Source organism: Schistocerca nitens, chromosome 4, assembly GCF_023898315.1.
Source record: "Schistocerca nitens isolate TAMUIC-IGC-003100 chromosome 4, iqSchNite1.1, whole genome shotgun sequence".
Classification (NCBI taxonomy): Eukaryota; Metazoa; Arthropoda; class Insecta; order Orthoptera; family Acrididae; genus Schistocerca; species Schistocerca nitens.
In genome coordinates, this window is record NC_064617.1 from 699,801,945 (window position 1) to 699,946,123 (window position 144,179).

General features: G+C 40.0%; 1 protein-coding gene across 1 annotated transcript; it reads right to left on the reverse strand.

Moving 5' to 3' along the window:
* Positions 1-14,971: 14,971 nt before the first annotated feature.
* Positions 14,972-83,964, reverse strand: LOC126252059 (UDP-glucosyltransferase 2-like). The gene is made up of 6 exons (XM_049952900.1): positions 83,788-83,964; positions 72,202-72,377; positions 69,833-70,289; positions 69,527-69,749; positions 56,579-56,798; positions 14,972-18,337 (listed from the first exon to the last, which is right to left on the reverse strand). The coding sequence occupies exons 1-6, from the start codon at positions 83,959-83,961 to the stop codon at positions 18,061-18,063; spliced, it is 1,527 nt and encodes a 508-aa protein (XP_049808857.1). The 5' UTR covers positions 83,962-83,964; the 3' UTR covers positions 14,972-18,060.
* Between the last annotated feature and the right edge of the window lie 60,215 nt (positions 83,965-144,179).

The window sequence follows — 144,179 nt, forward strand, 5'->3', positions numbered from 1 at the left end:
AAATTTCGGTTGCGCGTTTACTGTCAGTTCCAAATGTGCTTTATAGTTCTTAGCGCAACCGAGGCCTGGTGTAAAAACGTCTGCAAATTCTTCACAGAGACGAGAAACACTGTCGAAAGGCACAGTCTGGTTCACTGATAGGACCTGATTTACTATAGAGAAGTTAAACAACTGAAATAAATCTAAACCAAACAAGTTCACTGCAGAAGAAGAACGAAGGACGTACAATGACACAAGTTTTGTTTGTCCCTTGTATGTTGCAAGAAGGCTGCACTGCCCTAACACAGGGAGCCCGTGACCTGAATATGTAGTTAGCTTAACATTTGCGGCACGCAACGGAGGCATGCCCAGCTGTTTGTACGTGTCTTGATTGATCAGTGAAACTGCAGCTCCGGTATCGAGCTGGAACGGTATCACTTGGCCATTAATATCCAAGTCGACAAAAAGTTTATTGTCCTGCTGATGACAAGAGCGACTGTCGCATTCAACGTGAACTGACACTGGTACAGAATCACTTGCGACTTGACGGGATTTCCGTCGATGTCCACGCACACTATGTGTGGGACGAACACAGTCACTGTTAGAGAGAGTGGCACTGGGCGGAGTGGAATGAACTGCATGAATTTCCATGGGCGAAGGTTCATGAGCCTGAGTATCCGTGGTTCGATTCCGATTCCGGCGCGAAGCAAAGGGCCTGGAATGGTTGTGAGTGTCCGATCTGAGCTTTTTCTGGCAAACACTTTGAACATGGCCTTTTTTATTACAGAAAAAGCAAATAGCCTGGCGTGATGGGCAATGCTCACGCGAATGTCTAGTAGCACACCACGGGCATGATTTTAGCACTGCATTTGCTTGCTTGCGCAGCACATGTGCCTGTGAGCTTGGCGGCTTTGGCGCGGCCGGGCGCGGGGACTGTTTACGGCTCCGTGCAGCTCGCCCGGCGGGCCGGTTAACATGACAACGGCTGGCGAAGTTTCAAATGATTCCTGAGCAAAGTCAAGTGTGTCCTGTCGATCCAATATGTCCATCACTTGTTGAAGGGAGGGATCGACTAGTTTCAAAATCTGTTCCCGTATACGAACATCAGAAACGTTCTGTGCAATAGCATCACGTACCATAGTATCTGAATAAGGGAGTCCACATTCACACTCAAAAGCACAATCCCTAGTAAGGCCTTGCAAGGTTGCAACCCACTCTCTATTAGTCTGACCTGCCGTACGTTTTGTACGAAAGAAGGTATACCTTTTTGCAACTACATTGACTGATTCTTTGAAATATGCATCTAATGCAGACAAAATTTCGTCGTAGGACAGAGTTGCTACGTCGCGTCGGGGAAATAATTTCACTATCACACGGTACGTTTGGACGCCTACGGCGGAAAGGAGAAAAGGCTGCCGCTCATTACCTTGAATTCTGTAGGCGGCGAGATGGAATCCAAATTGGCGTGACCACTCCGTCCAGCTTTCCAGTGCCGCATCAAAAGGACGAAAAGGTGGTGCAACTGCGTGATGTGGCTGCGTGAGCGGTGGAGCGGCGGCTGCCGCATCGTTTTGCATTGCACGTTGACCCTGGACGAGCTGTCCAAGGGCATCCAATAAGGCCTGCGTCTGCTGATTCTGCAAGCGATAAAATTCGGACAGTACATCTGGAGATTGTGGCGAAGCCATGACACAAGTAAATCAGGGCAATATCAATACGAACGCAAAATTCTCGTCGCCAACTGTTGTGGACTGGCCAGACAGCCAATTCACTATGACCGGTAGCCGAAAGGCACGCGTTTAAGCTCACGCAGGCTGGCGTGAGGTCGGAAACAGGACACTGAAATGAGACTAGTAAAAAACGTACGTAACTTCTGGAATACTTAACTTTAATCCATAATTGGTGAACATCGCTCTAGACGGTACATGCATCACAAGATAAATAGCAAATGGTAATGGCGCCTTGCTAGGTCGTAGCAAATGACGTAGCTGAAGGCTATGCTAACTATCGTCTCGGCAAATGAGAGCGTAATTTGTCAGTGAACCATCGCTAGCAAAGTCGGCTGTACAACTGGGGCGAGTGCTAGGAAATCTCTCTAGACCTGCCGTGTGGCGGCGCTCGGTCTGCAATCACTGATAGTGGCGACAGGCGGGTCCGACGTATACTAGCGGACCGCGGCCGATTTAAAGGCTAGCACCTAGCAAGTGTGGTGTCTGGCGGTGACACCACACCTTAAACAAAGATAAATCCACGGGTTCCTGTGGCTTTACAAAGGTATCTCTAAAGATATTGTACCCTAGCTCACACAACTAAATCTGACAACGGAAGCAAACACAAAAAATGATACCAACAGAACTTAAACGCAGTGCGAAGTTCTCACCTATGTCACTCACCACTCACCAAAAGCAACTCTCTCTCCAAATCGTAGTGTCGGACGTTGACGCACACTTTAAGACGCAACGTACTGTCTGGAAAGCGAACGACTACTTCCTAACATCAAATTGTTACAACTGTCCGAGCTCAGGGGTTTGGGAGAGGAGGGTGACTGACGCCGAATACTGCGGAGGAACACAGGCAAGTGTGTCACTCAGTTCATTACATCGAAGGTACACAGCGGGCCTTGTGCCTAACTCGGCGATGGCGCCGCACATCGTGTTTGCGTGGGTCAGCGCCACGCGAATGTTGGAATCTGCAGCGTCGGTGGCCGGTTGCCCATCCTTGCGGACCTAGCGGTGGTACTCGCGCCGCCGATAAGTGGCCGCCGCGTGCGTTAGCTGCTCCCGATAGCCCGGAACACGGCTGACTGCTCCTTCAGTCGCGACTCGTGGACCCCATGTAGAGCGCCGAAGGATTGGGTTGGGTTGTTTGGGGGAGGAGACCAGACAGCGAAGTCATCGGCCTCATCGGATTAGGGAAGGACAGGGAAGGAATTCGGCCGTGCCCTTTCAAAGGAACCATCCCGGCATTTGCCTGGAGCTATTTAGGGAAATCACGGAAAACCTAAATCAGGATGACCGGACGCGGGATTGAACCGTCTTCCTCCCGAATGCGAGTCCATTGTGCTAGCCACTGCGAGCGCCGAAGGGAAACAGCCGACAGCCGCCGTTGTTGTGAGTCTTAGCAGCTCCGGCCATCGGCCCTGGGGACTCCTTCACTGCCAGCAGACAGCTCTGTCCTCCAATGAGGACTGCAGGTTGCAGTCCGCCGGACGATGTCACCCAGAGAGCGAAGGCTAGCAGCCCTCTCGCTCCTCGCGCCGTCGTAGCTCCAAGGTGTGACGCTCCCCGTCACAGCAATGACGCGTCCGTGCAGCAGAGGTTGGAGGTAGTAGCTTCAGCGGGCCGGTTGGCCACCGATATCCAAGAAGGTCGTCGTGGTTGGCCTCCACTTAATCAATCGTCAATCTCTTCGGTTCTAGACGCGGCCAGAATGTCGACACGACTCCCTGCTTTGAGCCTCCAGGCTCGCTTAAGTCTTTTCTCTACGCCTCTGACGTAGTATCTCTGGAGAGAACAAGAGGAGTGCTCTTGGAAAATTATGTCAGCTGCCGTCATCCCAGGTCATTAGACGTTGTTGTAACTGAAACGTATGGGTTCTTCAAAGCATGTCGGCGCCCTTTGCTGCCCGGACTACATTTGTATGCAGTGCACTCGGCGCCGTGCCTTCTAACCTGCGAGCGGTGTCGTAAACCTGCCTCGCAGACTCGTTTGCAAAATATCAACATCACCCGCGCCTGCCATACGATGTGCCAATCGGTCCCTTAGCTACTGCCTTCCAGCCATAGCTGCGCCAAATTTACAAGAATTCTCCAAATCCACGCCTCTTCTTGTTCGTGGCGCAGCTTAATGCAGTTCTAAAACACCTGTTAGATTATTATTTACTTTTGTACAAAGGATGATTAGCTAGACGTTTCTCGGCAGACAGGAATTTGTAGGCTCAGACTGGTAATTGTTGAGATCACTGCATGGAAGGCAAAGAGTTTCACGTTTAATACCCCCACAAATCTATGATTCTGCTCCCGAAATACTATCTATTTTTCCAAATGGTTCAAATGGCTCTGAGCACTATGGGACTCAACTGCTGTGGTTATCAGTCCCCTAGAACTTAGAACTACTTAAACCTAACTAACCTAAGGACATCACACACCTCCATGCCCGAGGCAGGATTCGAACCTGCGACCGTAGCAGTCGCACGGTTCCGGTCTGCGTGCCTAGAACCGCGAGACCACCGCGGCCGGCTCTATTTTTCCTTATCAGAAGTTAAGTCCTTATAGGAAGATTTTCAGAAGTGATGATAGTCAATATAAAGAGTAGATACAGTTTTAATATTTAATTACTTAGTAACAAACACCCAACCCAAAGATATAAATGCTTGCGAGAAGTACTTTATTATCATCACTCTACTGCAACATTAGGAGACTAACATTCGTGTGTGTGTGTGTGTGTGTGTGTGTGTGTGTGTGTTTGTGTGTGTGTTTAGCTTACGGGCGCTCAAGGGTGAGGCTATCAGCTCTCTTACACACATTAAAAGAAACAAATGTGGATGAAATTACTAAAATGTTACCATGCGCGCTAAGACAACGGAGAAAGAGTAAAAGGTGCTATACAGGAGATTGAAACACAAGTAAAACGGCAGAGCAGCTAAAAGAAAGGCACAGGTAAATGTCACTGGCTGACCACTTACATAAAGAACATGGATGAGAGAATCAGCCTGTTAATACATTAAAACCGTCTCCCTAAAACCCGGGGGAAAATGTTGGACAATTCACAGATCTTTAAAACTCTACCCACATTCGTTTGAACGTTACGTAAAATAGAGGCTGATCCGAGATGCGACCCGCTGGTCGGAAAATGGAAGACAGTCCAGTAAAATGTGGCGCACACTTTTCTGTACACCACAAGCACCAAGCAGGGTCCTCTCGCCGGGGTAAGAAGCCATGCGTCGGAGGACTGTGGCGTATGCGAAGACTAGAAAGGAGGACCTGGTCCTGTCAATGTGGATGAAAGGGGGCACACCACGGCAGCATTGTAGGCTGTACTAGACGGAGCTTATTGTCTCTCATTTTCAGCCACTCATCCTCCCACCTACGCAAGACTCTGGATCACAACAGCATGCAGTGAGATGGCACACTGACTAACTGGGGATCACGACACGCCTCCTTGGCTACTAGATCTGACCTTTCGTTCCCTGCAATACCCACGTGCCCAGGCACCCAGCAGAAAGACACCTCCTTCCCCAGCAGTTATAGTTGCAGGAGGGCATCTTGGATATTCTGTACTACTTTGTCTGCTGTGTACAAACATGGCAGAGAATGAAGCACATTCAAAGAATCAGAACAGGGGATTTAGCACTTGGAGAACATCTCATCTACTCCACTGCGCTCAAGATTATATATAATTCTGCATCGAAGACAGTAACGTCTTGAGGCAGTCAGAACTTGAGGACACCATACGAAAAAATAACAGAGGGACCAACAGAGTCCCCTGTTTAGACCCATCTGTAAAGACAGCTACATAGTTGTAGCGCTCATTTAAAATGTCAAAAAATATCGTATTGAGCAGGAATGCAGTTTCTCCTGTACTGCAACGAAGCAGTAATGGGCCTCTGCAATAATTACGGTGGCAGGTGGTTAAAACCCTGGATTTGGGGGTTTACATGCTCCACACCAAGTGATTCCAGCACACACTGCACACGGGTCCCATACGGCATTATGGCTAGTGGACAATTGGGGAAAAGTCGTTCCAGAGACGAACTTACAACAGTATGGTATGCAGCTGAAGTCGGAGCTGCGAGAAATTTACATGCCTGACGCAGCATTAGGAGCTACCACCGGATGGCGAGTGGTGTTTCCCCAGTATCAGTACAGAGACTGGGAATGGGGCTGGACCTGTAAGCACCTGTGGCCAGTCGAATGCCCTCATGATAGACAGCGTCAATAATCTTCAGTTAAGAAGGCCTGACCCATACACTATGCCTCCACAGGCTAGCCGTGAACGCACAAAAGCCCTGTAAAACTGGAACAGACATGCCCTGTCTGCTCCCCAAGACCTGTGTTTAAGGCACTTTATGATATTCAGCGCTTCTGGACTCTAGCTTTTAGGTCTCTCAGGTGTGGTACCCATGGTAATTTGGATTCAAAAATGAGGCCAGAAACCTCATTGGGTCTTTAAACTGTAGAACGGTGTCCCTCATAATGCAAGTCAGGTAAATTAAAAATACGACAAGAGCGATTAAAATGTCCTCACATACACACACGTATCTGCAGAAAACTGAAAACTCTTCTTTGCAACCTACTCCTCTAACCTCCGCACTGTAAGGTGCAACTGACGGGTTGGTATTGCAAAACTGGAGGAGGAACATAAAACAGAAAAATCGCCCACAAATATGCAGCACTGTAACGGACTCCTAAGTGTAGATGTTATACTGTTTATGCCTGTGGAAAAGAGGGTAACACTTAAAACACTGCCCTGAGGAGCACCATTCTTCTGTTCAAAATGATCTACCAGTATGTCACAAACTCAAGACCTAAAAAAGAGCTTAGACAAGGACTGTATGAAAATGGAGGGGTAGCCACGAAGGCCACGTCGATGGGGTGGCACGTACACCTTACTGATATCGAAAAACATACCAAGACAGTGATGTTCGCGTAGGAAGTCCTGCTAAATAGCGGATGGAGTCTCCACTGAGAGTGGTTAAGGAGCTGCCTGGTCTCTAACAACCAGACCAGGCGACGGTTAACCATGCGTGCCAGGGTCTTTCCTACACAGCTCGTTACGGTAATGCTCCACTAACTACTGTGACATGTACAGTTCCTACCTGGTTTGAGCATAGGAATCAGAGTTGTTTCTCTCCACGAGTTGGGGAAGCTGCCTGTCTGCCATATAAGATAAAAACTTTCTAGGAGGATTTTCTTTTATGCTGGTGGTACATGGCGAAGCATGCAGTACCAGATTTGGACATGACTGGGTGCAGTGTCATGAGCCTCCCACGTCGAGAAAGGGGAGTTGTAGAACTCAGAACTGCCCCTCTCTACAGTCGCACGATAGCGACGAACGCCCGATTCTGGACGACACTGGCAGTAGTTTTTGCAAAATGCTTTGTCATCATTTGAGTGATGTCTCTGGGCGTTGTTTGGAAACACTACTGTTTCAGCACTGCTGCTAGTGGTAAACGACTGTGTTTACCTGAAATCCTCTGCATATCTTCCTATATTTTCGAAGAACAAGTGGAATGGTTGATGGAGTCTCTCCTTAATTACACGTCAAGGCATGTGACTCTAACAGCTGTGAGGCTATGATGTTTGGCGGCATTTGAACTGTCGAAGAGCAGCACACCTCGCCTAGATTGATGAATGGCACTCATCAATCCATCAGCGACAGGTTGCCCTCTAATATGACCTGAAAACCTTGGGATGGTAAGTCAGCAGCATGATGGACCACATGCATGGTGCAGTCCATCCATTCCTTGACACTGTGACGGTGTTCAAACACAGCCAACTGGCTGAACAGCATCCAGTTAGCCCTGGCTTTTGTTCAACCAGTCCTGCATCCATTAAGTGGATCCACAGTGGGAAGTGGTCACTGGAATAAGGTCGACAGTTCTTCCCACTGGGCTGAGCCTGGCTCAAATGGCTCTGAGCACTATGGGACTTAACATCTGTGGTCATCAGTCCCCTAGAACTTAGAACTACTTAAACCTAACTAACCTAAGGACATCACACACATCCATGCCCGAGGCAGGATTCGAACCTGCGACCGTAGCAGTCACGCGGTTCCGGACTGAGCGCCTAGAACCGCTAGACCACCGCGGCCGGCAGCTGAGCCTGCAAGAGTGGGAGAGCAGAAAGAGAGGTCGGTGGCTGAGGACGAGCCAGCAGCAGTAGGGAAGTGAGTGGGACTGCCCACATGCAGGATGCAGAGCTCTTGAGACATCATGGGGTTCTCCAAGACCTAACCACTAGGAAAAGTATAGCTCAAGCCCGTAATAGACTACAGGCATTGAAGTCTTCCTTTAGGAGGAATGGTCGAGGAGTTGTTCTACAAGATCTGTTGGAACCTCAGAGTCATTTGCATCATGCAGAGGGAAACATAGTGAGCTTACAGAGATATTCAGACATACACGAAGCTCAGCTGCAACCACTTGCAGGTCAGTAGCTAGGGGGGAGAGCAAAGGAGTGTTGCACTTTATCGACAAACAAAGTGAGCCCCCAATTGGTTCTTTCCCCAGAAAGGTCATCCTTGCGATAGAGTTTATAGCCCCATAATACAGGTGCTTCAGATGCCAAGTGCAAGGGGCTTCCCTGTGCTAACGGTTTCGTTCTACCACACGTTTTCCGAAACTGAATCCATTAATGTTCCACTGTCATATGTGAGCCGTCTATCACTGGGGTTGTAATTTCACCCTATCTTTCGGCAATGTAGGTGAGCTGTAGTGGGATGAGGCTCATTTTTGTGGCGAGATGTGTGCCTCAGGCCGACATCAAGGTCCATCAGCTCTCTGTATTTAGCATGGGAGATGTCATGGCTAGCGATCTCGACATCTTCAGACTGCTTGCTTCCCATCTACATTGGTAGCTGATTCTTTGCTTAGGCTTCGTTTTTTTTCTTTTGCCTGGGGACGTTTTGTAGTCACAGCTGCAGAGGTGATAGTAGTAGCGAAGGATGGTGGACCAGTTGAACCTGTGGAGGGTCGGAGAGCTCCGCAACTCTGGCAACTACGGCCTTGTCTGATGTTCTGTGAAGAGGTTGTAACGCCGGAAATGCATATCCTCCTATTTCCATCTATTACACTGCAAATTTATTTCCTTGTTTTGTTACCTCAAGATATGACATTTCTGTGTCTTTATATATTGTAATTGTTTTACTATTTGTATATATATATATATATATATATATATATATATATATATATATATATATATATATATATATATATTTATGCATTTATGTCGATGTATAATTGGTTTGTTTTGTAAATATTATTTGTATTGTACGCTGGGTCTGGCCTAGGGAAAACTATACTCTCGAACGAATACATCGATAGGTCGTGTGGAGAACGAAAGTGTTTAGGATCTTTGGTAGTGTTAACTCTGTCGCGTGGAGCGCGGGCAGAGCAGAGAGAGTCTGGCTGGAGTGGTGCAGTGGAGCAGGTGTGTTGTGTGACGCTCCCGCGAGTTGCCGCGCGTTCGGGGTTTGGCAGCATGTAATTGCGCTCGACTTGCTATGTTAGTTTCTGACACGGTGTCGCGGACAGGAAGCATTAGCTGGCGCACATCAAGAGCCCGTTTCGCCTGGTGACCGTGTCGAGAAGAAGGCGCGCCAACATCCAGCTTCTGCAACAGCGACGGCCGACAATGAGTGACTGTCGCCACCTCCTCGATCGACGGCTTCAAACCTTCAATCAACCAACAAGGAAGACTGGAAGCACGTAAAGTTTTAGAACTGTATGGCAGACCTCAGTTTTTCAAACTGTTCAAATCACAAAATTACAGCAACGTAGCATGAACCTTTGTTGCTCATTGTCCCAATTGCATTACCAAGCAGGGTCCCTTCCTTTTCCGGAATGAACCCGAGTGTCGTTGAAATTCAAACGCCAGCATCATTCGATTTCACTGCTTTAATTTCAAAGTTCAGTTAAGGTATTCATAGCTGGCTACAATATTTAGATTACACAAGCACAAATTAAGAGTGCGACTTTTGTTACCGTATTTTAGCTTACCTGTGACTGCAGCTCAGCTTGGTACGTACTAAATTTTACTATTGTTAATTGTTCAGAATCATTTAATTCAAGTTCAAAGTTAAATATCTTATTTCTAAATTGCGTAGATTCAAGTAGCTTTTGAAATGATTGTTGAGGTAGCCCAACACTAACAGTATTTTACTGAATTTCGATATGCTTCAGAAACAAAGTTCACTATTAATTTCAGTCACTAAATTAACTTTCAATTTTCCGGTTTTGTTAATTCTTTTGCTAAATTAAGTCAGAGTGTAGCGAAATTTATTACTTCTAACAAACTTTCAGTTTTCACACTACACGTGCCAACCTTCAGTTGCCACGCTTCTAGTGCTAATTATATGTGTAATAACCTTTCTTTTTCAGTTACTATAGTAATTGTCCTTAGGACTGGCGACCGTAATTTCCCCCAAATCTCAAATATCTAATAACCGCTAGTTAATTGTTAACGTAACGGCCGCACATTTACTTTCTTTATTAACTTTACCCCTTTTCAAAATTAATTTCCACCAGTTTCAATTGCATTTTTCCTTTCATTTAGATGTAACCCTTTCCTCCCTGTTTACCGACAAATTAACTTCGGTGACGATTGTTTGTCCCAAATTTCCATTAGGTACACGCGGTTTAATTTTTCACTGTCATTTAGGTCGATAAGTGAGGGGGAGGTTACAAGGTACAGGCTTTGAAGGAACTGGAGCAGCATACCTTCATAGTGCTAACACTAGCAACACCGCTTGTGTAGAAGCATTGGTCTTTTTTACTATCTGTGTAAGAACGAACTCAAAGGAAGTAGCGGACTTCGATGGTTGCACGGCATTATAGCTCTTTTTGACCTCACAATACGAGATACACTTAGTTTTTTCGATCTCCTTTATCTTCCTTTCTTCAAGGAAGACACTGCAGTCCCTACTCCAGACAGAGTGATCCCCAGAGTAGTATACACATTTAGGAGGAGATGAACAAACAACTACTTTATGGGCAGCTTTATCACATTTGCCACAGGTGACTTCTCCCTTACATCTGAAGGTGGTTGGCCCAAAGCACACTTAAAACAGCACTTAGTGTTTGGGAAATAGGACGATACACTGAGCGAAGGAAACCTGCCTTAACATATTCTAGAAATTTCGAGCTGCTAAAAGTCCGTATAAACTAGTTTGATGTCACAAGATTGCCATCCACCCTTTTCATTATATTTTGCACAATTCCTTCCTGGGACCACTCAGCTTTCAGTTCTTCTCGGGAAATGTCAACCAGATCCCTACAAGTCACAACAGCTTTGCTGTGGTTAAGGTGTTGTGCCGTCCACTTTCAGCTGCGTACTTACCGAGGCATTGCGCTTTCTGGATATTCTTCCCGTGTTGGGGATTACTCGTTTCTACCAACTGGGTCCCGTTTTGCAAGCGCTTACAGTTTTAACGTACTAACGGTGCCGTCTAAGCGATTCTAGACGCTTCAGTTTGGAACCGCGTGACCGCAACGGTCGCAGGTTCGAATCTTGCCTCGGGCATGGATGTGTGTGATGTACTTACGTTAGTTAGGTTTAAGTAGTTCTTCTAGGAGACTGATGACCACAGATGTTAAGTCCCATAGTGCTCAGAGCCATTTTTTGGTGCCGTCTAAACCTCTTCGTGGGTAGAAAGATGAAACTTCCCAACGCTGTCTTCTTTTCGTTTAACCATAAGAAACACACTATGGCCACAATCATGTTTTCTGTTACTAGAGACTGAAAGACTCTGTGTAATCCTCAAGTTTAGAGGACTGACGACACAAGCCTTCTTACTTGATATGTGTTGTTATCTACCAGCGGCCCACGCTTTCCGATGGGAGCTGGAACAGATCGTTTCGAAGGATCCATCCTGGTCCCACGAGCAGCTATGGAAATAGAAGTCCATGTCGACACAGACCCTCTTGCCTAGGTAAGCCTTATACAACTGAGGCGCGACAGGTTCCGCAGAGGTTGCCCACTAACGACTGTTCCACCTCATCAGCCATACATCTTATCAGCTCGCAGCACAACTTGAGATTTAGCGATTTTTATAAAGATTTTTGCCATCCTCCCGATCCGGGTGGTCAAGCCAAGATCCCTGAACCGTTTATGGTTCGCGTTTATTCCATTTATTGTTTGTCATCTTCTATTACGGTACTGCACCCTCGTTTTCTCATTCCATTTACTGGCGTCACTAACTTCCTGCCTTACTTGCCCGTGAGCAGCAGCAGCAGCGCGTATCGATAAGTGTACTGTAGAACCATCTCAGGAGTGATCGATGGTATTCCCACGAGCAACAACGTGTGTTTTCAAGTTGGCAAATTTTAGCCACCCTCCAGTGGAGTTTAACTGTACTTGGTTATTTGAATTGAAATGCACCAGCGGAATCTTCTACCTTGTGGCCGTTAACGTTCCGGTTGCCTGCCCTGGCCGTTGGCGTAACTTCAGGCAGCGCATTTTCCTCAACGTGTTGTCGCTGTCCAACACGGTGTGTAGTTTGACAGTTCAATGTATAATTGGTTGTGGGCACCAATACATTCTACGTTGTTCCATTGAACTCTCTGTTGCGTGCTGGTCGGGTGAAATGGAGGTTATGTTGTCGATGGGTCCGTTGACTGTCTGTCGGTTGGGTTGTCGTCGGATCGACAATGGTTGGGTCGACTGCCTGTCTCACCTAAGAGAACATTTAGTGTTTGAATTCCAGACCGACCCTCGTGACTTCTGAGCGCCCTTCGATGTACTGCCTTTTCTTGTTTGTTCTTGTTGTTCGTACTTGTATGGCTTCTAGCCAATTTTTAGAATAAAGTTGTTCAGCTCTTAAGGTGTTAGATGGTTTGGGCCTTAAGCCTAATTTAAGAACTGTTTTACGTAAAGCCTTTGGCATTTTTAAAATTATTTTTTTGTGTCGTAAGTGTTGGGCCTACAGCCAAATTTGAATTTAAGTTGTTTGCTCTAAAAGTGTCAGATTCTTTGGGCCTTCACCCTAATTAAAGAACTGTTTTAAGATAAGACTTTGCCTTTTAAATTTCTGATTTTGATTGAGCTTTAAGTTATTGGCTTTCAGACTTTTTAAATTAAATTGGTCTTGCTACGAGACTGCTACGGCGGGTTCAGCCGGTTAGTAAGTTCCAAGAATTAATGTTGTGTTTTTTTTTTTTTAGAAATTTTCTTGGCTCTTGTAATGTTTCATCGAATAAATAAAGTTGTATGTTCGAATGTATCTGACAGCTACTTATTTTTGCCCCTTTCCACAACTTAAACTACGTGTCCTGTGCTGCCGGTTTAGCAGGGCGTCTCAATCCCCATTCCCTGTGGTACACAACGTTCCACAGCTGCGACACGCAGTGGTCGCCGAAGCATGCCCAGCGCTTACAGTGACACAGGACTGGCGGCGCTTACCGGTCCCCAGCTCAAGAACCCCAGTCACCAAGCCCGTAACCAGCAAACGAATTTTGAGCCCTTGGGATTGGGGAGGGGGAGGAAGGACAAACCATCGTAACCATTACGACTGACATCATTGAAAATGTCAACTAATTTAATACAAATTTTCTACGCTGCTCGGCAGTACAGTGGTCGTATCTAGTCGCTTTGGTGGCCAGAATTAAACAAGATCGTTCTCATTGTTTTACCTAACCGTATATTGTCCTTAAAAAAAAGATGAAATTGATAAATTGTAAAACGTTAACGCAGCCCTATAAGTGCAGTTACACATAAGCAACTAAGAGGAAGAATGAGAAGTTTAACTAAGATTTAATTTGTTTACTTTTGGATACTATTCAGCTATTTTTCTGATTATCTGTTTTCTGATTAGCTGTTTCCAAAAGAATGAAAATTGTAAGCTGTATCGAAATCTGTATTGAAAATAAAAGCACTGCTTGATTTAATGTCTGTACTATTCTGTTTCAAACTTGTGATTTTCATCGAGTTTGTATGAAAGAGACAATTTAATACAGACACAGAGAGAAATTAATCAATAGAGAGTATCTCTTTGAATCGTTTTATGAGTATGATACTCTTCTTATAATGCTGTTAATGAATGGAGCTTTGGTACTTCTCGTACTGCAGTTGGTCTGTGGCTGCGTTAATGATACGGAAAACATCACAATGGCGTCTTCTGAACAAAACACAATATAGATTATGTATTTTAGTTGCTATAGCTGGTTTCAGCACATTTAACTACCTCTCTATCTAACATACAAGAGGACAGTTGCTGCCTTTGGCGTCAGTTTATGTGCGTCCTTACTACTCTGTTCGTAACAATCTATTTTTATCGTAATATTTTTACATGTGCTTTATGTGACAAAGTATTTGTTGATACAAATGCAAGAAATGGGTTCACATGTTGTGAAATGTAATCGTGCACAATTTAAAATTCGGATACTTTTATGACCGAAGCCGGAATTTGTACAAACATTTATTTGCAGTATATGTTTGTAAGGAATGGTCAGCTTCTGTAGAGTACTGCACGTGTTAATATGAATAAAGTTGCCAACCGTGGCCAGTACAGCTACTATTTAAGTAATAACAACATAAAAAAGAAATATCTTTGTTCTATCATATTCAGAACCTGGAATTTTTACTTTCACGAAAGTGTCTGCCTGCCGCACAACACTATATTTGAATGTACTATGAATGGTGTGAAATCTGGAACAGCAGATTATATAGGTATATGTGGAGGCATACATGTAGGTTAAAAAGTAAGGATAGGTGTTCCATGAAATGATGAAATATAAGAAATAATAGATTAAATACCGAACGGATCACAAACATTTAAAAATGAAATGAATGGGATTTGAGCGATAGCACCCACAAATACTTAAAACTGTATTATAGGTATCAGTAAGGATAATAACTTGTAAAGTTGATACAGAATGTTATATACCGTACATACTGTATAAATGAGGACTCTGTATGTTGTTAGTATCCACTTACTATGCTGAAGGCACAGGCTGTAAGAAAATTGGGGTCAACGACAGAATACTCGAAATGAAAAGAGTTACAAATGTATGGATCGCTTATTCCGACGAGCTCTGGCATTTGTGTGCTTCAGCTATTTTTCTGTTTGAAGGAAAGTTTATTGTTTTAGGTTCTGCAGCAATGTGTCATTATTTCATATCGACTCATCCTTTTTACATACTTCATTAGAAGTTATAGCAAAATACGGTCGGGTATTCCCCTCATTCCGTAATAGCTGCAAGAAGTATTAAAAGAGGGATTTCTCTGAATGAAGAGAAAAACTACAAGTTTTGTAAAATTGTTGTTAATGGCATATGACTTCCGTAGTTTATTTCTGCGTCTTAACAAATACAGAGTATCATTTATTTATAGTTAGAGACAGTATTCACACAGATAAGGCATTAAGTTTTGTTACAAGTGGATACCACCTACTGTAGTAGACACACTTGAGCTGTGGTTTTCTTAATGTAAGGAGCATTACAGCCATACCAAAAGAACTGTGTACATTTAAGAACAATAGTGCATACTCAGATATCTAAGATATAGTACACTATGAGTGTCCTTGTTCCTTCCACCTCCGTATTCCTTCCCGAGAACTTTCATACCAGCACACACTCCGCTGCAGAGTGAAAATTCCATTCTTGAATGGGAGTGTTTGTTGAAAGTTTCTCCTGGAGGTTCAGGCATCATACATTGTCACATGACTTTTCAGTGTCTATAATGACGCCCAGTGATGGATGGACCTATTGAAGTTGGATTGGAGATATTCTGTTATCCGGATAAGATGAAGTTTTTTGACAACTTTGCTTGGAAATTGAACTGTTCTGCGCGAATATGGTTGTTTCGCTCCAGTCGGGCGGTAATTCTATTGAGGAAAATTCTGTCATGTATTTTTCCTATCATTGATAGTAACATTACCCGGCGATAATTTTCGTGTTTTCAAAGATATTTCCCAGGCTTTGGGACTGGGATGACTTGATCTATCTTCCAGGTCTCTGGTAAGCAGCCCAATAAAATAAAGCTATTAATCATCCTTGTAAGCAGCTTTGTAAGCTTTAGTGGCAAATACCTTAGGTCTACATCGCCGATATAGTCCCGGCCAGGTTGGTTTCGCAGATAATTTTCTTGACCTTCTGAGGGGTCGCCAGTGTAAGTCAGTCTTGCAGCAGTTGTAATCTACATTCAATGAGGAGTTGCGTTAGTCGTTCTCCTTCCTGTCCGAGATGTTGTTCGTGCCAGGCCGGCGGTTGAGGGCGAGGCATCTTCTGCTGGTCGTAGACAGTTGCATAGAGCTCTGCTTTTGCTGGTGGTTTTAAGGAAATCCACTCGGATCTTGTATTGCACGCTTGGCAGGTAGGGATAATCAGAGGCGTCTGACAGTCTGTTCTTTTGTGTTGAGGAGGCATGTGCTGTCTTATCATCCCAACATTCCTGCCTCCATTCTACAGCTCGTTGTCGGAGCTCTCTTGATAGGTTGTTTATTTACTGACTGTGAACAAAATTCCTATATTGCTTCCAGTTCCTTTGGATGTTTAATTATTGTAATAACGGTGGAAATGGTGTAATGTTCAGATCGAGCATCACTGTAGTAGTGAATGCCTGTTTGCCAGCTGACCGGATTTTGTTACTGGGTGGTTGGGTGGCGTCGTCAGTACCTTCCTTGGTCTCACTTTCTGGGCTGGTCTAACCTTGTTACTGTTCAACTTGTCTCAGTTGATTATTCTCATGACGCGAAGTTTGTGTGGAAATGCTCGACGTTCAATGACTCCAACAACCGGCAGATGATGACAGGAGAGGTCATTAATGGTCTTCAGCTAAAGGTTACGACGGAGATTTTTTTACACTGTGAATATCTAAAACATCGGCCATGTGATGGCAAAAACGAGCTATCCTCATTGGTCGTGGTGGTCCGCATGCCGTCAGCTCTTTGTTACAGATCGTACAGGATTCGGCCTTTGGGAATGCCAGGCCATGTTCATCACGCTCAAATTTGCAGCAGTCAGTAGACGGAGATTATCCAGAATGGGTTCCTTTTTAGATGTTAAGTATGTCATAACAAGAGTTACTTTTCCGACGACCGTGCGGACTGTGATATCTGTCGCTTCCAAGCGTTTCATAGGCCGTAAGTATTCAATGGAGAGTGTGAAGGTGATCTTGATAAATACCGTAGTGCCTCCTCCTCTGCCGCCAGCTCTACCCACCCGACATTCCTGCATGTTCCGCAGTTTGAACGGCGTGGTTTCCGTTAGATGCGTCTCGGAAACAAATACATCTATTCTGTAGTTGGAAATGAAGTCTTGACGTTCCGTCTTTCGTGCAGCTTTCCGTACACAGAAACAGAGGTGAATGGTGAGTTGTCTCCTGGCCATTTCAGAACGAGACGACTGCTTTTATTAAACATTCAAAAAGGGTGTGTATGCTTTGAAGATTTTGCTGAAGCTTTGTCTGCAGTTTCCGAATATCTGTAAGAGCAGGTGTGATGGGGCCCATGTCGTTTGTAAAGTCGTTTTCAAGGTGCTGTGGTTGTGGTTCAGGGCTCGCTATCTGCGCTAAAGTCCGTCATTGAGTCTGGGAGAAACGTCGTGGCTGTGGACGGAGCTGTTTATGTTGAGGTTGTTGTTGTTGTTGCTGAGTCTGCTGCGACTGACTGGTTTGATTGAAGTAGTCCAAAAAGTTAAGCATCCTTGGCCATAGGCTTGACAATTGTCCACCAACGTGGACTACTCCGGTAGCGACCTGTCTTTGGCAGATGTGGAGTAGTTCTTGGTATGTGGGCCTCCGCATCTTTAGTCGAGGTGTGTGCCTGGCTTATAGCGCCCCTCACTGTGTAAACGCAGTGATCTGCGCGCTGTTGGTGGTGTAACTGTACAATCCCTATAACACATATCGATATCCAAACCATCTGATATAGCAGCCACCACCAGTTCGCACGTCGCGTTTTCGAGTTATAAACAATTCACTATCAACTTCAAACACGGTAAAAATCGTGTAATAAATAATGTACACACCAGATACATTGTACTATACATTCACAGGAACTATAGAAGTATATCTCGGTTTTCACAAGTTAAGTTAACCTCATCAATAAAGCAGTTTTTCATTAAGTATAACATTCAACATTTGATTTCCAGAATGAGATTTTCACTCTGCAGCGGAGTGTGCGCTGATATGAAACTTTCAACATTTGATTTCTTTCCAGAGACCAATGTCTGGAAGTTTTTAAGAAATCTGTGTTTTAAAAACTAGGATATGAGCCTCACACACATATTTCTAACTAAACCAACGTCTTTACCTGTTTTTTCCGTTTCACATACGTTATTTTTTTCACAGTACAGTTTTAGTCTGCTAGACAATCTGTAGTCAGCTTGGTGTATGTCAGACCACTAACATGTGCTACTGCAACAGTCTCATTGTTCCTTTTGTTTGCTGGGTCGAGAGAGCAAAGTCAACAACCACCGAATCAACTTATATAGTACAAATGCCGCCAAGGCCGCCACAGCCAGTATGAAGGCAAAGACGTCGAGCAGTAGCAGCTGCCACCAGTGCAGGTCAAGGGCTGCGCTGCGCAGGTGAGGCGCCCCCTGGTGGCGGATCACGTACTCCACCCACCACACTGCATTCTCCAGGGACGTGCTCTGGTGCTCCCGGTAGACGGCTGAAAAGCGCTTCATATTCTCCTGGTAGCTGCAACAGCGAAAGTAAATTACACATAGAGCAGCTATCATACCATTAATTCTGTCCAGTAAAATGATATGTGAATTATTTATATTAGATATCTAAATACCAGAAAAAGGGGTCAAACAGCGACATAGGGTCAACACGTTATACTTGAATATAAGTTACATCCTGGCTACACTCCTAACAAATATCTCCAGGGAAGACTGCCTAACACTTAAGTCCATATTCCATGTTAACAAATCCCTCTTCTTCAGAAACGCTTTTCTTCCTGTTGTCAATTTACATTTTATACACTCTCTACTTTGGCCATCATCAGTTACTTTACTGCCCAAATAGCAAAACTGACCTATTGCCTTAAGTGTCTCGCTTCCTAATCTAAATCCCTCAACATCATTTGATTTAATATGACTGCATTCCATTAGCCTCGTTTTACTTTTGTTGATGCTCATCTTATATCCTCGAATCAAGACACTGTCCATTCCTTTCCATTGCTCTTCCAAGTCCATTGCTGTCTCTGACAGAATTACAATGTCGTCGGCAAAACTCAGAGTTTTTGTTTCTTCTCCCTGAATTTTAGCTCCTACTACAGATTTTCCTTTGGTTTCCTTTTCGGCTTGCTCCCGTATATTGAATAACATCGGTGATAGGTTACAACCGTGTATCACTCTCTTCTCGACCACTGCTTCCCATTCATGCTCCTCATCTCTTAGAACTGCCGTCTGGTTTCTGTACAAGTTGTAAATAACCTTCGTTTCCTGTATTTTACCCCTTCTACCTCCACAATTTCAAAGGGAATATTCTAGTCAACATCGTCAAAAGCTTTCTGTAAGTCTACAAATGCTATAAAAGTAGGTTTGCTTTCCTTGACCTATCTTCTAAGAAAGTCGTAAGCTCAGTATTGCCTCGTGAGTTCTTACATTTCTTAAAAATCCAGACTGATCTTCCCCAACGTCAGCTTCTAACAGCTTTCCTATTTTTCTGTACAGAATTTGTGTACGTATTTTGCAACCATGACTTACTAAACTGATAGTTTGGTAATGTTCACACTTGTCAGTACGTGAGTTCTTTGTAATCATAATTATTATATTCTTCTTGAAGTTCGAGGGTATTTTGTCTGTCTCAAACTTCTTGCACACCAGATGGTAGAGTTTTGCTCCAAGCCTATCAGCAGCTATGACGGAATATCGTCTATTCCCAGGGCCTTGTTTCGACTTAGGTCTTTCAGTGTCATGTCAAATTCTTCTCGCAGTATCGTATCTACCATCTCACCTTCATCTACGTCCTCTTCCATTTCTATAATATCGCCTGCAAGTTCATCTCCCTTGTGTAGACCCTTTATATAATCCTCCCATCTTCCAGATTTCTCTTCTTTGCTAGGGACTGGGGACTGGTTTTCCATCTGAGGTCTTCATATTCATATATTCATATGGCTCCTTCTCTTTTCTCCAGAGACCTCTTTAATTTTCCTATAGAAAATTCCCTTAGTTACACATCCTTCTAAATCCTTACTTTTGTCCTCTAGCAACTCCTGTTTAGCCATTTTGCACTTCCGGTCAGTCATATTTTTTAGACATAATTACATTTCTGTATCTTTTCCTTTCATCAATTAGATTCAATATCTCCTGTGTTATCTAAGGATTTCTCCTAGGCCTTGTCTTTTTACCTATTTCATCCTCTGCTGCCTTCACTATTTCATCTCTTAAGCCTACCCATTCGTCTTCTACTGTAATCCTTTCCCCTATTCTAGTCAACCGTTACCTAATGCTCCCTCTGAAACTCTTAACAACCTCTGTTTCTTTTAACTTATCCAGGTCCCATCTCCTTAATTTACTACCGTTTTGAAGTTTCTTCCGTTTTAATCTACAGTTTATAGCCATATCTGCACCTGGAAATGTCTTACAATTTAAAATCTGGTTCTTAAATCACTGTCTTAGCATTGTATAACCAATATGGAACCTTCCGATGTCTGCAGCTATCTTCCGTTTCTATAATATTGCCGTCAAGTTCATCTCCCATTTATAGACCCTTTATATAATCCTTTCACCTTCGAGCTTTCCTTTCTTTTCATGGGACTGGTTTTACATCGGAGCTCTCCATATTCACATGCCTGCTTCTCTTTTCTCCGAAATCCATATTCATGCACGCTTTTTTCCTTCTCTTCCCATCATCGAATTCCAGACGCCCACCACAACTAAATTTTCATCTCCCTTAACTATCTGAATGATTTATTTTATCTGCTAGTTGAGTTATATACTTGTTCTACTGTGGTGGGTGTTGGTTTTGTAGATCTTGGCTACGGTAATGCATTCACTATGCTGTTCATAGTAGGTTACCCACTTTCCTATTTTCTTATTCATTATTATATCTACTCATGCATTACCCCTATTTGATTTTGTATTTATAATCCTGTATTCACCTGTTCCGCCTGCCAACGAACTTCACTAATTCCTACTATTTCTAACTTCAATCTAGCTATTTCCCTTTTTTAATTTTTTTTTAATTTCTGATCATGTAATCAATTTTTAACTAAGTTCGTCAAATAGAGGTTCTGGCTACGTCTCCATTGTTTTGGGGTATGGGGGGGGGGGGGGAGGGAAGAGGGTGAGTGTTCAGTAATTACATTTGATGGAGTAATTGGGGAGTGATGTGCCACTTTGGTGATGGTGTGTACGTAAGCCTACTCCACCCCCTGTACGACAGATTCAGTGGACTTCGTACTGGTCGGTCATGATATACGTACCAACTCGATTAGGCCACCTGCAATTTTGAATGAAGGTGCTTGTGGTAGCTGAATAACGTGATGGATATGTAGTAAAATAAATAGGAATAGTGGGCCTAAGGCACTATTTGTGTGCACTAATTGTCACACACTTGTTTCATTGATATAACAAATCTATGTGTGAGCCGTATGGCAAAGTTGAAAGGTGGCTTTCATTTGTGACATACATTTCGCAGATTATTCTGCATATTTGGAGTAAATAAACACATATAATGGTTAATTAGTCTTATTAGGTGGATTAGAAAGAGAGATACGTGATGATTAGACACATGTCTGAAATAATAAGGGCTTTGGTAATGATAATATTTAGTTGCATGCTGTAGGTGTAAGCAAAGTGGATTTGCCAGTGGGGGCGGGGAGGCGAAGGCCGGTGAGCGCAGGAAGAGCATTGTGCAGGGGCCGGGGGTCCCAGGGGATGCGGCCGCTGACCTGCAAGCATCAAAAGGAACGCCTCCGGGTACCAACCAGGTGAGAGAGAGAGGGAAAATGTCGAGCAGACAGAGAACTTCCAACGTACGCGCTGGCGCCGCCTGGTCGCGCGCTGTTTTAGCGGCAAATGGGCCGAGCTCTGGTTGGGCAGTTCATAAGAAAGTGCAGGAAACGCTGAGGGTCAACGCCCGCTGTTTGGACAGATAAATTTTTGGATAGGTGGAGAAATTGTATCACTCCGCGAGGGAGATGTGGGAGGCCTTTGCAGCGTCGGGATTGGCTGATTAGAGTTTGGCGGCTGAGGTTCGTATGAGCAGTTGCCAGCGGGCTCGTGCGCATGCGCAGAGCTGAATTCGCGTATGAGCAGCGCCTTCCTCCCGCTTCTGGCTACTTGGAGCGTGGCTGTTTGGTGTACGAGCAGTAGCAGCAAGTAGCCAGAAGCTACCCGGAAAAACTTTCCTGGCGCGCCCAAGCTGCCAGATTCGCGCATGCGCAGAGCAAACTGAGTTATAGTGAGGGGTCCTTCCTCACGTGACCCGTGGCCGTGTCTTCGTTTACAGCTCCCACGTCACATGAAAACAAAACAGATTTCTGTGGCCGGGAGCCATCAAGTGAATTAATATACATTCTCATAACCATGAAAGACCAAAATAAGTTAGTAGTTTCAATTTTCTGATTTTATATTATTTCCATGTTATTAGTAATCAACCATTAATGTCTTAATGAAGCTATTTCTGTCTGTTTTATAGAGAAATTTGCTTCAGTTAATTTTTTTTTCCGCTGAGGCACTTAGTTTATTTGAAACGAAACGAAGTGTTTCATTCCGCGCTATTCGCTACTTTCAACCTCATTCAATTTAAAGTGTAAATTTTCATTTTCTGGGACGAATGACGTTATACCATAATAAAGAACCAAATATGAGAATACAGTACTGGACCTTCAAGAAAATTTGTATCACGAGAACCACATGAAAAGCTGAATATCAGGAACTTCCGCGTGCATCTGGACATAGAAATGTGCAATTAGAGCGGAATGAATCATTTAGTATGGTTTATGGAATTCCGATGCTGCTGGAGTAGTCTCTGATGTCCTGTTCCTTGTATGACACTGTAAGATCTCTTAATGCTATATACGTACGAACATACGTAAACATAGACTTGAAGCAAAGTAGGCAAATTTGGTCAGTAGTTTTGAACTAAATATTTTGTTTCAAATATAATGACAGCTTGTAAGTAGGCTGTTTAGGTTTTTTTATTGGTAACGCCACCTCTGTATGAAAATCACTGGCTGTGCTGTGTGCAGTCTGTGGCTGCTTTGCATTGTTGTAATACTCAACCATTGTAGTGTTAGGCAGCTGGCTGTGAACAGCGCGTAGCGTTGCGCAGTTGGAGGTGAGCCGCCAGCAGTGGTGGATGTGGGGAGAGAGATGGCGGAGTTTTGAAATTTGTCATGAACTGCTACATTTATATATGATGATATCAAGGTAAATACATTGTTTGTTCTCTATTAATATCTTTCATTTGCTAACTATCCCTATCAGTAGTTAGTGCCTTCCATAGTTTGAATCTTTTATTTATCTGGCAGTAGTGGCGCTTGCTATATTGCAGTAGTGGGAGTAACCACGATTTTTGTGAGGTAAGTGATTTGTGAAAGGTATAGTTTAATGTTAGTCAGGGCCATTCTTTTGTAGGGAATTTTGAAAGTCAGATTGCGTTGCGCTATAAATATTGTGTGTCAGGTTAAGCACAGTTGTAAAAAAATTGTTAAAAGGGGACGTTTCATATGTCGACCCTTAGCCGAGGATACCTCACTGGAATCTTCTGATTTTTTCTTATAGTTTGTGTAATTAGTGTAGATTTTGTTTATTGCTAGCGCGTAATTGTAGAGAGAATTTCCATTGTAGTTGTAGTTTTTCATTGTTGTACAGTAAAACAGTTGTGGTATGCATGTAGATTTGCACCAAGTATTTCGCAGCTGCAATTAACTAGATATTATTTTCAGTGTTATGTTAATGTGTTCTCTTATTTTTGCTCTTCAAATTGAGTTTTTCTGTGTTGTCGTGTGAAATACTGTGACAATAATGGCGTGTGAAAAACGTAACACTAGGCTCCAAAGTAAATTGAGAAATGACAGTGAAGACGAAAGCAATATGTTAGCGCCGCAGAATAATGAATTAACTAATGTTAATAGTAGTAATTTGGTAATTGCGCATAGGGAAATGGAGCGGGTTTCAAACAATGGCGTGGACAGTGAAACAATTAGTGAAGAGGGAAGCATTATCGATCGATCGGTCGGCAATAGCTCGGCTCAGGAATCCGAAATGACGCGACACGATCTCGCAAATACTGTAGATTCAGGTTTTGGATCCTCACCGTTTTCTCAAATAAGTCAAGACACATTTTCTGCTTGTCAAAATGTGAATGTTTCCGGTGCAAATTCACTGCCGAAAAGCACTGAGGAACATGTTCCAGACACCAGTGCATTGTTATTACAATTAATACAACAAATGGGACAAACACAACAAAAGCTTCAAAAGTTAGACACAATGGAACAAAATCTTCGAAAGTTAGACACAGTGGAACAAAATCTCAAAAAGTTAGACACCACACTTGAACAAACACGTGAGGATTTAACTAATGAGTTACATCACATTGAATCGAAATGTCAAAAAGTCTGTAATGACGTAAAAACACAAATTTGTGAGCATTTCCAACCTATTTTTTCGCGTCATGAAAATGCACTACAGAATCACGAAGCAGCCATAAAAGAACTGCAAACTACTGTTCATGAAAATCATGAGACCTTGCAAGCTAAATTTGACTCAGTTGCATCTACCGATTCGGTTATGCAACTTGCAAAAACTCAGGAAAACTTGAAGGACACAGTAGATTCGATTTCAACACAAATGGACACTCTGAAACTTGGTTCAGAAAAACACACTGAGGAAATGTGTTCACTATCAGAGAAAGTAGGCGAACTTTCGGATCAGGTCACTAACTTATCTACAAAGGTAGATGATGATCTGAATGGCACAAGACCTGTAGCCTTCACTGACACAGAAGAGTATGAACAAATTAGAAAATTCAAACAAAATCAAAATCAAATCAATACACAGTACAAAAGAGAAATCCGCGAAGTACAAGATCAGCTGACACAGGTAATACAAGAATTACGTATTTCAGAGGACACTCGCGCCCCAACACGGGAAGAGGGACTTAGAAATACGGAACAGCCACAAAATAATAACACAGGGCATTTCGGAAGTTATGAAAGAAACTGGCAATGCGCACCGAATTTTGAGATGGAACGGCCGACACGACCTAACAATGAGCGATATGCGACTCGCCGACATGGTGACTTTGACTATAAGCTGTTCATTACTACACGTAAATTCAAAACGTTTAAGAATTCTGCCAACGACATTCATCCACAAGCGTGGCTCGATCAATTCTCTCATTGTTTTCCCCCCAACTGGTCATTAGAACACAGATTAGAATTTATGTGTGGCTATTTAGAGAATGAACCAGCTGTAAGAATGCGTTCGGTCATTCACGATTGTCATAGTGAAGGAGAATTTTACCATGCCTTCCTCTCAGCATATTGGTCTCAAACCACACAAGACCGAGTAAAACATGGCATCATAATGATGAAACATTTCGAACAATCTGAATTCTCCAGTCTTGTGAAATATTTTGAAGACATGTTGCACAAGAATCAGTACCTGTCAAACCCATACAGCCCCTCAGAACTCATCCGCATTTGCTTAATCAAACTGCCTGAACATTTGCGACACATTATTTTGGCAGGACGTTGCAAAGACGACATTGAAGCATTTCAAGGACTCTTACAAGAACTGGAAATTGACACTGACAATCGCGGAACGCACGAGCACAACAATTACAGATCACATACGTCACAATTCCATGACGACAGAAACAATAACTGGACACGACAAGGCCATTCTTATAACGCAAATCGTGACCAAAACAGACACCACCCGTATGACAACCGTTGGCAGGGTAAAAATAATTACAGAGAAAGATTGCATTTCCATAGTAATGACTATCACAGAGACAGCCAGAGACACAGACGATATGGAAACCAAAACAATTATTATCAAGGGAGGCAGAATAACTTCAGACGCAACAGCTCGGCGCACAGTTACGATTCAGGGAGAAATTCTCCACCACGTGACGGACAAGGAAGAAACTACGGAATCTACCGACATGACGACAGACGATATATTCGTAACGACAGACTTGAATTGCATCAGAACTGGCGGGATTCAAACGGGGCAGGGCCTTCTCGTCGGAGTGAATTTGTAGAAGTTAGGTCTCCTAATCCCAATAACGGCGCGCGGCAACAAAGAGACAGACAATGACTCGCACAGCAGGCAGCCGCGTGCGCCCGCTGGCTCCGAGAAAAATAACATAAGACGCTAGCCTTGAGAAAAATTCCAGCATTCTTTACCGACGTATAAAACATGACAATTGCTTTTCAGTTGAAAGTCTGCGTACTATGAAGAGTAAAGGATTACACCACATTTCACACGTAAAACCGTTTATTGAAAGATAATCTGCTTTTTTTTTAATGCAACATTTTGGTTTACTTGCAAATACATTATGGATTCAAGGTGCTTTCTGAGAGATACCAGGTGACACAGTGGTTAGTTTATTTGACAGCTACACGATTTTATCACGATGCTACTAATGAGTGACAATTTACAATGTTGCTTTTTCAGTGTTTCTGTTTTATATCTGCACAGTTTTCTGAATTCTTCAGGAAAGAAAAACATGTTTTAGTAGTAACTTTTGTGGTATGGCAACAATGAGACAGCCTTTTTCGTGGCACAACAATACGTTACAGTACAGTACTTTCTTCATCACAACAATAAGCGTAATAACTAAGATATCTATACGCAAAGCATTTCACTTTTGTTTAGCATGAGGTAAGTACATTGACTTCTGCAGAACTTAGCTTTCGGAGGACGATAACTAAGACACTTCCACAGAGATTATGTTGCGACAAGACGCACAGTTTAGCGCTACAGTACACGCATTTGAGTGATTAATCTTATACTTAAAACACTTACTTTTAAAGATTTTTTAATTACAAAGAAGGTTTTCCGTGATACATTTCATTCCATTGCTGTAATCTGTAACACCTGAGGGTATAATTACATTAATCCTCATGGGGGTACACGCTTACTTTCTGTACCATGTGTGTGGCAAACACAAGGAGCCCTAGCTAATATGGTATTTGCTTATACAACTTTACACATCGGTACCATATTTCTCTAACACATAAATTACACAGCTATCTGATTATTTGACAGAGAAACAAACATTCTTTTTACTACATCAGTGACAGATGTTTACGTAATTACACAGTTGGATACCTTCACACTTACGAAATTGTATTTTGTCTATACTTTGTGAACTGTTCATATTTTTTTGGACCCATTGTGATACTATGAGAGCTTTGAATGATGTATTTGGTAAGGGAGCATGATTTTAAAATACGTTTGAGGTAGATGACACTACTGAAATGAGCAGAGAATTTTTCTAGGTTTTGAAATTATTGGAGGAAGCTACGACGATTTTGAGATTTGACTGAGGTGTTATGATGTTATTTTTTTCGACGACGATGTGTATTATGTTGTTGAGGTATGTTTATGATTAGTAAGCTAATGTTATATGAAGAATTTGATTATGCTATGTATCTAATGATGAAGTATTGAAGAAGCGTCGACGAATTTGTATATGTGTAATAAGGTAAGGAGTAATGAGTAGCGGTTAGGAACTCTGCCTTGTGAAGACGTATGTTGGAAACCGAGAATCGTACTTTTAGAATTATGAAATGTGTGTAAATGCGTGAATGTATCACAATGCCGACGAAAATTTTTTGGACACTGTTATATTCATGGGATTTTGTTTTTACAGGTTTGCAACGCTAATTCTTGACCTGTGAAATATTTTTATTTAAGACTGCCATTGTAGCGGAAACTGCTGTCGTAAATATTTCCGTACGAAAGTTAAGTGACCACCTGCACGTAATACGTCGTGGGCACACAGCTGTGTCAGACACCTGGGCGACAGCCGCCCGAACAAAAAAAAAACCATTAGCCTTCCAGCGGCACAGGCAGAAGAAAAAAGAGGCCATTATAATCGCTATTGACGTTCCTTTGTAGAAAGCATCGCAACATTTCACGGCTATTGTCGTGCTAATTGAGAGAAATGCCATATGGCTAGTGAATGACGTTTCACGCCTTGCTTTGCCCATTTTGTTTAATATCTAGTTTCTAGCTGCACTGCAGCACTGGTTAAAATAAAATTTTATAGATGTACTAATATAAATATTTTCTGTCTGCAGATCTATTAAATAATAATTTTGTAATCCACATTCTTCGAAAAAGGAGCTCTTGGAATGGAAAGAACAATAAGAAGGGACTAATACCAGGAACTGCATACATAATTTTCTTTTCAACTACTGAGTAATTTTTTGTAGAATTAGTTTTTGTGGTGCACCACTTTAATTACTTAGACATTAAGATGTGATTATACATTTCCCTTATCTGCATTGTTATCTTTAGTGTACTATTTTTTCTGCTTGAGCTATGTCATATTTAGGTATAAGTTGCTGCTGTTTGCCAGGCATAGTGTTATTGAATTTGATTTTGTATTATTCTGTTAAGCCAGTTTTACTAATGATTTATTTTTATATTTTTATTGTTTGCTGCACATTGCCTTAGATTAGTTGTAATATTACAATTGCTTTGCTAATTTCTTAATACTGCTTGCTTCGCAAATCTGCGTTTTTTTTCATTGCTGTTTATATTAATTGTTTTATGTGATGCTGCATTGCCTCGTCCCTTGGTATATATATATCTGAGCTCAGTAGATTTAAGTTAGCTTAAGAGGGGGTAGACTATATAAGAAACTAACTATGATGAATTGGAAGAAATACATTGAAAATCTATAAGAAAATGGTTTGGCCAAAACAGTATTTTGAAATAGGATATGAACCAAAAAAAAGTAGGGTTTAGGGACAACAGGTTTAGGTAGGATTTTCTTGGAAATAAATGATGAAGTAAGATAATGGAAAATAAATAATGAGGTAAGAAATATGTGAACATATATATATACAGAAAGCATGCTTGAATAGGATTTTTTTGGTGGAAACAAATGTGGAAATAAGACGAAAGATCTATGGAATGAAGTTTTGGGTTGGACTGCAGTACCAAAAGTTACACTGAAAACGAACCCTGTCCTTTCCATTGTGTTATCCCACTATGTGTTTGTGTACCCTTGTGTATTTGTTTTCTTCCTGTCTTTGTGTAGTTTCATAGAATTTTTTCTTCTTCTAATACTAAGCTACATTCACTATGATGAGGAATACTGTGATCCTCAAATATAATTTGCATTGATAATATGTTATTTACTTTGTAAAGATGATTAGACATTTATCTGTTCTGTGTTAATGCTTAGGTGTGAAGTTGATGTTTCAAAAGTTATTCTGATCTTTTATGTATGAAATTATGTCATACTTCCTGTAACACTGATGTATATGTTTATTTCTATTCTTTTGTAAAGCCCCTATTACCGCAACTGTTATTTGTATTGTTATGTTCTTGAATGATGTGTTTTGTACCTTTGTTATTGTGTTCTTATGTTATAAAATTGTAATTGACACCAGGTCATCAAATTAAGTAACTTGTAAGTTACATTTCACTGCACACGTTTCTATTGGTCATAGTATATGGACAATATGTGAGAAGTAGGGACTGTTAGTGTTTGCACGTGTGTTAATAATTCAGCAAGGGACTGGATAACAGCATTGCTGGTTCTGAGGACAATTCCAAAAACTTTGTGAGTGCACAAGTGGTGGTTATGGACTTGCTACATTATCCGCAAGACTCTTCGATGGTGATTGTGCACCTGCACAGTCGCAACAGATGGCTGCTGGCCGTCTCTACAAGGACTACAGTGGGTCTGCGTCTTTGCTGACTCACCAGTACCATTATCTCTACAAGGACTGCAGTGGGTCTGCACCTTTGATGACTCACCAATACCATTATTTCTACAAGGACTACAGTGGGTCTGCGTCTTTGCTGACTCACCAGTACCATTATCTCTACAAGGACTGCAGTGGGTCTGCACCTTTGATGACTCACCAATACCATTATTTCTACAAGGACTGCAGTGGGTCTGCACCTCTGGTGGCCCACCAATACTGTAATCTCTACCAGGACTACAGTGGGTCTGCTCTGTGATGACCTAACTACGATATTCTTCAAAACTTCGATTGACTCCGCTGTGGGTTTGCTCTGTTGTGGCCCATGACCTGTCTGCATGTCGAGAGTCAGCACTGTCTTTCTGTTGGAAGGACAACACTACTTCTTCAAGACTGTATGAAATTCCACTACTTCCGTGTGCATTTTCTTTTACTGCTCAGACTTTGAGAAAAACACTGCAATGTGATGAATGATCAGGACTGTCTTTATGGACTGTGAGAAAATTTTAGCTTTTGACCAACATTGTATCAATAAGTGTGTGCATTTGATTTCTTTGTTATTGTAATTGTGAAAAAAAATTTTAACAAATATGTATTGGCCAGTGCCCAACAAAATTTGTAAAATTTTTTGTGGGGAGCATGGGGGCTATGTAAGTAGGCTGTTTAGGTTTTTTTATTGGTAACGCCACCTCTGTATGAAAATCACTGGCTGTGCTGTGTGCAGTCTGTGGCTGCTTTGCATTGTTGTAATACTCAACCATTGTAGTGTTAGGCAGCTGGCTGTGAACAGCGCGTAGCGTTGCGCAGTTGGAGGTGAGCCGCCAGCAGTGGTGGATGTGGGGAGAGAGATGGCGGAGTTTTGAAATTTGTCATGAACTGCTACATTTATATATGATGATATCAAGGTAAATACATTGTTTGTTCTCTATTAATATCTTTCATTTGCTAACTATCCCTATCAGTAGTTAGTGCCTTCCATAGTTTGAATCTTTTATTTATCTGGCAGTAGTGGCGCTTGCTATATTGCGGTAGTGGGAGTAACCACGATTTTTGTGAGGTAAGTGATTTGTGAAAGGTATAGTTTAATGTTAGTCAGGGCCATTCTTTTGTAGGGAATTTTGAAAGTCAGATTGCGTTGCGCTATAAATATTGTGTGTCAGGTTAAGCACAGTTGTAAAAAAATTGTTAAAAGGGGACGTTTCAAGCTGTAGCAGAATTTTATAGATCTGCCTTCTGTGAAAGTGTTTTTCGATCACAAGGCACTTGTCTCGGACTTCCTCTAGGCCTGAAGTTATTTCTTAATTTGTGTTTACGTCTTAAATTTATAGAATGCCATTCTATGCTAAATTTTAGACTGGCAGCATACCATGTTTTATCGTTTTAACTCCCCACATGGCTTCATATTTATTCCTAGAGTAGAATATAAACTGTCAGTTGTAGTTTCTTTGCCTCATAGACAACCATGTTAATTTTTTCACATTTTGAAATAGTCATGAAATTTATTGTCCTTCATTCCGGTGTAAGCTACACAACAAACTCTCTCTTTTTTGTTGCAAGTAATTTGTATTCCATCCTAGTAGCTTTTTGCAGTGATGTGTAGATGTAAACGTGTTGGAAATGCTACATAACAACACTGCAGAGCACGAATTAAAAAAAAAATCTGTCAAAAATTTTATGGTACTTCGAGCTGTGGAGTCTAATTTTGAAATGACTCAAAAGCCAAGAACTGCTTCCTTATTTGCATCCTTTATCTGTGTGGGATATGATAAAACAATTGCTGTAAGTACAATTCAGTATGTCCTCTCAACAACATGCCGCACGGCTACACATGGTCACGTGATGCCCCACGAGAAATACGACGAAAAGCGTATGAGCAGAGCAAGCACCAAGCACGGGCTGCCTACGTCATCGTAGCTGCGCATGCGCAGTACAGCCTGTTGTCTGGCGCATTCTGGTAACTGCTCAAACGAACCTAAGATTGTCGCAAGAGCATCGTGCAGAGAGCGACAGGTGGGAGAGCGTCTTGTGCCGTGAAAGCGGACAGTCGCAAAGTTCGGTAGCTCTGAGATAGGGACTTCGATTCTGAAGACTGTGCTGTGTGTGATCTGGAGTCTGCAGCCACAGTAGGAGATCAGCGTCCACGATAGGCATTGCACTGACTACTAGTATAATTGCAGTTGATTCCGCCTTGTAGGCTGGCAGTCACCATTGAACGTAGTCAACCAGTGCACAGAGCTATCATACTGGTACTGCACGTTAGTACAAGACACACTGGGCTGCACCTTAAAGGTTGTTGAGCGAGTTTTGAAAGCGTTGTATACCATTTAGAGGAAATATAGGGCTTGTGGTATTAGCAGTTTCTGAGTAGTTTATTCGCAGGTGCAGTCGTCGCCCCAGCAGTATCGACGGAGCCAGCACTCTGGTAGACGGTATTGTAGAACTTGCAGTAGCGGCAGTAAAGTTCAGAAATAGTTGCTGGATCGTGTTCTTGCCATCCACTGAGCACCCGTGCAGTTTTGCTTACGATTCGTTATTGGTTATTTGTCTTTTTGCATGTTGTTTGGTTTGTTTCGTGGTGGTGGTGTCCGAAGTGCGTATTATTTCAGACACAAAAGAGATTATAGGAACGCAGTCAGATCGCATTTACCATTTGCTTATCCAGGGGCATAATTAAACCTAACTTCGCATCAACTTAACATTAAGAGCTGAGAGCCAATCTTACCAGTGTAGTATATCTAAGAACTGTGTACAATTTGTTTAATTTGTTTTCATTCATGATTTGTTCAATTTGATCTAACTTCTATCGTGAGATAATTTACAATAAATACAAGTTATTTACAATATTCCTTTTGAATCAGTAGTAGGTGGTAGTTAGCCATCACTGTCACAATAATATGTCTTATTCATGTTTAATAACGGCCACTACCCCCAATGATGAATATATCTTCCAAAGTTGCTTTGCCAAAACGGAACAGTCATCTGACATTTATCACATTAAAAACCAACATGAGGTTACATGCAAACTGACTGAATTGTAAAACAGATGAGTTACAACAATTATACCAAAAGTTAAAATTTTGCACGTTGGGCGCCCCGCAGCTTGTATGCATTTGATGCAGGACATCTTATTGTACACAGTAAACTGGACTTCAAAAGTATCTATTTGAACAGATAGTGAGCTATATGTCCGAACACTGGCTTACCGCCGGCCGAAGTGGCCGTGCGGTTAAAGGCGCTGCAGTCTGGAACCGCAAGACCGCTACGGTCGCAGGTTCGAATCCTGCCTAGGGCATGGATGTTTGTGATGTCCTTAGGTTAGTTAGGTTTAACTAGTTCTAAGTTCTAGGGGACTAATGACTTCAGCAGTTGAGTCCCATAGTGCTCAGAGCCATTTGATTTTTTGAACTGGCTTACGAAATAAATACTCCTGAAGTGCAGCTCATGGTGTCGACCTTGGCACACCTTGATACAAGTCGGTTTGTCAGACGGAATTCTCCTTCAACGGTTTAGAGAAATCACCGAGAAACTAAATTCTGAGTTATGAACTGCCGTCGTCTGCGATTTCACTGTTCTAACATTGGTGTCGTAGATGACACAAACTTTGCAGGTCTCTGCCGCGAACTATGCAGCGTGGGAAACTAAGGTAGACACTAAGCTGCTGACCGAAAACTCAGTATGGGGCCAAAGTTATGCCCGCAAGCAACGTGATCCCAATTCCCTACAGACGAAAAAAGCCAGAACTGCCTGAAAGAGCAACAGTTGCGAGCCAAAGGCCAGGTGCAGGAAGCGAAGTGACATTTCATTTGACGCTCTGCATTCGGTGGCTTCAGGAACGAAATGCGAACTGCGGTTCCACCCGCCGTGCTGAGTATGTACTTTCTGTAGAGGGCTAATGGCCATGCTGAAGTGAGAGACGGTTTCTATTTATTTTTCTATTTTTTTTTTCCTTCACAAATGAAGTCGCGGCTGCCGAAGGAAGAACTATGACCCAGATAAATACACTGTTTGATAAAAAAAGTTAAGCACCCAGTAGACATGGTTGTTCGTAAATCTCGATACTGCTCGATTCGACCATCCGGCCATATGGAGACATACAAATAGGTCACTTTCAAACTATGTTAGGTGCAGATGACGCTGTGCCACAAGAGTACGTGGTATACACGTGTCCTTCACAGCGATCACTCAATATCTGACGTTTTTCAAGCCCCTTATATACCATACCAGACGCGGTAACAGCAGTAAACACGAACAACACAACTTTGGTCACCGCTATACCTGTCAGACAGTTGCAACTCTGATCATTTACATACCGGCCGAGTATATAGAGACAATGCAGAAGAAGACATACAAGCAGATTTACCGAAGTCTTTATTAGCAAGTTCTGCCATATGGTAGGTACGATAGGCAATAATGTCTCTATTAACGAAGCTTTCAAGTCCACGTACGTTAGGCACTCCTGTACCTCCACGTACAATGGCTACAGTGAACCAACCACTTCCTTGATCAAAGGCTACAGGATAGGCAATAATGTCTCCATCAACGAAGCTTTCAAGTCCAGGTACGTTAGGAACTCCCGTACCTCCACGTACAATGGCTACAGTGAGCCAACCATTACCATGTGAGAATGTATCGTTAATATCAATACTGAAATTAAGTCTACAACCACAGAAAACACAAGGTCCGTCGACAAGTGCAGTAGCAGCAACACTCTTAACTGGTATGCGGTTCTTCTTGTCTCCAGCTGTTGTGGCGAACTCGGTGTTCTCGATGGTGTTATACACTGCCTGTTTAGAACGGCGACGAATTCTCCTGTAAGGCATCGTGGCGGCGTTCAGTGCAGTTGCCTGTGCAGCAGCAGCAGCGCGAATGAGCCTCTGCGCGGCTCTCGCTCGCTTATATAGTACAGGGTGTTTCAAAAATGACCGGTATATTTGAAACGGCAATAAAAACTAAACGAGCAGCGATAGAAATACACCGTTTGTTGCAATATGCTTGGGACAACAGTACATTTTCAGGCGGACAAACTTTCGAAATTACAGTAGTTACAATTTTCAACAACAGATGGCGCTGCGGTCTGGGACACTCTATAGTACGATATTTTCCACATATCCACCATGCGTAGCAATAATATGGCGTAGTCTCTGAATGAAATTACCCGAAACCTTTGACAACGTGTCTGGCGGAATGGCTTCACATGCAGATGAGATGTACTGCTTCAGCTGTTCAATTGTTTCTGGATTCTGGCGGTACACCTGGTCTTTCAAGTGTCCCCACAGAAAGAAGTCACAGGGGTTCATGTCTGGCGAATAGGGAGGCCAATCCACGCCGCCTCCTGTATGTTTCGGATAGCCCAAAGCAATCACACGATCATCGAAATATTCATTCAGGAAATTAAAGACGTCGGCCGTGCGATGTGGCCGGGCACCATCTTGCATAAACCACGAGGTGTTCGCAGTGTCGTCTAAGGCAGTTTGTACCGCCACAAATTCACGAAGAATGTCCAGATAGCGTGATGCAGTAATCGTTTCGGATCTGAAAAATGGGCCAATGATTCCTTTGGAAGACATGGCGGCCCAGACCAGTACTTTTTGAGGATGCAGGGACGATGGGACTGCAACATGGGGCTTTTCGGTTCCCCATATGCGCCGGTTCTGTTTATTGACGAAGCCGTCCAGGTAAAAATAAGCTTCGTCAGTTCAAAATGGTTCAAATGGCTCTGAGCACTATGGGACTTAACATCTATGGTCATCAGTCCCCTAGAACTTAGAACTACTTAAACCTAACTAACCTAAGGACATCACACAACACCCAGCCATCACGAGGCAGAGAAAATCCCTGACCCCGCCGGGAATCGAACCCGGGAACCCGGGCGTGGGAAGCGAGAACGCTACCGCACGACCACGAGATGCGGGCGCTTCGTCAGTAAACCAAATGCTGCCCACATGCATATCGCCGTCATCAATCCTGTGCACTATATCGTTAGCGAATGTCTCTCGTGCAGCAATGGTAGCGGCGCTGAGGGGTTGCCGCGTTTGAATTTTGTATGGATAGAGGTGTAAACTCTGGCGCATGAGACGATACGTGGACGTTGGCGTCATTTGGACCGCAGCTGCAACACGGCGAACGGAAACCCGAGGCCGCTGTTGGATCACCTGCTGCACTAGCTGCGCCTTGCCCTCTGTGGTTGCCGTACGCGGTCGCCCTACCTTTCCAGCACGTTCATCCGTCACGTTCCCAGTCCGTTGAAATTTTTCAAACAGATCCGTTATTGTATCGCTTTTCGGTCCTTTGGTTACATTAAACCTCCGTCGAAAACTTCGTCTTGTTGCAACAACACTGTGTTCTAGGCGGTGGAATTCCACCACCAGAAAAATCCTCTGTTCTAAGGAATAAACCATGTTGTCTACAGCACACTTGCACGTTGTGAACAGCACACGCATACAGCAGAAAGACGACGTACAGAATGGCGCACCCACAGACTGCGTTGTCTTCTATATCTTTCACATCACTTGCAGCGCCATCTGTTGTTGAAAATTGTAACTACTGTAATTTCGAAAGTTTGTCCGCCTGAAAATGTACTGTTGTCCCAAGCATATTGCAACAAACGGTGTATTTCTATCGCTGCTCGTTTAGTTTTTATTGCCGTTTCAAATATACCGGTCATTTTTGAAACACCCTGTATATGCAGTACATATCGAGTTCGCCACAACAGCTGGAGACAAGAAGAACCGCATACCAGTTAAGAGTGTTGCTGCTACTGCACTTGTCGACTTACTTTCTGTTTTCTGTAGTTGTAGACTTAATTTCAGTATTGATATTAACGATACATTCTCACATGGTAATGGTTGGCTCACTGTAGCCATTGTACGTGGAGGTACGGGAGTTCCTAACGTACCTGGACTTGAAAGTTTTGTTGATAGAGACATTATAGCTTATCGTACCTACCATATGGCAGAACTTGCTAATAAAGACTTTGGTAAATCTGCTTATATGTCTTCTTGTGCATTGTCTTTATATGCTCGTAATAAGAGAAAAATATGTGTAAATGAGTCTGTATTCATTTGGGTTAAATGTAAAGGAGTATGTGAATATGTAAAGTTTGTTGGTGATTTACGCGGCATTGGATGTGACAGTGGTCCGATGTTGGACTTCTTGGGAAATTGAAGGCAGGCATAGTCGTCTCCAAGCTTCTGGTCGACCACGCCTGACCATCACAAGGAAGGTTCGCCTTAATGTCAACCAAGCACATCGTAGCCTCTTCACATCAGTGCCTGCCTTCAAGAAAAACTAATGGACTTCCTGCAACATTCTGAGTCACCATGTACCATTGGTTGGAGACTAGCAGCAACTGGACTAGGGAATTACCGTCCTATACGCAGGCTGCCATTAAAACCGAAATACAAACGGCTGCATATGGAGTGGTTTCGTGATCTGGAAGCATGGACCTCTGATGACTGGTGTCACATTGTGTTCAGCGATGAATTCTGGTTCAACTCTATCCCATATGATCATCGTTGATTATGGCGGCGAGCTGGGAATAGAGAGGCACAGCGGCGTTACTCGTCGCGTCATGGAGTGGGAAATAACTGGTTATGACTTCAGATCATGGCTGGTAGTGTTTGAGGGAACCCTGACAGCACTATATGCTGCGGACATCCTGTGTCCTCACATATTAGCTCGCATTTGACAGTATCGTGGTGCCGATTTCCAACTGGACAGTGCCTGTTCAGACATGACACGTATCTCCATGAACCGTCCTCGTGATGTTGAGTTACTTATGTAACTACCAAGATCCCAGATCTGTCCCCTATAGAACTTGTGACCAGCCCGGACGTCAGCTTCGTTCCAGTGCCAGTATCTCGGAAGCCAACTACAACAGTTGTGGACCAGTCTGCCTCGGAAGAGGATACAACGGCTTTATGGCATTTTAATCAACCCAATCAGTGCACCCATCGGAACACGAGGGTGTGCAACATCGCACTGAAAAGTGGGCGCACGCTGCCAAATTCCTTACATTTGTGATTCGGTTCTGCAATCACCATAATAACATCACATACCCTCTCGATTAGTGAAGTTTCATTTCTTTACTTCCTCGCCTTCTGGGTGCTTCACTTTTTTTGTCAGTAAGTCCGATTCTGTCTCCACATCGCTAGAGCCATGAGATATTGGAGTAACCACTGCTCCACTTAGCGCGGCTGGCTGTATTTGCTCCCAGCAAGCAGTGTTTTGTTGGATCAAGGAACTGCATTGTAACTTCCGCGATCCCCTTGCTAGTCAATAGTGGAGCATCTCTCGTCTATTGACTCGCTCCTTTCTTGGTCTGTCCGTAGCGACAGCACACTGACATTCTGAAAATTTGTGTTATTGTTCTGCTCAATTAGTCTAGCTCAGGCCCGTCCAAACTCTGCCCCTGGGGCGCCAGCGCCCCGATCGCCCGCGGCCAGCGCCCCGGGCGAATTCCTATGTTGCTGCAGTGGCCGAGGCGTGCCGCTTAGCTGGCCGTGCGGACCGCCCGAACGCCAGCCGATAGATATATTTGTTCGCCCGTTTTCCCTTCGGGCAGAGGACGTCTCACAGGTGCTTCAACTAGAGCTGATTGACCTACAGTGCCATATACGCCTGAAGGACCGCTTTCTTATGTGTAACTTGTTAAAACTAAGAACCGTTCATTCCTTGGCGATAAAAATTTGGCCAATTCTTTGAGGTTAACAGTCTCACGGAATATTGTACCAAGCCTAGACAAAATTGTTTCCTCGAAAAAGAAAAACGTGTAAAATGTTAAATGTCTTCTTTAACAATGTTGGCTGTAAGACCTTAATTCGATTTTAATAAGTTTCAAACTTTGTCAGTTAAAATTATTACGTACAAAACAGCAAACTAAGGATCCGTTTTCTAAACTCTGAAAAGGGATACAAAAAATTGTAGCACGAAGTATAACAAAAAATACTTACTTGTAACTACTAACAGTAAGAATGAGACTCTATATCCCTTACATAAAATTAATTCTAAAATAGAATATTTTGTTTACGTTAGATCTGACCGCGGAACAGTCCAGCGCATAGCAGTGCCGTGCGGTCTCACTCGCTCTGCAGCTCTCTCTCTCTCTCTCTCTCTCTCTCTCTCTCTCTCGCTCCTATGTCGACACTAGCGACACACGGTCGCGGACGGGCGCTGAACTACACTGTCTATAGCCCGCGCCTGGTCTAGCTCGTCGTAGCTACATCAGGGAGCAGATACAACACGTTGGCACATCTCCTCTTTGCATTCTCTGCAGAAATACTGTGCCTCGAAGAATTCATCTTTTACTCGTTGCCACCAACTTCGATATCGTTATACTGTTCTTTGATGTTTTCTGTCGTTGTTCGGTCATCAGTGCTTACTCTTCTCCGTACTGCTGACGTAGCAGAATCATTTTCTGGATACGAGCAAGGATTTTCATGGTCGTGTTTGTTGACACTGTTAGCGTTGAAGACAAACGATCCATCGTAATTTTTGTATTAAGGATTGAAAGTTTTATGTACCTTTTTCAGTTTTATGAACTTTCTTTTCCTCGATTGGCTATGGAAGATGTAACAGATGTAACGTTATTTTGCCTATACGTTCTGTATGGATGCTGCCATTTAAAAAAATTATCGTTTTGAGTCTTTATGCCTATTCTTATGCTACGTATCCTTTAATTAAGTCTTCTTATATACTTTTCAACTATGTTATAATTTCATGTGTAGTTTGTATTTCGGATCTGTAATTTTGATTCCTACAAGCTGCTGTACATTGCTGTATTCTAATGTGCAATTTTATGACTTAGGTCGCAATCTGGGTCGTGTGTAGTTGAAACCATGAACCAAATTTATTTCGGTCTTCTATGATTTTCAATCCTACACATATAAATTTTCATGACGATTATACAAGCTCCTATCGCCCCTTCATAAATTTCAACAAGATTGAAACACGTATGTTGTGTAGCGGCGATGGTGAGGCATGATCTTTGACCAGAGTCAGCGAGGCAGTAGCGCGGCAGTCGCGAGTTAGCTTTTAGAGAGAGTACAGTTGCGAGCTAGCGGTTGCGAGTAGCGCGTCGGAGATGACGTAGTCGCGGTCTAGATGCGAGAGAGTTCAGTTGTGTGTGTGAGCAGTCGGCGGGCGTCGACATCGCACTCTGGTCATGATTCAGGACGAGGTATATTATTAAGCAGCATTGCGCTCAGCTAACGATGTAAATTAACTGTAACTAATTTGTGCAATAATCGCCCCAATAATAATTTTGATTTCAAACCAATTTTTAACAGAAAAAAATCATTTGATTCCCTTGCATTTCCTTAAAGAAAATTTTCAGTTAAATTCAAAAAAAAAAAAAAAAAAGTACTTGCAATGCATTTCCTCCAAGCTGTGGCGCAGAATAAGAGCAGATCCAGTTTTACTAAGGTAACAATTACAGTTTAATTAGTGAACAGGGCCTAAGATCGACATTTTCGGTCAATTTGCATTTTATTGTGACTGACATTTTATTATCACTGAATTGACTTATATTTCTTGTGGGGAGTTTACACTTGGCGACACCCGGTCCAGGATCGTATTTCGTTGAGAATCTTTTGAAAAACAGTCAGATATCTGCTCTTATTTGCTTAAATATAATTAGAATTTGGCGCAACGCTTTTACTAATTTGTGACTTTCTTTCCTCAGATCATCGGCAATTCGTTGCTCTGTTGTATTTGAGTGTTTCTTTTTGCATTGTTTATTTGTTTTGTGAATAATTGTGACTGTTGTAAAAATGCCGCGAAAGACTGTGAATAGTGTATATCGAGGTATTATGAACGAAATTACCGACTTAAATAATGCGACTGATAGTAATTGTGACACGCAGTGTAATGATAACAGTCCTGCGTTCACTGACAATCAATGCGTTCCAACCTCTAATGATGATTATTATCCTACTGATGAACAAACGAACTCGGTAATGTCCTCTGTTGATTTGACGACAATTGATGACGCGGGACGCTCTATTGTAATGAGCGCTGCCCAGTTTAACACAACCTGTTTACTAAATTCACGTGACGAACACACAAATTTGTCTAATGAAAATGGACAATGTACTGAAAGTACGACAGATCCATTTAATTCCGAAATAGTGACCGACAGTGTATATACGACTGGCAAACCTTTTTGTAAATCTCAAAATAACCAAATGGTTACAGAAAGCGAAACAATTACAGATCCACCATTAAACAGCACAGAGAATAGAAATGCTAATTTTGTGTCGGATCCAATTAGGGCATTATTGTTACAAATTCTTGAAGAGAACAAACAACAGAATGAAAGACAAGACAAAAATCACAAAGAACTTAGTGAACAGGTCAGACAACAGAGTGAAGATAGCAAACAGTTCAATGAAAAATTAGACAACAATTCCAGACAGATTAGTGAACAGATCAAACAGCTTAATGAAAAACATGACAGCCTTAATGAAAAATTAGACAATAATTCTAGACAGCTTAGCGAGCAAATTACAGCCGTTGCCGCGCAGTGTCATGACACTAAGGTACAGTTACGCGAGGAAATTGAGGCTTGTTCAAAGAAAAGTAGCGAAGAGATTAGAACTGTTGCTCAAGAATTAAGGGAAATGCAAACAGCCACAACAGAAACACTTAGAGCGGAAATCAGTACAGTTGCTAAACAATGCTCCGAAAAAGCTACACAATTACGCGACGAGTTTAAAGCAATGACGGTAGAACTTTCGCGCACAATGGATGAAAAGATTGACGCGAAATTCGAACAACAGAACACTCAGATTAACGAACGTCTTAGTCTTCACATACAAAACAGTGATACGCGTTTCCGTAAATTTATTCAGGATCAAAATAAAGTCAAACGTCAAGTCATGGAAACAATCACTGCTCAGAGACAGGAAGTCAAACATAAAATGTTTGCGAAGGCGAAAACATATGTAGACAACAATATTGCCACAGTGTCCGACGAAATTAATACCATCAAACAGTCGAACACAGAATTACGTGACGAAATTTCTGATCTGAAATCGAAAACAGACACATACACAATAGATTTTCAAACAGTGACCGATAGACTCGAACAATTAGAACTAACACAGGATTCCGATGTAATTCAAGCTGATGTTAAAAAACTGAACGAAACAACACGTAAATTGCAAAAACAAATTAATGCCTCTGATTCTAAAACCGATGATCAGGTAAAAATACTGACTGAAAAATGTGATGAATTGGCCAGTCGTATTGACGTCATCGAAAGTACTAATGACAATAAATCAGATGATACTTCACCGGTTTCGTTTAGTCAAACACCTGAATTTCAAAATTTGCAGCAGACAATTAATGAGATTGATTCGTCTAATAACACGTTGCGTAGAAAGTTGTCAAGTCTACAGCAGGAGGTAACAGAGGTGAAAAACATTTCAGTTAATAACACATCACAGCAGATGCCACTTTTCGAACAATTGTCAGACTCACGCAGTGCGTATAATTTGAGGAGTTTACAGAGACTACGCGAATTAAAATCCGGAAAGCCACGCGATTTAAAATCTGAAAAGCTACGCAACTTGAAGTACGAAATGACACAGACAAACAGATTCTCACACAAACCTGAACGTGTTCTCAAATTCAGTGACGAGAACGTAGATTACGAGCAATTTTTATCCGTAAGAAAATTTAAGGAACTTAATAATGACAGAGCACAGGTGCACGATTTGAACTGGTTACGTCGATTTATTTTTGTACTTTCACCATTATTACCTGTAATGCAGAAACGAGCTTTGAACCTGTTACGACAATTTGCTATTGTACTTTCATCAGTATTGCCTATAATGCAGAAATTGGAATTAGCAAGAATACAGCAATTTGTGTTTGAAATTTTACCACCATTGCCTGCAACGCAAAAACTAAAATTTATTTGCAGTGCGTAATAGACCTCAGGGGATTCATTACGCTTTAATGAATATGTGCCGTAGCGAGCATAGGGCCCCGAGCTGTAGTAGTGCTGTTTCATCTTTAGTTTTCTGCACTGCTGCTTTCTCTTCTACTATCCTTTATATCTATCAAAACAGCTCTTTAACTATTGCTCTTCCTAGAATTAAGAAAAATGAGTAATGAGAACCCGATAAGACAAAATTTTACCGAATGTGACAATTTTCATTAGGCACTCCAAAAATGAGAACCACGAGAATTTTGATAACAGATAAAAATCGTAATCATCAGTATGTGTAAAATTAACAGCAAACGCATTTTTTTGGTAACAATAGACGTTTTTCACCACAACGGCATGAAAGTCAGCCGCTTAGCATTCCTGACCAACAATGTAATGTACAAGCTTTAATGTTTCGCCGCGTGCACGTATAGTCCCAGCTACAATAAATAGTAACGCACAGCAGAGAAATAACTACGTACAGAAAACACACTATTTCGACTCGTATCGCAATGCGCCGTATAGAAGTGACTATTATGACAGACGTAAAATTAACGAGCACAATTTTCAGCGTACATTTCATTACAGTCGATCTTTTCAGCAGCAAGAATGTCAGCAACAACATATAATCATGAATGAGACAGACAATAGGTATCATCTATAGCGTAACATGTCAGTAAGAAATAACAGAGCAGTTTAAATAGTCAAAATACCACAGCATCATCCCGTAAATAACAGCACGTACGACAGAATTTGACCAGACACAGTACAGGTAGCCTATTCCAGTAACGTAAGCAATACTTATTGACACGCAGAATTTTGTTCACGAGAATGTTATTTGAAATATGCTTTGTTGAATGCTCCACTTTTATCGCACCCAGATCTTACCAGAAATTTTTCCATTGCCACCGACAGTTCTAACACAGCTTTAGGCGTACACATTTTTCAGGAAATTGAAGAAGATGGTTCTAAAGTAATTAAAAACATCGCATTTGCAAGCCGCATTCTGTCACCTGCTGAGCGAAATTATTCAGTTACTGAACTTGAAACATTATGTGTTGTATGGGCTTTTACGAGATTTAGGCATTTTCTTTATGGAAGACACACGACCGTTTACACAGATCACAGAGCTATACAATTTTTACTTTCGGCTAAATTCACTCATGACAGATTAAGCAGATGGAAACTTTATTTACAGGAATTTAATTTTACGATTGTTCACATTCCCGGCACACAAAATGTTGTAGCAGATGCATTATCTCGTTCTCTCAGCAACAATCTGCAAGACGTAGCAACCAACTTCTGCAAAGCAAATTTCAGTGTCATGTACATTCAGCAAGTTGCATTTGAAAATTTTATTTCATCGTCATTACAGGATATAGCAAAAGAGCAAAGTAAAGACAATGTGTGAAAAGAAATTAAACACCTTTGGGAAGATAAGAATAATGTTACGATTAGGAACCACTACACTGTACGCAATGACATTCTGTTTCGCCGCTCTCATCCTGACAGCAATAATTGGTTATTATGCATTCCTGACGAACTGGTTAATAAATTAATTTGGTATACTCATTTAAGCTACGCACATTACGGAACCAGAAAGTGTTTTCTTATACTGAGACAGAACTGTTATTTTACAAACATGGAAAAACGTATACGACGAGTTTTAGCGTCATGTAAAATTTGCCAGAAAGCTAAGTCTGACACCACTTCACATATTCCTCCATTATACCCCATTGTACCTGTTAAATTAAGACATATGGCCGCAGTAGACATTTTTGGTCCAATTCCGAGAACTAATAGAGGTTTTTGCTACATCTTTGTCGCTGTTGAACTCACTTCAAAATTTGTTACTTTCACTCCGTTACGCAAAGCTACTGCTAAAACTGTTTCGAAAGCATTTGTAAAGCATTTCTTATTTCATGTAGGGCATGTGATGAAAGTAATTTCAGATAATGGATCACAATTTCGTTCTGCTATATGGACACGCATGTTACGAGCTAGAAACATTTCTCCGATTTATATATCCAAGTACCACGCTTCTTCGAATCCCTGTGAACGATTAATGAAAGAAATTGGTAAACTGTGTAGAATATACTGCCACAAAAGACATGTTAATTGGGACACACACATACACTCATTCCAAGATGTAATTAATTCCATTCCAAATGAATCCACTATGCTATCTCCGTCTGTAATACTGAAAAACGTTGAACCACCAAACAAAATTAAAGAAGTAGTAACATTTCCTACATCTCGTCGATTACGACACCACGAAATAATTGACATTGCGCTGAACAACATCAAAAGTGCCGCAGAGCGCCGGAGAAGACAGCAAAAACAGGTTTGTAGACGCCAAGACTTTCACGTTGGACAGAAGATATTAGTACGTACACACTATTTATCCAGCAAATTAAAAGGTAAGTGCAGTAAATTTGAACTTCTGTACGCAGGTCCATATCGGATTCGCAGCATTCCTCACCCCAATGTTGTACACGTCGAAACTCTGAGAACCAGGAAATCGAAAGGCAACCACCATTGGTCAAATATTAAACCCTTTATTGAATGAAGACACTTTATGATTCAACACACTGTAATGCCATTTCCTAACTTTTTTATGACCACTTAAGCAATTATATTCACATGACTAATTACGGATGACTATCATTTTTTTTTTCTTGGCAAGTGCCCGTCAAGGTAAGGTTAGCAGGTCGCTTTTCTTGTCGTTACACATCAGACCGTGTACATTTTCCATTTTTTCTGTAGGTATGATTGTTTTTCATGTTTTGTTTGTATGCACTGTGAAATTTTTAAGGTATAACACAGCAGTTGACTTTGACATTTTCTTTTTGCCCTATGATATCTCAACATCGTGACTATTTTACATTTTTCTTCTTTTTTTCTGCTGCATTGTGATATTCTCTGTACATTTTTGCCTTTGAACACTGTCTATGCTTTTGACATATTACGTTTTCTGTCATGTTATGCTGTATGCTTAATTGTGTCACCATTAACCAGTCATTATTTAATGGGTATATGATTTAAATGCAAGACATTAATCTTTGTTCATCAATTTCAGAAAGAAATGATGCGTAAAGGAAATAAATTAAACAGAAATGGGAATTTCACCTACGGAATAAACGAAAGAAGATGCAATAACTTTATGAGGAAGAGTAAATGGATTAGGATTAACAAGCATTAACAAGAATATACTATACTCATCGTAAAATAGCAGTCTTAACTAATTTTTCTTTCAGAATACAAGGCGATTGATGCAAGCTGTCAGACAGAACTACACATCTTAGTTTAAGTGATGAAATATGCTAGAGATAAGGAATAGTTGTGTAATGAATAATGAAGTGATTTTTGCAGATGTTAATGAATGCTGATGAAGAATAATGATGAAGAATATGCTACTATGAATAATGAAGTTTTTCTTTACAGGTGATGATAATAATGAAGTTATGATAATATGGATAATGAAGTTTTTTCTTTACAGATGAGGATAATGTTGAAGTTATGTATTTACGCTATGTAGTTATTTAAGTATTTGTTGCAGTTTGCTTTGACAGCAGGTGTTATATTGCGTAGTAGGATGACTGAAGGTTTTGGAAAGGACAGCTATGGAACACATTTTTTATACACATTTCACTACCTGTTAATTCGAAGTTCACTACTTTTCAGCATAGTCTGCGTTTCTTCTTTCAGCTCAATAATCCATTTTGTATTTTGTCCAGGAGAAGCTTTTCATGATACTTACTAAACTTGTTACTTATTATACCTGTTCTAATACTTGCAATTTTTTTTACCCATTTGTGTATATCATTTACACATGTGATCACATATACTACCTCGTGTCACAACCTTGGTACAGCTGACGAATGACGTTACACATTTTTCATTTATAGGAACAACCTAGAAGCAATTTTTTTCTTTTTTTCTTCTTGCTTTCCCTTATAATTACCCAAAGCAATGCATTGCTAGCTCAAAAACAAAATGTATTACCAGTCTCATATAATGTCACTAGTTTATGATAATTCTGAATAATACTGATCAGCTCTGAATAGTATGTCACTTGAATAATGACTTCTTAATGATACAAAAAAATATATATAAAAAAATATAATGCTTTGTAACTGGCTAATAATTGCCACTGTTTATTGTAATGAGACTACTTATAATGCCCATGATTATTAATGCTATGATTGTAATTTTGTAACTGGCTAATAACTGCCACTGTTTATTGTAATGAGACTACTTATAATGCCCATGATTATTAATGCTATGATTGTAATTTTGTAACTGGCTAATAACTGCCACTGTTTATTGTAATGAGACTACTTATAATGCCCATGATTATTAATGCTATGATTGTAATTTTGTAACTGGCTAATAACTGCCACTGTTTATTGTAATGAGACTACTTATAATGACATGATTATTAATGCTATGATTGTAATTAACTGATTTTTTTATAATGACTTGTTAATGATCTGAATAATACTGAATGATGAACAATGTTTTATACTATTCAGTACTTGCTGGCCACTGAGTGCCAATAATTAATGTAACTATATAAATTATGTTATTAATTATGCCATTAATTAGCTCTTGTTTTCAATAATGATTTTAGTAAATGGCCACTGAGTACCAATAATTAATGTAATTAAGACTTCTGATGAACATTATTCTGTCATACTAAACATGATTTGTAACTGGACAAAGATTGCCGCTGTTTATTGTAATACGACTACCCATGATGGCAATAATTTAATTTTATGAACATTATTCTGTAATACTAAAATACATGGTACAGAAATGTTCAATAACTAGACTATGGATGCCGCAAACTACTTATGTAATCACTAATCAAGACTTGTGTGTTAGTTAATGTCCTTCACCTTCTGACCTAACTACCTGAAATTATTGTAACATCCATTGCCTTGTCCATCCTCATTATCATGGAGCACTATATTTGGTTTTTGCACTAATTCTACGTTGGTGTGCCTCTTAAGAGCGTGGTGTTGACACGACATGCTGTCCACCACCGTAAGCGATGAAGACGTTATTATGGTCCCACTGTTTGGTGTACCTGGTGTACTGCCAAATGATAGCATGGAATATTACTACGACGTTTCAGTGTCTTGATACGTTGATAAATGCTTCTGAACTGCAGATTTTATCACTTGGTGTTGTGATTCTGTGGAAAGATATGGACTTTCAGTGCAGCTGTGTGCAAATTAAAGTGCTACAACCATGATGCAATCCTTTCCTTTCCTATCCTAATAGTGAAAATCATTTTAGCTAACATCATTTATGTTCATGGCCTATACATTTCTTTTCGATTTGTTGAACTCCAGTGCAAGTACACTTATGTCACCTGTCGACATGATTTTTTGCCATTATGTTTATTTATTGTGTAAATGCTAAAGACATTTTTTTCGATATGTTCTGAACTGCAGCGCATGTCACTTGTCAACATGATTTTTTGCCATTCTGTTTATTTGTTCTGAAAATGCTAAAGAATTTCTTCAGTGCGTGCGCACTTTGTTATCTATCAAATAATTTGTATATACATTTTCCTGATATGTTTTGTACTTATATTTTGTCTTTGTCTGAAATGTTTTGTACTCGGTGCATGTGCACAACATTTAATTCATGTACTATATCTGAACATTTTGTAAATTGTAAAAGTTGATTAACTAATGAAAAAAATTCGCCGCGATTGGCAAGTCCAAATGACTCACCATCGCTGCCAAATTTTTGCCCCCCCAGTGGAGGGTTATGAAACACGTATGTTGTGTAGCGGCGATGGTGAGGCATGATCTTTGACCAGAGTCAGCGAGGCAGTAGCGCGGCAGTCGCGAGTTAGCTTTTAGAGAGAGTACAGTTGCGAGCTAGCGGTTGCGAGTAGCGCGTCGGAGATGACGTAGTCGCGGTCTAGATGCGAGAGAGTTCAGTTGTGTGTGTGAGCAGTCGGCGGGCGTCGACATCGCACTCTGGTCATGATTCAGGACAAGGTATATTATTAAGCAGCATTGCGCTCAGCTAACGATGTAAATTAACTGTAACTAATTTGTGCAATAATCGCCCCAATAATAATTTTGATTTCAAACCAATTTTTAACAAAAAAAATCATTTGATTCCCTTGCATTTCCTTAAAGAAAATTTTCAGTTAAATTCAAAAAAAAAAAAAAAGTACTTGCAATGCATTTCCTCCAAGCTGTGGCGCAGAATAAGAGCAGATCCAGTTTTACTAAGGTAACAATTACAGTTTAATTAGTGAACAGGGCCTAAGATCGACATTTTCGGTCAATTTGCATTTTATTGTGACTGACATTTTATTATCACTGAATTGACTTATATTTTTTGTGGGGAGATTACACTTACCGCTATGTCCATTTGCATTTAAAATATTATTATCTTTTCTTTTCTTGTGGGGAGGTTACACTTTAGTGTAACACTTTAGTGTAACACTTTAGTGTAACCTCCCCACAAGAAAAGATAAGATAATAATATTTTAAATGCAAATGGACATAGCGGTAAGTGTAACCTCCCCACAAAAAATATAAGTCAATTCAGTGATAATAAAATGTCAGTCACAATAAAATGCAAATTGACCGAAAATGTCGATCTTAGGCCCTGTTCACTAATTAAACTGTAATTGTTACCTTAGTAAAACTGGATCTGCTCTTATTCTGCGCCACAGCTTGGAGGAAATGCATTGCAAGTACTTTTTTTTTTTTTTTTGAATTTAACTGAAAATTTTCTTTAAGGAAATGCAAGGGAATCAAATGATTTTTTTTTGTTAAAAATTGGTTTGAAATCAAAATTATTATTGGGGCGATTATTGCACAAATTAGTTACAGTTAATTTACATCGTTAGCTGAGCGCAATGCTGCTTAATAATATACCTCGTCCTGAATCATGACCAGAGTGCGATGTCGACGCCCGCCGACTGCTCACACACACAACTGAACTCTCTCGCATCTAGACCGCGACTACGTCATCTCCGACGCGCTACTCGCAACCGCTAGCTCGCAACTGTACTCTCTCTAAAAGCTAACTCGCGACTGCCGCGCTACTGCCTCGCTGACTCTGGTCAAAGATCATGCCTCACCATCGCCGCTACACAACATACGTGTTTCAAGATCGCAACTGGCAGCATAATCTAACACACTGTGTTCAATACCACACGTTTTGTGTTTTCATTACCCACCTCATTTCAAACGTCAGTTTCTGGCATAGCTAAGGCAAAGGTCACCTCAGCTCATATCAAGCTCATGTTGTAAGTTTTTAAAGGTGTTCTGCTGAGAAGTTCTTCAGCGAAGTCATTATAAGCAAATCGTATGCTTCTCTATAGAAAGAACTGAGTGATGTTATCAAAGCAACATAGCTGATAAATGGTTTTGGTCGCGGACAAACAGCATGAATGAGGGGTTTGAGATTCTTTCCCACAGCCTGAATTGGCTCTCTCAGATTTATCTCTAATCCCTAACATTAACAACTGTTGGCGTCATTGGAGCGACAAAGGTGTATATGCAGATGCATGAAAAAAACTATACGACAACGTGTTGGCCCATCCGCATCGACATCAAAATGAGGTGAATCAAAAGTAACCCACTGCTATCGTCTCTTCTCTTTCATAATAATGCAGTAATTTTTGCACCCAAACACTAAAAATTAAGTTTAACATGCTTGTTAATTCCCTAGGTTACCGATAAGAAAATGCAACATGCATCCCAATGTGATCATTGACAATTCACACTACACTATTCCTGTAGTTACATATTTCAAGAACGGTGTGAAGAAATGGTGAAGCCAGCCGTCTTGCATTTAGAAACCTTGCGGTTCAGATCCCTGTTCAGCCTCTAGATTTTTGGTTTTGTGTGGTTTCCGTGAATCAGTTGAGATGACCACCACAGTGGTTCCTCAGGTAGACTGCCGCCTCTTCCCCACTTCATCTGGTGGTCTGTCTCTATTGACTTCGACATAGACCAGACGGTGAAGTGAAAGGTGCCGCAGTATATGGCTTTCCCAACGTCTTTGAGTCACGAAGCGTTTTCAGAGCTCACACCTCGATTTCTGCTGCTTTATCCCGTAGAATCAACAGCAGCCATATTTCTTTCCTGTGACTTGGAACGTACCAGGCTGAAACCAGCAGGGTTGTAGCATTGTCGAACTGCGTACACGTCAGAGCTTCTGGATGTGGGTGAGTGTGCATTCCACACCACGGCGGCTCGTTGAGAGGTCGGCAGCCGCTTGGCTGCACCTTTTACAGGGCTTCGCTAAGTAATATGCTCGATAACGAAACTTTTGCGAACAATACAATTTATTAACGAATTTGGTAAAGTGCTCCTTGATAATGTTTTGTGATAATCTGTAATACAGTGATGATAATCTTCAAATTTCATAAATCAATGAAAACTATCATGTTGGATGTGCCTGTTGTGTACAAGGATGAAGAGTAAGTACAGCAGTTTATACAAAAAACGTTAACACAAGTAATCTCAGGATGGCAAGCAAGCAACGGACAGTCGAAATAAATGTACAGTTGACTGACTCAAAATAAGTTTACCTATCAGCAAAAAACGCCAAGTAAAGTGAGACGAGCACCGGCTTGTAGGTCCTATAGATGAGCTACGAGTGCGCCAGAGATTTTGCTGTTCCGGCACTCGGTGACAGATTTTTCGCGTCCCAATAGGCACCACGCGAAGAGGCGGAGAGGTGAACGTAACGCTGAGCGCGATTGCGTGAGTCTGCCTTGGTCCTTACGCTCCGTAGTGTTTGCTGGCTCTCGGTTCTGAGGCAGTACGTTAAGCTCGGCGGGAATGCAACAGTACTCTACCCAAATGAGGGTTCGGCAGTTTTGGTACACTACATAACTGGCGTAGTACATGGCAGGATTACAGGTAGTATTGGTATCATTGGTAGGTAAAGAAACGTAATGGAATATGTAAAAGAGAAACTGGGAAGCGACGACTTCTCTGTGCTTTTCTGTTTGTTTGGTTATTTGTTTTGCACATACTTAGAACCGCAAGTCATTCAGCGTTATTCCATTGCGTATTTCACACTGAGGTGATGAAAGTCATGGCGTAGACATATGCACATATCCAGATGGCGAAAGTATCGCGTACACAAGGTATAAAAGGGCAGTGTATTGGCCAAGCTGTCATTTGTACTCAGTGATCCACTTGAAAAGGTTTCCGACGTGATCATGGCCGTATGACGGGACAGGTACCTTATTTCAGTTTCAACAGTAATGTGTCACATCACCGACAACTTTAATCTTGGCACTATTCAGTGCACTTTTAACCCACACGGACACAGACTCTGATTCATTTACTTTACGACGATTCCTTGTCCTAAGAACCAATGGCATTGTAGACATATAGTAAGATGAACCACGATCTCTGTTATACAGCGGTACATATCTTAAATGTACTATAAGCAATAACTTCTCGGTTGTTAAAAGTCTCCAGCCCTGATACTGTCTCCACCTTACCACCACGAACTAGAGCCACTGTAACCCAACAATTAACATGTGCACTAGCATCAGCATTGTTGTTTTTGTTGTGGTCTTCAGTCCTGAGACTGGTTTGATGCAGCTCTCCTGCATGCCCTCGGGAAAAAATTACGGCCGTAGTTTCCCCTTGCTTTCAGCCGTTCGCAGTACCAGCACAGCAAGGCCGTTTTGGTTATTGTTACAAGGCCAGATCAGTCAATCATCCAGACTGTTGCCCTTGCAACTACTGAAAAGGCTGCTGCCCCTCTTCAGGCACCACACGTTTGTCTGGCCTCTCAACAGATACCCCTCCGTTGTGGTTGTACCTACGGTACGGCTATCTGTATCGCTGAGGCACGCAAGCCTCCCCACCAACGGCAAAGTCCATGGTTCATGGGGGGGCATCAGCATTAGTAAATGTAAAATTCAGTACGCATCCACAAAACACTGAAGGACCATGCGAATAACTTGCGCACCTACTCCGCTCTTCGTAGTAATAGATATATTATCAACAGCTTTATACACTGTAAAGCGCGAACGCCATCTCCTCCTCAGGTGCACTGAATTGTGCCAAGGTTAAAGTTGTTTGTGATGTGCCATTGAGTCAAGCTGTCAACAACGCATTCTGCAAGCTCAATAATGGTGAGGGCATCGTTTACATGGAATAGACTGGGTCCTTTGGTCCAATAGAACCGACCATTGACTGGAAACGGTTATGTTCGACTACTTGGAATCAACTTGCAGCCATCCATTACTATAGAAACTGAAATAAACTACTTGTCCTCTCCTTGAGAAAATAAAAAAAAATAATAATAGATATTACACGACAGCAAAAAAGAAACCTATTGGGTCATGGTAAATGACCCATCCCAAGTCATCCAGATACTGGTTCACCAATAGACACTTACATCTCAGAGGGGGAACCATGGCAATGGGGGCAGCTGTGCTCCCATCTTTGATTATATGAAATAAACATTCATTTGCTGCTAGTTGCTACGATATGTATCTTCGATATGCTGATGTACTATGTGCGGTGTTCAAGGTACTTTGCACTGCCCACTGGGCGCTCTAGCACGGCGCTACTAGTTTTACTTAGCGTCGCGCGCTCTATTGATGCCGGAGCGGAAGTAGGTAAGGTACTCGGCTCGTTACTGGCCGCCGGAAGTTGCGGTATGATAACTGGCAGCTGAATAAGTGACGTATCTAGTAAGACGGCATCAGTTGTCGAGCAACCGCATGTGCAGCAGCATCGACACAGACTACTTATGCCGCGTTATTTTAGCAGTGATAGTTGTAGCTAGATGCATGAGACATTCCATTTCGGAAATCGTTGGGGAATTCAATATTCCGAGATCCACAGTGTCAAGAGTGTGACGAAAATACCAAATTTCAGGCAGAACCTGTCATTGCTAGCAACGCAGAGGCCAAAGCCTTCACTTGACGACCGACGTCAGAGGCGTTTGGTAGAGTTGTTAGTGCTAACAGACAAGCAACACTACGTGAAATAATCGCAGAAATGAATGTGGAACGTACGACGAACATAACCGTTAGGACAATGCGGCGAAATTTGGCCTTGAAGGGCTTTGGCAGTAGGCGACCGACACGAGTGCCTTTGCTAACAGAACGAAATCGCCTGCAGCGACTCTCCTGGGCTCGTTACCATACCTGCTGCACCATAGGCGGCTCAATAACAGTGGTCTGGTCAGATGAATCACGATTTCAGTTGGTAAAGGCTGATTGTAGGGTTCGATGTGGTGTAGACCCCACTAAGCCATTGACTCAAGCTGTCAACAACGCACTGTGCAAGCTCAATAATGGTGAGGGCATCGTTTACATGGAATAGACTGGGTCCTTTGGTCCAATAGAACCGACCATTGACAGGAAACGCCTATGTTCGACTACTTGGAGTCAATTTGCAGCCATCCATTAACTTCATATTCCCAAATAACAATGGATTTTTTATGGATGACAGTGCGCCATGACGCCGGTCACAAATGTTCGCGATTGGTTTGAAGAATATTCTTGACAATACGAGCGAATGATTTGGCCACCCAGATCGTCAGAAATTAATACCATCGAACATTAACGGGACTTGATGAAGAGGTCCGTTCGACCACAAAATTCTGCACTGGTAACATTTACGCAATTATGGACGGCTAACATAGCTCAATATTTCTGCATGGGACTTCCGACGACTTGTTGAGTCCATCTCAAGCCGAGCTGCTACACTATGCCGGAAATAAGGACGCCCGACACAATATTAGGAGAATCCAATGACTTTTGTTATCTCAGTGTATATCCTTATAGCATATAATTGCATTTTATAAGGGACAAAAGTTATTTGATCGCGTTACTTTAATAAAACTAAAGCAATTACTTTTTATGTCAATACAGTTTACATGCACAAACATAAAAATATTTGTCATTATTGTTGTTATTTTGCACTCAATAGAACGTTCTTCATCATGATCAAAGGCAAGAGATTCCTGTTGTTACTGATGTATCCGAAGTTGTTGATGAATAAAAGAAACATGTTTTATACACTTTGAAGAACTACTGCAGCGATGTTTGATAAATTTTGTTTTGCGTTTTTTAATTTTATTTTACCTTTTTGCTGCGGAAATTGCGTTTCCTAGTGCTACATGCTAAATCTTATTATTTTCTTTATTTCTTTCTACAACATCCCTCTGTTTCACATTACAGATCAACAATTTTTTAATAAAATCTGAATTAAAAACGGACAATTCCAATTTTGCTACAAATGCTGTTTACTTTTAATTAATAGACAGGGGAATAACTGTATAGAACACAAATGTTCCGTAGGTTAACCGGCCTTTTTAAATATCCTCAGTTTCCCGACAGTTCACTGCTTCCAGTTTTTAGGGGAATGTAGTAAGACACTGATCGCCTAGGTAAAGAAAGCAGTAGTTACAAGGTAGCAACCAACAAGTATGCAACACACCTAAGATACAATTGAAGAGGGTACGACCTTAACTGACAAAAACTACTGGAGAAACTATCATAGCCCAAGCTTGCTTATGATAGTCTACGGTGGTTTTACAGCTCTAATATGCACCACGTGAGATGTGGTGTTGGCTACGTTGACGCAGAATGGCATTTAGTTGTAATTGTTCCCCGTATGTGATGTACGGATATGTAGAGCCGAGCGGGCATGAAACCCCTGCCGCGAGTTTTGGAGGCGTACATGTCAAAATCGGCATTCTGCGTGGTGATGGTGAAGGACATTTATTTTCATCGAAGAAATTGTATGAATTTCACCAACATACCTCGATTTTATGGAATCTGGTGAACTTGACCTTCGTTAAGCTTTAACCAGTTTTGAGTGATTCGCTACAGACCCATTGTCCTGCAATGCTCATGGCTGGGCTTTGGGCAAGTAAAATAAAACTAACGGCTCTAGACACCTCCAACACATTTTTACACTGGTATTTTTATGTAATGAGGACAGTCTTGTTATTTTAGATAACCTGCCTGAAGATATACTTCTGCAGAGGCTTATAGGTCTTTTTCTAATGTTTATGTGGAAAATCTTACTTTGATATCACGTGAATCTTTGAGAACACTTACCTTTTATTTATTATTAATAAAAGTTTACTTTTCCAATTGCGCGTCGAGCCCTGTTTAGGCTGTAATCATTTTTGACACGAATTTTCATTTTCATTGCTAATCAGTTCCGTATATCCTCTTTTGTGTGATCGTTTATATTGCTTGTTGTAATTCTACTGTCTTATGTTGTTGTGAATTGGGTTGCTAGTTAGAAAGTCGTTCTATCAGGTTTGACAAGCCGGCTCCGAATGATGTATCAACTTAATGGATCGGCGCACTTATCACGAAAAAGGTCAGTCTTTGTCAATAATTGAAATTTTCCTAATATTCGTTAATTAAAAAACTGTAAATGTGTAATTGGGAAATAATGATTTTTTGTTCCTTTCAGCTCACACTGAAGATTGTCTTTCAAACTGTGCCGTATTTCCTTTCTTTATGCGTTGGAGAATCAAATAAAAGTTGTGTACCCTAGCACCTTAGCGTTCCCTATCCCTTGCATTACAAACGTTTCAAAAGAAAAGCATTGCAGGCATCTTGGTAGTGGTGAGAGGCTTCGTACGTCGTAAGCTTTTAATTCTTATACATAGGAACTGATGACAACATTTTGCTTTTCTAATTTCTTACTTGGTTCCATCAGTTTTCTAGGTCTTCTGATTTCATAACAGAGCTAAATAGAAGAACAGATTATTCTTACTTATATCATGTATGTCATACTGCCACAGATCGCAAATCTTGCAAGAAACGTAGATGAAATGAATATAGTTATATATTAAGAGGTTGAAAATATCAGCCAACACAAAGGTTTATTAGCCCTTGACCTAGATTTCGATATTTCTAAAAAATACCTTCTTCAGAAGGAGCGGGCCTTAGATATGTCGAAACCTAGGTCAAAGGCTAATAAATCTTAGTTTTTCAACTGGTTGGCTGATATTTTCAGCCTCTTCAGATTTACACAGTTCCTGATTCGCAGCATTTTATAATTATGTATCCTGCTACGGTTATTTCGAAATCAATATACTCTACCTGGGATCCTCCAGAACGGTCCGCACGGCTTGGAGGACAGACTGCTTGGTGATGGTTCGAAAGTCCAGCTTGACTCCAATTCCAGCGCTGACCATTTTTGCCACATTGTATGCTTGATCACCAAAGAAAGGTATTCCGACTAGTGGCACACCATAATAGGATGCCTCGTTGAAACTCTGAAGACCGCCCTGAGTGATGAACAGTCGAATATTTGGGTGAGCTAGAAAAGAAAATGCAATCAGTGGATTGCATGACGTTCGATAAACTACACATCGTAGAAATTCAAAAAGAAGGAAAGAAAGCAAGAGACAAAATTGAGCACATGTAGGAATGAGGCACACTGGAAATACAGGGTGTTTCAAAAATGACCGGTATATTTGAAACGGCAATAAAAACTAAACGAGCAGCGATAGAAATACACCGTTTGTTGCAATATGCTTGGGACAACAGTACATTTTCAGGCAGACAAACTTTCGAAATTACAGTAGTTACAATTTTCAACAACAGATGGCGCTGCAAGTGATGTGAAAGATAGAGAAGACAACGCAGTCTGTGGGTGCGCCATTCTGTACGTCGTCTTTCTGCTGTAAGCGTGTGCTGTTCACAACGTGCAAGTGTGCTGTAGACAACATGGTTTATTCCTTAGAACAGAGGATTTTTCTGGTGTTGGAATTCCACCGCCTAGAACACAGTGTTGTTGCAACAAGACGAAGTTTTCAACGGAGGTTTAATGTAACCAAAGGACCGAAAAGCGATACAATAAAGGATCTGTTTGAAAAATTTCAATGGACTGGGAACGTGACGGATGAACGTGCTGGAAAGGTAGGGTGACCGCGTACGGCAACCACATAGGGCAACGCGCAGCTAGTGCATCAGGTGATCCAACAGCGGCCTCGGGTTTCCGTTCGCCGTGTTGCAGCTGCGGTCCAAATGACGCCAACGTCCACGTATCGTCTCATGCGCCAGAGTTTATACCTCTATCCATACAAAATTCAAACGCGGCAACCCCTCAGCGCCGCTACCATTGCTGCACGAGAGACATTCGCTAACGATATAGTGCACAGGATTGATGACGGCGATATGCATGTGGGCAGCATTTGGTTTACTGACGAAGCTTATTTTTACCTGGACGGCTTCGTCAATAAACAGAACTGGCGCATATGGGGAACCGAAAAGCCCCATGTTGCAGTCCCATCGTCCCTGCATCCTCAAAAAGTACTGGTCTGGGCCGCCATTTCTTCCAAAGGAATCATTGGCCCATTTTTCAGATCCAAAACGATTACTGCATCACGCTATCTGGACATTCTTCGTGAATTTGTGGCGGTACAAACTGCCTTAGACGACACTGCAAACACCTCGTGGTTTATGCAAGATGGTGCCCGGCCACATCGCACGGCCGACGTCTTTAATTTCCTGAATGAATATTTCGATGAACGTGTGATTGCTTTGGGCTATCCGAAACATACAGGAGGCGGCGTGGATTGGCCTCCCTATTCGCCAGACATGAACCCCTGTGACTTCTTTCTGTGGGGACACTTGAAAGACCAGGTGTACCGCCAGAATCCAGAAACAATTGAACAGCTGAAGCAGTACATCTCATCTGCATGTGAAGCCATTCCGCCAGACACGTTGTCAAAGGTTTCGGGTAATTTCATTCAGAGACTACGCCATATTATTGCTACGCATGGTGGATCTGTGGAAAATATCGTACTATAGAGTTTCCCAGACCGCAGCGCCATCTGTTGTTGAAAATTGTAACTACTGTAATTTCGAAAGTTTGTCTGCCTGAAAATGTACTGTTGTCCCAAGCATATTGCAACAAACGGTGTATTTCTATCGCTGCTCGTTTAGTTTTTATTGCCGTTTCAAATATACCGGTCATTTTTGAAACACCCTGTACAAGCGTTGCATAAAGATCATAATAGGTGTATAATGGTTGTGTAAAGTTAGCTTATCTAAAAGCAAAGAGTGTGAAGCAAAGACAGACATTTCATTTCTTTTAAGAGAGTATTTTGCAGTGTAGCAAAACAAAGGCAATAGAACATAATGATTACACTACCTTTATTGGCCACAGCAACACTTCAAAATGTTCATGATAAAATTTCTAATTATGAGAGTATCTAATCTTAATTTGGAGGTTATATCTCATGTGAAAATAGCATTTAGATTATCATTCGAGAAACTTTGGCTATACTAAGTAACAGAATACCAGAAGAGTTTTTAATAATTCTATGTGTCTGAGACTGCATGGGAGTGTTGCCATTTTTCAACATAACCATAGATTTTTCTAAATGACAACATGGTTTCACAACTGGAAAAAATAATCATATCGAAGTTTTCTGTCAGAATGGGTGAAGAGGGAGAAATAAATGAATCAGAACGATTTATAATTCTAAGAGCTCAAAAGCTAGAATATTCTGTCAGAGAATTTGCAGGTTTCGAGGTCCACTGCTACTGATTTTACTGTGAAAGGGATAGGTCAGAGGAGCTTCAAAGCCAATAAACCCTCTGATAGATCTAAGAAATTAGCTGGTGCGCACCCATAACTCCAAAGATTGCTACACAATTCAGTTACTGAAAACCCTATTCATGTGCTGCAGATGGCATCCGTTATGTTTAGAGTACTGATACTAATCCACAAAGGTAGTGTCTTGGTTGTGCTCCTAGTCAGAAGCAACTGACTACATAAAAAAGGCGTAATATGTGCACAGAGAGGCTGTGGCACGATATTTAGCTTTCCCTGTGGTGCCACGTTGTTCTACAAGGTGCTTTCAGTAAGTAATTCAATTTTTTTTTCTGAAAACAGATTCGTTTTATCAGGATTATAATACACAATACTATTCGCCATTTGTTTGGCTACGAAATTCTGTTTTTCAGCATAATCTCTGTTCAATAGTGGGAGGGTCTGTATGCCTGTATGCCCGCATGGACCACTCTGCTGGTCGACGTGAGAGCCACCGTCTTACTGCATCAATAGCCTCCCCATCACCTACTTAATGTTTCCCGCGAAGTTCATTCTCCATTGTGCCAAAAAGATGGAAATAGAAAATGCGAGTTTCGGGCTGTAGGATCGATAGAACAGTGCAATTAAGTTCTGTGAGCTCCTCTCGGTTGCGGAGACTTCTGTGGCGACGAACACGTTGAAGTCGTTTCTTCAGTTTCCAGAGGGTAGCACAATACACCTCAAATTTGAATGTTGCATCATGAGGGAGGACATAAAACACAATAACCTCTGGTACAGAGCGCCGCGAGTCTCGAATCCGCGCCAGACGGCATGAACCTTGATTACCACTAGAGGTTTCTGAAGCCGGCGCGCCGAAAGCCGTGACTGCGCGCATATAATGTGAGGGCGCCACGGTGGAACACGTGATCCCAGCGGCCAATAGCGACATACCCTAGGCGCCATGGTGGAACACGTGGTCTCAGCGGCCAATAGCGACGTACCCTATCATGTATTTAAGCGCCTGCCTCTCGCTCAGCGAGGCAGTCTGAGATTCGCGTGAGTCTATCGATATCTCGACTACGGACAGTGTGTTTACTTTTCTTTGTTTCCATGTACGAGTCGACACTGTGGAGTCGTGAGGTTCTCGCTCGTGACCCCATTGCTTCTTGCATGTTGTTGTTCCTAAGGTCTTGCTCGGTCGTCCGTCATTGTTCTTGTCCGTCCTTTCCCATTCGTTTTGTTTGTTCGCAGGCAGCTCCCGTTTGGTACCACTGCGCTTTCACTCTCGGAAACCCCACGACCGTTACGGTCGCGGTTACAACATGACCCCTTCAGACTTCCAGAAGACGGTCGCCATGATTTTACATGCTAATGGTGCCGCTTTGAACTTTTCTTTCAGAGGAGAGGCGGTGTGGCACCACCCTAAGGACTCCCACTTTGTTTCCGATGCAAAGTGATGAACCCATGTTTCATCACCTGTGACAAAGATTTTTCACAATTATCTTTTAAACCTGCAACCAATTCGGCACACATGGTCCTCCATAGCTCTTTATGGTTTTCGTTAGGCTGCAAGGGCAGTAGTGGGCACACACCTTTGAGTACGGTACTCCAACTGGTGGACTAGTGCGTCAGCACTACCGACAGAAATGTCCAGTTGAGCAGCGAGGTGTTTGATTTTGACCCGTCGATCACATCGAATGAAAGTATCTGCAAGCTCCAACATTGCAGGATTCACAGCCATGTGTGGAGGCCTGCACGTGGGAGACCGAACAGGTTTGCGCAACCTTGTTGTGGTGATGATAGTCACCTCGCCAAACAACTCACTGTATTTTTATTTACTGACATGTCTCCATAGACACTTTGCAACTACCTATAAAAATCTCCGGTGCTCTGATTTTCCGCCAAAAGAAACTTAATGACAGCTCTATGCTTGGAATGCACCTCCTTTACAGACGTCATTCTGAAGGCGACGTACAGCGCCGCCACCTATTGGAACTTCATGAAACTATAGGGACTGAAGCGGAAATGTTCCACTATGTCCCACAACTAATTCCGAATATGTTGCATTACTTACTGAACGCCCCACGTATTAATCGCAATGTCTCATGCAGGCATTCTGCAGCGTAGAGACAATGTATATAAAGTGCTAGTGTGCTATATTCCGGTGTAATATTGTTTCTGGCTATAACTGCTAAACGCTACTAGCGGAAGTTACTTCTTAATTTCCTTACGTACTATCATGTACTACAATCCCTCTCTTTTGTCTGCACAAAAGATGACGCAGGGTTGTTAATTTTGCTTCGCTATGGTAGCCATGTTGCCCCTCCATGGACCCTACGACATGAAAGTGTTGCTTTGACTGATGCAAGTTTTACAGTCTGAGACTCTGAGAGCAATTGATGGAGATGTTATAGAATGATGCGTGACGGTTAGCATGTGTGTATAACTGACGAATAGCTAGCAAAGCATTCCTACCCTGTACGTTGGGGTGACAGTATCCTTCTCTGATGGCCTAACGGTCTCCGGCTTTTTTTTTTTTTCACTTTTGGACTTCGGGGTATTGCTTGTGGCCGTTGATGTAAAGAAATCAGATGTTAATGAAACCATTTTAGCCAGTAGTGTATTCCTTAGATTTTATGTAAAGTTTTTAATGGGTCCTTATCTGGTATTAGTCTAATAATAGTCCTATTCGCAGAGTGGTGACCATTTCCTAATAGCGCACAGAATTTCTGGTGTATTCTGCTGGACACATTTCTCGGAAACCTCGATGTGAGCCGCATCGAACTTCTATGAGATGTACTAGCGTATCGACTGAGTCGGAAAATGAAGAACTTTGGTTCTGATGCAATGGAAAAATCATTTTTTTATCATCACATAGTGAAAAGCATTCCTTGAAGATTAAACTATGTAAACACTTTAAAATGATTTTTACAGGGTCTTCCGTCTTTAGAACGAACTGCAATGAGTATCCAAAGACCTTTGGCAATCACAGCACAATATGTAAACGACGTTCCGTTTAGGTAAATCGATGATTGGCTTATTATGAAGTTTTGTTTATTTTTGAAACAAGCACATTTAGGACACAATCGTAACCATTTTCGACCCACAATGTCGATCTTCAGACGCTACAGTAGTACAGAGTAAAAAGTTTGTATTACGACCATCAAATAAGTAAAAATACGTTTGCTAGCTATACTTCTGAATTAAGTGAAGAAATCAGATGTTATCGAAACCATTTTAGCCAGTAGTGTTCCCCTTAAACTTTGTCTAAAGTTTATTTAAAAAATGGCTCTGAGCACTATGGGACTTAACTTCTGGGATCATCAGTCCCCTAGAACTTAGAACTACTTAAACCTAACTAACCTAGGGACATCACACACATCCATGCCCGAGGCAGGATTCGAGCCTGCGACCGTACTTGTCGCGCGGTTCCAGACTGTAGCGCCTAGATCCGCTCGGCCACTCCGGTTAAAGTTTATTAAATTGAAGGTATAGTTAACCAGTGGAAAATGCAGAAAGTTCTACTTAGTCATTCAACCACTACAGTCCAGGGACATAATTCTGACTGGGAGGAAATCACGTACGGGATTCCCCAAGACTCAATCTTAGGTCCACTATTGTTCCCCATATATGTAAGTGGTCTCCTGTCCAATCTACAACAAGAAGAATTAGTTCGTTTGGCAGATGACACTAGTATTGTAATCAGTCCAAGCATACATACATAAAGAAAAGAAATTGTAATCAAATTTCTTAAAAGTATCGTTGACTGGTTTTCTACGAATGGACTCACTCTCAGTTTTAAAAAGACACAACATATTCAGTTCTGCGCTTCTAGCGGTACTACACCAATGATAAGTGTAACACATGGTGAAGAAACAGTAAATAGGGCGGAAACTTCAAATTTAGGTGTCCATATTGATGAGATTTAAATGGGAAAAATCACATTTTGGAACACAATTAACTTTAGAATCATTGCAATTCTTGGGGAGAGCAAATCAGTAAGTTGACATAATTTGCATACTTTTATTCAGTAATGTCATATTAAATAATGTTCTGGGGTAACTGTTCAAAAAAGTGCTATTAGAATACAATGTGGTGCTCACCTCCGATTACCTTGCAGACGTCTGATTAAAGAGTTAGGCATTCTGATTACTGTTTCACAGTGAATCGTTTACTGGAAAAACCACTTGGGCCGAAACGAGTGATTTGTTATGGGGAAAGAAAAAACTAGATCATTCTCACAATGTGAGCTAGTTTTAATCTATGTTAACTACAAAGGATGTAGATATTTTCCAAAAGTTTTGAATCTTCATTTAATGTTCACTACAGAGACATACATTGTTAAATTTGTCGGAACCAAAGGGTTTCTGAAACAAATGTAAATAAATTTAATTGAATTAAATAATTTCATGTAAAAACCATTACTCACAATACATATTTCGCCACAGTATTACATCAGTCACTTTTCTTTATCCATATAGGCGGTTTGGGAGTATAAATTATTGTAGAATCGCTGGATTTCTTCGGAATGAGGTAGGTAAGGTTTGATTTTTATTAATCCTTCATTTTGTGTTACTAATCATTGGCACTTCAGATGGGAAAGCTGGTTGTGATGGAAAATCTGGAATTTGCTCTCCATCTCCAAGTTTGAAGGTATGTTCCTGCAATCCACCAATGAACGTTCGGGTCTTCATCATTCCTGGAGTAAGTTTGCTGTAGGAAAACGCCATAAAGTCTGAAACTGAAAAACGTTGCTTTCTTTCTCAAGGAAATTTTTCTTCCTTGTGATTCCACAGACAACACATTCTTCTTGTAATGTGCTGGCCACCATGAAAGCTCTCTTAGAGGTAGAACAGGTGATTAATTCTGCATACTCCAACTGCCAGGTACACTCTATGAGTCTTTTCTACGTTTCTCTTCGCAACACTGGAGACCCTGTCACAACGAAGGCAGTTGTGCCCTCTGATGAGGAAATATTAATGGAATGAATCAAATCTTCCTTTGGCTATCAGTGTCAACATGCGTCGGATTACACAATGATTTTTACAATGAAGTGAATACCCCTTGCTGCAGACAGGCGTTGATATAAGTCAACGGGACCAGTTGAAAATGTGTGCCCCGACCGGGACTCGAACCCGAGATCTCCTGCTACCATGGCAGACGCTCTATCCGTCTGAGCCACCGAGGACACAGAGGATAGTGCTACTGCAGGGACTTATCTCTGGCACCCCTCCCGTGACACCCACATTCCCAACTTTCTTTCGTACATGTCCGAAAGAACAGATACAATCTTCATATACAATGATTTTTATTTTGGGCAACGCAGCCTTCAGAGAAAATATGGGAATGTCGGACATTTTTGGCAGACATGTTCATTTATACGACAAGATAAAGAGCACTGAGGCCCTTTCTAGTTGTTGTTTCATATTATGTGTAGAATACGACCGTCCCAAATTTTAATTCATGTATGGTGAAGACAGTGTAAGTAAGCTGATGCAAATAGACGGTGTCTTCAATGAGGATAACTGGAAGCATCAGATTTTGCATGTAAACAACGCAAATTCTGGCGAAATCCTGAGAATCTCTGCACGTGTTCTGCATACGATCATCTGTCTTGTGGAACTTTTCAGCTCTCCTTTTATGAATTAATAGTTCGGTTGCGGCCACACGCTTTGCATTATTATTTACGGTAGGACTTCTTATTTTCACACATAATTCTTCGCAGACACAACATGTATCAACCTGTGGTTGACCAAATTTCAAATTGAAATTTTCATTAAAGATGTTCCAGTAATGCCAATAAGTTACTTTCACTTCAGGGTATTGTGACTGATGACAGTCCACATTCCTTTCACATTAAGCTTTAAAGCTAAGTATTTTTAGTCTCTATTTGTGTCGTGTGATTCATGAACTGGAAAACTGTTTATGTGGTTCTCAACCAACAATATTACGCCGGTTGGATATACATTTGCATACCGCTGTTGTCCCCGTGTATCTTGGGGAACTTGCCAGCGATTGGTAGATCCCGTCTTCTCCGCAATTTGTTATCAGAAACACTGTATACGGATAAAAATGCACGCTTACAGACTTGAACACACCAGTCAGTATTTGTACGTACCACCTTTGGGTTTGTTTTTGACAGGTAAGCTGTTGTCACCTGCCAATTTTGGACGTTTCCTTGCAATGACACACACCATTATTAGGCTCTGTAAGAAACCACCTTTCTCACTTTTAGTATCGAATCGTAAGAACTTGGAATATAATTCCATCTTGACGTCTGAGCTAATTGTAGTAGTCATGAATTTCCACTTGCATCTGCAATAACAGACAGTGCATTCGTAAGAGGAATAATAGGAACAGATTAACCAAACAATAATAGTAGTTTCACTGGCGAACGACTTACTTGCAATCACAACCTTGTTCTTTAGGCTTAACTGTTTCACCTTTATAGTTCACGTATTCAATGTTTTTAACTCTACTTTCTTCTATTCGTTCTCGTTACTATATAACGCTTTTCACTACTTTCTTCCTTTTATTCAGATTGATTTCATCTCTACCAGACGCCATTTCACTTGCAACTGATGTACAAAGCCTGAAATTTACATCGAGTAAAAATGCGGGAAGAAACCAGAAACAATAGAATAACGAGTGATATTGCCAACTTTACGTTTTGAATAAAAATCACTCCTCTCCTGTACATGAGACCTACATCACATGAAAACTTCCGCCAGCTACTGGAGCCACTGTTTAACGCTGACATTAGGGGTTTCCACATAAATCTATGCGTCTATACACAAACTATCATATGATCACATAATCTCAATTAGCTTAAAAAGGGTACATGGGGGGTTTCTGTAAGTGTATTTCCTCACGAAGTTTGTTTTAAATAATTCTCTACAATTCAAAAGGAAAAATGATGTACATAATTACAATACTAAAAGGAAAAATGACATTCATTACTCCACACTATGGTTGTCTTTAGTACAAAATGGGGGTGCACAATGCTGCAACAAAATTGTTTGATCACTTACCCACTAATATGACATATCTGACAGACAACAAAGTAAAATTTGAAAACAAACTAAGAAAGTTTCTTCTGGACAATTCGTTCCGTTCCGTAGCAGCATTTCTGTTACCGTACAGTGTAAAATGTAGTAAGTAGGAGTTACTCATACCTGTATATCTTTCTTCTTTTTCTAACATAATTGCGATTTATCGCGCAAAATGATCCGTGAACTATGTAACCAAGTAACTAAGGTGCTACTGAAATGAATGTGGATCATACCAGGGGCGACATTTGGTGAACAAATTTCATGCGCTGTCAAATAAAACGTAATACCAAATTTCAGGGTAATATAAGATATAATTAAGTGTACTTTTCTTGGCCCAATCTTTGTACCAGCGAGTTGCAGCAGATTGTCGCCCTTGCCGTCTGGTCCGTGTCGTCTCATCTGAACAGGTGGGCAATGGCGTAAACATCTAGCTGTCCAAATTGCAGAAGCACCGGCCTTCGGATATATTTACCATAATAGTTGCTCCTTTCTTCTATTTATCGTAAAAATCTTTCTCTGCTTCAAAACTCACTTCATTGCTTTAAGGACCGTATTCTGTTTTTATATTTTATGAGTAAATGATTGAACCATTATTGTAAATGTGATACATTTTATGACTTTCACAAGTAACAGATGTTTAGGACGGGTGGTAGGGACAGAGCATCGAGTGACATTATACTGAGTGCACTATCCGAAAATTACCTTGAGCAATTAAACAGAGAACCGACTCGTGGAGATAACATCTTGGACCTACTGATAACAAACAGACCCGAACTTTTCGACTCTGTAAGTGCAGAACAGGGAATCAGGGATCATCAGGCCGTTGCAGCATCCCTGAATATGGAAGTTTATAGGAATATAAAAAAAGGGAGGAAGGTTTATCTGTTTAGCAAGAGTAATAGAAGGCAGATTTCAGACTACCTAACAGATCAAAACGAAAATTTCTGTTCCGACACTGACAATGTTGAGTGTTTATGGAAAAAGTTTAAGGCAATTGTAAAATGCGTTTTAGACAGGTACGTGCCGAGTAAAACTGTGAGGGACGGGAAAAACCCACCGTGGTTCAACAACAAAGTTAGGAAGCTACTGCGAAAGCAAAGAGAGCTTCACTCGAAGTTTAAACGCAGCCAAAACCTCTCACACAAACAGAAGCTAAACGATGTCAAAGTTAGCGTAAGGAGGGCTATGCGTGAAGCGTTCAGTGAATTCGAAAGTAAAATTCTATGTACCGACTTAACAGAAAATCCTAGGAAGTTCTGGTCTTACGTTAAATCAGTAAGTGGCTCGAAACAGCATATCCAGACACTCCGGGATGATGATGGCATTGACACAGAGGAGGACATGCGTAAAGCTGAAATACTAAACACCTTTTTCCAAAGCTGTTTCACAGAGGAAGACCGCACTGCAGTTCCTTCTCAAAATCCTCGCACAAACGAAAAAATGGCTGACATCGAAATAAGTGTCCAAGGAATAGAAAAGCAACTGGAATCACTCAACAGAGGAAAGGCCACTGGACCTGACGGGATACCAATTCGTTTCTACACAGAGTACGCGAAAGAACTTGCCCCCCTTCTGACAGCCGTGTACCGCAAGTCTCTAGAGGAACGGAAGGTTCCAAATGATTGGAAGAGAGCACAGGTAGTCCCAGTCTTCAAGAAGGGTCGTCGAGCAGATGCGCAAAACTATAGACCTATATCTCTGACGTCGATCTATTGTAGAATTTTAGAACGTGTTTTTTGCTCGAGTATCATGTCGTTTTTGGAAACCCAGAATCTACTCTGTAGGCATCAACATGGATTCCGGAAACAGCGATCGTGTGAGACCCAACTCGCTTTATTTGTTCTTGAGACCCAGAAAATATTAGATACAGGCTCCCAGGTAGATGCTATTTTCCTTGACTTCCGGAAGGCGTTCGATACAGTTCCGCACTGTCGCCTGATAAACAAAGTAAGAGCCTACGGAATATCAGACCAGCTGTGTGGCTGGATTGAAGAGTTTTTAGCAAACAGAACACAGCATGTTGTTATCAATGGAGAGACGTCTACAGACGTTAAAGTAACCTCTGGCGTGCCACAGGGGAGTGTTATGGGACCATTGCTTTTCACAATATATATAAATGACCTAGTAGATAGTGTCGGAAGTTCCATGCGGCTTTTCGCGGATGATGCTGTAGTATACAGAGAAGTTACAGCATTAGAAAATTGTAGCGAAATGCAGGAAGCTCTGCAGCGGATAGGCACTTGGTGCAGGGAGTGGCAACTGACCCTTAACATAGACAAATGTAATGTATTGCGAATACATAGAAAGAAGGATCCTTTATTGTATGATTATATGATAGCGGAACAAACACTGGTAGCAGTTCCTCTGTAAAATATCTGGGAGTATGCGTGCGGAACGATTTGAAGTGGAATGATCATGTAAAATTAATTGTTGGTAAGGCGGGTACCAGGTTGAGATTCATTGGGAGAGTGCTTAGAAAATGTAGTCCATCAACAAAGGAGGTGGCTTACAAAACACTCGTTCGACCTATACTTGAGTATTGCTCAACAGTGTGGGATCCGTGCCAGATCGGGTTGACGGAGGAGATAGAGAAGATCCAAAGAAGAGCGGCGCGTTTCGTCACAGGGTTATTTGATAACCGTGATAGCGTTACGGAGATGTTTAGCAAACTCAAGTGGCAGACTCTGCAAGAGAGGCGCTCTGCATCGCGGTGTAGCCTGCTCGCCAGGTTTCGAGAGGGTGCGTTTCTGGATGAGGTATCGAATATATTGCTTCCCCCTACTTATACCTCCCGAGGAGATCACGAATGTAAAATTAGAGAGATTAGAGCGCGCACGGAGGCTTTCAGACAGTCGTTCTTCCCGCGAACCATACGCGACTGGAACAGAAAAGGGAGGTAATGAAAGTGGCACGTAAAGTGCCCTCCGCCACACACCGCTGGGTGGCTTGCGGAGTATAAATGTAGATGTAGATGTAACGACTGTCTCGGGGGACACGCGCATCTAGCGCAAAGAGTAATGCAAGAGAAGTATCCTTAGTTGTTTCTATGTAAGTCCCCGATTTTTGGTATTATATTTGGTTTGAAACACATGAACGTTGGTTCACCAAAATCCGCCCCTAGGTGTGACCCCACATGTACTTTAATAGCACATTACTTAGCTCACAAGTACACCTAGTAGAAATAGTTTTACTTGTTTTGAGGGCTTAATGTAAGCTTATTATGTCTTCCTACTAAAGCATCTGAAGATGGCCGTTGGTGGTGGAGGGGAGGGGTGGGGGGGGGGGGGGCGAAATCGGTTACGACTGTGTCATAAAAGTGATTGTATCAAAAACAAACAAACATTTATAAAAAATAGTACATGTTTTGGCACTTCTGGTATTCTTATGCCAGTTACTCTCAACGAGTGGGCTTTTTTGATCGTACATAAATAGTTAAATAAATGGATTGATTACACAAAACATCCTCTTGTGGCAACCACTTGGCGATCATGACGTTGCTTGGCTTCCCTGGTAGAGAGTCATCCTCAAACTTCCAAAGGACCTTTTGCGGAATTTCGGAAAAGGCGTCCATCAGTGCTTGTCGTATAGACTCTGGCAGATTTCTGCTCTTAACATTCGAGCCAAGGCTGAAGTATATGGCTCCAAATTTCGCACCATTCAGGAAGGACTGTATCTCCTACAACGGCAGTTACTTTATTGTATCACAATGTATCGTAAAAAATGTTTCGCCAAACTAACGTTTGCTAGAAAGAGACTTACCTGCGGTAGCGGCTTAGGCTTTCCTTTAATGTGGAGTCCAGTCATTTGTACCACAGTGGGTTGCATCGGCTTTGGATAAGAGGAGGAGAAGTGAGTTGTTGCGAGCAAGAGACTGATATTGTACTGCGATTCAAAGATGCTGGGAACATCGTTTCCGAAATGTTCCCACATTACTTCATTTTGAGCCGCTGTATATCTTCTAGCAAGCCAAAACGCGTCTAGTATTTGATAAGTATTGTCAAGTCTTTCCCAGAATGTCATGTGGTCCGTGTAGGTTGTCTCAAGCTCTGGCATATACGCAGGATGAACTAGATTGCCCATCATACGATGTAGCTGTGGGTATATTTCTGCCGACCAAATACCAACAACCGGTGGAGACCCCAGTTTATGCACAAGGCCATGGTAACAAAACTGTAGGTACATTTCCATTACCACCAAGTCAAATTTCTTCTCAAATCTGTGACAGATTAAAGTAAAGCAATAAATACACTTGTCCAAAGCGTAAATAATTCGACTTACTGAGAGAAAAGTTACCATAAAAGGATTTTAAAATAAATTACAATTTAACGTAATTAGTTCAGTAATTAAAATAGAAAAAAGGAAATGGGTTTTTGTATGTATATCATAGGAAAATATTGTATCTCCTGGCTTAGAACTGCTCGAGAAATAAGGTGTGATAGCAAATAATCACAATGTACGAGAGTCTTCAGCTGAAACTGCCGCCGTTATCATCACAATGAAATGGTTAGCTTTCAGTTTGACGTGTGACACATTTTTGTTGAATAGATCAGTACAGTTAATACATCTCTCGAACCTAGTAACTTAGCGCAGAGTTCGATATAGCGTTAATAAAAAGGTTTGAAGTGGTTATCTGTGCCAGTAATTTTCACAGCGACAAGATAAACGTAAATTGGCGAACCTAGGGATGAATAATTATTCTGTTGTTTAGGTATCGGTACGAAACAGGAAGGTCAAAGAAAAAGGAGACATTGTGGTTGGCGGAGCTGAAAAGGGTCTTCGAACATCTACGAGGGCTATTCGGAAAGTAATGTCGGGTCGAGCGCTAAATGGAAACCACAGTGAAAATCCGAAGAAGTTTCCACAGTTTGTTTTGGGCAGTGTTTGGGAAGTGTCTCTAGTGTGCCCAGAGATTTCGCCTAGTGTCTTCATGACAATTCTAGGCCACCCTCTGCAGGAGCAATGAAAATGCTCCTGCAGCATTTTCGACGGGAAGTATTTCATCACCCACAATACAGCCAGTAATTGGCTCCCCCTGAGGTTCATCTCTGCTCACATGAACCGCCGGGTTTGAAGAAAACACTCTGGCACGGGCAACGAACTGTAGACCAGCGCAGAGAACTGTCGGAAAGCACAGGCGGCTGCCTTCTATGACGACGGTATTGAAAAGTTGGTGAGGCAAATGTCTAAATCGAAGTGGCAACTATAAAGAATGGTATCTGGAAGATGGAGCTAACTGTTGTAAATAAAAGATTTTTGATTTTTGTTGTGATTTACATTTCTCGAACTATCGGTCCTTACTTTCCGAATAGCCCTCGTACGTTTGGGGGACAACTTTGGAAAGACCTTACACATCGACAGCGGGAAGAACTGAAAGGCATCGGAAATGCGGAGTTCCAAAAGGATATTTAAAATTATCGAAACAAAACGATAAGGGAAAGTAATATGAAATGAGGCAATATGAGGTATAACAGATGAAAAAAAGCTGAAAAGAAGCAATATGCAAACAGAGATAGTATTTTCGAACATATGTTAAGTCATCCGGAGGTAACCTACCTCGAGAGCGAAGTTAAAATGGAGGACAAGAAAGTCGATGCTATACAAGACTGAAATTTGAAAAACGGATTACTGCGGGCGTTGTTTGTCATGGGTACGATAAGATAACAATAATCCAGAACACGTCAACGCTCAGCGCGGCAGCAAATCAACAGCAGGGATGTGAACAGCCGAGGTATTTAAAAAAAAGTAAGGCACTGAGGAGGTGAAATGAAAAAAAGGGCGCGAATCCTGCATTCTTACTGTCTGAAGAAACATATTTAAGTAGCAAGTCTCTTTCATTTAATAACTCAATTCACGCGTTCACAATGGGAAAGTATTGTGAATACTAAACCGCCACTCTCTTCGTAAAATTACAGACTTTTTCTGTTGAACATGTCACCATCTCATCATCATGAGGGCCAGTTACGCTTACTAAATTACATTATACTTTAGTTTACTATCGACATTTAACGCTGATAAATCGTTAATCGCACTAAATGATTCACTAATAAATCATGTGCCTTAAGAAATATATTGACATGATGATTTTGTGAGACCTACGACCTGTTCAGTATTTAAGACAATGTACTTACTGAAGTTCCTTTATACCGGGGGTTTTAAACTGAAGGTCACAACTATTTTTAGCAGCTTGAATCATCTTCTCAGTGAATTCCTCTTTTGAAAGTAGAGACATTTTGTAGAAGTCGTGTTGTTTCTTCACATCATACATGAATGATAAATCTACCTGAGTTGTGTTTGGAGGTGGATCCTGTGACAGACAGAGGAAAGTTAATATTTTTTGTGCAATAATGTATGTATATATAAATTTAAATAAAAGTTATACAACGCGATATTTGAACATAAAATTTAGATACTTTTCTTTTGTGTGACAGTAGCTTACATAGGTAACTGACAAATTCAGCGGTTTAGACATGGGAGTCTGCAGAAATACAGCCAAGAGGGAGCAAGAGTCTAAAATTACCATTTTGAAACAACTGATTCGATGAATCTGAAAATGAATCGTACCACAAGAAGTAAATTTGACAAGATTTACGCAGAACGAATTATATCCTGAACCATTGATAGTTACTCATTCTATAAATTTGTGAAGATAGACTAAATCGATACGTAAAAAATAAAGATATTTCATTAGCTTATACATACCAAAGTACATTGTGTTATACGGGATGAACCACGTAAGACGTACCATCCCTTTTGTTTCGTGAACGGTTCCAGATATTGAAACAAGATCTGAAGCAAATGATATTACTCTAAGGGGCATGAGCTTGGATACATGATGAGGTCTCTTAATTGTATCGATAGAGGTATTGAAGCAAGTACGATTTTACAAACAGAATGATGTACTTTTTTTTTTAACAGCAGCCGAAAGCGCTTGAAGAGACTAGTGCAGTGATACTTGGTAACGTTGAGTTTGAAACTCTTCTCACAAGAACCCGAGACAAATTCTAAAACTGAAAGGCAAGTCGGCCGGAATCTGCTACTGCGTTGTAAGCAGCATCGTGGCGGGTTAAGTCGTTGTACCAAAGCGTTCGGCTGTTTTCTTGTCTGCACTGCAGAACTAGCAGAAACTGAGTAGCCTAAAGGCAGATCATTTCTGCTTCAACGTTGTTTGCATGCAGACATGTACACCAAAGTGAAGAAGTTAACGTATGCTACTTTTATACATCGAATGGGGACACGAGGCGTATTGCCGAGAAATGAGGGCTAAGCCAGAGGAGTATCATTCGCATCTTGTGTCGACATAAATTCCACCCTTATCATCTGTGGCTACATCAGGCATTCTGAGGACGGTATTTCGAAAGCTGTATAGATTTTGCTTTCCATCGCTTGGGAGAGGCACTACGTTTTTCCAACGTGTACTCTGTACCGACGAAGCAAGAAATGAAATACCGACGAAGCAAGCACTGAAACGAAAATTTACCTAATAAACACTACTGGGCAGCTGAAAATCTACTCCGGCTTCGTCAGGTACAACAACAAAAAGACCTGGAAACGTAATCCTATTATAGTCTGCCATCATAAAAAATTCCTTTGTGGGACCTTCCTTCGTCACAGGTATGTTAAGTGGAAATACGTCTACACACTTTCTTATGAACATTCAATACATTCTTCTCGAATAGGTACCACTATATAAGAGACGGTGTATGTGCTTCCAACACGACGACTACCCAGCTCACTCTTCCCGTGTTGCAACGCAAATACTGAGTGAAAAGTTTTATGGCCGCTGGAAAGGACGGAATGCTGCAATACAAACGTTGACAAGAACTCTTCATTTGACCCCTCTTGATTTCTTTGTATGGTAAGCACTGAAATATGCAATCTATCATGAAGCCCCAGGTACGTCCGACGATATGCGCCGTCGAATCGTTAGAGCATGCAACAGCGCATCATACAACTTCTTTCATCTGTTTGTCTGTCTGTCAATGATTTCAAATGGGCCTTGTAGTCACTAGCAAAGATTTTGAGCACATACTTAAGTGTAAAACTATCTTTCTTTACGAAAAATTATTTATTTTGTAAGTGACATGTCATCACTCTGAATAAACAGTTTGGTTTATTTAAAGTGTATTACATCTAATTTCAATGTCTAGTAGAATTTTTAGACAGTTTTCCGACAGCATGTTGTTTACTTTAAGATGCATTCAGGCAAAGACAGGTCAGGTTTTTGTCTCAAATTTAAGAGAGTTAATACAGTAGTTTCCTTTACCCCCTGACTAGCGCTCTTTATCGGATTACAGATTAGATTAGGATAGTACTTGTTCCATAGATCATGAATACGACACTTCGTAATGATGTGGAACGTGTCAGGTTAATAAAAGATGTCTATACAAGATATTACATGGCACAAAGTATTACATGACACTTAATACTTTAATATATATATTTTTTTTATTTGGTGGGGTTGGGGAAATTACCCACTTACTACATCCAAAATTTCATCTAATGAGTAGAAGGAGTAGCCATTAAGACATTCTTTTAATTTCCTTTTAAATGCTATATGGCTATCTGTCAGACTTTTGATGCTATTAGGTAAGTGACCAAAGACTTTTGTGGCAGCATAATTTACCCCATTCTGAACCAAAGTTAGATTTAATCGTGAGTAGTCAAGATCATCCTTTCTCCTAGTGTTGTAGCAATGTACACTGCTATTTCTTTTGAATTCGTTTGTATTGTTAATAACAAATTTCATAAGTGAATATATGTATATTGTGAGGCTATAGTGCAGATCTCTAGCTCTTTAAATAAGTGTCTGCAGAATAATCTTGGATGAGCTCCAGCAATTATTCTGATACACGCTTTTGTGCAATGAACACTCTTTTACTCAATGATGAGTTACCCCAGAATATGATGCCATACGAAAGCAGAGAATGAAAATAGGCATGGTAAGCTAATTTACTGAGATGTATATCACCAAAATTAGCAATGACCCTAATAGCATAAGTAGCTGAACTCAAACGTTTCAGCAGATCTTTGTGTCTTTTTTCCAGTTCAATCTCTCATCAATGCATACACCTCGAAATTTTGAATAGTCTACCTTAGCTACCGATTTCTGATCGAAGTCTATATTTATTAATGGTGTCATTCCATTTACTGTGTGGAACTGTATGTACTGTGTTTTGTCAAAGTTTAATGAGAGCTCATTTGCAGAGAACCACTTAATGATTTTCTGAAAAACATCGTTTACAATTTCACCAGTTAATTCTTGTCTGTTGAGTGTGACAGCTATATTTGTATCATTAAGAAGTACGAATGACCGAAGTTTCTGTTTCGGCTTTGACAAGTAAGCGGCAGCGGGAAGGGTCTGAATGGAAAACTGCACGATGAGACAGTAGTTATTTCCACATAAACCTGTAAACGTACACTCGTTTGAAACATTTTTGTGAAGCCACGTCTGATGCGCCAGAAGTTATTATAAACAAACAATTATAAACAAAAATCATAAATGACTCCTATCTGTGTCGAACGGGAAATGAGGTTTTATCTTACAAGGGAACCTCCACATCGCACCCCCCTCAGATTTAGTTATAAGTTGGCACAGTGGATAGGCCTTGAAAAACTGAACACAGATCAAAAGAGAAAACAGGAAGAAGTTGTGTGGAACCATGAAAAAAATAAGCAAAATATACAAACTGAGTAGTCCATGCTGAAGATATGCCACATTATGGAGAGCACTGGCTCAGTAGCGCCGTGGTCTTGTGGTTAGCGTGAGCAGCTGTGGTGCGAGAGGTGCTTGGTTGGAATCTTCCCTCGACTGAAAATTTTTATTTTCAGACAATTATCAAAGTTCAGGCACACACACACAATCAACTTCGCTCTCCAAAATTCCAGAACATGTTCAGATTTGCTTGGACATATGCAGGATTTGACGGTCTACACACCGAAAAATTTGAAAACGTTAAAAACGTATGTTTTGACAGAGCACAGGGAAAACTGAGCGACTGTGAAACTGTTGCATTCATTTGTTGCAGTTTATGTGACAAACTCTTATGCTTTCATCACTTTTTTGGGAGTGATTATCACATCCACAAGAAAACCTAAATCGGGCAAGGTAGAAGAATCTTTTTACCCATTCGCCAAGTGTACAAGTTAGGTGGGTCGACGACATATTCCTGTCATGTGACGCACATGCCGTCACCAGTGTCGTATGGAATATATCAGACGTGTTTTCCTGTGGAGGAATCGGTTGACCTATGACCTTGCGATCAAATGTTTGCGGTTCCCATTGGAGAGGCACGTCCTTTCGTCTACTAATCGCACGGTTTTGCGGTGCGGTCGCAAAACACAGATACTAAACTTATTACAGTGAACAGAGACGTCAATGAACGAACGGAAAGATCATAACTGCGAAAATAAAGAAATTTAACTTTTCACTCGAGGGAGGACTTGAACCAAGGACCTCTCGTTCCACAGCTGCTCATGCTAACCAGGAGACCACGGCGCTCCTGATCTCACACTGTCCTTGATGTTGCCTATCTTGCACATAGACCACTCAGTTTGTATATTTTGCTTATTTTTTCATACTTACACACAACTTCTTCCTGTTTTCTTGATTGATCTGTGTTCAGTTTTTCAAGGCCTATCCACTGTGCCAACTTATAACTAAATCTGAGGGGGGTGCGATGGGGAGGTTCCCTTGTTAGTAGCGCAAGTCTGCCTTACTGCATACAACGACGAATCCTACCATGAGAGATCTGCTTGGCGGTGTGGACACCGTAACAGATGACGCTGGCCACATTGATATCCAATTTTAGTACATTTCTCGAATTATTTTGCAAAAAGCTTCAATCTCAACACTAGCCACCATCATATACTGTACTCATCTTTTCAAACGCTTTCGATTGCCGTTAAAAAAGTGTATCACTCTGTTTCAAAAAATCATAGTTGCTTCAATATCTCGATCAATACAAGAGTTACGGCACTTTATCACATGCCAAATTTCGTGCCTCTTAGCGTACTATCGTTTGCGGAAAACCTCGTTTCGATACCTGGAACCGCTCGCGAAATACAAGGGATGTTGCGTCTTACGTGACTCACCCTGTATAATGTAATTGTGGATGGTACCTTGCTTTTTAGTTATTTTTCTGAAATTACGTCCTCCTATGTTTAAATCATACCAGTCTGTTATATTAGGAATTACGTCTAGATATTACTCAGAAAAGATGTTACTATTCATATCCCAATAACATTAGTTTGACACTGATAATTAAAGTATGACGTAGGAAAGAGATCAGAATGACAGAGAAAACCTTGCTGGATAGTAACAGAGTAGATGAATAGGATTTCAAACAAAAACTTACGCAATTCTTTGATGACGTCTGTAACACTTCAAATGCTTAACAAGCTTAATATACGATTATGTTAACGGATTTATTGCTTTATTTTCAGGCCTTCTACCTTTTATACTGAGTAGTATGGCTAAACGTTGTATGAAATATATAACGTTTATACAATTTTTGAATTGTTTTCGTAAATGTAGGTACCGCTGGTATTCGGCTAGATGACTGTGGGAAACCTCCCAAAATCACGCTCAAATTGGCCAATGAACCGATTATGTGTTTGACTAAACTAAGACGGTGTTCTTCTTCCTACTGGAAACGTTATTTGGTCAATTGAGTTGCAGAATTTCTAACTGTATGACCGTGTGTTACGCTGCACTGCTCCCTATCAAGTCTGAAAAGATACCAACTCGTAGAGTGGACTTCCTTGATATTTCGCACTTCTTTCCCGTTCCTATATCAGAAAAAGGCTTTCCTCCTATCGATTGTTGCTTGTGAGCTCACACATAAAGCGTATATTCGTCTGTATTCAGGATTGGAATAAATAAATAAGTACTCCAAATCTCTTCAGAAATTTTTGTATAAATGTCTAGGACAAGTTTTTGAAAACTTGAATGATATTGGATAGTTCTCGCTTTCAGATAAGGAAGAAGTAATATCGTCCAATAGATCACTACTGTTTCTTATTTTGATTTTTGATGACATTGCTTGTGAAAATGAATATCATATGGAGGCTTACTATTCTATGGGTCACCATTGCGGTGTGGACAGCTTATATCTATGACAAACTTTCAACGATGGTCTAAAATAGTTAATTAGAGACAGTGCTAATGTAACTATTTATTTTCAAACAAGACAAACATAATCTGAGTCTTGTAGTCAGTGATAATGTTAACCCTGATAAGACTTTTAATGTATTCAAAATGTGTAAACCACCATGGAGTGATAATGTCTACAATTTTCTGGTTGTAAGCAAAGCTGATTTGAATAATGGGCATTATGGTATTAATTTCTTCAACTATATTTGTGTGAAATAGAGTAACAGAAGAGAAAAAAATCATCTGCTATGTTTGAGCAGTTCTCTATTATGGTGTAGACTGACACATAAGCTTATAATCAGTTCACAAGCTGACAGCCGCAATTGTCAACAGCAACAACATGCTTCTCAATTCCACTGGATGAAGCAAGAAGCTGTCATCGCTTCAAAAGAGGGAAGTTGAAGCTGATTCAGTATTGGAAAAAGAACTTAAATCTGTTTCTCAACTACTGCAAAGACTCATTCAAACAACAGAAACTTCAAGTAGGAATATCAGCAATGTAGGAAAAGACAGACTGCTACTTGCTATTTTGTCAGAAACCGACATTTTGAGCCCGTGGTTGTGTATAAAATATAGGTTGACTCTTACACAGAAGATTACAGCAGCCAGCCACTTTTTATAATGCTACGTATAAAATGAATAGCATTGTAAAAAGTGGCTGGTTGCTGTACGTTCTGTGTAAGAGTCAACCTATAGATTACTACTTACTGTACAAAAGACGCGTCATGTTGCTGACAGGCACAATTAAAACACACTTACATGAGCTATCGGCCAAAGTCTTAATCAGAAAAAGGCAGTTTCAATTGTGTCTATCTGCAACTTGACGTGTCTTCTTTATGGTCGGTAGCAATCTGTCTTTTCCTACAAAAATTCATCCAAGATGGGCATCAATTTGAAAAGGAGAAAAAGATGCCAAGAAGAAGACTAAGACGTTAAAGCAAAAGTAAACATTGTATTTCTGTAAGCAGAAGGCAGAGAAAGAGTTGGAGACATGGAGGGGAGGAAGATGAACACGATGACGAAGATGATGATGTGATGATAACGTTGAAGAAAATGAAGAGTTATGAAAGAAAACAACAGCAGGGAAAGAGATAGGGAGCATCATTTTTAATAAACCGTTAGACAAAACGTGTGGTACTGTACCTAACATCAGATTTGATTAAGTAACAGAAGTGTGGAAGACCGATGATTCAGCAATAAATGACGAAGACGATTCATTAATTCACAATGTAACATACCTCGGAATGACAGGATTATATAATCTCAACGCTGTTAAGCGTACAGTAAACAAAAATGGGGGATCGTTACCGATAGATGACATATGTATTGGCATAGGAATGTACAGGCATGGAGAGAAGAAAAATGAATTTGACGTTCAAAATTGGAAGATGGTCTCCAACTAATCGTCAGCATGTGTCAACTGGAATAAACTGAATGATCAATATGAGTAATTACTTGTCCCGCTACTACAGAGTGTGGCTTGGAGTAATTCACATGGGGTTGAAATAACATCTATTGAATAGGAATCTCGAGAAGTGGCACTTATTGTCTGGGGTTCGCAATGGATGTGGAAAATGAAGTGAAAGACGCATTTGCAGAATGGGAACTCGCTTATGAAAACAGTTTGTTATTTGAAAGAGAGCCACAAAAGTTTGATTTACAAATACGAAAGATTTGGAAAATGTTCAAGTAATTACCGTGTGGGATTTCACATATCAAACAGCACGCTTTGGATCTTAGGGACACGTGGCGAGCGGTCTTATTCGATTTAAAAGGGGAACTGGGCAGAAATGTTCAAATGTGTGTGAAATCTTATGGGACTTAACTGCTAAGGTCATCAGTCCCTAAGGTTACACATTACTTTACCTAAATTATCCTAAGGACAAACACACACACACACACCCATGCCCGAGAGAGGACTCGAACCTGCGCCGGGACCAGCTGCATAGTCCATGACTGCAGCGCCCTAGACCGCTCAGCTAATCCCGCGCCGCAACTGGGCAGATTTGTAGTGTTGGTACTACAGTCCAATAACAGAAGGTGAACGTATCTGAAATTTAGCGCACAGATGCACCTGTGCCGTGTTTTCTAATGACAGTCGACCTTAACATGCATGTCTTGTCTCGCTAATGCGCATCATTTGAGCTGCGCATCTCGCATTCCAAACTACCAAAACCTTTAAGATGGACAATTACGTAATAACCAGTAATAACCATGTAAAACTGAAACACAACGTGTAGTGTGTAGAGAGAGAGAGAGAGAGAGAGCAATTAAACACTCATCAGCAAAGGAACTAAGAATTGATGACTACCAATGATAGTCATAAATAATTTTAGTAAAGCAACTGTTTAGTATATAATTCGATCCAAGACATATGCAGTTTCCACTACAAAGCAATGTAAACTGGCACTGTTGGCTAAATATGGCAAATGTTTCATGCTAGATCATAGTGTGAGAACTGTTGCGTGAGGTCATCTTTTAGAAGGTAGCTGTGTGCACAGTAGTTGACTGAGGAGTATAATGCTGGCTGTAAATGTAAAGTACTCAATTTGTAAGCTTTGTGTTGTAGACATAGTAGTAAAATTATAAACTGTATGTTATAGTTAGCCGGCCGGTGTGGCCGAGCGGTTCTAGGCGCTTCAGTCTCGAACCGCGCGACCGCTACGGTCGCAGGTTCGAATCCTGCCTCGTGTGAGATGTCCTTAGGTTAGTTAGGTCCCATAGTGCTCAGAGCCATTTGAGTCATTTTGTTATAGATATAGAGAACATTCGAAATGAGAATCTAAGCTATAAGTTGTAGATATATCACGAAACCGTAATTACAACCTACTGGTCGCAAATGTATTATGAAACTGAAATTGTACGTTACTTGTTATAGAAGTATTACAGAAATGTAATTGTAACTTACTGCTTATCTATGTATTACAACAATGTACTGTCCCATAATATACTGAGCTATGTATCTCAGTGTATTTCTTGTTATCTACATGTACCATGCCTGTTTGGACCTCCATGACAAACAGAATACTTCATATTCTTCAAAAACTGCCCACGTTGTATCATTTCATAGCTTTCAGACAGCGCATTTGTAAGGATTTAGATGCACGCAAACAGTCACATTAGATGTTACACAATGTGTGCATGTGTGTGTGTGTGTGTGTGTGTGTGTGTGTGTGTGTGTGTGTGTGTGTGTGTGAAGGATGGGGGGTAGGGGGGGTGTTTTCTACTGATGAAGCTGCGTGGATTCTGCTGACAAAGTATCCAACTACTCTCCTCACCCCCTTTCTTATGCATACAGCGTCCGCAGCTCGTGGCCGTGCGGTAGCGTTCTCGCTTCCCGCGCCCGGGTTCCCGGGTTCGATTCCCAGCGGGGTCAGGGATTTTCTCTGCCTCGTGATGACTGGGTGTTGTGTGATGTCCTTAGGTTAGTTAGGTTTAAGTAGTTCTAAGTTCTAGGGGACTGATGAGCATAGATGTTAAGTCCCATAGTGCTCAGAGCCATTTTTTTATGCATATAGCCAGCACCGCTGTATGAGGCTGATATCATACCGCACCCATACTTCATACACAAAGCCCTCTCCTTAACTGTATCATTTTAATGATTTGGAGAACGAAAGATGTATGTTTCAGGGTAGAAGTTCTCCGATTGCCATTTCCAACACTGTGTGTTGCTTAAGAAAGAGTTGAGGAAGTCATGGACAGCAAAATACTGTGGTATGGTTGGAAGATTTAAATGTGTGTGTGTTGGCATCGAAGCTCTATGATTCGCCTATTTCCAAGAAGGGGTGTGGCTTAACAAGGAGTTGAAAAATGAGAGTGGTTGATGAAATACTGGACTGTGGTGGAAAGATCTAAATATGTTTATGTTGGGTTAGGAGCTCACTGATTTGTCTATTACCAAGTAAGGGGTGTGGGTTAAGAAAGTGTTGATAACTGTGATTAGATGGTAAAATGCCGGGGTGTGGCCGGGATATCTAAACATGTGTGTTTTGGATTAGGAACTTTTTGATCTGTCTATTTCCAAGAAGGAGGTGTGGCTTAGTAGAGAGTAGTGGCATGATGACGGCATCCGCACCACTGCTGCCACAACCCTGCCCTCGCCTACATCTGCCACAGACCGAGGAATGGCTAGTGTGCATATCTGCCATACAATTCCTACTGTATCATACTACCAATATTTACAAATAAAATTTTATGCGTTATGTGACCACCCAGAAGATAAAGTTACATACATTTGTGCAGTACTGTTCGAGATATGTTATGTTCGTCCTTTGAACACTGACATTAGCACATTTGTTTAAAATTCCAACCGGCGTCAAATATTTTCATAATGAATCATTGAACCAAATGGTTGTATTAGTTTTAATTTGTGCCCAAAGATATATCTACGTTGCATCACTTCAATGGGTTTGTTGCCGAACAGAGCTCAACAATATTTACAAACACGTTTTGACTGAACTGTTTTCAACTATAGCATTCTCTGTGGGCATTCAATTCGTAGTAGTCGCTATGCATAGCAAAGGAAATATACACCCTGTGGCCACTGAATTTGTAGTTGTCACTATGCATAGGGAAAGCAATGAGTTGATGACACATCTGGCATGAAGGATCTGATTTACGATCTGGGGAGTTCTCAGCGTGGTTTGAATAAAAGTGACAGAATTGCAAAAATTTCAGATCAACAGGTTCTGAGTAGGGGCCCACAAACTTCACTGCTGCAGTAGTAGGTGTTCTAGATCAACGACCTTGAAAATATTGCAGGACTTGCGAGAAAATTCGTCGTGTGTGTATGAGAGAGGGCGGCCACGTAAGCAAAGTGCACAATAATTCACACGATACAGAAAACGCATTACAACAAATGACACCACAAACCACTTCTATCTGTGGGTTAAACTAATCGTCATTAATATGCATTACGCTGCGTAATGTAGGACAACACCAAAGGAAGACATGCCGACGTTCGTTCGAGGAACAATGATGAAAGATTCAACGATTAGATGCAGGATTAAATACGGGAGAAATCAGGCACATTGTATTGATTATTATGGAGAATCTTATTAACAGTTTCGTGTCAGAAAGGTGGTATTGTTTAACATGCTAAAAATATTGCCAAAGTGTAGAGGTCAGCAGTCTTGTGGTTTGGTGTTGCAAACGTTGATAGAAGGGCTTTGACTCATAAAATACTCAGAGCTTTGCCCATTGTCTATCTCTTTCGTCGTTTCCTCGCTGACTTATTTCATACTGCCATGTTTCATTTGTTCTCCGACTAGTCTTACATATTTCCGGATGGTGAAACAACTAAAAATAAGAGTATTTTGCAACAGGATTGATTTGTAGAACAACTGTCTAAATTCCACTGTATGGTTATGACCTTAAGAAGTGTGTGAAATATTAGTGAAAGTGGTGTATCAGTTAAAGTCACCTAAAGCACTTAAGATGGTTTGGAAAAACATCTGCCTTTGAGAGGTCGGCATCCAATCAGTTCTTACTCTTAATTAAATAACAACTATGTGTTTGTGAAGAGGTGATAAACTGATTCCTAACGAAAGTCAAGCGTTCTTACCTTTATAGGGTTGGTGGTAATGATGGTGACATGGTGTCCCCTCTCTGCAAGAGTTCGCATGATGATGAGGAAGGGGAGCTGGTGGCTGATGGACGCCGTCGGGTTGATGCCGAGGATCCTCGCGCATGAGCACGCATGGAGCGCCAGCGGCAGGAACAGCAGACTTAACTTCATGGTGTAGCACTGGATAAGAAACGAATGGAGAGTCAATATCAAGAATAAATCACTGTACAAAACATAATTATACAAGGAGCTGCTGTCGAAATTCCTGCCCCCGTACCCGATGTTGCTAACGCTGACTTGTGTGGCGGTGCTAATATTGATGGTAGTCTGTTCGAAACTTGGTGGTGAAAAGTTTTCGGCACTAGTATTTGGTCGACAAGGGAAGGAAAGATGTATGGTTTCAGATCACTACAGTCAACATCAACGTCACGTATTAAATTCCAAAGTTCTGTTGAGTGAGTCCTGAAATCCGGTCATGTGACACTGTTGATGATGCTCCGCTCATCAAATGCGGCATTAAATTCAGCGGCATCTTTGGTGCTTTCGGAGAATAACCGGTGTTTTGTCAGCACTGGTTTTTCACTCTCCGCCTTTTCTCGTCATCGTAACCAACACAGACACGACAACACGCTATACACACACATAAAAGTCATCTACACGAGGTAGTCACAACTGACAAGGGAAACTCCCCATCGCACCCCGCTCAGGTTTATTGGTAAGGGGAGCCATAGGACAGCCCGTCAAAAACTGAACACAGACCAAGTATGGAAACAGGAAGAAGGTGTACTGAACTGTGAAAAGAGAAGCAAAATAGAAACAGTAAACGGTCCAAGGACAAGAAGTGCAATACAGAGCAGCCAGGCATAGAAATGGCGTCGTGTTTAAGTGGTTACGGTGTAGGACTATCAGTCAGCGAGTTCTGTTCAAAGCTCCCTCGGATCACTTGTTTTTTTTTTTTTTTTTAATGTTCGCTTTATTCGAGGTTGTGTGACGTCCGTTTGCAACAGCGATGTGTAAGATAGGGACCTATAATGACTGTTGATTCTGCACAACTACTCGATTAGCAGTCGAAAGGAAATGGCTTTCGAATGGGAACCGTAAACGTTTGATGACGAGGCGACAAGTCAAGCGAATACTGCACACACCAAATTTTTACGACTGGTAAGTGAGCGAGCCATGCCTCCTTGCCCGATATAGGCGTTCGTATGAATGCGAATGTGATCACTCCCAAGGAAATGATGAAAACATAATAGTTCGACACATAAGCAGCAACAAATGAACGCAACAATTTCAAAACTTTTCTGTGCTCTGTCAAAACATATGTTTTTAATTTTTTTAAAGCTGTGTTCCGTTTTGGAAGTCTTGACTTTAAATTCCATTGTTGTTAACGTAGTTCACAAATGTTTATTTGTCGTTTTCATTTCTGTGAGACGTCTATGTGATATCTCGCTTGCTCTCACTATTCATCACATTTACTTGTGACGGTAACGCATTCTTACCACATGACTGATATTGTATATCAGATATACGATATAATAGAACAGCTAGTAGGACTACAGAAAGAGAACAAACATTTCAGTGAACGGATGGACGGGTCTTAATGTTATGGGGAACAAAAAAAAAAAAAAAAAAACGGGGCCGACCGTCCCATTACACCTGTTCAAGTCCATCGTTGATCCGTTCCCTCCGTTTTTTGTTACGGAGGGCAGCTAACCCTCTGACCGAACACACTGACAAGGGGAAGGCCTCAGACACGGCCAACCGTTTCTGCTCAAATTTGGCAGGTCACTTGTGTACAACCTAAAACGAAGCACTCTAAGATATTTTGGGTCAACACTCCCGCAATTTTGAGAAAATCACCCCTAAACGTTATGACGAGCAATCGACTCAAAATTGGAGGGACCGATAGATAATTGTAAATAGAGCATTTTTCATCATCAGGTATGGGTTCCGCAAACGCAAACTATTCCAGAAATCGAGGTAAGAAACTTTTACAACTGCCGCTTTTGTACCCACATGGTATACACATCTCGTCGCCATCATCGATAGAGCAACGGCCAAGGTAACTGGCTGGGAATCGGAAAACCCGGTTTCGAATCTCGAAGAAACCTAGCTGATGTTATTCTTTTCGCTTGTTTTTTCCGTATCTCAATTGATAGGGATAGGAGGGTTAATAACGTAAGTAAATCAATAAGGAATGATAATAATAAGGTAGGCAAACTAATTTCCCAAACGCCGTGAGTAATTAAAGTATTTAACTTTTAAGCATTGTCACATGAAAACAACTCCGAGTAAGAGTGCTGCGAATTCCTCACGAGGGATCACAGATAGCCAAACGCGCGACGCTTGTTTACAACGAGGCACGGGACAGAATCCACGCGGGGAGAGTTATGTTGTCCCGGTTGCCTCTTCGTCATATCATAGTTGTGAACCTGGAAGAGTGAAGGTGTCCACCACGAGCCTTATAGAAGTCTATCGGAAAGAGTTCAAAATGGTTCAAATGGCTCTGAGCACTGTGGGACTTAACACCTGTGGTCATCAGTCCCCTAGAACTTAGAACTACTTAAACCTAACTAACCTAAGGACATCACACACATCCATGCCCGAGGCAGGATTCGAACCTGCGAACGTAGCAGTCGCGCGGTTCCGGACTGAGCGCCTAGAACCGCTAGACCACCGCGGCCGGCTCGGAAAGAGTTGTTTTCCGTCATTAGGCTGCCGCGAACCTCGCGGATACATGTAGTGATTTTTCTATCGTTAATGCGCCGAATGAAATACGTTTTGTGAATGAATACAGTGTTCTTCCGTAAGTAACCTATCACGAGTACTGTACGTCGTTTGTAGTAATTAGCTCGTCTGTTTATGACGTAGTAACTAGTTATTGTTTGTTGTGTCATATCTTCCAGGTGCATAATCTGAATAATTTAGGATGTACACCTTTCGACTAGCGCTGTAATATATAGGTGGGTGCCTGTCACAGACGATGCCAAGTGAAAAGTTACCGACGCTGTGTTTTGATTTGTAAACGTGTTGCAAGACAGATGCATTATCAATGCACTACCGGAAGCAGGCAGTTCTGTTTCTCGGCGTTCCAGATTGAAAGGAGCGGCAGTTGTAAAAGATTCTTACCTCGATTTCTGGAAACGTATGCGTTTACGGACCCCATACCTGATGATGAAAAATGCTCTATTTACAATTATCTATCGATCCCGCCAATTTTGTCGATTACTCGTCATAACCTTTAGGGGCGATTTCCTCAAATACGCGGGGGTGTTGACGCAAAATATCTTAGATTCCTTCGTTTTAGGTTGAACACAAGCGACCTGCCAAATTTGAGTCGAATCGGTTGGCCGTGTCTGAGGCCTTCCCCTTGTGAGCTACCGTACCGGCTACCTCTTATCCACATCGCCGTTGCTGCTTCATGCTGCTCTTTATTTCACTTCTTGCTCTTGGACCTTTCACTGTTTCTTTTTTTTTTTTTTTTCACAGTGCAACATACACTCCTGGAAATGGAAAAAAGAACATATTGACACCGGTGTGTCAGACCCACCATACTTGCTCCGGACACTGCGAGAGGGCTGTACAAGCAATGATCACACGCACGGCACAGCGGACACACCAGGAACCGCGGTGTTGGCCGTCGAATGGCGCTAGCTGCGCAGCATTTGTGCACCGCCGCCGTCAGTAGTGTCAGACAGTTTGCCGTGGCATACGGAGCTCCATCGCAGTCTTTAACACTGGTAGCATGCCGCGACAGCGTGGACGTGAACCGTATGTGCAGTTGACGGACTTTGAGCGAGGGCGTATAGTGGGCATGCGGGAGGCCGGGTGGACGTACCGCCGAATCGCTCAACACGTGGGGCGTGAGGTCTCCACAGTACATCGATGTTGTCGCCAGTGGTCGGCGGAAGTTGCACGTGCCCGTCGACCTGGGACCGGACCGCAGTGACGCACGGATGCACGCCAAGACCGTAGGATCCTACGCAGTGCCGTAGGGGACCGCACCGCCACTTCCCAGCAAATTAGGGACACTGTTGCTCCTGGGGTATCGGCGAGGACCATTCGCAACCGTCTCCATGAAGCTGGGCTACGGTCCCGCACACCGTTAGGCCGTCTTCCGCTCACGTCCCAACATCGTGCAGCCCGCCTCCAGTGGTGTCGCGACAGGCGTGAATGGAGGGACGAATGGAGACGTGTCGTCTTCAGCGATGAGAGTCGCTTCTGCATTGGTGCCAATGATGGTCGTATGCGTGTTTGGCGCCGTGCAGGTGAGCGCTACAATCAGGACTGCATACGACCGAGGCACACAGGGCCAACACCCGGCATCATGGTGTGGGGAGCGATCTCCTACACTGGCCGTACACCACTGGTGATCGTCGAGAGGACACTGAATAGTGCACGGTACATCCAAACCGTCATCGAACCCATCGTTCTACCATTCCTAGACCGGCAAGGGAACTTGCTGTTCCAACAGGACAATGCACGTCCGCATGTATCCCGTGCCACCCAACGTGCTCTAGAAGGTGTAAGTCAACTACCCTGGCCAGCAAGATCTCCGGATCTGTCCCCCATTGAGCATGTTTGGGACTGGATGAAGCGTCGTCTCACGCGGTCTGCACGTCCAGCACGAACGCTGGTCCAACTGAGGCGCCAGGTGGAAATGGCATGGCAAGCCGTTCCACAGGACTACATCCAGCATCTCTACGATCGTCTCCATGGGAGAATAGCAGCCTGCATTGCTGCGAAAGGTGGATATACACTGTACTAGTGCCGACATTGTGCATGCTCTGTTGCCTGTGTCTATGTGCCTGTGGTTCTGTCAGTGTGATCATGTGATGTATCTGACCCCAGGAATGTGTCAATAAAGTTTCCCCTTCCTGGGACAATGAATTCACGGTGTTCTTATTTCAATTTCCAGGAGTGTATTTTCTTCGTGTTTTCATGCTTGATACGTGTTCAGTTTTTGGCGGGCTGTCCACTGGGCCATTTTACCACTACATCTGAGGGGGTGCGATGGGGAGTTTCCTTTTAGAGCAACCTCACATGGAAGCTGCCAATGTGGTCACTTTTAGGAGAGGCTTGTAAAAGTCGCTAGCCACGCTACTTCGTCACAATGGAGGAGTCATCACGCTACTGCTGAGTGCACTATACGACGTATAGTCTTCATACATCTATTGAATACCCACTGTGTGATGTGAAATTTTGGCAAGCATAGCATACGTGTGTTTTATGAGTTAATGAACGAAAATAAACTGCGCCCGTATTCATTGCTAATGCTGTTACTGAGAAATGAAAAAGTAATGGAAGCAGTGCATCCATTGTCCGGTGGCATGAGATGTTGTCGCCGAGCTGCATTATGTACGAAGACACCCATGACAGAACAATCCTTTTAGAGGCAATAAATTAATACACGATGTATATATTCAAAATCAAGCTTCAAATGACAATTTGTACCAAGGCCAGGACTCGAGCCCACGATCTCTCTAGGCACATGCACTAACCATTACACCGCCCTCGCACAGTGGCTTTGCACAACTGCACGGACTATTCTAGGAAACGTCCCTCTTCAATTCAAATCCCCATTCACGTCTCAGTCCACTTGGTATTCGACCAGCATTGCACAGGCCCTCCAATTGGAATAAAGTGAAATGATCGTATGGCATTATTGGCCTGGAGGTCCCATTCGGGTTCGGACGCCAAGTCCAAGTCTTATTTCAGTCGGCACCGTATTGGGCGACTTGCAGTCGATGATGAGGATGAAATGATGATGAGGACGACACAACACCCAGTCCCCGAACGGAGAAAATCTCCAACCTGGCCGGAAATCGAACCCGGGCCCAGTGCATGGGAGCAAGCACGTTACCACCCAGCTAAGCAAGCGGACTCTGCAACTGGAATAGCACCTTAACATCAAACGAATACCAAGTGGGCTGCGACGTGAATGGGAATTTGGACTGAGGGGCAAGTATGCTAGTGTGGTCCGCACAGTTGCACAAAGCCACTGTCCCCGGGTGGTGTTGTGGTTACCGCATTTGTGGTTAGGCGCATCTACCTAGTGAGCAGGAGATCTGGTTTCGAATCCCACCTTTGATAGAAATTATCTTTCGTCGCTTCACTATGCATATATCCATCGCAGATGTTTCAGACTTGAAAAGATCTCCGGAACCATATAGTTTCATTCAATAAAACACCGAGCCAGGTGGCACAGTGGTTAGCACACTGGACTCGCATTCGGGAGGACGACGGTTCAATCCCGTCTCCGGCCATCCTGATTTAGGTTTTCCGTGATTTCCCTAAATCGCTTCGGGCAAGTGCCTGGATGGTTCCTTTGAAAGGGCACGGCCGATTTCCTTCCCCATCCTTCCCTCACCCGAGCTTGCGCTCCGTCTCTAATGACCTCGTTGTCGACGGGACGTTAAACACTAATATCCTCCTCCTCAATAAAACAATTTCCATAGTGGGCGAAGGTATCAGTTTCTTGGTCTGCGAAAAAGTATAAGAAGTGGAAGATTATGGTTCCACATCCCATCAACGACAAGATCATTAAGGATGGACCACAAGCTCGTATTGGAGAAACATGAAAATCGAAGTTAGCCGTTTGCATTTCAAAGGAACATTCGCGGCATCCGCTTATTGTGCTTTAGGGAAACGGCGAAATTTGGCTGGACAGGCGCAGATTAGAACCAATGTCCTCTGAATGTGAGTCCAGTCGATCAACAGTGGTGCTTAATCGCGTGATCAGTGGGACAGGGTTGTGTCGAGCAGTGAATTGCACTACAAACTGTGCCACGCAGGATGACATGAATAGAAACAAATGAGGTGCGTTTGCTGTTCACTACTGTACACCACAATAATGTTCTTAAAACGAGAAATAACATAAAATACAATGCACATGAAACAAACCTACAAAAGTTCTGGCACCACTAACAACAATAAAACGTTATGCACATGTCACCAAAACATACAAATGCAAAACGTGCCAAAATATTACATTTACGATACTGAGCACTGCCATAACCAATCGAAGAATAAACCCATGTGTCCTCTCTACTAGTAAATTTAATTAATTTGCGTGAATAGAACTATGTAATCAGCAGTAGCCTTCACTTTAATTGATCATATTCGGTCTTGAGTGTGAGCCCTAAATAATGCGCTTGCGATTAATGTTACTGACTGGGAAAATACTGAATAATGACAAGTCAAGTTTCAATAATGTTTTGGAATTTCTTTTTTAATATTCGTCACTATGATTTTTAGCTCTTACACTCACACTTTCAACATTACAGTCACAGTGCATTGCCAGTGACTGTTCCCCCACCCCATTATATCAAGTTTAATATTGCTAATGCGACCACGCACTTCAAGTCCATAATGGAACACTTCACACTGCCCCCTTCCGACAATGGCTACCTCCCATGCCGTACTGCAGGTCAAAGAGGACCAACGGTAGAAGAAGAAGGGGTATGCCACCTCAGCCAAGGGTAAGCAGTAAGTTTACACGCTCACTGTAACATGTCTTCGAAGAAACTGAGACCCGTACTGGAATTGGTACACTGTAGATGGATATGTCCAGAATGCATTTATCTCTCAACACTATTGCGCAGATCATTAATTTTTAGAAAACCTGGCAACTACTGTTGCTACATCTGTTGCTGTTTCTATGACTCAGTTCAATTAGTATTTATAAACTCTTCAAATTAACTGTAATAACTTTCTTATGCTTTACATGTAATACTATTTACAGCTTTTCTGTTTCTACATTTATTATTTTTTGACTTACTAGATTTTTTAAAGTAATTAGTCACTGTGCCTTCTTGATACCAGTATAGGGCTATTTTGCGTTGTTAAAATAACAACAGCTATGTGATCTAGCTCCCATCAATCATATGTGAATACACCTAATGCTGTTTCACAATCAATCTTCACACATAATAAATACATCAACATATGTTCCACCTTAACCACACACACAACTAGGGCAATCCAGAAAGTAGCTCTCGTTAGGTTGCAAATAAAATGTACGTTTCATAACATCTTTTGCAGGTGTAATGAAAGTGTTATTAAGACTAAACGCGTTTCGCTTTGTTCTTAAATGTCTTCAGTAGTCAGTGTAACAAACAGTTCTTTTCTCACGCAATTTTCTTTGCTAGGATCGTGAACAGTGTGCATGCTGCAATTTACTGCTACTATACATAGTATTAATTCTTATGATCACTCATGGTTTACCCGACTACCCGACGGGAGGCCCTCGTCACACGACATTTCATTTTCATTGTTATTTATGTCATTCTTCCTGTTCTCCCACATATATGTGTTAGTTTTAGCACATAGTATTTCCACTAACACTAAATACATTCACGTTTTCATGTTGTGAAGAACTACCGTTTTCAACAGAAAATGCCATATATGCTTTCACCAGTCAAATTTTGAATGATATGAATAACCGAACACCACCCATTGGGATTTTTTGTGATCTCTCAAAGGCTTTTGATTGTGTAAATCATGAAATTCTGCTAGACAAGCTCAAGTATTGTGGCATGAGTGGGACAGTGCACAAATGGTTTAATTCGTACCTAACTGGAAGAGTGCACAAAGTTGAAATAAGTAGTTCTCATAACATGCAAAGATCAGCTCATTCCTCAAACTGGGGAACTATCAAGAATGTGGTTCCACAAGGGTCAGTCTTGGGTCCTTTGTTGTTCTTATTATATATTAATAACTTGCCATTCTATATTCATGAAGAGGCAAAGTTAGTTCTCTTTGCTGATGATACAAGTATAGTAATCACACCTGACAAACAAGAATTAACTGATGAAATTGTCAATACTGTCTTTCAGAAAATTACTAAGTGGTTCCTTGTAAACGGACTCTCACTGAATTTTGATAAGACACAGTACATACAGTTCCGTACAGTGAATGGTATGACGCCATTAATAAATATTCCAAATTTTTAGGTGTGTCCATTGATGAGAGATTAAATTGGAAGAAACACATTGATGATCTGCTGAAACGTTTGAGTTCAGCTACTTATGCAATAAGGGTCATTGCAAATTTTGGTGATAAACATCTTAGTAAATTAGCTTACTACGCCTATTTTCACTCATTGCTTTCATATGGCATCATATTTTGGGGTAATTCATCACTGAGGAATAAAGTATTTGTTGCACAAAAGCGTGTAATCAGAATAATAGCTGGAGTCCACCCAAGATCATCCTGCAGACATTTATTTAAGGATCTAGGGATATTCACAGTAGCTTCTCAGTATATATACTCCCTTATGAAATTTGTTATTAACAACCAAACCCAATTCAAAAGTAATAGCAGTGTGCATAACTACAATACTAGGAGAAAGGATGATCTTCACTATTCAAGATTAACTCTAACTTTGGCACAGAAAGGGGTGAATTATACTGGCACTAAAGTCTTTGGTCACTTACCAAATAGTATCAAAAGTCTGACAGATAACCAACAAGTATTTAAGAAGAAATTAAAAGAATTTCTGAATGTCAACTCCTACTCCATAGAGGAATTTTTAGATATAAATTAAGAAAAAAATATAAAAAAAATAAAAATAAAAAAATAAAGAAAAACAAAAAACACAAAAAATAAAGTTGTTATATTAACTTAAGGATGTTGTTAAATTAACCTAATTATGTCATGTATTGGAAAATTCGAGTCGTTCCACATCATTACGAAATATCGTATTCATGATCCATGGAACTTGTATTAATCTAATCTCTCGTAATCTCATCTACATCTACATTTATACTCTGCAAACCACCATGAGGTGCAGGGTAGAGGGTATGTCCAATTGTACCAGTTACTAGGGTTTCTTCCTGCTCCATTCACACATGGGGCGCAGGAAGAATGATCGTTTAAATGTCTCCATATGTGCAGTAATTATTCTAATCTTATCTTCATGAACCCTATGTGAGCGATTCGTAGGGGGTTGTAGTATATTTCTAGAGTAATCATTTAAATCCGATTTTCGAAACTTTGTTAATAAACTTTCTCAAGATGGTTTACATTTGTCTTCAAGACTCTACCTTTCAGTTCCTTCAGTATCTCTGAGGCACTCTCCCACCGATTTATCAAACCTGCGACCATTCATGCTGCCCTTCTCTGTATGTGTTCAATATCCGCTTTTAGGCCTATCTGGTACAGGTCCCACACAATTGAAAAATATTCTAGAACCGGTCACACATGTGATTTATAAGCAATCCTCTATGTAGATTGATTGCACTTACCCAGTATCCTGCCAAGAAAATGACGTCTATCACCTGCTTTACCCAAAACTGCACCTATGCAATCATTCCATTCCATATCTCTACAGAGTGCAGGTATTTGTATGAGTTGGCCGATTCCAGCAGTGACTCACTGATATTATAATCACAGGACTCTGTTTTTCGGTTTTGTGAAATTCACAATTTTACATTTCTGAACATTTAAAGCAAGTTGCCAATCTCTGCACAACGTTGAAATCTTATCAAGATTTGACTGAATATTTATGCAGATTCTCTCAGATACTACTTCATTATAGATAACTGCATCTATGCAAAAAGACTGGTTTTACTATTAATGTTGTCTGCAAGGTTATTAACATACAACATGAGCAGCAAGGATCCCAACAGACTTCCCTGCGGCACACCCAAAGCTACTTCTGCATTTGACAATAAGTCTCCATCCCAGATAACATTCTGCATCCTCCCTACCAAAAAGTCCCCACTCCAAAAAAATAAATCACTTGATACTCCATATGATCGTTCTTTTGACATTAAGCATAGGTGTGCTGCTGAGTCACATGCTTTTCGGAAATCAAGAAATACAGTATCTACCTGTTTTGATTCAAAGCATTCAGTATGCTATGTGAAAAAAGTGCTAGTTCGGTTTCACATGATCGATCTTTTCGAAATCCTTGCTGTTTGTCATTAAGGAGATCATTCTGTTCAAGATACCTCATTACATTTGAGCTCAGAATATGTTCTAAGATTCTAGAACAATTCAATATCAAGGATATGGGCTGTTCTGTGGATCACTTTTTCTACCCCTCATGTAGACAGGTGTGACCTCTGCCTTTTTCCTAGAACTTTTCATGATTTTTCTTCGAGGGAACTACGATACATTATAGTCAGAAAAGTGGCAAATTCAGTGTAGAATCTGACAGGGATTCCATCGAGCCGAGGAGCTTCGTTCAGTTATAACGATTTCAGCTGTTTCCCAATACCACTCACACTAATACATATTTCATTCATCTTTTCAGTGTAATGAGGATTAACTGTGTAATTCTCATAGGTTTTCCCCTCGTAAGGAAACATTTGGAAACGTAGTTAAGCATATGAGCTTCTGCTCTGCTAACCTCAATTTCAGTCCCTGTCTCATCGCTAGGAACTGGACACTAACTTTGGTGCCACTAACAGCCTCTGCATACGACCAGAATTTCTGCAGGTTTTGTAAAATATCATTTTACAATATTCTGCTATGGTAGTCATGGAAGGCATCACACATTGCTCTGTTGACATCCAAACGCTTTTCATTTAGCATCTATCTATAGCTCTGTGTTTTGTTTTACACGTATTATGCAGTAATATCTGCTTCTTTAGAAGTTTCTTTACAGTGACTGTATACCATGGAGGTCCCCTCTCATTATGAACTTTTCTTCTGGGTACATTTATATCCAATGCATAGTAAACCGTTCTTTCATACCTGAGCCAGAGTTCCTCTAGATACTCTTTTCCTGTGCTGAAAGTTCTTTATTGAGATATGGCGCTACTGATTTTGTATCTAGTGTACTGAATATATATATATCTTTCTCCTTTTTTTGCTTGTTCTTTGTACTTCGCTAATCGCTATTGCCACAACCACATCATAGTCACTGATACCAGTTTCGTTCTGAACATCGTCAAAGAGGTCAGGTCTGTTTGTTGTCATTAGATCCAATATATTTCCATCATGAGTGGGGTTCCTATCTGTTCTAGACAGTTTTCAGAGAAGGCATTTAGTAAAGTTTCACAGGATGTCATGGCCACCACTAACAAAATTGTAATTTTCGCAATTGATTGTTGGATGATTAAATTCTCCACCGATGATTACAGTATGACCGGGGGACACACTTACAAGTGAACTGAGGTTTCCTCTGAAGTCTTCGGTTACATCAGGAGCTGACTCTGGTCGCTGATAGAAGGATCCAGTTATCATTTTATACCCTCCCCTGACAGTGAGTCTTGCTCAAACAGTCTCACATGCAGCTTCAATTTCTGCCTCAATGGATCTGAGTTTCTTGTCTACTGCGTCAAATACACCACCTCCATTTTCCACTTGCCTATCCTTTCAATGTACACTTAAACGTTCCCCAAAAATCTCACTTATAGCAATATCGGGTTTCAGTCAGCTAACTGTACCTAGTATTATGAGAGCTTCACTGCTTTTTCATGAGCGCTTCAATATCTGCCATTTTGTTGCGATTGCGTCGGCAGTGTACTATTATGATTTTAATACTCTAATCTGCGGAAGGCATTTATTTCGATCTTACACCGATGTTTCTGGGTTTCATATAGCTATCGTTATCTGGCCTGGTGTGCGCTCCACAAATAGTTTCCTGAGTAGCAGCCTGAGCCTTTTATGGGGACCCTACAGTCCTCATCACTATGGCGTAAGTCTAGCAAATCGTACACGAGCTTTTCACAGAGCTTTCGAAGTCTGCTTCAGCCATCCACTCGACTCAAAAACAAAGGTCCACAATCCGTTCTCGGGACAATACTGCAAAGTGTGAGCTTCGTTGAAACTCCACGCACAAGACTGGTCTCCTCAACCATATATGTCAGTCCCTGGCATCACCCAAGAATGACCTTGGAGCCCAGATAACAAGCACCATTTCTTCCGAAACGCGCCACAGTCTGCAGTTGGTTGCACCCTGTTCCCTCAATGGCTGCTAGAATAGTCTCTTCAACATATACACTGAATGCACCTGGTGTCCTTTCCTGTTTGTTGCTGCCATTTCCATAAATGGGTACCATCATTTGCCATACATCTGAACTGCTGACAGTTAATCAACGTCTGTCCTTTTGTTTTTACCTCCTCCTGACACCAGACAAAACAGATTTCCCCAAAACAGATGAAGTGAATCCCAATGGCTCAGTTTCAGTTTAAGTGAAGGACAGCATCTCAGACTTTTTGTTTAGGGGGTCGATGCTACACCTTGAGTCCTCCCTGGTCCCTGACTACTCCGTACAGGATGCCTAGATCTGCCACTGACATGCCACTCGCAGTCTAGTGGACAAGTAATGACAGATCCTGGACTTTCTGCAGAGAAGACAGGATCTGCGGGAGAGGATAGTACTTGAGGTACCTCTGGTACGCGAGTCACAGGTACACGACTCTTGGGAACAGCAGCAATCAATCGTTTGACAGTAGTAAGGGCGATTTCCAGCTGCTTATGAACTTCAGCCAACTCATCGTGTTCGAGAACAGCATTCACAGGGGACTGCATTTTGGCTGGTGCAATGCATTATAAGGTAGTGAACAATAACTTTAAAATAAGCCCGCTGATTATCTTTTAATCTATTGAGCTAAATGACCGCTAATTCTCTGTAAGAATTGAAGCAAATACTCCAAACGAAATTTCTATTAACGCAACACAAAATCATTTGGTAAAAACTACTAGTTTGCTAAAACGTTTTGATATTAATCATAGTTGTTCGAAAACTCGGAAACAGAGTTAATTTAATATAAATGTAGGTAATATTTAGGGCTACTCCTCTTTAAAGGAAAACGAGATGTAGCACATTACGTTAGTTGCAGCTTCCGAAAATTTTTAAAAACGCACGTTTATTTGCGTTGATATGCAATGAAGTTCAGAGGTAATGTATTCTTTGGCGAAACAGTGAACCACAAACGCTGATTTGCTACGAAATAAATTAGGCATCCAAAACACTCGTACCGGTAACTAACGAAAATATAGCTTTGTAAGCGTCCGAAAATTCTTAGAATAACCTGTTTCTCACGTAATTGTACAACGAAATTAGAGAACTATTGTTTTGAGATGGGATAGGCCTGCTGTCCTCCAAAATTTCAAAGGAGCACAATTAAGTTTAAGCCTCCAATTTACGACGAATGTTCGAATATTCACAATATGAAACAGTACCAATGGATATTGACACAATAAATGAAAGATACGCAGAAACGATCTTGTACACGCGGTCTCACACAAAGGAAAATTTCTATGTCGACTTTTGTCTGTAAATAAACATGCGTATGGCACGGGTTTTTCACTTAGCTGATTCTGTACACACTTCTACAGTGATGTTCCTCAAAAGAACACTGCAGCGTGAGTTTATTTCGATCAAAATCCATAAAATGTGCAGCACCAACAAAGCACTTCATCTTCCTGTTGCAGCTAACACTCCTAACCAGTATATGTTTTGTTTTGATATCGCGGCATTTCCTTGTTTGTTTTGGTTGTGGCGCGAGCGTCCCCCATATCTTTGTGTGTGTGTTTGTATTTTCCGGCTATTCTCTATGAGCTTGTGTGTGTGTGTGTGGGGGGGGGGGGTTGTAAATGGAGCTAACATGGCCCATGGCCTAACTACCGTGTGCGTAAATTGTTACTTTAACATGGTACAGTATGGCTGATGTAGGGTAGACTGACGTTGCCTAGTTTGTGATATTATTTTATGATGTCTAGAGGGATTGTTGTTTCTCTACAATACGTTTTATTAGTTTAAATGACGTCTGGTTGCTGACATTTGACTGGTCATTTATTATGTGTTTCTTCTCTGTTATTGGTTTTCAAATCTTGAAGTTCTCATATAGATGTAGGAGATGTTTCTTGTTACTGAATTTGACTATTTCCATGTCATTTTCTATTGTGGAAGGATAGTGGCTTTCTTGCCAGTTCAGCAAATGTTGAATGGCTGGTAATGTTTTCCCATACTTTTGTGCTGTTTATATCTTATATCGAAATTTCTGTCTGTCTGCCCCAAGTACAGAGCATCAAAGCTGTTATACCAACATAGTAAATGCCAGACTTTCGGCACATGTCAGTGTGATCTTACTTTTTTAGATATTTCTGAATAGAATTATTAATTTCGTGTGCTATTTTTATTCCTTCTTTCATCAGGATATTCCTAATTCTGTCTGTCACTTTGTTTACAGAAGTGAGTGTGTACCAGCTGGTCTGTTGCGTTTCTGGGTTGTGCCCTTGCTGTGTAGTGGGGGTGATGTTGGTGTGTGTGTGCTTGTGGTAGGCGTTGTTGGTCTCTGAATTGGTGTGGTGTTCTGTTAGATTTAGTTTTACGTTTTCTGGATTTTATTGTTCAGGTTTGCTACTAGGGATTCTTCGTAAACATAGTTTTTATGTAAATAATTATGCCCAGCTTCTTATTGCATTTATCTTTGTTACTGTGTTTAGCCTGTGTAGCTTGTATCTGAAGGCAGATATGTTATGGGCTGTGTGTGATTAGATGGCTGATATAATATTGTGTCTTTTGCATTGTTTTCCGTGTGAATACAAAATAAGTGTTGGTTGTTTTTCTCCTTAAAGGATATATCTAGGAAGTTTATTTGGCTTGCTTGTTTTGTCTCCAAGGTGAACTTTATATTTTTGTTTAATGTGTTTATCTTTGCATGTATTTGTTCTGTTTTATTTTCTGGTTCATCTTCCAAGCAGAGGATGACATCCATGTCACCCTACCCTACATACACGATAGTTAGGACATGTTATCTCCATTTACAAACACACACACAAAGACAATTACCGCCACATGAAAAACATAAAAATTAAAAAGATGTACACACACACACAGACACACACACACACACACATAGTGCAGTAGCAGGCACTAACCCATTGCCACCACTACCAATACGCATGTCGCAATAGAAAACCAAAACACACGAAATGGCGGGATGAAAGTGATTTTTCTCAGCACATAAACGTGAATACAGTTAGGATTAGTGAAACTGCCATGTGCAAAAATGTAACATATTCTAATGGAAGAAAAGGATGAATGACGTTAACAACAAAGGACCTTGAGTAACGATAATAGTCACTACTGTTTACAGTGGTACTAAGCAGCGAACTGTTCATGACCCTAGCAATCAAAATTGTGAGAGAAAAAAAATCATATTGCTACAGTGACCACTGAAGATGTTTTAGAATAACACGAAAAGCGTTTAGTCTTTCTATACAGTTGCAAAAGACGGTACTTAATCTATACAACGTGTATATCTGCAACTGCTGAAAAAAGAGGCCGAAATACAGAGAAGCAAAATATTTACTGATGTTATTTGGTAACGAGAAAAGTTATAGCGTCAGGTGACGTTTTCGTACTCACAACTTTATGTTTAAGAAGACAAAAGAAAGAATGAACTGCATGTCTCTAGACACTATACCGTTTATGAAGTTCACAAATCCCGGAAAACAATTATCATTAATATATGCTCTTACATTACATTCGATGTCTTCTAGACGTACAACGTACCCGCATGCACGTTTAACTGAATGGTAAAAAAGTTACCCGTGCAATATATAGCTTATTGGCGACAGCTCACGACTGTTACATGTCCGAATGTTATCTTCGCGTTTTGGTCAATTAACATGTCTTATTCAGCAAAATTTATGTCAGACAGTGACCTTTAGACGTTTCGTCGTCCCCAAGGTATCAAAATTACGTCGTATGACGGCTTCGTAGAGTTCAAAAGGACAAAAGCTTATCTGATTAACTCGCAACACTGTAAGGTAATTACTGATAAACCTGATAAGCTATGAGTCACTGCAAGACTCATGCACCTTGCTTCTGTCTAAGCGACTAATAAATGTGACACAGCTGTAACTACAAATTCTTTATGCAAATTCTGGTTCTCTGTCTAGTGTGACATCATTCTGTGTCTCTTATTGCCATGTGCCATATTTTTCATCTGTACCCATCTTATACACCAGCAACTGTAAATAATCAATGCTGCCTAAATAAGTCTTGGTATGTAATCAGATGTTCCGCAAACAAAATGGTTTTCACGTTTCGTAATTTTCATTTAATCAACATTGCTGCATAGGCCACGCCTGTGACGACAAGCACTGACGTACTGAAGGTTGCTGATACATAATAACGACAATTAATTAACAAAACACATACTGTCTCTGTAACTACCGTGTTAAATGTCTTCTTTGTTTGTACCTAATAAGCAATTACTGGCTATAGTTAGTATTGACTGGCCAAGCCTCGCGTACCTCATAGGTATGCGAGGCTTGGACAGCCAATAGAAAGTGTAAATACTTGTAGACATAGGAACTTAATAGTATTTTACATAACTCACGCTATGAAGAGCACTTAACCGACAGAAAAAGTGACGAAGGCACGTTAATGAGGTAAAGGACGGTCTTCGGCTCCAGTGGTCTTCGTAGTAAGGTAGTAAGGAAGTGAGTAAGCAGGTGGCTTGCACCAGTATGATTGTGCCTTGGCATTCCTCAAGTTTAGATTTACCGGTGTGGGTTGCCTATACTATTCTACACAACTAATCTTAAAAATTTTGTAACGTCACATGATTTTAACTCCAGTAAGTGTTGCCGTTATGGAAGTAACATTTCTCGTTATCCGTCCAGTTTAAAATAGTTCTGCACTCCAGCTGAAGAGTGATTGACGGTGGTGCAGGTGCTTTCTTGAGATGTGAACTGTGAAAACGTTACCTCGATTCATAAAACTTTATCTCCTACAAGTGTTTGTAAATTTCACCTTAAATCTTTTATTCCCTTTCTTCCTGGAAAAGAGAAGAAATGAGAATCTCCTTCACATTCACTATTGGTCTGTTAGTAGATCTTGTTCGATTAAAATATTTGAGTCGTGTCTTGTTAACAAAACCTCTAGTAAGCTCAGTGTAGCTTAGTCCCTTCTAAATGCTCAGGAATATGTTTTAAATCCTTCTTACAGTGCTTCCTGTGTCCTAATCAGTCTGCATTTAGACAGTTTTCCATACTCAAAAGCGTCTCTTACTGGATAGGTGGGTTCTTGTGATCTCGTAGAATGATTATACTCTTTACGCGTAACTAGTATTAAGTAACTGATTTCACATGTTCCAAAATGTTCCTCTTTTCGTCTATAACAATGCTCAGATATCTGCTAAGAATTGTGGGGATTCGGCCAGACGCCATTGAAGATTCTGATGTGAAAATTCATTACTTTGACAAAGACATTTGTATTACTATCTGCACATCGTTGGTCATTTCTTCTAGTCTCGTTCTGGAGACCGCAGACGCGATTACTGAGACATATGGGCCGACGTATTGTAATATTTCTGGCTTTACAGCCATCATATTCAGCTACAAGAAGTTCTTCTTGGAGAAGTTGAGGAGGCAGCAGTGGGAAGATGACGCAATGTGGTGTAAGGTTCCGAAGACAGATGGTTTGTTCGGTATGAGCATCGTGAGAAAGATCGCCTAAATTGTGGTCCTTCTCTGCGATTGGCTGCTGCGTTCGGAAGTTAATAATAAAGAATAATCTTATGTTATTAATATTAGACAAACTAAACAGCTTATTTACGTGCATTTCAATTAAAGCATAGCTAGTTCGGCAGTCACGGAGGACAGACATGTTGTCTGCCGTGGTCAGTGTCAGTTAAGACTTTATTAGTCATTTCGGATTAAATGGAAGCGTAATTGAGTATAATTTGACAGTAATTCGCAAATATGCAGTTCATTGTTTTGTTTATATGAAAATGTTTCTCTTATACTGACACGCAATTTTCCCACATTCTGATAATCAGAACGCCACCCTAGGTAGTTTTCATATTTTCGTGGACGCATCAGAACATTACAGATGCCGCAGCGCCCTGCTCCTCGCCCACTGTACACCGTTTCCTGCTGCCGCCTGAATCAAGATGAAAGGGTAAAGTACTGATGCGCTGGCGTAGGGTAGTTAAAAGGTATTCACAGCTCTCTGTTCTCAAGTGAACCATAGTTCTGTTATAGTTGATCGTAGCTGATTCCATTTGAATAGAGTTGTGCGCCACAGTGGATTCCTGTAAACAAAGTCAGATTGCGTTGTAGAAGACATTACTTCAGGGGAGAGTTTGTATAGCTTCCACCCCATTGCATGATTTCCCTATGAAACTCCATTCCTTAACTGATTTGTGTTTGTAATTTTTGTGTAAGATTTATCAGCTGGTTCTAAAGAATATTTTAGCTATTAAAGGTTTAACAAAACTTGTTATTATCTTGTAAACTTGAGTATGCCACTGCTCTTATTCACATTCCCTGTACTCTTCCCTGTTTTTATTTTATTGTGCTGGTAGATGGGTTCACTAGCAATTATATTGTTAAATATTATTAAATTAGTTAATTAGATTATTAATTTAACTTCTGAAAGTGTTTACATGCGTACGGAAACAAAATTCCAATGAGTGAAGTCACTAATTCATATAGACGACTCATGTGAGTAGCACATTGTTTGACAGTTATTATCAGAATAAAATTTTTCTTTACCTAAAGATCCTCCCCCCATGAACCGTGGACCTTGGCGTTGGTGGGGAGGCTTGCGTGCCTCAACGATACAGATAGCCATACTGTAGGTGCAACCACAACGGAGGGGTATCTGTTGAGAGGCCAGACAAACATGTGGTTCCTGAAGAGGGGCAGCAGCCTTTTCAGTAGTTGCAGGGGTAACAGTCTGGATGATTGACTGATCTGGCCTAACCCTTGCTGTTCTGGTACTGCGAACGGCTCAAAGAAAGGGGAAACTACAGCCGTAATTTTTCCCGAGGGCATGCAGCCTTACTGTATGATTAAATGATGATGGCGTCCTCTTGGGCAAAATATTCCGGAGGTAAAATAGTCCTCCATCGGATCTCCGGGCGGGAATTACTCAGGAGGACGTTGTTATTAGGAGACAGAAAACTGGCGTTCTACGGATCGGAGCGTGGAATGACAGACCCCTTAATCGAGCAGGTAGGTTAGATAATTTAAAAAGGGAAATGGATAGGTTAAAGTTAGATATAGTGGGAACTAGTGACGTTCGGTGGCAGGAGGAACAAGACTTTTGGTCAGGTGAATACAGGGTTATAAATACAAAATCAAATAGGGGTAATGCAGGAGTAGGTTTAATAATGAATAAAAAAATAGGAGTACGGGTAAGCTACTACAAACAGCATAGTGAACGCATTATTGTGGCCAAGATCGACACGAAGCCCACGCCTACTACAGTAGTACAAGTTTATATGCCAACTAGCCCTGCAGATGACGAAGAGATTGATGAAATGTATGATGAGATAAAAGAAATTATTCCGGTAGTGAAGGGAGACGAAAATTTAATAGTCATGGGTGACTGGAATTCGTCAGTAGGAAATGGGAGAGAAGGAAACATAGTAGGTGAATATGGATTGGGGGGAAGAAATGAAAGAGGAAGCCGCCTTGTAGAATTTTGCACAGAGTATAACTTAATCATAGCTAACACTTGGTTCAAGAATCATAAAAGAAGGTTGTATACATGGAAGAATCCTGGAGATACTAATAGGTATCAGATAGATTATATAATGGTAAGACAGAGATTTAGGAACCAGGTTTTAAATTGTAAGACATTTCCAGGGGCAGATGTGGACTCAGACCACAATCTATTGGTTATGAACTGCAGATTAAAACTGAAGAAACTGCAAAAAGGTGGGAATTTAAGGAGATGGGACCTGGATAACCTGAAATAACCAGAGGTTGTACAGAGTTTCAGGGAGAGCGTAAGGGAACAATTGACAGGAATGGTGGAAAGAAATACAGTAGAAGAAGAATGGGTAACTCTGCTGGATGAAATAGTGAAGGCAGCAGATGATCAAATAGGTAAAAAGACGAGGGCTAGTAGAAATCCTTGGGCAACAGAAGAAATATTGAAATTAATTGATGAAAGGAGAAAATATAAAAATGAAATAAATGAAGCAGGTAAAAAGGAATACAAACGTCTCAAAAATGATATCGACAGGAAGTGCAAAATGGCTAAACAGGGATGGCTAGAGGACAAATGAAAGGATGTAGAGGCTTATCTCATTAGGGGTAAGATAGATACTGCGTACAGGAAAATTAAAGAGACCTTTGGAGAAAGGAGAACGACTTGCATGAATATCAAGAGCTTTGGTGGAAACCCAGTTCTAAGCAAAGTAGGGAAAGCAGAAAGGTGGAAGGAGTATATAGAGGGTCTATACAAGGGCGATGTACTTGAGGACAATATTATGGAAACGGAAAAGGATGTAGATGAAGATGAAATGGGAGATATGATACTGCGTGAAGAGTTTGACAGAGCACTGAAAGACCTGAGTCGAAACAAGGCCCCCGGAGTAGACAACATTCCATTAGAACTACTGACAGCCTTGGGAGAGCCAGTCCTGACAGAACTCTAACATCTGGTGAGCAACATGTATGAGACAGGCGAAATACCCTCAGACTTCAAGAAGGATATAATAATGCCAATCCCAAAGAAAGCAGGTGTTGACAGATGTGAAAATTACGGAACTATCAGTTTAATAAGTCACAGCTGCAAAATACTAACGCGAATTATTTACAGACGAATGGAAAAATTGATAGAAGCCAACCTCGGGGAAGATCAGTTTGGATTCCGTAGAAACGTTGGAACACGTGAGGCAATACTGACCCTACGACTTATCTTAGAAGAAAGATTAAGAAAGGCAAACCTACGTTTCTAGCAGTTGTAGACTTAGAGAAAGCTTTTGACAATATTGACTGGAATACTCTCTGAAGGTGGCAGGGGTAAAATACAGGGAGCGAAAGGCTATTTACAACTTGTACAGAAACCAGATGGCAGTTATAAGAGTCGAGGGGTATGAAAGGGAAGCAGTGGTTGGGAAGGGAGTGAGACAGGGTTGTAGCCTATCCCCTATGTTATTCAATCTGTATATTGAGGAAGCAATAAAGGAAACAAAAGAAAAGCTCGGAGTAGGTATTAAAATCCATGGAGAAGAAATAAAAACTTTTAGGTTCGCCGATGACATTGTAATTTTGTCAGAGACAGCAAAGGACTTGGAAGAGCAGTTGAACGGAGTGGACAGTGTCTTGAAAGGAGGGTATAAGATGAACATCAACAAAAACAAAACGAGGATAAAGGAATGTAATCGAATTAAATCGGGTGATGCTGAGGGAATTAGATTAGGAAATGAGACACTTAAAGTAGTAAAGGAGTTTTGCTATTTGGGGAGCAAAATAACTGATGATGGTCGGAGTAGAGAGGATATAAAATGTAGACTGGCAATGGCAAGGAAAGCGTTTCTGAAGATGAAAAATTTGTTAACATCGAGTATAGATTTAAGTGTCAGGAAGTCATTTCTGAAAGTATTTGTATGGAGTGTAGCCATGTATGGAAGTGAAACATGGACGATAAATAGTTTAGGCAAGAAGAGAATAGAAGCTTTCGAAATGTTGTGCTACAGAAGAATGCTGAAGATTAGATGGGTAGATCACATAACTAATGAGGAGGTATTGAATAGAATTGGGGAGAAGAGGAGCTTGTGGCACAACTTGACTAGAAGAAGGGATCGTTTGGTAGGACATGTTCTGAGACATCGAGGGATCACCAATTTAGTATTGGAGGGCAGCGTGGAGGGTAAAAATCGTAGAGGGAGACCAAGAGATGAATACACTAAGCAGATTCAGAAGGATGTAGGCTGCAGTAGGTACTGGGAGATGAAGAAGCTTGCACAGGATAGAGTAGCATGGAGAGCTGCATCAAACCAGTCTCAGGACTGAAGGCCACAACAACAACAACAACATAAAGATAATAAAATTCAGCTTTATTCAGACTCATGTTTATGATTAACGCAAGTGATGGCTTGCAACTGGCGATCTTTGTCCAGGCTCTCAAATCAAGGCACTATTTCGAGGTAATTAGTGCACTGTTTTGCGGAACAGGCGTGAGACTGTGGTGCACTGAGAACATTTAGACTCAGGTTTGGTGCTCTGCGTTGTATCTCAGCAATTTTTAGCATCTTGTAGTGATTTTATTTCGATGTATGTATTGTTTGTGTCATTTCTTTGATTTTTTTTCAGTGTGTCTTGTCAGTGTTTCCTGCGTCACCCGTTGTCTGTTGTTGCGTCATCGGTAACAGCGTTGTGCGGTTTATGGAAGAAATTTTACTATGGGGATGTGAAAAACTTTTTAGAGTAGGTTTTGTTTCATGGGACTAGACATAAATGTGTGCATTATTTAAAAGAAGATCAGAGTAGTGATTTGGCACGTGATGCCGTAGAATCGGAAACTTGCTGAAGTAGCAATCGATTTGAATGCTTCCGCCAAGCAAAGCTCGTTTGCATAGTGAGAAAGGCTGTGCGCTAATGTCATCCAAAATGGAAAACGAGCCGATCATATATACAGAGCAAGATAGAATGGCAGAAGAAGTTCATTAAATCAGTCTGCAGACTGGGCGCAAATGTCAAATGCAGATGATTCAGATGATGTCGGTCCAGTTCACTCATGAGGTGAAAGTGAGTATGATGCCGAGGTGGTAGGTCATGTAGTTTCTGTAAATATGGGAAGAGGTACTGTCAGGGTAAGTAAGAGTAACAGTCTGATTTCACGGACAAGGCGTCATAGTGCCTTTGAGTCGCATCCATCTACTCCTGGATACATTACTTGTAGTATGCAATTAGAATCGATCAGTTCAGTTTAGTTTATTTTAGCTGTGTCATGTTCCGTAGATCATTTTTAGGATTATTTTATCGATATGATGTGGAACAAGTCACACGACAAGATATACACACATGAATAGCGCTAATATTAATATTACTGAAATTTTTAGTTCTACACGTGCAACTACATTAAGAGGTACATTTTTTTTTACCAGTTCTGAAACAAAAACTCGTCCATGGAATAGAAGGAGTTATCCAAAAGAAATGATTTTAAACTAGATTTAAAACTTGATCTGCTACCTGCCAGACACTTTATATTGCTGGGAAAATGAACAAATATTTTTGTTGCTGAATAATGTTCTCCTTTTTGAGCAACTGACAGCTTCAATAATGGATAGGAAAGGTCATTTTTCCCTCTAGTGTTGTAAGTATGAACATCACTGTTCTTTGCGAATTGAGATGGATTATTTATAACGAGTTTCATTAGTGAATATATGTACTCTGATGGTGCAGTTAAAATACCCAATTCCTTGAATAGGTGCCTACATGACGTCCTTGGGTGAACACCACTAATTATTCTCACTGCTCTCTTTTGTGAAATCAGTACTTATGTCTAAGTGGTGAGTTACCCCAAAAAACTATTCCATAAGACATTATTGAGTGTAAATATGCAAAGTACGTTAGGAGGTTGATCTGTTTATTACCAAGACTAGTGATTATATGAAGAGTGAAAGAAGCTTTTCTTAATTGTATGAGAATCTCAGTAATATGCCTCTTCCACTTCAAGTTTTCATCAATGTGAACACCCAGAAATTTGAAGAAATCTACCCTGTTAACTGAGCCCTGTTCATACACTACATCAATTGTCGGTATGACTCTATTCGGTGTACAGAACTGGATATAGTGAGTTTTTTTCAAAACTGAGGGAGAATCCATTCTCTGAGAACAACTTAATAACTCTTTGAAATACATCCTTAACAATATCTTCAGCTGATTTTTCTGGAATGGGATTTATTATAACACTCATGTCATCTGCAAAAAGTACTAGTTCTGCTTGCTGAATGTTAAGTGAGAGGTCATTCACATGAATGCAGAACAGCAGGGGGCACAAAATTGAACCATGTAGGACTCCCTTTGTGATAACTGACCATTCACTAGAATTTACCAAACTCCCAACATTATTTGTGATATTCAGCACAACTTTTCGCTTTCTGTTCGTTAAGTATGATTCAAACCAGCTGTATGTATAGCCTTAAATTCCATAAAACCTGAGTTTTTATAAGAGTGTGACGTGATCCACACAGTCAAGTGCCTTGGAAAGATCACAAAAAATGCCAACTGGCCATAATTTGTTATTTAGGGCTTGTAGTATTTGATGAGTAAATGTGTAGATAGCATTCTCAGTCGAGTAATCCTTCAAGAAGCAGAACTGTGACATGCTGAGTAAATTATTTTCACTCAAATGTGGAACTACTCTTGCATACATAACTTTTTTGAACATTTTAGAAAATAACGTCAGCAATGAGATTGGTCTATAATTATTTAAGTCACTCTTGTCCCCTTTCTTATGAAGAGGTTTGACAATTCTGTATTTCAATCTGTTTGGAAAAATTCCCTGTGCCAGTGAAGCATTACATATATCACTAAGGACTCCACTTATTAAATTACAACAACACTTCAAAATTCTGTTAGAGACTCCATCAACACCACATGAGCTCTTGTTTTCCAATATATTTATAATTCCCTTAATTTCAGTGGTGCTATTTCTAAAGGCCTAAAGTCCTGGGGAATTACATTTTAACATATTTTTTTGCTTCTTCAATTGAACTCTTCAACCCTATTTTTGATGTTACATTCAGAAAATGATTGTTAAAAATACTTGCAGCTTGTGAATTATCACTCACAACATCATCATTTAGCTTTATTCCTATGGTATTCTGTGCACTGTCAGGCTGCCCCATCTCCCATTTGACAATATTCCATATAGTTTTAATCATATTATCCGCATTATTAATTTCTGTCAGAACATATAAGCTTCTAGACTTTTTAATGATTGTCCTTAAAATATTACAGTAGCTCTTGTAGTAAGCAAGTAATGTCAGATCCTGACTTATTCTGGCCTGTCCATATATTTCCCTCTTCCTCTTACATGATATCTTAATTATCTTAGTAATCCATGGGTTACTTGACTTTGTAATGGCTTTTTTGGATAATGTTTCAGGAAAGCAACTCTCAAATATTGAGACAAATTTAAGGTGGAATAAAATGAATTAGGCATCAGCATCATTTTCTGTGTATACTTCACCCTACTGTACCTCTTCTAGGCTGCTCTTAAAATTCTGTACCTTGTTTGCATCAATAAGCCTCCCTGCCTTGTATGAACCTGCCTGAAGCCTGTAAGGTGTTATTGTGTTATTTCCATTAACTGTGCATCAGGATCAGATAGCCCATTAACAACTGGGTGTACATTAATTGTTTCTGCCTGAGCACTGTCTATGAAAATGTTATCGATAAGATACCCGCTATCCTGCTCCAAACGAGTTGGAAAATTTACAACAGATACGAGTTTGAAACAACAAACAAAGATTCTAGCTCATTTTTCCTATCTGTATCTTTTAAGAAATTTACATTAAAATCACCAAAACCCACTAACTGTTTCTTTTTGTGTGACAGGTAGCTCAATAATGCCTCTAGATTTTTCATGAATAGCTGAAGTTACCTTGAGGGGATCTGTAGATCGTTACAACTACTATAGAAGTATGTTTCAGTAGCGCCGGCCGTGGTGGACGAGCGGTTCTAGACACTTCAGTCTGGAACCATACCTCAGGCATGGATGTGTTTCGTGTCCTTAGGTCAGTTAGGTTTAAGTAGTTCTAAGTCTAGGGGACTGATGACCTCAGATGTTAAGTCCCATAGTGCTTAGAGCGATTTTTATGTTGCAGTAGCAACTCACAAGCAGATGCTTCAAGGATCTGATCTACACAAAAACTATTTGTTTCAATATTTTTCACTTTGTGCCCAGTTTTTCAATAAGTAGCAACTCCTCCTTTTCCCATGTTGACTCTACATGAATAGGATGCTAATCTGCAATCCCTTAAATTTAACTTCTCTATCCCTGCGGTTACATGGTGTCCAGAGAGACACAAAACATCTATATCTTCAGAATTTACCCCATTTTCTAGGCATACAAGCAGCTCATTTATCTTATTATTCAATCCTCTAATGTTCTGATGAAACACACAAATTTTATTTCTTTGGATACTGCCGCAGACATTATGGCACTGTTCTGTTTTAATCTCTTTCAATAATCTCTGTCTGTAACCTGATTCTAAACTAAAAAAGGTGTCCCTCTGACTCTAGTAATCACAGGTATTTTTTCTTGTCTGCTTGTGACCCCCCCCCCCCTCTTACATTTTCTGCAAGAAGATCAACTAATCTATCGTTCCCCCTCCTATTCAGGTGCAGGCCATGACTATTGTAACCATACCTCCCAATTACATCAACAGGCACAGCACAGATATGAGATTTAGTTTCTGGCAATAGTAAGCCCCCCCCAGTTCTCTCTTAGCACGGTTGACAGCCGTTTTAACCCAAGGCTGGTCATGGCGCTGCAAAACATCCACAAACCCCACCACGAGTGTGAGCTGTTGCTGCTCCTATTATATCCAGGTCACACCTAATTGCTAGCTGGCTGTTTCCTGCTCTTCCTACTATAAGAACATGGTCCTCACCATCAAAATCTTTGCACAAGGAGCCTAGGTTTTCTGTAACCTGGCTAAGCTTAGCACTAGGTTTCACAATGCTTGTGACCTGGTAGTCGACTCCTAGCCTATCCTGTAGCAACTGGCCTACACTTCTCCCATGACTGCTACCTAACAGCAGGACTCTCTTCTTTCTGCTTGCCTTTACTCCCCACCTAGCATTACAATTGTTACTACCAGTCCGCTGCACCCTACTTTGCTCAAAAACTGTTTGAGGCTCTTCTACTTCAGGTAACAAATCAAACTGATTGCTCACTGGAATCTGAAAAGTGATTTCTAGGGTTTTCTCCTTCTGACTACGACTTGTTACCTGTTCCCAGCTCCCATTGTCTCTTTCCCCCTTCAACCTGTCTAATTCGAAGCATACTATTTCTAGTTCAGCCTGAAGGGCTGTCTTTTTTCCCTGTTCCACGATTTTCTTGTCATGGCTACATAATCTACAACTCCATTGGCGAGCCTCATCTGGCACTATAACACCTTCCCCGCTACAATCACCCCAGTGAAACACCAACCCACAATCCTGATATTTCACTCCTGTGCTCACTAATCTACGACAAAATCTACGTTTGTCACACATGATGACAGATTAAACAATACAAATTACACTACAAACAAACAACACAAATACAAACAATACAAATTATACTAAAGACATTTCCGCTACACCAATTAATAATTAGTAGAAAGTAACGTAGCTTCTGGTGATAAGAGCAGAGAACTTCTTAACGTCAGGCGAATGTAGCAGCAGACGAATGTAAACAGCGCGACGTTAATTGCTGGCGTAGGTTATAGTGGCGGAAATCACGGATCGAGTAAGAAACTGAAGAGGCTCGAAATTTTCTAACTACAAATTTGAACAGGCGCTATCTCTGAATTACGTGTAAATACTCTGATGGAAACAGAAACACCACTTAACGACTTTACAGCACAATATGGAAAATTAACTGTGCGGAAGTATCGAAACACAGAAAACACGAACTGAATGCAAACAATACACGCTCGAGACTCTTCACAATAAAGCTACACATACACTAGTCGGAAATTATTGAATAATCACATAACTTACTGCGGTCGATAACGAAAACAAACCCATGACAACGGCTGGCACTTTAGAACAGTTATCTTTTCACGAAAACTACGCAAGTAAAAGCGAAACCTTCAGTATACGTAAGAGGCAGAGAAGAAACGACAGTGGGAAGAAGACCAAAGACAGGAGATCCTCATTAATGAAATTAGGGAAATTCAGAAGCCACAAGAGAAGGAGGAAAAGAGACAGGACGAAGTCATGAAAGAAATTAAGGAAATTCAAAAAGACTGATGAGTTTGTTCTAAAACGTAAACCACGCCAGTAATGAAGTTAAGGGAGGTTGAGGGCAGAAAGAGAACGTCAGATGAGATGCGAGAAGTAGCGTTAGAGTCTAAACGTGAGGCTAAGACAATCAGATTAGTAGCATAAGATCTGCAAAAACATGTCCAGAGAGAGCGAGATCAGGCAGTGCTGGCAAAAGTGAAATTGAGCATAATCAAGAATGCTTTACCTGCTCATGAAAAACAGGAATAGAGAGTAGTTGAAAAGACGCAGGAATAAATGTTAGAAATCAAAGATGACTAAACACGTCTCACCACACAGCAGAATGAGCTGGCAGATGAGATGAGACAAATATGCGAACAGGTTGCTGGTGTAGAAACTCAGCCAGAAACAGTAGCTCGTCACTGTAAGTTCTTTGGCCGATAGGAATGTCAGAGACAAAATTTTTCAAGCAGCTCAACCAATAGCAATATCTGCAGCACAAGTCGACACACGGCTGGAGCACCCTCTTAATGGGGTACGGCACTCAATGGAGCGCGCTGTCAGAAATAGGAACAGGACAGTAATACAAAATTCTAACCTGTTCATGCAGCTGGTCTGGAGCTCAGGACAAACAGAAATAATGCAGGCATTAGTAGACGAAGTCCATAACATGGTCTCAAGAATTACATAGTGGGAAACAGAACACCTAACCCATCAAACAGAAACCGCAGCAGAAGTCTCCATAGGAATTGACAGTCAGCCACTGCGGCCTCAGCCCAAAACAAAACTGCACGTAACATCGGTACAAGCAACACTAACTTACTGGAGTATGACTTAGGAGAATTTTTGTGTGAAAAAAAGAGGTGATTAGCAGACAGGATTTACACCCCATCATTTATGTAACCGTAGATGACGTCAGTCTGACGGCCACTGTCGATAGTGGGAGCCACTTTACAGCCATATCAGACAGTGCATACAATAGATGCACTGAAAATCACCAATTCCTGCGCCCAAAATCATTAAAACTAGAATAAAAGGTGTATTGATGGGGAGGTACACTAAGGTGCAGTTTCAAATTCATCTAGTGTTAACTGCCAAGAGCAGAAACAAACTCCCTCGTCATCCTTGATCTGTCTATTGAGATAGTATTTCGAATGGACTTCTTAAAGGAACTGCAGCCCATTCTGGATGTAGGAAAAGGTGAACTAATCCTGCAGAAAGAGGGCGTGGTCAACTTTTCAGTACCACTTTTCAGTACCACTGGCATACTGGCAGAAAGTCTACTTGGAGCACAAGTGGCCCATCGGGATCATCTGACCGTCATATCATCCTCAGCTGAGGATGGGGATAGGAGGGGTGTGTGGGCAGCCTCTACTATTTGGTCGAGTAGCTCCTCACTTGGCATCATGAGGCTGAGTGCACCCAAAAAAATCGCAACAGTGCATGAAGGCCCGGATGGTCACCCATCCAAGTGCTGGCCACACCCAACAGCACTTAAGTTTGATGATCTGACGGGCACCGGGGTATCCACTGCGGCAAGACCGTTGTCTACTTGGTGTTAAATTCGTGCCAAATCAACAAGATTATTGGAGACGAATCGGCAGAAACTTTAGAAGAGCTGCTACAAAATTTCCATGGAGTCACTTTCTCCACAATCGATTTCAGATATTGCTTCTGGCAAATAACGCTCCGACCTTGATTCGAACGTCTCTAAAATGGTTCAAATGGCTCTGAGCACTATGGGACTTACCTTCTTTGGTCATCAGTCCCCTAGAACTTAGAACTACTTAAACCTAACTAACCTTAGGACATCACACACATCCATGCCTGGGGCAGGATTCGAACGTGTGACCGTAGCGGTCGCGCGGTTCCAAACTGTAGCGCCTAGAACCGCATGGCCAGTGCAGCCGGCTCTAATGTCTCTCTGGCTGCTTTAATTACAGGACTAGGCAGTGTCCTTAGTGACTCTATTAAGTCAAGGATTATCAGCTATGTGATCATCTACTGATGACAGATCCAACATGGAGGCAGCACAACATGGTATTAGGGGAAATCCTTCATACCTTCAGAGAGTATTACCAAATCATGTATCAGGTTGTCTGAAGTAATATTCATAGGCCATATCATCATGGCAGAGGGAATCTCGCCAGATCCAGAAAAAATAGAAGCAAGAACGAAATTTTTGATACAAGCAAAAAAGAGCAACTCTATGGGTTTCTTAGTGTTGTCAATTCCTACAAGAGGTTCATACACATTAAAACAAATGTCAACACCACAGTTTCGCCAACTCACCAGAAAGAAGTTTACATAGGTATGCAACAACACAGCTGAGGATAAGTTTCAAACATTCAAAACTACACTCATTAACATGCCAATCCTCTCTCGCCCCAGCCTAGCAGAGGAATCTTGTATGTTCATGAACAGATCCTGTTCTGGGCTGGAGGATTTGATCTTTGGGAAGCACTGGAGCAAATGCAAAAAAAAAAAAAAATGATTCTGTCACTGGGTTGGAGGCACTGGCGGTCATCTTTGATAAATTCCGATTTTTCTTGTATAGTCGTAAAACGAGAGTATACACCGACCACAAAGCATTAGACTTGCTTCTACTCACAGAAAAATTCCGCAGTAAAAGGCTGACCACATGGATTCTTGGATTATAAGAATCTGATTTTACAGTCACTCATATACCTGGGGAAGAGAATAACATTCCTGATGCATTGTAGTAGTATATGTATTCTGGTTCTAGAAAAGAAAGTATATTCTTTAAGAATTACCTGATATAAACCAGGATTTTTGTTTTGCGGTATCCCTCAGTTAAAAATTTATCTATTAAAATAATTAAAAATTAATTCATTTAGTTAAATTTTAATATTCAATGAGCTAAATCTATTCAGCTTGCATCCAGCAGAAAATTAAAAAAATTTTAATAACCTAAAATGTGTTCAAATGCAATAAGCTGAACAAAATAATCTTTATTTTGTATTTTACCCTGACATATAATATTAAGTCCAACAATTTTCTCTAATTAATCATCATCTTCTGAAAGGATTTGGTATAATGATCTGAAGGGTTATTTTATGTTTATCATCGAAACGTAATATAAATTTTTGAACATATTTGGATTCCAAAATTTCAGCTTTCGGTTTACTGTAAGGTTCCATTTTTTTAACTCTGTTAATTAATTGAACACTTATGTGTAGCGATTACTATAACTGTTAAGTTCAATTACCAGATTTGCAATGCTGTCATTCATGTTCATTTTGTTTTGCTTTTATTCATGTACAAAAAATTTATATTTTCAAAAATTAAAATGTTTATCAAACGTTTTCATTTTTTTAAATCTAAATTTTCAAGCTTAAAAATTTTCAGTTAATATTGTATGTTGTGGATCATAAGTTAAATACTTATTATCATACATAATTACATATGCAGTGGTATGTCCCCATTAAAAAAGACACACAGTTTCATTTTTGTTTTATGTGTACTTAAAACATGAATTCTTCTAGACATGTTTATTACACGGATCCGATAATTTTGAAGAAAATTGAATGAACATACATTGACCTCGTTATTTAATCGTGTTATTCTCTTAAAATCACAAAAAGCATCATAAGCTTTTAAAAAGTTAGTTGGTGAATCAAGATTCCATAATTCTTGAGGCAAAATTTTATTCCTTCCATTCTTTACACAGGTATTTTGTAATTTGACATGACTGATTAAAGAAGACTAATTTAAATGATTATTTTTCGATTAGTTGGGAAAACAACGAAAATAAAGTAACATATATTTAGCAGAAGTGTAATAATTAGTAATATGTAGTTCAAAATTTCTTTTCCATTTAATCCAGCAAACTCCATGTTTGCAGTTCTCATACAGAAAATGGAATTTTTGGATTTTTCATCTTATTTCTTCTAGTTCAAGTCAATATTCTGGTTCATACTTAACAACAGGAACACGAATTTCAATACTTTTAACAATAATGTTACTTTCTTTTGGACATGATTGTGGAACATCAGGACCATCATTATTTTCACTAAACCATTGAAGAATATAACATGATCTCTTCTTGAACTTCAAGTAAAAATTACTGGCAAATCTCCTCCCCAAATTACTTCTTTTAAATCTTTAGAAAATCCAACAAATAATTCTAATGAATATAGTACTTCTTTATGCTTGTTTTCAATTTTACCATTGTTAAGAATATGGCTTTCCATAGTTAATTCATTTCATAGAGATGAAATCAATCGAATAAGAGTTGATGAAGAAACAGATAGTTTTTCTAGGCAAAATAGTGTTTTCTTTTTTAATTGTAATAACACTGAACAACTTTTATAAACCAATGAATATTCTATTCTAGACAAAATAATGGTTTCTTTTTTAATTGTAATAACACTGAACATTTTAACACATAATTACCTGTTAGTTTAATATTTAATTTTCCCATCACATGCTGAAAAATCGGTTCCATATCTGTGAATAACATTAAATGTCATATAGACTTGTAAATAATTAGGATGAATTCAACCAGTGCCAATATCAATATTGATTTCTGTTTCATTGTTTGGAATATTTAAAATATGTTTTTGTTTCCTCATTCACTGCCAGAGTAAAACTGTTAACTCTCAATTTTGTTCATGATTTATTAAGGAAAAATAATTAGTACATTTTTGAAAGTACTGTTACACAAGCACCATTGAAGCAATCAAGTTATCATTTTCATCAGTTATAGTTATCTCTGAAGTCTGAATGGTATCAAAAATTGCAATATTTATACAGTAATTTGGTTCATAAATTATTGGTCTTCCAGATTTGGTATTCGGTTTACATGAAGATATGATTTAAGTTTCTCTATGAAAACAATCAGTACGTTTAACACACACTCCATCAGTTACATTAAAACTTTTACTTATTAATTCAAATTGAATAATTTTGGGAACATTGTTAACAATTGTTTTTTCATCAGTTCCAATTATTTGATCATTAAAACCTACAATTTGTCCAATACAGTCTTCTTTAACCATAAATAATTTAACATTACTTTCAACAGAAACTCTGTTTTAAAATTTATCTCTTTAATGTGTATATTAAGTTTTCTTATTCAATACAGTTTTCCAAATTTTTCGAACTATGTTTACCAACAGGTACTGTATTGTTTCTTCGTTGGTGTATAATTTATGATTTTTCGATACAATATTTGGAGTTGAAAAGTTGAGTAAAAAGCAACTATACGTTAATCTTATTGAGATAGATAATCTTTTTTCCAAACACGTGAATTATCACTCACTAGCAACACATGCACAGTTTATATTAATAAAAGTTATGTAAATAAATGAAAACTAAGTGGGAACCAAACACAAAAATCCTAGAAAAAATTAAAAAATAAACATGGTAATCTTTTACCAATCTCTACCTGATCTTCAATAACAGGACCTAGTGGACGTGGAAAAACAACACTAATGACTGATAATTAATCCTAACACCTCAGTGATTAAACTGGAATCAAATTAATTGTTTGCAAATTTATTGTAAAAGTTAAGTTCAGCCGAAATATAAAGAATTACTATTAAAAACAGTCTTGATCACGATTTATTTAACAAGGTGACCGGTTTCGACCACTACTATGGTCATCTTCAGACCATTGAGTAGGAACCTCTTTCTGTTGGAGAATCACTAATGCATTCAAAAGTAAAATATAAAGAATTTATAAAAATTTGCGAAAAAATTGAAGGTAAAATTAATGAAAAGGTACTACTTTTATTGAAAACAATGATGAAATTATTCCATTAGGTGGATGTGAAAATTATTCAGTAGTAGTTTTTGATGATTCTATTCTTCAAAAATAAAGATATAGACAGAGTTTATTTTACTAGAGGTAGACACAAAGGAATAGATCGTTTTTATTTAAGTTAAACAAATTCAAAAATAGCAAAACTATTACAGATAATCTTAACTTCTTAAATATGAGACAAATTTACATCATATTTTTCATGAATGTCTTGGGGGGGCATTTGAAGTTTGATAGTTTTAAGGGCTTTGGAAAGGTTCAAAATCATGAACAACTCAATTATTACTTTTTTGCACTTTAAAAATCTAGACTTTCCCCTTCTACAACTACATGGATACTGTGCAAATCACATTTAAGTGCCTTACAGACGGTTCATTGAACCACCTTCGAATCAGTGCATAATTTATTCAGTTCAGAAGACTACAACTATTTTCAAAATATTTTTGAAATGTGTTCTCCTTGGGTATGATCCACTGTGGTGCTGTTAAACTGCTGTCCAATGGGGCACTCATGAATCTACATGCTCATCATGTACATTTTAGTGCTGTGAGAGAAAGTAAGTGTTACATAATAAGTGTTGTGGCTAACCTGTGATGGTTTGATATGTATCACTACCTCAATTGTGGAGTGTTTCATGTTTATTTACTCTTTTGTTTTTCTCAAAATGTTTGTAATGAAATCCGTTCATTACAGTCTATGTTTTTTTGAAGGATAATCATTGGTTAAACATAAAGTGACTAGAAATCCTATGAAGGCTTTAAGACAAGGAGAAATTTAGGAAAGCGAAGGGTTGGTGTTATTACTATAAACAATAAAATCAGAAAATACACTAAATTATTCAGCATACAGTAACAAATACAACATCCAAAGTGAAATTTATGGGAAAACTTTCAAAACGATTCGATATAAGAACTGCTGTTAGCTAAGGTGATGGGTTACTGTCTTTGTTATTCAGTGTAGTTCTAGATAGAGCTTGAAGAAGTAAACTGCTGGAAACCAATTCCATTATGAATCAAAGAAAATAACCCACAAACCCCTACTTAGCCTTTGTGGATAACCTCACAATAATGGCAGATTCTTATGAGATGGCTATAAAACAGATAGAAACTCTAAAACAACGTGCAGACGAAGTTGGCCTGCAGATATCGTTTGAAAAGACAGTGTTTACAACAACAAATTTAGAAATTTTCAAATTACAAACCAAGTATGGAGAAATTAACAGAGTATCACACTTTAAATATCTATGAGAAATTATCTCTGAAAAATATGCACAACAATAAATAATACAAAAACCTCATAAAGGTTTGGGACCAGTGCCTAACCTCTACAATAAATAATGCTTATTTTTAAATTCCAAAATTAGACATTACAAAACAGTAATTCAACCATCAATGTTATATCACAGCGAAAGCTTGGCAATAAACAGGAAAAGTGTAGAGAAAATCTAAAGAAACAAGAAAGAAAATAATTAGGAAAATTGTCGGCCCCCCAGTAGCTGAGTGGTCAGCGCAGAAGACTGTCAATCCCAAGGGCCCACGTTCGATTCCCGGCTGGGTTGGAGATTTTCTCCGCTCAGGGACTGGGTGTTGTGTTGTCCGAATCATTATCACTTCATCCCCAGTGGCACGCAAGTCGCCGAAGTGGCGTCAAATCGAAAGACTTGCACCGGGCGAACGGTCTACCCGACAGGAGGTCCTCGTCACATGACATTTCACTATTTCATTAGGAAAATTTTGGGACCAATATGGACCAAGAATGAATGTAGACCACAGAAAACGTCCAAAATAGAAGAATATTCTAACATAGAGACAGATGAGAGGAAAAGATGCCTCACATCTATGGCCACATAATGAGGCTTCCCGAACACAGACTAACAAAGAGAACAGTAAAATACGTAGATTCCCTCGCTAATGGAGGAGAATGAAACCAAAATGTTAAAAAATACTTGGAATTAGTCAAAATCACCAAAGAAGAAATAGACACAAGGAACAATTTTAGAATAAAATTAGAAAAATTGGAAGTTAAACCAGAAACAAAATCCCAAAGAACTGGAACAAAATGGAGTGAACAAAGAAGACATACATTCTTGCAAACAATGAAAAATTTGTGGGCAAATAAAAAAACTAGAAGAACAAGGAAACAGAAAATGAACCATCTTTACTTAGCGTCTTCCACTCTGGGAGCTTTGTGACTAATAATTATAATAATAATAAAGAATATAACCAACACTATAATCTTGCTGGTACACCTGCCCATTGCAATGAAAGAGTGAAAGAAAGTACTTCACAGAGGAAGATTGCTTCAGTTAGTGAAAAATATAAGTGTTTTATGGGCTAATCAGATGTGAATGAAATATTTGATATGTCTGTTCTCAACGGAATTTTTGCAAATTGTATAAGATGTATTTAGAGTAGTGAAGTTGGCCGGGAACACTATAAAAAATCATGTAGGACTTCACATTGAGATGGAACTGAAGTGTGGTAAGTGTTTGTACATGACCACCTTTTGGAACAGTGTTGCAGTACCTCCAAATGAAGAAAATGGCAGTGAAGGGTATGAACACAAAATTAGATTTGCTTATGTCTTGTGTACAATTTCGTAAGGAAGCTACTGCAGGTGAAGTTTTCTGTGGCATGATGAATCTTCCAAATCCCCCATCAAAGTTTACAAACTATAATAGATTTACAGTGTCTGAAGTAGAAGATGTGACATAGACTCTATGAAGAAAGCTGTGGAAGAGGCAGTAACGGAAACAGTGGTAATAGAGTCCTTACTGTAGCATTCGATGGTGCCTGGCATAAATGGGGACGCATATCTATTCGTGGTGTATTATATGCCACCAGCATGTACACAGGGAAAGTTTGAGACAGAGCAGTAATATAATAGGTATCCACAAAACATAAAGGAACACATGACAATAATTGTACAACTAACAATAGTGGCAGTAATGAAGGAATGGAGGTAGCTGTTGTTGCTAGTACATTTCAACATTCTTCTGCATGTGATAAAGTGGTGACAGTGATTCTAAAAGTTTCAAACATATTTAAGAACTGAAGCCCTAAGGTGATGATGTTGTAGTCCAAACATTTGACTATATTGGACATGTACAGAAGCGAATGCGATCACGACATTTGAGACTGAAAGCTTTGTACAAAAAATAAAAACTCGGTAATGGTAAAGGATTGGATAGGAAGGGAAGGTTACCAGACAGTGTAGTTGACAAAATACAGGACTATAATGGAATGGCTATTAGGCAAAACACACGGTGTCAATGAAGTGAAGATGCTGTTTGGGCTCTTTTAATTCATACTCTTCCGACTAATGAAAGTCCCCAACATTTCTTGTACCCCAAAGGAGACAACAGTCAGTGTAAATACAACAGGGGATTGCTAACTGGTGAAGTGTACACTCATAAACATAATCTGCTTAATGTGGTAATGGAGGTGATAAAACATTTTCAGCAACTTAGCAGCACCTGGACTGTTGAAAAACTGTGCTCATGGGAAAATTCAAAATCCCAATGAAAGTGTAAATAGATTTATATGGTCAAGAATTCCCAAGACCATGTTTGTTGAAATAGAAACACTTCACTTCAGTGTGTATGATATTGTTGCTGCTTTCAGTGATGTCAATGTTGTAAGGTGCAAAGTATTTCGAAATAGGGGAATGAAGATAGGTTTCAACATAGTATTGATGATGCTTGGTTTGGACAAGGAACGTCTTTGCACTACTGACAGGGCTGTAAATAGCCTAGAAATACAAGAAAGAGTCAACAGGAGGAGCACAAAGAAGAATCGGGAGGAGAAGTTTGCAGAAGATGAAGATAATCTATCCTAAAGTCCTGGAAAGCACTAAAAAGATAATTCAAACTTTGTCGATCGATTCCCAAAAATTTTATATTTTCATACAAATTACATGTTTTCTCAGGGTCTTCTAAACAACTTTGCATCAGATTTTCAGGAAATGTTACACAGCCCCATCTGTATAACTTATCACAGCCTTGTTCCAAAAACCTGTAAGTTGTCGAATGTATAAACAAAAAAGCACAAAATATTAGTGAACTTTCATTATAATAGAAAAAAATTAATCTTAGCAACTGAATTCAATACTCCAATATACGTATAACCTGCAAGATATGTTAGTACTTTTAAGTGTATTGGTAAATGTCCAGTTGAATACAAATGTGATCAGTTAAAAACTGGCGTACAAGAATTTGATGGTACTGGTGGATTAATGAATCTGTTAACTAAAAAACAAATTACTCTAAATAGTTTAGGTGACAAATTTGGTTTGCCGATTTATAAAACCATGCTAGAATTTTATTCGACTGAAATGCTGTATATAATGAAATTAATCCAAATAAAATAAAATAAAACGAAGGAAATAAATGTAATAATTTGATAAAAAATTGTTGAAGATTATTACACCTCCCATGAACCATGGACCTTGCCATTGGTGGGGAGGCTTGCGTGCTTCAGCGATACAGGTACCCGCACCGTAGGTGCAAACAGAATGGAGGGGTATCTGTTGAAAGGCCAGACAAACGTGTGGTTCCTGAAGTGGAACAGCAGCCATTTCAGTAGTTCCAGGGGCAACAGTCTGAATGATTGACTGTTCTGGGCTTGTAACACTAACCAAAACAGCCTTGCTGTGCTGGTTGTGTGAAAGGCTGAAAGCAAGGGGAAACTACAGCCATAATTTCTCCCGAGGGCATGCAGCTTTACTGTATGGTTAAATGATGATGGCGTCTTCTTGGGTAAAATATTCCGAAGGTAAAATAGTCCCCCATTTGGATCTCCGAGCAGGGACCACTCAGGAGGACGTTTTTATGAGGAGAAAGGAAACTGGCCTTCTACAGGTTGGAGTGTGGAATGTCAGATCTCTTAATTGGACAGGTAGGTTAGAAAATTTACAAAGGGAGATGGATAGGTTAAAGCCAGATATAGTGAGAATTAGAGAAGTTAGGTGGTAGGAGGAACAAAACTTCTGGTCAAGTGAATACAGGGCTATAAATACAAAACAGGGGTAATGCAGGAGTTGGTTTAATAATGAATAAAAGATAGGAATGAGGGTAAGCTACTACAGACAGTATAGTGAAAGCATTATTGTGTCCAAGATAGATGCCAAGCTCACACCTACCACAGTAGTACAAGTTTATATACCAACTAGCTCCACAGATCAAGAGATTGATGAATTGTATGATGATATAAGAGAAATTATTCAGGTAGTGAAAGGAGACGAAAACTGAATTGTTATGGGTGACTGGAATTCGATAGTAGGAAAAGGAAGAGAAGGAAACATAGCATGTGAAAATGGATTGGGGTTAAGGAATAAAACAGTAAGCTTAGTCATAGCTAACACTTGGTTCAAGAATCATGAAAGAAGGTTGTATACATGGATGAAGCTTGGATATACTGGAAGGTTTCAGATAGATTATATAATGGAGATTTAGGAACTAGGTTTTAAGTTGTAAGACATTTCCAGGGGCAGATGTGGACTCTGACCACAATATACTGGTTACGAACTGTAAATTAAAACTGAAGAAACTGCAAAAAGGTGGGAATTTATGGAGATGGGACCAGGATAAATTGAAAGAACCAGAGGTCGTAGAGAGTTTCAGAGAGAGCATTAGGGAACGATTGACAAGAATGGGGGAAAGAAATACAGTAGAAAAAGAATGCGTAGTTTTGAGAGATGAAATAGTGAAGGCAGCAGACGATCGAGTAGGTAAAAAGACGAGGGCAAATAGAAATCCTTGGGTAACAGAAGAGATACTGAATTTAATTGATAAAAGGAAAAAATGCAGTAAATGAAGCAGGCAAAAAGGAATACAAACGTCTTAAAAATGAGATAGACAGGAAGTGCAAAATGGCTAAGCAGTGATGGATAGAGGACAAATGTAAGGATGTAGTCATATATCACTAGCGTTAAGGTAGATACTGCCTACAGGAAAATTAAAGAGACCTTTGGGGAAAAGAGAACCACTTGCATAAATTTCAAGGTCTCAGATAGAACCCAGTTCTACGCAAAGAAGTGAAAGCAGAAAGGTGGAAGGAATATATAGAGGGTCTATACAAGGGCGATGTTATTGAGGACAACATTATGGAAACGGAACAGGATGTAGATGAAGATGAAATGGGAGATATGATACTGCGTGAAGAGATTGAAAGACCTATGTCGAAACAAGGCCCTGGGAGTAGACAACATTCCATTAGAACTACTGACAGCCTTGGGAGAGCCAGTCCTGACCAAACTCTACCACCTGGTGAGCAAGATGTATGAGAAAGGCGAAATTCTCTCAGACTTCAAGAAGAATATAATAATTCCAATCCTAAAGAAAGCAGGTGTTGACAGATGTGAAAATTACCGAACTGTCAGTTTAATAAGTCACAGCTGCAAAATACCATGAAGAACTCTTTACAGACAAATGAAAAAACTGGCAGAAGCCGACCTTGGGGAAGATCAGTTTGGATTCAACAGAAATGTGGGAACACGTGAGGCAATACTGACACTACGCTTTTCTTAGAAAGTAGATTAAGGAATGGCAAACCAACGTTTCTAGCATTTGTAGACTTAGAGAAAGCTGTTGATAATCGTGACTGGAATACTCTCTTCAAATTCTGAAGGTGGCAGGCGTAAAATGCAGGGAGCGATAGGATATTTACAATTTGTATAGAAACCAGATGGCAGTTACAAGAGTTGAGGGGCAGGAAAGGGAAGCAGTAGTTGGGAAGGGAGTGAGACTGGGTTGTAGCGTACCCTGATGTTTTTCAATCTGTATATTAAGCAAGCAGTAAAGGAAACAAAAGTAAGAAGTCGGAGTACGTATTAAAATCCATGGAGAAGAAATAAAAACCTTGAGGTTCGCTGATGACATTGTAATGCTGTCAGAGAGAGCAACGGACCTCGAAGAGCAGATAACAGAATGGACAGTGTGTTGAAAGGAGGATGTAAGATGAACATCAACAAAAGCAAAATGAGGATAATGGAATGTAGTCGAATTAAATTGGGTGATGCTGAGGGAATTAGATTAGGAAATAAGACGCTTAAAGTAGTAAATGAGTTTTGCTATTTGGGGAGCAAAATAACTGATGATGGTTGAAGTAGAGAGGATATAAAAGGTAGACTGGCAATGGCAAGGAAAGTGTTTGTGATGAAGAGAAATTTGTTAACATCAAGTATACATTTAAGTGTCAGTAAGTCGGTTCTGAAAATATTTGTATGGAGTGTAGCCATGTATGGAAGTGAAATGTGGATGATAAATAGTTTAGACAAGAAGAGAATAGAAGCTTTTGAAATGTGCTACAGAAGAACGCTGAAGATTAGATGTGTAGATCACATAACTAATGAGGAGGTATTGAATAGAATTGGGGAGAAGAGTTTGTGGCACAATTTGACTAGAAGAAGGGATCGGTAGGTAGGACATATTCTGAGACTTCAAGGGATCACCAATTTAGTATTGAAGGGCAGTGTGGAGGGTAATAATCGATCGTAGAGGGAGACCAAGAGATGAATACACTAAGCAGATTCAGAAGGATGTAGGTTGCAGTAGGTACTGGGAGATGAAGAAGCTTGCACAGCATAGAGTAGCTTGGAGAACTGCATCAAACCAGTCTCTGAACTGAAGACAACAGGAAAAACAATGTTTCCCCAGTTTTTCAAAAAGAGATTTTAAAGATGCATTTCAAAGATATGTACAGAAAAACCAGTTGAATATATTTGCATGAATTATATACATCAATTAAGTGACAGAATAGCAGTAAATCATGGAGATGAATTAACTTGAATTAAAAATTAACATAATGAAAAAGAATAACACAGATTTTAACAAATTTTGTGATTTTATTATTAATAACCCAAAAAGAACTAGTTGATTAGACTTTTGAATAATCTTCCTTACACATTTTGGAAAAGTGTAAAATATTGTAAAATTAGTAAGTATACAGATTAACAAATTACTATTTGAAATGCAGCTTCCTGGTTATAATTATGGGGAGTCTGGAACCGAACTAGATGAAACATTATATACAGAAGATGATATTGCTTATATCGATTTAGAAAAAAGACATAAATCAGATAAAGAACTTTAGTTAATTGCAAAAGAAAGAATGCATTCATCTGATGCTTCATACAGTGAAAACTTAGATGATTCTTCTGTTAGAAGAATAATGCTTGGAAAACAAAAATTAGGGATGGTATAAGAAGTTGACGATAGATGATGGGGTTTATGAAATATTCTTTATTAGTTTTTAATCTGCATAACTTAATAAATTGAGTAATGATTATACTTTTGTTGCAAGTGGAAAAAGTAAACCAAAATCAACAAAAATAAAATAAAATAATGAACAATTGAATAGTATTGATGATAATTTTAGTGAAATTTACAAACAAATAAAACATCGCTCAATATATTCTGAATTAAAAGCATCTGTTGTTGAAACATTTAATAGAACATTGAAAGAGAAGATTTGGAAGAAATTTGACTTACAAGGAAATTATAAATGAGTTGATTTAGTTAAAAATCTTGTTGATGAAAATAATAACACAAAACATTGATCATACAAATGAAACGAAAAGATGTAAACAAAGAATATGAAAACACACTTATTGAAAACCGTTTATGTAACAAATTTGATAGATACTCAACATAAATATAAGATAGATGATAAAGTAAGAATAAGTAAATTAAAAGGAAATTTTGAAAAAGGATATACAGCAAATTGATCAACAGATTTTTTTTAAATTCAAGATGTTATTCATTTTATAAAGAAAACAAGATTTAAATGGGGATGAAATAAAAGGAAATTTTTATGAACAAGAACTACTGTAAACAAATTTTCCAGATGTTCATTTGCTGAAAAATTTTTAAGTAAGAAAGGTAACAAAGTACATATAAATGGTTGGGATTTGACAATTCACACTACAGTTGGATCAGGGGAAAATAAAATTCTATTATAAAAATAATATCGTATTATAAAATTTTTTATATAAATAGAGTTAGTTATTGAAAATTTTAATGTGTTTGGTACTGGAGATAATGCTCATGACACTCACTGTTTCATTAAAGAAGATAAATTATATTCTGATATTAAAATAAGAGTTAATAAGAATGATCGTATGTCACATTTATTTGAGAATTTTAAGCTTCTATTAATTGAATCAGATGGTTAAGATAGATTTAGTTTATTAGATGTACATAAAAATTGTTATAAATGTTATTTTAAATTTAATCATGAGAGAAGTACTTGGAAATTGAGGTTTATTTTCTAATAAAATTCGCTAAATTTATTATATCCTCATACAATGGTTCTTATGAATAATTTTTAAAAATATTGAAGGAATTTAGACAACAAATATTATCTAACATTTCATTCATTCTTTCTGAATAAATTTATTAATTATACATAATTAATTCTCAAAAATTCTTCACAATTTCGACGTGCATTTTTGATAATATTTATTTGTTTCTGAACATCTTAAAATTCTGTTTGAATAATGTAGTAATCATAATGATAATGATATAATTTTAAAATAACAGATGTAGGTCATACATTTTCATCAGTTGATTGAGGAACAACATGTGATAATAAACTAATTATTTTTTCAATTTTTTCATATAAAATATCCCTAATTTTAACATATATTTCATCAGTTCTTTTTATACTGTTATTCTTAACATTAATTAGACCTTTTCTTGTTTTAGTTGACCTTCATTGAGTTTTCTTCACATTCACATAATTTTTTCGTACATTCTTTAAGATCTGTGCTTTGGATTCATCTCTGGTGGAGTGGGTGCTTTGTTATTTAATACATGTACTCATATCGTATGAATAACTGGATTCTCAGACCAGTCTTCAACAGGCTCAGTTCCTTTACTCTTGCCATGATAAACATAGTGGCAATAATGGTGTAAATATCATTTACACTCACATCACTTAATATTTTTCAGATCCTTTCTGGAATGCGACCAGCAGCCACCATTTCAAAAACTATCTGTTAGTTTTCTCACTCAAACTGTTTATGATATCCGTGCTAAAGAACAAATGAAAGAAACTGAGATCGATGTTATTGTTTACAATATCTTTCAGTCCAGAAATACCTGCATCAAATGCATGTTTCTTTGGATTCGAGTTGTCATTTTCCCACGTTATGTTTTTCTTGCTCGGCAGTTCTGATGATTATTCATCTATCTCACTATCTGTAGATTTGTCTTCTGTTAACAAATAAAAGTCTGGGGCTGGCAATGGAACAGCTGTAGTAGCACATGTACTTGATGTAGAAGCAGTTACAATAGATGTTTCATGTTCATCATCAGATTCAGACAATGATTCGCTTTCATGTTCAATGTTACTACCCAGTATGAGAGAGCTTCCTCCACAGTATATCGCTTAGCTGCCATATCACTTCTATAAAAAACTAAGTGAGGTTAACAACTTGTCACTTACGATTAGAAACAAGGTGGGAAATGAGAAGTGCAACGCAAGCGAAACCACTAGACACTCCATAGGACAAACTTCCACACAAGTCGAGGACAGTGAAGCAGAGAAATATTATGTGTGTAATGGAACTGCTACAACAGTCCACCAGATGGGCGGCACAGGCCATACTCGACTGCTGCATCAGTATACTGACTGAGCAGCACATTTGCTCCTCACTCCTTGACTCTGACAGAATTTAACTCAGCAAAAGAATTAAAGAATATAATCCTGATTCGTAAATAAAATTTATGTTAGCTTGTAAGAATAACAAATCATTACCCTTAAAATTCTTACACTCTTCTCTATATACACTCCTGGAAATTGAAATAAGAACACCATGAATTCATTGTCCCAGGAAGGGGAAACTTTATTGACACATTCCTGGGGTCAGGTACATCACATGATCACACTGACAGAACCACAGGCACATAGACAGAGGCAACAGAGCATGCACAATGTCTGCACTAGTACAGTGTATATCCACCTTTCGCAGCAATGCAGGCTGCTATTCTCCCATGGAGACGATCGTAGAGATGCTGGATGTAGTCCTGTGGAACGGCTTGCCATGCCATTTCCACCTGGCGCCTCAGTTGGACCAGCGTTCGTGCTGGACGTGCAGACCGCGTGAGACGACGCTTCATCCAGTCCCAAACATGCTCAATGGGGGACAGATCCGGAGATCTTGCTGGCCCGGGTAGTTGTCTTACACCTTCTAGAGCACGTTGGGTGGCACGGGATACATGCGGACGTGCATTGTCCTGTTGGAACAGCAAGTTCCCTTGCCGGTATAGGAATGGTAGAACGATGGGTTCGATGACGGTTTGGATGTACCGTGCACTATTCAGTGTCCCCTCGACGATCACCAGTGGTGTACGGCCAGTGTAGGAGATCGCTCCCCACACCATGATGCCGGGTGTTGGCCCTGTGTGTCTCGGTCGTATGCAGTCCTGATTGTGGCGCTCACCTGCACGGCGCCAAACACGCATACGACCATCATTGGCACCAAGGCAGAAGCGACTCTCATCGCTGAAGACGACACGTCTCCCTTCGTCCCTCCATTCACGCCTGTCGCGACACCACTGGAGGCGGGCTGCACAATGTTGGGGCGTGAGCGGAAGACGGCCTAACGGTGTGCGGGACCGTAGCCCAGCTTCATGGAGACGGTTGCGAATGGTCCTCGCCGATACCCCAGGAGCAACAGTGTCCCTAATTTACTGGGAAGTGGCAGTGCGGTCCCCTACGGCACTGCGTAGGATCCTACGGTCTTGGCGTGCATCCGTGCGTCGCTGCGGTCCGGTCCCAGGTCGACGGGCACGTGCACCTTCCGCCGACCACTGGCGACAACATCGATGTACTGTGGAGACCTCACGCCCCACGTGTTGAGCAATTCGGCGGTACGTCCACCCGGCCTCCCGCATGCCCACTATACGCCGTCGCTCAAAGTCCGTCAACTGCACATATGGTTCACGTCCACGCTGTCGCGGCATGCTACCAGTGTTAAAGACTGCGATGGAGCTCCGTATGCCACGGCAAACTGGCTGACACTGACGGCGGCGGTGCACAAATGCTGCGCAGCTAGCGCCATTCGACGGCCAACACCGCGGTTCCTGGTGTGTCCGCTGTGCCGTGCGTGTGATCATTGCTTGTACAGCCCTATCGCAGTGTCCGGAGCAAGTATGGTGGGTCTGACACAACGGTGTCAATGTGTTCTTTTTTCCATTTCCAGGAGTGTATTTCTCTGACATGGTCTGTTATTACCTTTCCTGTGTTTGTAAACTCCAAAAGTTTAGCCACATATTTTCGTTTAAAATGCCAATTATTATTTTCATCGATTATTATTACAACTTTTGTGTTGTTATATGTAAGTTTGCTATTTTTAAAATCTAAAAATTATTCAATTTATATATAATAAAGTTTATTACATTTATATTTTTCTAATTCTAATAATTTTTGCTTTATAAATGGGAAGTGAAAAAAAAGTAATTTGCACATTGTGTAATCAAGAAAAAAATTCATAAAGAAAAAAGTTACAAAAAGAGTTCACCTGTACTCATTGTATATAGATAAAATAAAAGAGCTTACCAATAATTCAAATAAAAATCCTGTTACTTGTCAAAATTGTAAAAGAGAGGTTAAATCTTCTTCTAAATATATTGCTAGAGGTGAGAAAAAATCTTAGGATTATCAAAAACATAAAGACAAGTACTATCTAAGGGTTGAATATTTCTGTGGAAAATTTGTTTGTAAAGTATATATAAAACCCAATGAAAATTTACATACCATAAAAAAATATAAAAAACTGATCACCAAAATTAATAATTCACGCATCAATTCTTTAACTTTACAAAGAAAACACCTTAAAGTCATTATTCCATATTGTAATTTAATATGTTAATCATCATCAGAACTTAAAACAATTTTATTACATTCTGCTGCATATAATTCACAATAAAACCAATTTCTGTTTTGTTTTATTTTATCGTTTAAACAATTTTTGTAATTGTCAAAACTAGTTTCGTTTTTTATACGGATTTCTCACTCCTTCAAATTTTTTATGTTGTTGATCTTTATAATGATACAATTTCGACCTTAAACTAACATGTTATAACATAATTTTTCAACTATTTTCATGATTCATTCTTCTAAAACATTCTTGTTTACTCATGGAATTTCATAAATATTAGTTTTTGAATAACCTCTTGTGTCAAACTCGTTTATCATCGATTTCATAACATCATAAAAATCTTCAGTTTTTATATCATAAGTGAAAGAATCCATATACGTATACCATAAATCAATCATTTACCCTATTTTCATTTCATGACAGTACAATGAAATTCGTATATTTTTAAATTTGAAATATCTAGAACTCTCATGCCAATATAAATTGGTTTATTGAATTTTACTATTGTTTTTTTCGTGCTAGATTTCCTGAAACTATAGTAGTATGTTCTTAATTTGGTTTTGAAACATATGCATGTATTGATCTCGATTTGTTACAATTTTAATGTTTGATCTCTTTCTAATATTTCTATCATGTTACCAAAAATTAGTTTATAAAAATCTTTTTTTTGAAATCATTAGCTGCAATGTTTATCATTTCTGTATTATATCGATGTATTTTTTCAACCAGTCTGATTGTCAAATGTAAAGATTATACAATATTTTGTTAACTTTACCCATGATTTAAACATTATTTACGATTTCTGTAATTTAAAACATGCTTCTCTTTATTATTTAATGTTATTAATTATTAATTACCTCCTTCTGATGCTAATGGCAAACATTTGACATAACATGCATTTTTTGAACATTTTAATAGAGTTAAACAATATAACCAAATGTATTTACATGGATTTATATCAGACATTGCATAACAGTGGAAATTATTTGCCTAAATATTTGAATATTTCTGGCAGAAAATTTTTCATATATATATATATATATATATATATATATATATGTGTGTGTGTGTGTGTGTGTGTGTGTGTGTGTGTGTGTGTGTGTGTGTGTGTGTGTGTGTGTGTGTGTGTGTGTGTGTGTGTGTTAATACTTTGAGAAACTCTACCTTTAATGCTTTTTTCAAGAAATAAAACTATGTCGTAATCGTTTAATAAATCTAATTTAATTTTCGTCATGTTTAATATAGAATCCCAAGATACTCCTGGTGCAGTTAAATACCAACCTGGATCGAGTTTACTTGATTTAATGCAAGTGTCTAAAAGTTTTCGAAAATGTCTGAAAAAATTAAAATGCCAGATTTATTATATAGTCTTGAATATTCATCTGAATTTTTAAAACTGAATTTTTTTCAGACCAGTTTTACACAATTAAATCTTCATCAGGATTATTAGATTTATTTCGTCTTGATAAAAACACTCTTTTTAGGAAACATTTCTTTCTTGTAATGTTTCTTTGGAATCCATGTATTCATAAGAATAAATGTATTTTTTAATTATTAAAAGTAAATGTTAAATTTTAAAATATTTTGATGCTTTTTTTATAGTGTTCTCTTTGAAGATTAGAAGATACTTTTCATTAGTTGAGGACTTAAATTAAAAGGCATCCAAAAATCTTAACATTTATCCATGTTAAACTTTTTTACTAAAAGGAATAGATTTTTGCTCAATATTTGAAATAATATCGATATTTTGGTTACCTATTGCCAATTCTTTCAAAAACAAATTAACACTGTATTGTGTTAAATTATGAATATATAATGTAATAAATTTTAGAACGGATGATTAAGATTACAATCTTCATGTGTAGCTCCTCGATATTTTTCTATTAAATAACAATGATCCCTTAGTTTTTTCCTTCTTTAGTAACGCTTTTTCATAAAAAAATTACTGATTTTTTTTAAATTTGTTTAATCTTAGTTTACCACTATCACTGGAATATTTCAGTCTAATATTTCAGAAATTTCTCCTGATTCTTGTTTTAACACTTCAATGACCTGTATGTTTAGTAGTAAATGTGACAGTCTTTTTACAGTTAACATTAGAATACTTGATATAATAACTAAATGAAAATGATATTTTTTTATTAATATAAACTTTCTTAGGGTTTGGTTGTCAAGTGTTAACATCTTATAAAAGAGATTCTAAAACTGCATAAATTTCAAAACATATTGATAATAAATGTTTTATTTTTCAAATTCAGTTTTTCATCTTCTACAGCCATATGAATTTTTACTTCTTTATGTTCTTTACAACTGTTTTCATGATTGTCTAATTTTTCTTGTGAATGAAAATATCTTAATCATCTTTCACAAGTATAATTTTTTTTCACTGTGCTTCATTGTTTGCAGACTAACTAAGTTAGAGAATTTTTTATCCAACTGTAATCAGAATTATTTTCTTTTTGAATTCAAAAAAAGTTTTTATAGTTTAATATGTGTATGGTAAAGAGGAAATACAATAAAAATTTTATCATAAGCATAAACATTAATGGTAATATCTGAATTCTATTCAAGTTTTGGAATATTTCTTAACTAATAAGGGAAATTGACTTTCTTTTTCAAAAATTTTATCTAATTTTAATCCATTACTTTTATGTTTATAAATATTTCCCCATCACGATCTGGTGGATATAAACCTAATTCTACTGAACAAAGAACACGTTTTTATCTTTATTTTAAACATTAATTAGAACATTTTTGTCTTTCTCTTTGTATGGCAGTATAAGAATAACCAGAAACTGGATTGTGAATAGTAACAATAACTTCTAAGCTATTTATATAAAATAAAGACTGACCAGTTTTTTCTATTTGCATTTCTTCCCTTTCAGTTAATAGTTTATTCGTTGATTTTTTATAATAAGCTTCTTAACCAATTGTGCTTAATAAAACTTAAAATTAAATTCCTGTCTTTAAAATTTATTAGCTTTAGTTGCTCTTCTTTCTACTAAAATATTATTAACATCACTGATTACTTTTTCTTTAATTTGACTAAAAAATTCTTGTATACAACAATATTATCGACCAAATTAATTTTATACATAATTATTTTCGATTTAAAAGCAGGATCTTTTCCTTCCATTTGCTTAGGTGATTTTAAAAAATCGTCATCATCTAGAATACTGTAACCAGAGAAATTTTTCTGAAAAGTTTATTGTTTAATTTCTTGACATTGGTCTACTAGAAGCTTTTGAAAATATTTGTCATTATAGATATTATTATTATTATCAGCCACTGATCTGTTGATAAGAGTGATTAATTGTTGTTTATTAACTTTTGAATATTTTTTAGTTTTTATCGTTTTACCTATTGCTTAAAGATATATCATATTTTTATTGAATTTTTTATCAGTATATTATTAACATTGGCAACAGATTTTTGTTAAAATCGATTAATTGTTGTTTATTAATGTTAGAATAACTTTTAGATTTGCAGGATTCATAAAGGTCCTTTAAAGATTTTTTATTCAATTCATTATCAATATTATTAATATTGTCAACAGGATTTAGAATAAGATCGATTAATTTTTTTTTTAATTAGGAATAATTCTTTAATTTTTTACTTCACAAGTTGATGCAAATTCTGTTATATTTTTATGACTTACTTCTCTCTTTTCAATTATTTTTATATTGTAACAATCAATAAATGGCAAGAGATCTTGTTTAGCTACATTTTAATAACCTTTTCCTTTATAATAGTTTTCTAAATCAGAATAACTTGATCAACTCTTATGTTTATAACAGTTTTCTAAGATTTGAAATAGCTAAATTTTGGAGTATTTTTTTTTTCATTTGATTTACATAAAAAATCATATTTTTAAAAGTTAAAACTTTTATGATTGAACTGAACCTTTGACTTTTTAAATGAAAATTTCAATCACTGGTATAGATAGATGAGGTTTGGCAGACCTTATTTATAGAAAAAAATTTATTAGATTTACTACATTTTTAAAGAAATGAGAATTTCTTTTGTACAGTACAGATAAACACAATCTCAGAGAACTTGCTTAAACAGAAAAATTTTACTACATTTTTTTATTCCTTAAATGCAATGGAAATATAGTTTGTTGGTATAAACACAATTTGGAATAACTTATTTGTGAAGAAAAAATTTATTAGATTATTTATTCTTTTAAATAAATGAAAATTTATTTTGTGTGTATGGATTAATTTTTAACTGGAGTATACAGCAAAACTAGAAATTTGGTTTTATACAGGGAATTTTTTAAAAACATCCTTTTTGCGGCAGAACTCTCATACATATACTATTTGTTATAATGACCACTTTTAGGATTTGAGTGAAATAGTGTGAATAGCACTTAAGTCGATGCTATGTAAAAAATGTAGCTTTTATAAATGTATTAAACTGAGATTCTAGTTTGTGACCGTGAGCTTGAGACACATAGGCAAAGAACTGTAGAAAGGCCCAGGTTTTCAATCTTGATGGACAAAGTCAAAAACTGTGCACAGACAAAGATTAGGTAGTTCTATTTGATATGTAAAGAGGTGTTTTTGTACCATGGCGAAAGGAAGATGCATTGTGGTGCATCTGCATCACTGATGAATCCGTAATTAAAGTGATGTTGTACACACACTTGAGTTACGCTCACTCTGGTACCAAAAAGAGTTATTTGAAGCTGCATACGCTGTGCTATTTTGAAGATATGGAAAGGAGGATAAAGACAGTACTGGTAGTGTACAAGGTGTGTCAGAAATCGAAACACACAACAGTTACGACGCAGGTGCCACAATTCCCTATCATTCCGATGAAATTAAAGCATCTGGCTGCCATGTATTTCGTATGACCTCTCCCATGTAAGAGTAGGAGGTATTGCTACATTCTAGTTGTTGTGGAGCTAACATCTAAATACGTCGCTCTGATGCCACTGAAGAAGGCTACTGTGCAAATGGTGAACAAAGCTTTTTGCAAAGATTTCTTGTAACCTGTAGGACATGTGGACAGAAGCATCTCTGAGAATGGTCCAGTTTAGCTCAAACAAATGAAAGGCCATGTTGATATGGTACAACATAAGATCGACCTAAGGATATACAAGGCATCCTCAACAGTCCCCAGCAGAGAGAATAATGAAAAGCCTAGGAAATCCCTGTGGCATAAACTCCGCAAAAATCCGCACCACCTGGGACACCCTCTTACATGATTTCCAGGACGTAATGAATGAGTTGCTACATGGATTCACAGGTATGGTGCCAGTGACTGCTGAAATATACGCAGCCCAAAGAACTCATTCACGAAGTAGCTGACTTGCCACCGCGAATCCAAAAACAACTTATAAATGTTGTTGAACTGGCTCTATGATGTTTGCAGGTGAGAGGTGTGAAGAGAAAGGATGCATTGGACAGGAAAGGACAGAAACGAGAGTTTCGTATCGGACAAAACGTCCTTCTGAAAAGCTCCCAACTATCGAATAAGTAAAAGCATCTGTGCCACAAATTTTACCCAATCTATTTCAGACCTGTTCAAGTTCATTGAATAGCTCACCCAAACTGGTATCCTCTCATATTTCACAGATTTCATGGGTAGGAATGTGCCGATTTCTCGCGCGGAAATCCCTTGGGTTTATGATAAAGCTGGCTGATTTAATACCTGACCATTGCTATATTAGTAGCTTGTCACACCACAGCAAAGGTGTGTGTCGGAACAGCGTGAAAATTGCATTTTTGGTTCAGAAATAATTGCATAAGTCTTGGAGTCACAATTCCTCTCAGAATTCATCTTGAAATGTAGTAATGGTTTGGTTTCTTCACTTGATATTGTATGTCTTGTCAGTGGTCGAATGCATGGTATGTTGCACCAGTCATTGCGAGGAGACGATAGTGGTGACACATAAGTTGATTTCCGATCCGACAGTGGATCTTGGCGTGATTTTGATCATACCACTGATCCCAATGGTGATATCTTGTGAGATGGACATGGGTTGTCCGCGCCAGAGGCATGTCGACGTTCAGATGTGTATTTTTTTTTCCTGTGGTTCGGTTAAGGTTATCGCCAGTGGAGCAATGTGTTCCCATTGGTGGTTTTCAGGTGTGGTCACATTTATGGTTAACTGCCTATGGTGCGATATTTTTCACTGGTGGTACTTTTCCGTCTGTGGTTATCGTTTATGGGTTATCGCCAGTAGTGCAATGATGTTTGCCTTGTAGTATTTCGATTGTGGATCGCCAGCGCCAGAGGCGCGTCATCGACGAAATCTTGTATTACTTGGCGTGAGCACATGGAGTGCGAGTCATGGTAGAAGACAATATTAGTTGACTAGGAAGTAAATTGCGAACTGAAACAGGTAAAAACGGAAGATAATCAGAAACCTTATGCACTATAAATCATAAAAACTGGTATTTTATATCTTTCCAGCAGATTATATCAGTATGTCGATTTTTGAGAGCTGTAGGTCAGTTTCAAAGGTAAAGATGTATTCATGCCAAACTCTAATCTATCCTGACAGCACATTAAGAAGGGTACAGATGGCAGTCAGTATTGTTCAACCCAGATTCTATGCCAGATAGTTGTATCAGTGGCACTATCCAATAAGCTGGCATAAGCAGAAGTGTCAAAGTCCAGATTGACAAAGTAGAAAGGGTTAGAGGTAACTAGACTTGGTAACTGGTAGAATATAATTAGAAGTAACTGCTATAAGGTCTGGGAGCGCTTGAAGTATGACATTCAGCTGTGCCCTCTTAGTTCGTTGGGTGCATGAGTGGTGTTGGAAAACTAACAGTACACTGACAAACACTATAGCAACAGAACTTCACCTCTGAAAAATGGTGGGTTTATTTCTTTCTGATAAGTGATTGATTATCGATGTTTATTAAAATCAAAAAGATCTGTAACCTTAGCAGTAACGTTGTATAATAAAATAAAGCACTAAGGCACAATTCAATTCTTTGCATTAATTATATTGTAAAGTTTCAACTGCAAAAAGTTCATAGTTTTGAAATGGTCTTTCTATGTATGGGCTTTTGTAAACATTCGTTGTAAAAACACGGCACTGAAATATGTGCTAAGGATTGTGCAAAGGACTATGGCATTCCAAACAGCTAGCGAGAAGAAGACCAATGGTCAGTCATTGCTGGGTGCTGGGCAGGCGGCACATGTCGCAACACTACTGGCGTGGCTGGAGTGACGTAGTGCGAGCTCACCTGATGGGCGAGCTGCAGCACATGCTGCTGCTGGCATAATGTCACCGCAGGGCCACACTGGCAGCTGGCAGCTACAGGCGACCGATCCACCCCCCACCCCCTTCCACGATATAACAAGACATGCTGTTGCCTGACTGATGACATTGGGGTGGCTCACAGGCGATAGAGGTGTACACAGAATCTTGCTTGCCCTTTTCACTCATGATATTGGTGTAGGAAAGGAATTCCAGATGCTGCATCCAGAAGTATCAATAGCGGAGCCTAGACTGCAGCCACCACATAATGGAGACTCGCACCTGACGTCACGCAACTACCTGGGGCCACTGCTGTTTGACAAACGAGTCTTGAGGGGCCATACTTGAACATTATGCCGCTATCAATGAGAAAGGCAGGACTAAAGAGAACCGAACCAAGCGATTAATGTCTCCAGGCACTTCCCACAGCACTGACAACTGCTGTTGGAGGACTGTCTTCAACAAGAGTGAAAGTTGTCAACTGCTGCCCCATCTCTTCACTATCAACAGTCCAGATGCCTACCCGTTGCTGCCATAGACAGGAGACAGGTTCTGTCCTGCCACAGACATCACTGCCACCACTGATGATGTTAAGGGGTAACTCTTCTCTTAGTAACAGTTCAACCCTCCCCCCAGCTGCCATGTCTAACCTGTCACACACTTCATGAGTGTAGTGCTGTGTTTATATGTGTGACTAATGTAATGTTAATTTTGGACTCGCTGAAGACTCTTGAGAAGAGAGCATTAGGAAACTTGAAATATAATTTTTTTAAATTCTTATTTTTATGTGCCTTGTTGTATTTATTTCGTTAAGTTAAGTGTATTTTTTCACTTTTCTTTACTACCTTTTTTGTCAGATCTAATCTAATCTAATCTAATCTAAAATTTAAGACTGGCATAAGACTATACACGACAAATATACTAGTATTCAAACATCCTTTTGAAACTGAGTAACGGTTTTTTGTCATTGTCATTTGTGTAAAGTCTCACTATGTTTCACATGCCATTTACATGCTGTTTATTTTTGTTAACACTATTTACACCGTTCTGCTAAAAGAAGAAAAAGACACCTTCCTGCGAAATAAAGTTAACAGAACATACAGGTCACAAGAACACATACTTGACTTGCCTAGATTTGCTGAATGCTTGGATACAATTTGTCATGTTATTTGTCTCTATAGAGGATTGAATCACTGTGAATGCTTTGGCAGGGGTAACAAAATCTCTGAGACAGAGAATACTCAATGCTCAACACTTTAGTATTGTGGTTAGGGAAACCAATCCTCTCTGACCTCAACTTCAGTGTTAATGGTTTAGTTGTCTGCATGACCTTTTAATCGTTCAGTCACTGTATTTAATATATGGGGAATATGTCAAAGACCTGAGGACCCACAGGAAAAATTCTAGCATCCAGCAAATCACATAACTTCTGGTGGCATACAGAAGTGAATGGGTGTATGACCCCTGGCTGAATGAAGTCAACACAGGGTGTGGTATTTTTTGGTTTTTAGTTGGCAAAGCTGTCATGATCCGGTACATCATTCTCAAAGACCCAGTTAAAGTGCCATAATTTCTTCTGGTCTGTCCCACTCTAACCTCTTTATTGAAGTGTGACACACCCCATGTAGAAATTAATGGGTAACAAGGAAGTAGTGAGAGGTCAGGTTAACATTCATGCTTTAGGTCCTCATCTTGGTGTTCCCCAGTGCTACATTTGCTATGTAGGGTTAATGACTTTCTCTACATGAGGAAATTGTGGACAGAATGTTCTTGTAACTGCATGTCCAACCTGTAAATATCTTGTACCTGGGAGGGGGGGGCTGTAGGGAGAAAAAATTCTGAGCATAGTTACCTGGCTGTGTGAGTGATTCTTGGAAACAGTGTTCAGTGGTTCTTACATGCAGAGGGACTTCTGGCCAAAGCTCTCTCCTCCTTCCACTTAGGATCAACAGAAGGACACTGGTTGAAAAAGCATTTTACCTGGGTAAGGCACCAGTCCATCTCGAAAGATGGCAGAGTGGCTGGAAGTGGTCGGAGGAAGCCATTTAAGAGAGATTACTGTAAACTAAGCTTTTGTGCAAACGGTGGAAAGTTCATATAACTCCATGAAATCTCATGGTATAAGATGGGATGATACAGCTGGTGTACATGTCTAGTGCAGGTTGGAGTGTAATTTCCCTCCCCCCCTCCAGGAAGTCGACAGGTTCTTTTAGTGAGCGGCAAAAACATATATTCCATGGGCACAACTGTCTGCTAAGATTAACAGCCTTCTTTCAGGAACTGGAAATAATTGGCACAGAAAGATCAGATCACTCCATAAATGTGGGACTGTGGCCCCGTCTAGGCAGATTGTTTTTTTTTTTTTTTTTTTTTTACAAGACAAGGCCATGCTTACCATGAGAATAAAGCTTCCCTGGTCTAAGAACTTTTTTGTTTCATACAAGGAACATTTGGTGACGCTGATTGGCTCGTCTCACTATGTGCAAGGCAGAGGCTTGCTCCCCAGCATAGGAACTCTGATGCTGTGCCTGGACTGGCTACCAGACCAACAGAAGAGAGGATTGGAGATTCAATGAGTTGGTCATAGATGGATTGGTTTGTGCAATGTAGCGGCAGTTCCTTTTTGCTAATTCGAGTTCTGTACCAAAGTTTGGTGGAAGGTGGTTGTAATTCTTCGATTTATGTGGTCTTTTGGTCCTCCCATGGTGGAGAACTTTAGGTCTTTCCTTAACGGGTGAGACTTGTGGTCTGTACCTTGTGGTGGACTAAGAGCCTGTGGCAGTTTCCAACTGTACTGACAGTGGAATTGCATATCATCTCGGACATATCTTGTGTCATGAATGTGAAATTATTTGTCCTAAGTAGACTGTCTGACGTCTGACAATTCAACACACATCGTCCTGCCTGTTAGTCAAATTGGTTTAGCTAGAGCAGCGAATGGGTACACGTCACGCTGAAATCTGCCAGGATTTCAGGGCTCTGATAGGGAAGTTTCTCGCGTTCTGATAATCACAACGCCAGACCGCGTAATTTGCATATTTTCGTGGATGCGTCAGAACATTACAGATGCAGCAGCTGCCGCCTGAATCATTGTGAAAGGATGAAGTACTGCTGCACTGGTGTAGGGCTGTTAAATGATATTCACAGCTCCCTGTTCTCAGGTGAACCATGGTTTTGGTATAGTCGATTGTAGTTGATTCCATTTGAATAAAGTTGGGCCTCACAGTGGATTCATGTAAACTAAGTCATATTGCGTTGTAAAAGGAATTAATTCAGGGGAGGATTTGTATAGCTTCCACCTCAATGTATGCTATCCCTTCCTTAACTGATTTGTGTTTGTCATTTTTGTGCAAGATTTATCATCTGGTTCTCCAGAAAGTTTTGGTTACTAAGAGGCTTAACAAGACTTGAAAAGTTGTCATTATCTTGTAAACTTAAATACGCCACTGTTCTCATTCATACTCCATCTACTCTTTACTGTTTTTGTATTATTGTGGTTGTACTTAGGTACACCAGTAATTTAAGGTTCAACATTATTAAATTAGTTTATTTGATTATAATAATTATTAATTTGACTTCTGAAAGTGTTTACATGCATAGGGCAACAAAAGCGTCACAAATAAATTCACTAATTCATATAGAAGACTCTTGAGAGTAGCACACGATCTTAAGGTTATTACCAAGATAATATTTTTCCTTATGTAAAGATAATAACATTTAGCTTCATTCAGACATATATTTATGATTAAAGCAAATGACAGCTTACAATTTTTGTAAGAGTGCAACAGGTTTGCTTCAGTGTGGATGCACTAATATTGACAGCGTGTGATAAGTTGGAAATTTGAGTCAGCCAATATCGTGATGGACGAAGCAGTCCCAATGGGCGAAGCAGTTAAGGCAACCGCTCATGAGAAGCGGTAAATCTGGGTTCGGATCTGATTCAGCAAAAATTTTCAACTTTCGCCATTGCATTACCACAATGCTATATGAGACTAGAAGTCACTAACACCCACCCACAAGGACGTAGCCAAAGGGTGGGTCCAGGAGGTCCAGACCCCCCCTATAAGCTAAATGAAAATACACATGGTGTAGTTGCTGTGTAGTAAAATTGAAAGATATTTTGATATTCAATCACACGACGAAAAAAGGATGTACAGCTTCAATAGTCAGCAATGCTAACGATAGACTTTAATTGTCTATACACCCATACACTTTCAGCTATCACCCATCCCTGTTTTACCCAAAACCAACTGTTGGCCTTGCTTGAGCTCGGTTGTATTTTTAATCAGTTCAGTCCTTACTTGCAGTTGAATGTAATTTTTAGTGCTACCGTTTATTGTTTTTTGGTGTGTGCTGTTGTGATAGTTTCTAATTATGGACAAATTTGAGAAAGAAAGAAGAGGAAAACTATTTTGTTTCGTCTGCTAGCGTTATGGTAAGTTTAAAATATGTACACACAACTATAATAGCCTAATTACCAACCTATAGCAGGCTAATATTAGCTTCAAATGGTTCAAATGGCTCTCAGCACTATGGGAGTTAACATCTGAGGTCATCAGTCCCATAGACTTCGAGCTACTTAAACCTAACTAACCTAAGGACATCACACACATCCATGCCCGAGGCAGGATTCGAACTTGCGACCGTAGCAGCATCGCGGTTCCGGAATGAAGCGCCTAGAACCGCTCGACCACAGCAGCAGGCGCTAATATTAGCTCTGGAGCCGTTATTTGGAGGCTGGGAGAACTTAGGCCAGGGGTTGCAGTATTTCAGTATTTCACAAAGCAGCGAAGCGGTAAATATCATAACAAATAACATTAAATTAATATCAGTGCATAAAAATACACTTGTATTTGGCTGTGTTACCAAAACATCGCGTTCATCACCAAAAATATCGCCTAAACGGCGACGTCTGTATTTGATTAAAAATTTGTTCAATATGCTATCATTAGCAGCCGAAGTAGCAAAGTATCACTCTGTCTGGTCACCTGGGTGGTATCAATTATGAAAACCATTTCCGATACAGAACGATTGGTTTGGTGGGTGGGGCGAGGGGGGGGGGGAGGGGGTTGTAGTAGAGAGCAGGTATATGTGATACAGCACATTTCATAGTTCGTTCATTTCTAAAAGATGTTTTCAGCGCGCTGCTTCAATTTGTCCGAGCCGGCAGAGCCCTTCATCCCTCCCTCGCTCTTTATCCAAAATCTATTTACGCTCCTGTAAGACTATAATAACCGAAGCCAGCAATTTCATGCACAATTAAATCTTAAAATATGCACTCATTCATGTACTATCAAATGACTGAACTTGCACGTGTAAGAGAAAAACATGTGTCAGAATTCAATATTTTGTTGCGATGCATTTTATTTTATTTGAAAACAACGTACAACATCCAGTTTTTCCAAATTCTCCACCGACTTCGGACAGGTCTGCGTGTTGAGCCGCTGAGCTAGCTGTCCGTGGATTTGGAGGCGAGGTGGTTTTAATCCATCCTCTGGCAACCTTGGAAATGTTGTTCAGTGCACTCCCAATTTCAGTTTAGGCAAATACCGAGCTTCGCCCCTTACTGCAGGCCACAGTTAATTGCTCGGAAGAAATCCAGCACGTTTCTTTCCTGGCAGATTACAATTCCCTTAACGATGCAGCCCCTCTGCTTAAATGAAAAGAGCAGTATCGAAGGCGAGCTGAGCGTCTCTTTGGATACTCCCAGCAATAAAAGCTATAAGACAAATAAATGGTAATCCATTTCGACTCCTCATTTAGACTCATCGATTTGTCTGCTGGGGAGTTCTTTAATGCAGAAAATGATCTTTCTTATACTGCAAGACGTGACAGACACATAC

Bases quoted from the DNA above. Each gene is read 5' to 3' on its own strand.
- LOC126252059 (XM_049952900.1), bottom strand. From the start codon at position 83,961: ATGAAGTTAAGTCTGCTGTTCCTGCCGCTGGCGCTCCATGCGTGCTCA. The intron at 69,750-69,832 runs GTAAGTCTCTTT...CTGCCGTTGTAG, and splicing joins AGCCTAAGCCGCTACCGCAG to GAGATACAGTCCTTCCTGAA. The intron at 18,338-56,578 runs GTAGAGTATATT...TCGCTGTTGCAG, and splicing joins ACCGTTCTGGAGGATCCCAG to CTACCAGGAGAATATGAAGC.